The 121,896-nt window shown below is 37.8% G+C and overlaps 7 protein-coding genes across 7 annotated transcripts; 5 read left to right on the forward strand and 2 right to left on the reverse strand.

Moving 5' to 3' along the window:
- Positions 1-6,764: 6,764 nt before the first annotated feature.
- Positions 6,765-7,985, reverse strand: LOC104424422. The gene is made up of 3 exons (XM_010036840.3): positions 7,829-7,985; positions 7,417-7,743; positions 6,765-7,167 (listed from the first exon to the last, which is right to left on the reverse strand). Exons 1-3 carry the CDS (start codon positions 7,896-7,898, stop codon positions 7,019-7,021), a joined length of 546 nt encoding a protein of 181 aa, XP_010035142.2. The 5' UTR covers positions 7,899-7,985; the 3' UTR covers positions 6,765-7,018.
- Positions 7,986-22,480: 14,495 nt separating this feature from the next.
- LOC104424423 lies at positions 22,481-23,717 on the reverse strand. The gene is made up of 3 exons (XM_010036841.3): positions 23,549-23,717; positions 23,137-23,463; positions 22,481-22,888 (listed from the first exon to the last, which is right to left on the reverse strand). Exons 1-3 carry the CDS (start codon positions 23,616-23,618, stop codon positions 22,740-22,742), a joined length of 546 nt encoding a protein of 181 aa, XP_010035143.1. The 5' UTR covers positions 23,619-23,717; the 3' UTR covers positions 22,481-22,739.
- A 13,409-nt stretch (positions 23,718-37,126) lies between these two features.
- LOC104424424 (DNA-directed RNA polymerase III subunit rpc3) lies at positions 37,127-44,676 on the forward strand. Its single transcript, XM_010036843.3, has 15 exons — positions 37,127-37,269; positions 37,349-37,496; positions 37,579-37,697; positions 37,795-37,876; positions 38,501-38,646; positions 39,214-39,360; positions 39,435-39,539; positions 40,817-40,928; positions 41,114-41,248; positions 41,380-41,417; positions 41,529-41,621; positions 42,903-42,986; positions 43,259-43,408; positions 43,653-43,851; positions 43,948-44,676. The coding sequence occupies exons 1-14, from the start codon at positions 37,195-37,197 to the stop codon at positions 43,785-43,787; spliced, it is 1,569 nt and encodes a 522-aa protein (XP_010035145.1). The 5' UTR covers positions 37,127-37,194; the 3' UTR covers positions 43,788-43,851; positions 43,948-44,676.
- Positions 44,677-52,238: 7,562 nt separating this feature from the next.
- Positions 52,239-58,420, forward strand: LOC104426976 (cytokinin hydroxylase). Its single transcript, XM_010040139.3, has 5 exons — positions 52,239-52,260; positions 55,553-55,747; positions 55,852-56,081; positions 56,394-57,005; positions 57,954-58,420. Exons 1-5 carry the CDS (start codon positions 52,239-52,241, stop codon positions 58,380-58,382), a joined length of 1,488 nt encoding a protein of 495 aa, XP_010038441.2. The 3' UTR covers positions 58,383-58,420.
- A 17,746-nt stretch (positions 58,421-76,166) lies between these two features.
- Positions 76,167-78,677, forward strand: LOC104426977 (cytokinin hydroxylase). Its single transcript, XM_010040140.3, is given in 4 exon segments — positions 76,167-76,307; positions 76,533-77,102; positions 77,105-77,143; positions 78,088-78,677. Coding segments are annotated over 4 exon segments (1,131 nt in total). The 5' UTR covers positions 76,167-76,214; the 3' UTR covers positions 78,517-78,677.
- A 670-nt stretch (positions 78,678-79,347) lies between these two features.
- Positions 79,348-85,556, forward strand: LOC120289571 (cytokinin hydroxylase-like). Its single transcript, XM_039304667.1, has 5 exons — positions 79,348-79,366; positions 80,001-80,230; positions 80,507-81,121; positions 82,068-82,243; positions 85,121-85,556. The coding sequence occupies exons 1-5, from the start codon at positions 79,348-79,350 to the stop codon at positions 85,554-85,556; spliced, it is 1,476 nt and encodes a 491-aa protein (XP_039160601.1).
- LOC104424425 (cytokinin hydroxylase) lies at positions 85,553-121,653 on the forward strand. The gene is made up of 5 exons (XM_010036844.3): positions 85,553-85,590; positions 118,747-118,964; positions 119,107-119,336; positions 119,555-120,166; positions 121,122-121,653. The coding sequence occupies exons 1-5, from the start codon at positions 85,553-85,555 to the stop codon at positions 121,548-121,550; spliced, it is 1,527 nt and encodes a 508-aa protein (XP_010035146.3). The 3' UTR covers positions 121,551-121,653.
- The last annotated feature ends 243 nt before the right edge of the window (positions 121,654-121,896 follow it).

The following is a 121,896-nucleotide window of genomic DNA, read 5'->3' on the forward strand; positions in this document are numbered from 1 at the left end:
TCCCCCCAAAAAAAAAGAAAAAGAAAAAGAAAAAGACAAGCTTGATATTCTTCAAACTATTCACGAATAGAGGTCTACCTAACATGCAAAAAAAGATCATCTCCATCACATCTACACGGTGACTTATTGTCCACAGATATCATGCTGTCATCTAGTCTACGGGAGGCACGCCCTTGAGGCTCCGCCATTAGTGGCGGATGGGGGCCTTTGCCAATTGCCAATCATGGCAAAACTTCGGTCTCGGGTGAAGGTCTTCCGAGAGAGTTTGAATCAACACATGGAATAAAAACCATTCTCCTGCCTCCCTCTTTTCAATGCTTTTTGTAGCGCTGTGGAACCTGAGGGTCAAAGTTTGGTGCATCTGATGGCGACCCTTGCATGCTTAGGACACCTGGAAATATGTTACTCGTTTTCCTATTCCCGATGGATTAATATCATGAAAAATCTCAAAATGATATATTTATGATCAATTTACCATTCGTAAATTCTTGTTAAATTTTACCGTCAAATGATTGAACACGTGACAATTGACATTTGAGATTTTTGGTTATATTAATCCAATTTATTGAAGACTAATAAAGAGTAAATTTGTCAAAATTATACCGGTATGTAATTTTTGGTGATCAAAAAATGAGTTTATGATAAATTTATTACACGTGTACCAATTTAGGCTTTTGGATAGTATTAACCCTTTAGAGAGGTCTTGAGTTGAACTTGTGTTGCATTAACGAGGCTTGAGGGTGGGCAAAATCTACATTTTCTCATAGCCATACTTAGTCACTCGCAAGTTGATGGACTTGGTATTATAGCTTTTGTTGAAAGTAGCTAGGTTAGGCAAATAGTAACTACCAAATGACAAAGAAGACCCCTTCAATTAATATCGTTTATATGTTTATAACCGAGACGGCATTTGGAATTGCGAAATTAATGAAGACAGTTCTAGATTCTTAGCATCGTTTTACTAAATTTGCGGCGCAATTACCTTCTCGCCCTTCGCGAGAATGTTGAGTTCTAGATTATTGGCATCGTTTTGCTAAATTCTCGGTGCAATTACCATCGCACTAGAGAATGTTCTGGAAGCTTTTATGGGAACCCTAGGTGATCTTGGGATGTCATGACACTTTTGCCTAGTGCCAGCAACCTTGGTTGCAGGAATCTTGTGACCATGACACTTTGGTTGTACCGTGACTTGACTTTTACACACAACTGTCATGACACTTTTGCCTAGTGCCAGCAACCTTGGCAGCCCTTAGTCCTGGAATCATATATGCTCCCTTGGTTGCAGGAATCTTGTGACCATGACACTTTGGTTGTACCGTGACTTGACTTTTACACACAACTCCTCTCACGCTCTTTATGTGCCTACTCGATGAGGGACTGTTGGCATTCACTAGACACTACAGATACAAGTCACATACCAAGAGTCCCACATTGAATGGGCACACAAAGAAAGCATAAAGCCCACCGAGCCTTGCTCCAACCAAAGCATATCTCTCTTGACTTTTTGTCTAAATGAACATTTTAAAAAGTCTTAATAATTAAGAATTAAACTTATTTCTTTAATAATTTTAAATAAATTAAAATTAAAATTTTAAATAATTATTAGTTTGGTTTAGACGATTTCAAGGATGGAAGTAGGAATTGGACTGATTTCATCAGTTCCAATTTTAGGGAACCGGAAATTAAATCGGCACCCCTTGGGATCAAATTGAACCAATTAGTTTGGTCCGGGTGGCTCCCTTGCTTAGCCCTAGGCAGACTAGAGTAATGGCTGACAAAACGATTGCGATGCTAGGCCTCATTATCAGTCTTGTCTCCAATGACGTGGATGACCCTTGGGTGTAGTGGAGGAGAGAATTGTTTGAAGGTCCCATCCCAACGCTCTCACTTGAATTTCCAAGCAGACTTTGCATGGCGGGTTGCTATATCAAGAAGTGCCGGGATGTGTTTCTGAAGGACCTTTGCCTATCCAACTATGGGTTGGAATGTCTCCAACATGAATGACTGCTACTTCTGTCGTCAAGCCGATAACGTCCTTGTGCTTTGAAATGCAATAAGATGTGTTCACATCTTTTTAATGAAAGTGCACTTCAAGTGTCATGTCTTTGACTAGAATGTTGATTGGTATTATAATAACATATCTATATGAAATTATCATGAGGGGTTTGAATTTCTCTTATTTTTCTTTCTTGGGTCGAAGAGATAAGAACCTCTTTGGATGGCTCTCTACCTAATCGGAAGGGAATGTTCTTCTTTGATACCTAATCAATATGCTTATAAAACCGTTCGCTTCCTAGTGTGTTTCTCTAAGATAGATAAACTCTTCTCTATCTTCGAGAATTGAGTAGAATCTTATATGATATTCAATATTAATAAGATGAATTAGTGTGTTATTTCATATCCAAGCATGTATGTGAATTATAAAACTTATGAAAAGGTGGAAAGATCATTTTTGTTTAAGGACATTGTCGTTTGCAATCAATAACAATCTTTAGATGTGTTCTTTCATTTATATAGCGCAATGTTGATACCTGAGATGATTTTTTTTTCTTCTTTTTTTCCTGATTATTAAGTCCACCTTTTCGATTGGGTCAAAGATAAACCATCCATGTAGCAGTATTATTATAGTGCCATGAATAGCACTGCTACAAAACAGGAATAGTGTTTTTGCTACAATAACTCAAGCCAAATCTTTTGCTTCTTTTAAATGTTGTATATAAGAAATGGTTCTTCAGTGTTATCCTCCGAGCTATCTGAGCTATTTCTATCTTTTGTATTCCCTTTTTGTAATGCTAGATTAATCATTCACCCCAAGTAATTTGTTGATGTTTTAAGTGTTTGCCCCATGTTTCCAACATGTTTTATATTGAGAGTCATGCCTGCTACCCTATCGATCGAACTTTGCTTGAGACATGTGGACAGGATGATTGCATGCTTTGATAGGATGTACTGATCGAAATGAAAAGTCCTAAAAGTTTTAAGAAAATGTAATTATACAAAAAGCACTTCTATTTGATAAATAGGTAAGCCCTAAATTTCTGGCAGAAAGGAAAGAAAAGGGAGAAACCCCTTATCTTTGGGCTTCGTTTGCTCGAGCAGGCTTGACTATAGTGTGAAAGGAAAGAAGATTGGGTTGATGTTCTAGAATTGGGTGGGCCAGGCTGATTATGAGCACTATGGGCTTGGATATTAACTAAGTTTGGGCTCAAGTGTGGAATCGTCTTCTAGGACAAGTTATGCTTTCAATCTTTTAATATTTCAAGTGATTAATAGTTCAATTTCGAACTTTAAGAGTCTAAATTAGATAGTACAGATATTACGTTGCATTTTAGGTGCCTCGTTAATTTGATTTGGCTACAGTTATTGCATATCAAATAAGTGGTCTGGTGACTCACAAATTGCCCCAAGGGACTAGATTTATATGCTTAGAATGTAAAGTTGGCGATCCGACCTTGAGTTGTAAGCTTTATACGTTGAAAGTGATTGCTGCACGCATTTTGCTAATGAAATTGCAGGCACAACCAATTCTGTAATTTCAGTGTTTAACGGACACGGACGTGGAAGGTATCTAGCGCATGTCCGTGCAAGATCCATGTATGTTTTCTTAATATTTGCACTAAGTAAAGGGCCTAGCAACTTGACCAAGAACCAGGTATAAAGGATCTTCAGCAATTGCTCATTTACCAAGAGTGACGCCGGAGCATCCCTTGAATGCCATTGATTCGGTAACCTTGGAAATAGTCAACACATGCAAACCTACAACCAACTATATTTTTTACATTTTTGATGTCTCATAAATGTCATTATTGCATTTTTTTTGTTTATAGTTCTTTATGAGTCGTGGACATGACGAAGGTTCCGAGAGTCGAGGTTCTAGTTCCTAGGATTTTACTATGTTATCTTTCCAATGAGTCTAGGAAAATACTCATGCTTGGAGACTTGTTCCATACTCAATTGTATAAGCACAAATGAAAAAGCCAAGACTTGACTGATTTATAACTTTTTTGAGCCTTTGGCTTGATAACATGACTGATTTTTTTATTTTGCTCTTATTCCTTAAGTAGATTATTGTGATTGGTGTCTATCTATCAATCTAAGCTCTTATTTGTGTTTGTTTTTGCTACTTCTCTACATTTTCTCTCGGCATTAAAGAGATACTTTGAAAAAAAGATGAGTTTGTGTTAAATTATATCTCGAGTTTAAGCCGTTTATGGAACCTGAATGCATTGTAGATGCCACCGGGGTTCCTTCGTGCTCCTCACCGCACAAAGAAGACAAGGAATAGAAGCCACGCAATGAAGTATCTCTCTTCTCCATTTAATGCCGGCACGAAGACAAATTTTGAAAGCTACACAGTGAAGCATTCGTGTGGATTACACAGTGAAAGCTACATTTTCTCTCAGCATTAAAGAGATACTTTGAAAAAAAAATGAGTTTGTGTTAAATTATATCTCGAGTTTAAGCCGTCTATGGAACCTGAATGCCTTGTAGATGCCACCCAGGTTCCTTCGTGCTCCTCACCGCACAAAGAAGACAAGGAATAGAAGCCACGCAATGAAGTATCTCTCTTCTCCATTTAATGCCGGCACGAAGACAAATTTTGAAAGCTACACAGTGAAGCATTCGTGTGGATTGCACAGGGAGGGAGCTCAACATCCGGTGCTTTGTAATTCAGGTATCGACTTAAATGCACTCAAATTTATGATCTTGTGGTTTAATGGATTGAAGTTATGACAGTTTTAATGAGCACTTATCGTCGGCCTTCATTTTGCGGAAACTCTTCTTAACCGCAGACTTCACATTTCGCTGCAAGAATAAAAATTGTCCGTAGTACCCGAGTGAGATATGTGGATCTTCGAAGAGCATAGCTTGAAAGAGCCCACTTTGGCGAGAGACTGGTACTGCCATGAACAAGAATTCACATTTTGTTGTTATTCAAAAGGATTAAAGTTGTGGCACTTTCGACATTCTTGAGCACAAATAGTGCAGCAATCCCCCAGTTGAGCCATGGATCTTCAAAGAGCATTGAAAAAGTTTTATCACTTAAGCAAAACCAGATACTGATATTGATTCTGCACTTCTCTTAGGGAAAAAAGGAAAGAAAAAAAATTGTTTAGATGATGAATGTTGTTATATCTCAATCGACCAAATGTGTAGAAACTCTCCACAATTGCGAAATCTTCACATGGCGCTACCAGAGTTCATAAACAGCTCGTAACCCCACTAGAGATCTAAGAATAGAGAAGGACGAACATGCATAGAATCATGTCGACATGATCGATGAATCTGAGCCCGCCATTCATTAGTAGAGAAAATCTCCAGCTTAAACCCCGCACACGCAAGCATCATTTGATGATGACAGGTACAATCTCGGCACGGTTGGCATATTATATGGCCGGAGCTTTAACATTACATTGCAGGTGGTTGGGAGGATGGCTAACGAACGAGCTGCAGTGCTGATGCCGATCGCCTGTGACCTTCTGTCTTCCATGGCATCGGTGGCTCTCGGCGTCTTGAACAATTGCCCGGACAATGGTAGTTGTGCAGAAGCTTCGCAACACTCTGTGGGATTCTTCTTTAACCCATATAAAGAAGCACACGAGCCATGTTACAGCATATGCATTCACTCCAAAGAGTGTACCTTCGGCAAGGAAGTGTGCTTGGTATATTGCAAAGTGGTATGCCGGCTGATCCATACTAACGAACCATAAACCAAAGCAGTTACTTCAGATGACATGAGCATTTTTTCAAAATGCTCAGTATATTTCAAAATGAATAAATAAACAAATAATTATTTCGCTACTTTTCTCTTCAAATTTTATTATTCTTTATCGGATTTCATCTCATCTCATTTCATCATATGATTCTATTGTTCTGTTCTAGAAAAAAATCTTCTTCTTCTTTTGTGCTAGTAAATTCCTAAGGAAGTTTGTAAGTATCATTAAATTGTTCCAAAAAAAAATTATAGATCACTTGATTTCTTACTAACTTATTGATAGCTTACTAACAATTTTATGAAATTGTCAACTCTTATTTTTTAATAGTATGCAAATTGCCAATTTTTCTCGTCTTTCACCATATTTCACCATATTTGTAAAAGCCTTCTAAGAAAACATGGGAGAAACTCTCGGATTAATGGGAGAAAGTTAAAGTGTCACACTAATCCAGAGTTAACAAATGTAAGAGGCGGTTGACCAAGTCAAATAAAAGTTAATAACTCAATTGAAAAGTTGATAAAATATTAAAAAGAATTAAGTGTTCGTTGGTAATTCAAACGAGAGTTGATAACTCATAAATACCGGGTATTTTAATCTGACAAATTTTTTTTTTTTTGGGTCAGCGACAAAAGTTGGTTGCTCACTCTAGTTACAGCTCATAATTTCATTTAAGAGCTAGTAAATTGAAAACATCGTAAGCTATGATATTAAAAATTGTTGAGTTGATGCAAATATTACTAATTGCAAACTATCACAATAAACTAGAAACATTTTATTTAATTATTAATGAATTACCAACAATTCATGTATAAAAGAGTTATCGATAATTTTTTTTACCAACAATTTTCTTGATATTTGTTGATACTTATTAGAATTACCACCACGATAAAAAAAATCCGTATTTTTTGTAAGCGGAACAATAAAATTCTGCTCATCTCACAGCTTTAAATATGCAGAATACGATATATAGATTCTTATTCATTTCCAAAAGCCGTCGACAACGAACTAATCTGAAACAAAGGACGCCACACTACTTGGAACAATATATAAACTTTGATCTCCAGTAGAGCACCTTATTGCAGATACATATATGTTTGTGCTTCAATCCAAATTGCTTGTGCATACATAAATTTAAGTAATGCTAATGCACGCCCACATGCGCGCGACACGATGGAATGGCAAAGCGCGCAGGCCCGTCAACCATCGTTCGAGGAGTATAATGAAATCAAAACAAACCCGTATAACCTATTCTATCGACATAACTTCTGCAGCGATGTGCTTCGGAGAAAGAGGCAAGGCGATTAGTAAGAAGGCGCCGTTGCTGGGGCGACTCCTATGAACTGGACAGAGTGAATTGGTCCCGGAGCCACGTGGCCCGAGCTTCGAATCTCACCCATTCCTCTGCGCGCAATCCCTCTTTGTGCCTCGCATAGTTTGGGAAGAAACACGCCTGCACAAAGAGATTTTACGCGTGCATTTGAATCAAAAGGCGTCCTTATTGGAAAATTAAAGGAGTACCGTGTGTAGTTTCTATTCAAAATAATTTTTAAGATGAAGATTCTATTCTCCAATCGGCGAATCCAATCTGATCTTCTAAGATATTGGAAAAACTTATCATACCGTACGTTCTATTTCAAGAGGATTCTGCGGCTACGAGTGATTTGGCTTACTAACTAGAGAACGTAGTTGATGTAGTTACCTTCACCGGCGGCGAGGCTGAAGTAGAGATCGACGATGTTGGGGCAGTTCTCGTAGCACCCGGAGGAGCAGAGCTTTTGGGTGAAGCGAGACTCGAGGAGCGAATCCGAGGAGACGCCGAGAGTCTTCCTGTCGAGCCCGCAAGCGGCGATGCACTCGTCAGTCTCGATGTGGTCCTTCAGATTGTCGGCTTCGATCTCCGAGGACCGGCATGTGTAGGCCTCCTCCCCGCTCCTCCTCACCTGCTTCTCAAGCACGCACCGCTTGCCCGTGGACGACACGGCGAACGCGCACGATCCTTGGTCAAGATTCTCACATGCAATATCTCCTGCAAACAACTCACCAACATACATATCAAGATGCACGAAAGGATACCGAATCTTTTTAAGATAGCGTTAAGAATATAAGCACACCTAGGGTTCCTTGAACGCAGAAGGCAAAGGCCAGAGCGACGAGTGCGAGATTGCAGAGGCTGGCAGCCATTTTTTTTCTGAGTTCAAAGCTTTCGGAGGGAGAGAAGGTGAGAGAGGGGGAGCCTTGAAGAGGAGGCTTTATCGGACTCTTTCTAAGTGTTTTCGAGTAGTGCCTAACAAGATCGGTAGGCCGGCCATTTATAGGGGTTTCCATGGAACTGTTGGTGCGTGCGTAGATCGGTGGACGGAGAATGGACTTTCGATGTGAGAAGGAGACAAGCAGGAAAGCGACAGATGCGAACTCTATTTTGGAACCAGATTTGCTGGCTTCGTCCAACGAATTTAATGATACATGTACATCTATATGTAATGTTTCAATATACGTTATGGTGCCTGCTTGGAGGGGGGGAAAGCCCATTTTGTTTCACACTTTCATCTATGATAAGAATATAATGCAAATCTAAATTAAACTTTTGATTATTATAAAATGAGATTTCAGTGCTATTATTTGGAGTGTGAAAGTGATGAAGATATATTGTGTTGGATGCGTGAAAGTCATTATTATTTTGATCATTCTTATCTACATTACAGAGTTGCGCATTTGGCCTCACATGTAGTTTCCATAAGCTAGGTCATTGAAGGCAATTTGGTAAAGAAAAGAGGATCAACATTCCCCGACCCTAAGATCCTCTTTACTCTTATGTTATGCATAAATAGATCAATAGGTATAAAAATATAAATTTATAGATAAGTAGATAGATAATTTTCACATGTATTTTTTATTATTTATTATTCTAATTTCAAAGTTAAAGTTTCATTTGTTTCGAGAAAAATAAACAATTTGAACAATATTTTCCTAAATACGATTATTTATATCACTCAAAATAATTGGTTAACGGGAAATGTTCTCAATATCAACAATAATATGTATATAAATATTTTCATGAACGATGAAAAACAAACAGAGCCATTTGCAAATATACTTGAATTCTTATCTTCATTTATGCGAACTTTGGCTTAATATCAACGTAGCACTTGTCTACATAGAGAGTACATCTCCTTTTTAAAGTTGCATAATAGCAAAATTCGCCACGGAAAAGAAACTGGTATCGATGCAAAAAACACAGTTTCAAATCTTCGAACTATTCACGAATGGAGGTCTACCTAACATAACATGCAAAAAGAGATCATCTCCATAACATCTTCATGGTGGACTTACTGTCCACAGATATCGATGCTGTCATGTATTCCACGGGGGGCCCGCCCCTTGAGGCTCCGCCATCAGTGGCGGATGGGGGGCCTTTGCCAATTGCCGCCATGGCGAAACTTCGGTCTCGGGTGAAGGTCTTCCAAGAGAGTTTGAATCAACACATGGAACAAAAACCAGTCTCCTGCCTCCCTCTTTTCAATGCTTTTTGTAGCGCTGTGGAACCTGAGGGTCAAAGTTTGGTGCATCTGATGGCGACCCTTGCATGCTTAGGACACCTGGAAATGTATTACTCGTTTTCTTTTTTCTCAATAGATTAATATCATGGAAAATCTCAAAATGATATATCTATGATAAATTTATCATTCGTTAATTTCTATTAATTATTATCGTCAAATTATTGAACACGTGGCATTTGACGGCTGTGCCAATTTGTTATTTTATTAATTTGAGATTTTTCGTTATATTAATCCAATTTAATGAACACTAATAGAAAGTAAATTTGTCAAAATTGTATCCATATGTGATTTTTGGTTTTATGATAAATTTTGTCACTTGTGTACCGGTTTAGGGTTTTGGGTAGTATTAACCCTTTAGAGGGGTCTTTAGTTTAACTTGATTGTGCATTAACGAGGCTTGAAGGTGGGCAAAATCTACGTTTCCTCATAGCCATACTCAGTCACTCACAATTTGATGACCTTGGTATTATAGGTTGTGCCGGAAGTAGCCAGGTTAGGCAAATATTAACTACCGAATGACAAAGAGGACCCCTTCAATCAGTGTTGTCTATATGTTTATAACCGAGATGACACGGACGTGGAAGGTATCTAGCGCTTGTCCGTGTAAGATCCATGTATGTTTTCTTAATATTCACACTAAGTAAAGGGCCTAGCAACTTGACAAAGAACCAGGTATAAAGGATCTTCAGCAATTGCTCATTTACCAAGAGCGACGCCGGAGCATCCCTTGTGTTGCGATTAAGGCGAGCGATCGAACAAAATATAGATGGAAGAAGAAAAATAAATCGGACACCAGATTTACGTGGTTCGATCGTAAAGACCTACGTCCACGGGGAGAGCAAAGAGCGAATTTCACTATAGATCAAGCGATACAAGGAGATTACACACTCAAGTCACTCAAACACTCTCTCAGTGTTTCTTAAACCCCAATTTAACCCAAACCTAAGTCTCGGCACAAAATTATCACACAAGCTCAAAAACAAACGCTGAAAAAGAACTCATTTTCTTGATTGCGCTTCAGCTTGAAGATATGCGGCTCCTCCTTTTCTCTCGTACGGGTGCAACAGCAACACCCCGAAAAGAAGACCTCTTTCGCAGCTTCCTTCTGCGACTTCTACGTAGGGTTTTTGGCCGGCAACCCAACCAACGAAAAAAAGAAGAAGCAAAAAAAAAAACCTACGTAAAAATTCCTTTTTATACGTGGGTGTGACCAAGGTCAAACCTTTGACCTTGGGCCCCACTACTTTCCTATCTTGACTTCACGTGGAGATCTTCACGCGCAGAGGAGAGGACTTCTTCCTTTTTTTTTTTTTTTCTTTCGTGTTGGTTCGCACGTCCAAGTCCAAGTTTGGACTTTCCTATTTCAAGCCAAACTTCCAAATACACCAATCTTTCTTTATTTCAATTTATTTCAAAATTTAACTTTTCGCTTCGGGCTTAAACTCGAGACATATTTAACACCTTGAATGCCATTGATTCGGTAACTTTGGAAATAGTAAACACATGCAGACCTACAACTAACTATATTTCTCATATTTTGGATGTCTTGTAAATGTCATTATTGCATTGTTGGTTTATAGTTATTTATGAGTCGTGATCATGACGAAGGTTTCGAGAGTTGAAGTTCTAGTTCCTAGGATTTTACCGTGTTATCTTTCCAATGAGTCTAGGAAAATACTCATGCTTGGAGAGTTGTTCCATACTCAATTGTATAAGCACGAATGAAAAAGCCAAGACTCGACTTATTTATAACTTTTTGAGCCTTTGGCTTGATAACATGAATGATTTTTTGTTTTGCTCTTATTCCTTAAGTAAATTATTGTGGGTGGCATGTATCTATCAATTTAAGCTTTTATTTGTATTATCTCCTACTTCTCTATATTCTCTCTTGGCGTCAAAGAGATACTTTGAAAGAAAGATGAGTCAGTGTTGAATTATGTCTTCAGTTTAAGCCATCTATGGAATCTGAATGCATTGTAGATGCCATTGGGGTTCCTTTGTGCTGCTCACCGCACAAAGAAGACAAGGGATAGAAGCGACGCAATGAAGTATCTCTCTTCTACCTTTAATGCCGGCACGAAGACAAATTTTGAAAGCTACACAGTGAAGCATTTCGTGTGGATTGCACAGAGAGGGAGCTCAACATCCGGTGGTTTGTAATTTAGGTATCGACTTAATTGCACTCAAATTTGTGATCTTGTGGTTTAATGGATTGAAGTTATGACGGTTTTAATGAGCACTTATCGTCGGCCTTCAATTTGCAGAAACTCTACTTAACCGCAGACTTCACGTTTCGCTGCGAGAATAAAAATTGTCCGTAATACCCGGGTGAGATATGTGGATCTTCGAAGAGCATAGCTTGAAAGAACCCACTTTGGCCAGAGACCGGTACTGCCATGAACAAGAATTCACATTTTGTTGTTACTTTAGTTTGGACATTCTTGAGCACAAATAGTGCAGCAATCCCCCAGTTGAGCCATGGATCTTCGAAGAGCATCGAAAAAGTTTTATCACTTAAGCAAAACAATTTTTTTTTTTTTTTGGTAAAGGGTAAGAATATATAACTTGAACCAAAGATTACAAAAGATCCGACACCACAAAACTTGCACTCAATAAGACAACAGTCAAAGTGAGTGGAAGGGAGCCGAATGCAAAAGAGGACCGCAAGAGCGGGCCTAAGGAAGCAGAAATAGCCAAAATAATGGCGAAAGGAAAAGGAAAGCAACGGGAGGCCACATAAGGCCAGATGAACCACAATTAAACTTAAGCGAAACCATTCCACACTTCTCTTAGGGAAAAAAAAGGGGGAAAATTGTCCAAAAAGTTCTAAACCTATTGCACTTTTGCCAATTCAATTCTAAATCTTTTAATCTTGCCAATTGAATCCTAAACCTTTTATCAGTTTGCTAATTGAGTCCATCCGGCTAATTTATGCCGGAAAATGTTTACGTGGACATATAGTCAGCACCAACCGTCCTACATGGCCAGACTGGTGCTGACGTGGACACTGGACTTAAAAAAAGAAAGTCATCATTTTTTTTTTTACTTATGGGGGAAAATTCCCCCAAACCAGAACCCTCCCCCAAATCCAAATTAGAGACCTCCAAACCCTCGACGACGCTGACTCTTACCCTAATTTGCTCGCCCGCTCCAAAAATTAGAACCTCGTAACACTTGACTCCGAAAGTTTTCTTGATGACGGTGGACAACTCTCGACGAAGGCCGTTGACGGCGCTCAACAATGCTCGGGAGGAACAGGGGATTTCCGTGAGCAGCTTCTGAGGGGACCCGATTTGACATGAAGACCCGATTTGATGTGAAGACCCGATTCATTCTCAAGATTCCATAGCAAACTCAATTTTTTGTGGTCTCGATTTTCTCACGCTATCGACACTTAGCGAGCACGACAAAAAGGTATGTTTTGTGGTCCCCAATTAAGTGTGTAGTATAATCTGTTTGACTCATGACGTTGAAGAGAAAGAGAAAACGCTGGTGGGCATTTGGGGTTGACGGATTATCTTTCATGAGGAAGAGGAGCAATTAGGTGCGAGGCAGCTGTTCCTTTAGGGTTGTGTTCCTAGTTTGAATAGGCACGCGTTCCTGCCTTGGAGAAGGTGTCTGCTTTACAAGTGATATGGCCGATGTCGTCTGAAGACAATTTCCAATGGGGTCGTAAGCGTGCATATGCACCGCCTAATAATGCTTTTAGAATTATCGATGAAAATCTCAAGTTCTCTCCAAACTAGGTTTTCTAGAAAGTCTCCTTCCTTTCTTTGTGTTTTAATGTCGAACTTGATAGGAAGGGGATAATCCTGTGTTTATTGAAAGTCGGCAGGACAGATCTAGAGTTTGATTTTTAGGGTCCAACATACTACAAAATAGAGATAATGGAAATCACGAGTATCGTGAATATGAAAACTAAGTCCAAAAAGGTCAATTATTAGAGTCGCCCATAAGTCCAAAAATTTTGTAGATCTACTAGCACGCAAGAGTTAGGTTGTTTCATTTGCTTTTTGCATGTATGTCAATAAACTCATTCAGCTAATAAAATAATTTTCTATGCTGACGCCACATGTCTTATATCGATCAACACATTTGATTATAAAGTTCAATCTTTTGGGGGGTCAACAATGTTGAAATGATACTACGTTAGTTGGATAATCAAATTTAGAATTAGGCTTGCAGAATTACAGCCAATTCAAAGTTTGGAAAGAATCAGGCCACTTGTAGATTTGGAAGCCAGGTTAGGCCAAGCTGATTCTAATCCCATCTTTAGCTATTTCAACAAGAGTTATTTGGGATCCTAAATGTTTAGGGGTCGATCGACAACTTCAACTTGTTATACATTAACATAGATTAATCTAAAGGCTTATTGTGCATTTGTTTATATATTGTCTTTAGTTTTAAAGAACTTGTGGAGCTGCTGTTTTAGTGAACTCGCAGGTGTATAATCCATTTATTTGATACACAGCATAATATGAATTAGACAGCTTATGCTTTCCATGGTCTCTAAACTTTGGAAGAGTAAGACACCCTGCAACTTTGGTTCTAGAAGATAACATGTCTTAAATTTTATTTTGCTTTAAGCATGTTACTTCTCTCTCAGTTAATGTTGATTTCATTTATATATTACCTTTATTTTTAGAGGACTTGTGGGGCTGCTATTTTAGTGAACTCATAAGCTTATAATCCATTTTTTAGTTGAAACACGGTAGAGATATGAATTAGAAAGCTCATGTTTTTCATGGTCTCTGAACTTTGGAACTACTATAATGGCGTTGAATTTTGCCATCTCATTTTCTCTATCCAGGTGTTGTGGATCATTTTGAGAACCGTTCAGCATAGACGATGGCATCGGTCCCTCCAATTAGCAACAATACATCTGTGTTTTGCTATTGTGGCCTAAAATCTCCTCTACGAAGAGCAAGGGCGAAGGACAATTGGGGAAGAAGATATCATGGTTGCCCAAAATACCACTACAAAAATAGAGCGAGAAATTGTGGATTTTTTATTTAGGTTGATGCGGAAACCAGTCAATCGACAATGAGTGTGTCTAAATTTTTTTATCAAAGCAATATCAAAGAAGAACTAGTGTCAACCCATAATGAGGATAATGGCAATTCGATGGCTGTTGAAGTCAAAGTTCTCAAGGTGTAATTGAAACGTGAGAGACAAGATACGACAAAACTGAAGAAATGAAATTATATATTAAAAAAAATGTTGATTGTGTTGTCAATGTCTACAGTTATATTAATTCACATGTTATTTGGGAATTTGAAGGTCAAGGATATGATGAGTTTTCCATAGTATGTTATCGTGAACATATTTTGTATTTGTCGACATGTTTTATATGAGGACGTGCACTCTCATTATGGAAAAAAGTGGGAGTTTTTTTTTTCAGTAAATGAATTCCACTTTTGAGGTCTCAGTATTAGTTTCTTCAATCTGTATATATTTGCAATCTCGATTTCAATGTTCCATACATGGATTTTTTTTTTGTTTTTTTGTTTCCGTCTCTTCTTATATTTGTAATTGATGAATTAGTTTCTTATATCCTCTTTGCGAAGACTCCAGAGTGTCTTACATAAATCGTGGGAAAGTAGAGGTTAGAAGTGTGAGACAAAGGTAATATTAGAAAAGAAAATTAATGGAATGAAAAGTCAAACCAAGAGGAAGTAAGTTTCTTCAAGCCATTGTTCTCGAGCAACAGATATTTGCGACCTAATTTGATTTGTCATGAAGAATCAGCTCCATTAGGCATTAATTAAAGGGTTAGATTGAGAAGTAGGTGGTATCAACCCATTTGAGCCGTGTTACACATCGATTGAATTTCCATAAACTCACCTCCCCAAAAGTCACTATGATTTCTAGCTTGCATTCATATGAGCCTCAACATGAATAGAAGAAAGTAGAGTTCGGGTTCTAAAGCTTTTGAGCATCGCAATCCAGGTATCTAGGTTGTCTTCTCTATGTCTCTGTGGGGGAGCTCAAAGCACCATGGAGGACAACTAATTGTCTCGTAATAACTTCTATAAAGAGAAGGAAGAAATTATCAATATTGTATCACTTCAGCCAAAATAGAAAACTCTCTAGATATAATGCATTAACGTCGCACCGAATTCTATAAAGCAATACCTGTTGTAAATGTATCTATAAACTTAAACATTAACATCGCACCGAATTCTATTAAGTAGAATCCAAAAAAAATAAAATAATAATAACTATCTGAATAACACGGCTAGTTAGCAACAAGTGACTGCAATTTCAAATGGAGTAAATAAGATTGCCTGAACTATTATGGCCTATCGAATCACTTTATAACACCACTTCACTAAACCAACCCATCGTAATAAATAAAAAAAATCCACTAATGCTATATCAATAAACTTATCAATGACGACAAAAAGAAAAGAGCCACAACACCACTTCAGTAAACCCGTCATTAACAATAACAAAAGAGATAGCCACATCACTTCCCTCAGCTCATTATCACTAACAAAAATTAAAAACAGCCACGTCACTTCCTTGAACCCAATCACACAAATGGTTATCATTCTTATATGTTAGAATTGCTTTCTCTCAGTATTTTTCTTCTTTCTTGATGGCCTTAGTACTTTAATTGGCACTTCAATTGGAGTTCATTGTGACATTGATTCAACTTGTGCTTGTAAATCACTTAATTGTCTCTTGTCCCGTTTGACACTTTTACTCTTAACTTAGTAGTATTAAAATTCATTAGTTTACAAACTTGTTCATAAATATGCAAATCTAACAAAATGGAAGTACTTACTGGAAGCGTTTGTGATGCCGCTGACCCAACTTTCTTAGCGGGGCATGTCAAATTATTATGTCCCGTCTTCTTGCAACTTCAACATGTTATCTTCATTTCTCTTCTTGACATTCTAATACCACTTGCGACCTCCCATTCCCCTCTTCTTCTTTTTTTGTTTGTCTGCCAAGCTTCACCCTTACTGGAAGTGGTTCAGGTGCTTCTTTATTAGTCTTTTTCCAAAATTTCTCTCCTCAAGTAAGCTGCATCATGTTCTAATATGCAGCTAAAAACTTGGTCTTTTTATAACACTCATCCACATAGTCATATGCATCATCTTGCCCATTGCATATAGAAGAAATGGCATGGGAACAAGGAATGTCAGTTAGCTGCCATCTCCTACAAGTACATTCTCTCTTGAACACATCTACCACATATTTCTCATCCTTATCCATCACCTCATATCCAGCATCACCATTCCATATCACCCAACAATAAGTTGCACTAAGTCTATTTTCTTCCAACTTTCTTATAATCATTGGACCATAGTCCCTTCTCCACCTAGCACATGCATTCATTTGTGTATGCATCATTGTCATCATCATTATTCTCATTTCTTCCAACATACTATAAATGGACTTACACATAGTATCTATTATTCTTCCATTGAATGCCTCACATAGGTTGTTGTCAACTATGTTACATTTGACATCAGTAGTGAAGAAAGCTCTACACCAGCGTTTTGGCTCTATTTGAACCAAGTCATGATATGTTACAGGACCGATTTTCTTCAATGCTTTAAAATGTTTGTCATAATCAACCATAGTACTACTTTTAGCACACTTCTAAAACAGTCTTTGCATTTGTATCCCTTTATACTTTTTGCCCAAATTAGCATAAATGTGTCTAGCACACATTCTATGCTCAATTGCTGGCAACAATTCAGCCACATCTTGTATAAGGCCCTACAAAATATGATTTCAAATGTAAAGTATACACTACATTTATAATCATCTAAGAGCAATAATAATAAAAAAGAAAAGAAACTTACATTTTGCTTGTCACTAATTATGATCCATCCTTGTCCATATGTGTTTGTAATTTTGAGATCCCACATCAAATTCGTCAATAACCAAGTCCAAGTTTTTGTACTCTCAACTCTAACAACTGCCCAAACAATTGGGTACATTTGATCATTAGCATCTCTTCCAATAGCACACAAGATCTCCCATTTACAAATTCCCTTTAAGAAACAATCATCTAGTCCCACAACTTTTTTACATTCATCAAAAAAGCCTTTCTTACATACTGCAAAACATACATACATTTTTTCAAATAACAATTTAGATTGCACATCAAGATTTTCAACCTTAACTGTAATAACACTTCCAGGATTTGTCGCCCTAAGTTCCTCTGCATAATCCCACAACTTTGTATATTCTTTCCTATAATTTCTCATCAAAACTCTATAGGCAAGCAACTTAGCCTTCATATATTAATTTATGCTTACATTTAAGCATAACGGTTCCTTAATAAGATCTTTCAAAGTAAGGGTTTTAATAGTTGGCATTGTTATAATTGTAGCAAGATAATGATTTGCCAATCAAGAACTTCTCACCCTCTTATTTTTGAAGCTAATGGTACATGTATGCTCTTCATGATACATCTTCATGTGGAACGATCCAATTCTAATATCAAAGGATGCAGAGATCTTCCAAGGACAATTTTGATCAACGCATTTTGCCATGATATACTTCTTTTCATTCTTGATAAGTATTATCTCTCTACGCTCAACCACTGAATACTTTGTGAGAGCATCTTTGAATTGCCTACCATCATCAAACCTCATACATGTAGTAAATACAGGCACTGTAGAATCAGGTTCATACCTTGGGAATCGGCTTCTTCTTCTAACAACTTCAACTTCTTCATATACATCAGACCCCAAGCTCTCATCAGCATCAGTGTCATAGTATTATGTTTGGTAACCAACTTCAACAATAGCCATATCTGATTGTTAGGGATTAGATGATTCAGCTATAGATTCTTGAGATGGTACAAATCCCACGAATGATTCCCCCATAATATGAGCCTTTGTGACCCTCCTGTCAAATTCTCTAATATTTTTCATTCATTCCATAAGGTCCATATCATCATCATCATCACCATTATTAGTCAAGATTCGTATATCGATGAGGACGTCTGTGTCTTCATTTTCTAAATAGATTTCTACATCATCATTGTTATCATCATTAGTCACTACCTCATTACCCAAATCAATGCCCTCACCATGACTAATAGTCTCACCAGCACCTTCACCAATGCCAACACCTTGACTAACACCCTCACTAATGTCATGATCATCACATTGACAAGTTTTGTCACTTACCTCATCATCAACATATTCTCCATATGTCTCAACTACCTTATTATGTAAATAATGGAAAACTAGATCGATAATAGTGCTACCATTTCATATGTATCTCAACCCATTTTCTAGAGACTTTCTAGGAATTTTCAAATAAAGTTTTTCGAATTTACGATTTACCCCATCCTCAAGATCTCTGATGAGCCTCTCATAGTTAATTGATTTGATATCAACATGTATGAAGTCCATATTTCCCTCGACATATTCCAACGTTGGGCAACGAACAAGTTTTCCACCATAGAAAAGGCAAACCAATGCTGTCTTGGTGCTCATCTCAATCCTACAAAAAAATGCATATATTATAAGTAAACATGTAATAGAGGGATAACATAGTAACACACATGAAAATAACAAGCAACGGCATAAATAAATTTGACACGACCATGATTCCAAGGAAGGGATCCATGAAGATAATATTTGTGTTCGAATTAAATCTATATAGTTGTCGTTGTGCTTAATTGATGATTTATGAGATATCTTGACACTCCTTATGAAAACATAAAAAGCGTATATACTAAATCAATTTGCTAATGAATTTAGGACATTAATAATGATGGTTTTAATTGGATGGTTCAAACTTAATTTAGCATACGTTTTAGTGCGAATGATGGAAGGAGTTTGAAACTAAAGTACACTCGTAATTGACAATTTCTAAATTTCTACTACAACATTAGAACAAAATAAAAACTGTATATTCGTTCCTAAATTTCATGAAATCAAACCCTGTGAATGTCTTGATGAAAAAAGGCATGTTTCGATGATTAACAAAGTTTGTGATCCACCGCAATCCAACCAATCAAGCTTTTATCACTCTAAAACAATTCTTGAATTTGCTAGTCAAGGCATCATTCACATTCACTTAAATTTCACATGCACTTATTTTGTTCACATGCACACAGATTCAATAAAGTCATCTCCTTTTGCGAGGTAGCTAATGGAAGTTCTTGCAAAATTTGCATTCGCATGCACTTTTCTCGTTCCCACATGCACTGGTCACTTGGAGCCTTTTATATTCAACAACTAGTCAACCCCAAATGCCTACCAGCATTTTCTCTTTCCAGTATAAAAAAAACATTGAAAAATATTTCTCTTCGACGTCATGAGTCGAACAGATTATACTACACACACTTAATTGGGGACCACAAAACATACCTCTTTGTCGTGCTCGCTAAGTGTCAACAAAGTGAGAAAATCAGGACCACAAAAAATCGAGTTTGCTATGGAATCTTGAGAACAAATCGGATCTTCGCGTCGAATTGAGTCCCCTCAGAAGCTGCTCGCGGAAATCCCCTGTTCCTCCCAAGCGTCGTCAAGCGCCGTCAACGGCCGTCGTTGAGAGTTGTCCACCGTTGTCAAGAAAGCTTTTGAAGTCAAGTGTTACGAGATTCTAATTTTTGGAGTGGGCGAGCAAATTAGGGTAAGAGCTAACGTTGTTAAGGGTTTGGAGGTCTCTGATTTGGACGTGATTTGGGGGAGGGTTTTGGTTTGGGGGAATTTTCCTCCGTAAGTAAAAAAAAAAATGATTTTTTTTTTTAAAGTCTGACATCCACATCAGCGCTGGTCCAGCCATATAGGACGGCCGGTGCTGACTGTATATCCATGTAAACATTTTCCGGCATAAATTAGCCGGATGAACTCAATTGGCAAACTAACAAAAGGTTTAGGACTCAATCGGCAAGATTGAAAGGTTTAGGACTGAATTGGTAAAAGTGCAATAGGTTTAGAACTTTTTGGACAATTTTCCCAAAAAAAATGAAAGAAAAAAATTGTTTAGATGATGAATGTTGTTATATCTCGATCGACCAAATCGTGTAGAAACTCTCCACGACTGCGAAATCTTCACATGGCGCTACCAGAGTTCATAAACAGTTGGTAACCCCACTACAGATCTGAGAATAGAGAAGGACAAACATGCATAGAATAATGTCGACATGATCGATGAATCTAAGCTCGCCATTCGTTAGTAGAGAAAATCTCCAGCTTAAACCCCGCACGCGCAAGCATCATTTGATGATGACAGGTACAATCTCGGCACGGTTGGCATATTATATGGCCGGAGCTTTAACGTTACATTGCAGGTGGTTGGGAGGATGGCTAACGAACGAGCCACAAAGCTGATGCCGATTGCCCGTGTCCTTCTGTCTTCAATGGCATCGGTGGCTATCGGCGTCGTGAACGATTGCCGGGACAATGATAGATGTGCAGAAGCTTCGCAATACTCTGTGGGATTCTTCTTTACCCCATATAAAGAAGCACACGAGCCATGTTACAACATAGCATTCTCTCCAAAGAGTGTACCTTCGGCAAGGAAGTGTGCTCGGTATATTGCAAAGTGGTATGCCGGCTGATCCATGCTAACGAACCATAAACCAAAGCGGTTACTTCAGATGACATGACCATTTTTTCAAAATGCTCGGTATATTTCAAAATGATAAATAAATAAAGAATTTTTTTCACTGCTTTTTCTCTTCAAATTTTATTATTCTTATCGGATATCATCTAATCTCATTAGACAATTATATTGTTATGTTCTAGAAAAAACCTTTTTTTCTTAGTGCTAGTAAATTCCTAAAGGAGTTAGTAAGTATCACTTTCATTGTTCTAATTGGATCTCATCTCATTTCATCATATGATTTTATTGTTCTGTTCTAGAAAAAACCTTGTTTTTTCTTTTGTGCTAGTAAATTCCTAAGGAAGTTTGTAAGTATCACGAAATTGTTCCTAAAAAAATTATAGATCACTTGATTTCTTACTAACTTATTTATAGCTTACTAGCAAATTTATGAAATTGTCAACTCTTATTTTCAATAGTATGCAAATTGCCAATTTTTCTCGTCTTTCACCATATTTGTAAAAGCCTTCTAAGAAAACATAAAAGAAACTCTCGGATTAATGGGAGAAAAGTTTAAGTGTCACAGTAATCCAGAGTTAACAAATGTAATAGGCGGTTGACCAAGTCAAATAAAAGTTAATAACTCAATGGAATAGTTGATAAAATATTAAAAATAATTAAGTGTTGGTTGATAATTCAAATGAGAGTTAGTAACTCATAAATATTAGGTACTTTAATCTGACAAATTTTTTTGGTCAGTGACAAAAGTTGGTTGCTCACTCTAGTTTCAACTCATAATTTCATTTAAGAGCTAGCAAATTGAAAACATCGTAAGCTATGTTATTAAAAATTGTTGAGTTGGTACAAATATTACCAATTGCAAACTATCACAATAAACTAGAAAAATTTCCTTAAATTATTAATGAATTACCAACAATTCATGTTTAAAAAAGTCATCGATAATGTTTTTTTTTTTTTGGTAACCTGAGAACCCCGTACGTCATCGATAATGTTTTTTACCAACAATTTTGTTGATATTTGTAGATACTTATTAGAATTATCACCATGATAAAAAATAAAATAAAAATCCATGTTTTTTAGAAGCGGAACAATAGAATTCTGCTCCCCACCTGTGGGTAGTGCAGTTGGTTGAGATCTCATTTAGCGAAGGAGGTCAAGGTTTTCGAAATTCTGTATTGTTAGCGATTAAAGCGGGGGCCCTGGCGGTGGGTTGCTGAATCAGTTTCTCTCGAGGTATAGTTGCTATTGGGCCTCCACCACGGAGGCCCATGAGACCTCGAATCGACGTAAGCCGACAAGGGCAGACTCCGATAGCACAATTGGTTGAGATCTCTCCTTCAGCGAAGGAGGTCAAGGGTTCGAATTTGTTAGCGATTAAAGCGGGGGTTCTGGCGGTGGGTTGCTGGGCTAGTTTCCCCGAGGTATAGTCCTTGTTAAGCCTCCACTGCGGAGGCCCATGAGATCCCACATCGGCATAAGCCGACAAGGGCAGGCTCCGACGGATCCTCGGTCACCAAAAAAAAGAAAAAACAATGGAATTCTGCTCATCTCACAACTTTAAATATGCAGAATACGATATATAGATTCTTACTCATTTCCGAAAGCCATGGACAACGAACTAATCTGAAACAAAAGACACCACACAACTTGGAACAATATATAAACTTTGATGCTCTTGTAGAGCACCTTATTGCAGATATATATATGTTTGTGCTTCAATCCAAAATGCTTGTGCATACATAGTTTTAAGTAATACTAATGCACGTCGGCATGCGCGCGACGCCATGACACGCCAAAGCGCGCAGGCCCGGCAACCATCGTTCGAGGAGTATAATGAAATCAAAACAAACCCGTATAGCCTATTCTATCGACATAACTTCTGCAGCGATGTGCTTCGGAGGAAGCGGCAAGGCGATTAGTAAGAAGGCGCCGTTGCTGGGGCGACTCCTATGAACTGGGCTGAGTGAATTGGTCCCGGAGCCACGTGGCCCGAGCTTCGGATCTCAGCCATTCCTCTGCGCGCAATCCCTCTTTGAGCCTCGCATAGTTTGGGAAGAAACACGCCTGCACGAAGAGATTTTACGCGTGCATTTGAATCAAAAAGCGTCCTTATTGGAAAATTAAAGTAGTACTGTGTAGAGTTTCTATTAAAATTAACTTTTAAGATGAAGATTCTATGCTCTAATCGGCGAATCCAATCTGATCTTCTAAGATATTGGAAAACTTATCGTACCATACGTTCTTTTTCGAGTGGATTCTACGGCTACGAGTGATTTGGCTTACTAACTAGAGAACGTAGTTGATGTAGTTACCTTCACCGGCGGCGAGGCTGAAGTAGAGATCGACGATGTTGGGGCAGTTCTCGTAGCACCCAGAGGAGCAGAGCTTTTGGGTGAAGCGAGACTCGAGGAGCGAATCCGAGGAGACCCCGAGAGTCTTCCTGTCGAGCCCGCAAGCGGCGATGCACTCGTCAGTCTCGATGTGGTCCTTCAGATTGTCGGCCTCGATCTCCGAGGACCGGCATGTGTAGGCCTCCTCCCCGCTCCTCCTCACCTGCTTCTCAAGCACGCACCGCTTGCCCGTGGACGACACGGCGAACGCGCACGATCCTTGGTCAAGATTCTCACATGCAATATCTCCTGCAAACAACTCACCGACATACATATCAAGATGCACGAAAGGATACCGAAACTTTTTAAGATAGCATTAAGAATATAAGCACACCTAGGGTTCCTTGAACGCAGAAGGCAATGGCCAGAGCGACGAGTGCGAGATTGCAGAGGCTGGCAGCCATTGTTTTTCTGAGTTCAAAGGTTTGGGAGGGAGAGAAGGTGAGAGCGGGGGAGCCTTGGAGAGGAGGCTTTGTCGGACTCTTTCTAAGTGTTTTCGAGTAGTGCCTAACGAGTTCGGGAGGCCAGTTTATTTATAGGGGCTTCCATGGGACTGTTGGTGCGTGCGTAGATCGGTGGACGGAGAACGGACTTTCGATGTGAGAAGGAGACAAGCAGGAAAGAGACAGATGCGAACTATATTTTGGAACCATGTTTGCTGGACTTCGTCCAACGAATTTAATGGTACATATACATCTAGATCTTGCATGTACGTTAAGGTGCGTATTTGGAGGGGGAAAAAGCCCATTTTGTTTCACACTTTCATCTATGATAAGTATAATGCAAATCTAAATTAAACTTTTGATTATTATAAAATGAGATTTTAGTGCTATTATTTGGAGTGTGAAAGTGATGAAGATATATTGTGTTGGATGCATGAAAGTCATTATTTTTATTAGTCTTATCTACATTACAGAGTTGTGCATTTGATCTCACATGTAGTTTCCGTAAACTAGGTCATGGAAGGCAATTTGGTAAAGAAAAGAGGATCAACATTCCCCGACGCTGAGATCCTCTTTTCTCTTATATTATGCATAAACAGATCAATAGGTATTGAAATATAAATTTATAGATAAGTAGATAGATAACTTTCACATGTAATTTTATTTATTTATTTGTTATTCCAATTTCAAAGAGGTAAGGCTTTGTTTGTTTCGAGAAAGATAAGCAATTCGAAAAATACTTCCTAAAAATAATTATTTATATCTTTTAAAATAGTTGGTTAACGAGAGATGATCTCGATGTCAACAATGATTCACATCTAAATATTTTAGTGAACGATGAAAGTATCTTTCATTAGTTCATTTTTGTTACCAACGCAATTTTTTTTTTCTAAGTTTTTCGAATCGTTCATTTGTTGAGAAACAAACGGAGCCATTCGTAAGTTGTCTTCACGCACCGACCCTCCCCCCGACCCCCCAAAAAAGAAGAAGAAGACAACTAACATGCAAAAAGAGATCATCCCCATCGTATCTACACGGTAGACTTATTGTCCACAGACATCGATGTTATCGTCTATAACGCGGGAGGCACGCCCGTTGAGGCTCCGCCATCAGTGGCGGATGGTGGGGCCCTTTGCCAATTGACACCATGGCGAAACTTCGATCTCGGGTGAAGGTCTTCCGAGAAAGTCTGAATCAACGCATGGAACAAAAGCCAGTCTCCTTTTGCCTCCCCTTTTCCACGCTTTTTGTCCGTGGAGCCTGAGGGTCAAAGTTTGGTGCATCTGATGGCGACCCTTGCATGCTTAGGACACCCAGAAACATGTTACTCATTTTCTTTTTTCCCGTTGGCTTAATATCACGAAAAATCTTAAACTGATATACTTATAACAAATTTATCATCCATTAGTTTCTATTAAATTTTACTATCAAATTACTGAATACGTGACAATTGAGTGTGTCAATTTGAGATTTTATTAGTTTGCAATCTTTCGTGATATTAATCCAATTTAATAAAAAACTAATAAAGAGTAAATTTGTTGGAATCGTACCAATATGTGATTTTTGGTGATAAAAAATGAGTTTGGGATAAATTTGTTACAAATGTATTGCTTTAGAATTTTTAATGGTATTAACCCTTTCCCTAATCACGGATCTTTGATTTAACCTATCCCCCTTGTCCCTTTGCAAAATTGAGCTCATGGGTTTGATTAGCCTATTAATCAACTGTGTTTTAGAGGGGTCTTGAGTTCAACTTGGTTGTGCATTAACGAGGCTTGAAGGTGGGCAAAATCTACATATCCTTTAGCCATACTCAGTCACTCACAATTTGATGACCTTGGTATTATAGGTTGTGCCAGAAGTAGCTAGGTTAGGCAAATATTAACTACTGAATGACAGGGAGGACCTGTCCGGTTGATATCGTCTATATGTTTATATCCGAGACGATATTCGGGACCGCGAAATTAGTGAAGCATAATATCAGCGTGAAAGATAAATCGTAATGAGTAGGCAGAAGGACGCGAGGCTTACCCATTGGGTGGTACATTCCTTCCTGGTCAAGCAAGGCATGGCCAAAGACAGGACGGCCATTTACTTCTCGAGAGACCCTCCACTTTTTCCGCCACAAAGACCGATTGAATTTAGACTATTTCTTCCAAGTGAATCGAGAGGAATAAGGAATGGAATTGAGGTCAATTCTTCGAGCCTGCGTATTCAAAAAGAGTTCCTACGCTTCGTGAGATGGCATTTGGTCAGCCCCGCTCTCCGTTCGTCACGGCGCGAGGTGTTGCAATGATGCTCATCAGCGACTAAGAAGTTCGTTATGTGTCGACCGCTGAATTTGACGATCTGGGGCTCCCAGAAGGAGGGAAGGAAATTGCGAAACGACGAGTGAAAGCGACGCGAGTCTGTAAAGTCCGTTTTCACATCCTAGAGCAAAGGCGGAAGAGGCTGCGTACTTTTCTGCTGGCTTGACGACGTTCGCAAGAGATGCGAGTCTCTACAGTCCATGCTGTCCATTTCACACGCTAAAGGAAGATGGGTGGAAGATGCTGAGTGGAATATATTTGAGCTCGGGATCTCTTACTTTAATCATATGAAACCTTATGAAATCGGCTGTTTGAAGAGCGAGAGATTGTATAAACGACTTTTAAAAGCTTTAGTTATTAAATGATTTAACATAAAAGAGAGAGATTGTCAAAGCACGAGTAATGACCCTATGTTGTCAAATTTTCATATTGTGCAAATAGGATGATTCGGTCTTCTCTGCAAGTGACATCAATAAAATAAGGCTAAATCGACCGACAAGCAAGATATAATACTCAAATTTTGCTCCATAACTTCAAAGTAGTGTTGAGCATTGGTTTGGTTCAATCTGAAAACCAAACTCAACTGACTTGAGCCAACTAATTCAGGACTGCTTTTAAGGAGAACTGGTGTAATTTCTAGTTCCACGAACTTAGAATTGGCTGATAATCGCTTTGGTTTTTGGGTGGAACCGGTTTTGTAGCTTCCTCTTTTTTTCCCCATTTGCTCATGGTTTTCAACATGAACAAATAAAAACATAACCTTTTGATTAACATATGCTTTTATAATGAAATGATGCAACTTTTGTGTTTTACAATAAGAGTTCGATTTTTCACACAAAATAAAAAAAGAGGGCAGGTTCTTGGATGGAACCAGAAATCGGCCATACCACAATCGATCAATTATGTTCACAATTCCAAAAATTTGAAATTGAATTTATAGGATCGATTCCTGATTTTAAGTTGGGAACTAACCTATTTAAAATCCTATCACCCTGTGTCAAAGGACCAACAGCTAAAATGATGGTTAAAGGTTGAGTAGCTAGCAAAATGTATGGCTCATGAAATAATGAAAAGAAAAAATCCTCCCACTTACATAAAATGTTTAATCAAGTCTCGAAGACGTAAATGTACCCTGCTAAATCCTGCTACTATTGTTGTTGGAGGCTATGAAGCACCGACATTCTCCAAGAGCTTTTGTGTCGTGTCGAACACTTCGACACTCTCGGACACTCGGTCAACGCGTGTCGGAAAATCCAATAACTGATCAATTTTTTCAATACTCTCCGACACTCGAGTCGGAATTCCAATATACGAGTTTCTGACACGTGATTTCGATATTGATGTCAATTTTAAAATTTTTTAATAAATGAGATGTCCAAATGTATATATGTGAAAAAATAAACACAATAATAAAATAATAAATGGAGAAAAAAAGAAAAACCCAATTTTTTTTTCTTTTGACTCCCACTTACCGTGATACATAATTCACCCCTTAAACTTTTTTTTTCCTCTTCCGACATATATAACATGTGAATCCGGAATGTTGATTGCTTGTTTTCTCCAAGTTTTATGAATTATTAGAATAGAGTTGAATTTGTCAAATCGAAATGATGAATAATATTAATAAATGATGGACTAACGTTTTTAATATAAATTCATTCTAAGATTTTTTTAATTATTTATTTATTTGTGAATTTGAATAAAATTAATTTGATTGAAATAATCATAAAAATAATAATTTATTATGTGTATATATATATATATATATATATATATATATATAAAATATATAACGTGTCCCAACGTGTTGGAATTATCTGTTTTTTGAGAAATGACGTGTTGGCGTGTCGTGTCGTGTCGTGTCACATGTCAATGACGGTGTTATTTAGGTTGCAGGACATCGGAATGTATTGTAGATCAAATAGTACCTACATGAAAATCCATTATGCATAGCTAATTGGTGTGAGAATAAAAGACCAAATCAAAGAAAAATTTGAACTATTCAATATCCTCAAGACAGTATTTAATCCACGTTACACTCTAGCATCTTCCGCTGAGGCTACTTGAATAGAATTTGGCAAATATTGAGTCAGATGGACTTGATAGTAATTTCATATTAATAAAATGACTTGATTAGAAAAACTGAATGTACATAACCTTGACTTGAAAAATAGTGAAAGTATGGGACCCAAAAATGAGAATTTTCCATTAAGCGATTGTTAGAGCGAGGTCATTTAGGAATCCATGGACCTAAAGAGAAATCAAACTCTACTGAAGGCAAACATGACAACTTTGTTCTTCAAATCGTAGTAACAAGTTCACTTACATAACGAAGCATGTCATATATAGTGGCGAATAGTTGAATCCTCGAATAGTCCATGACACTTCGTTATTAAAAAAAAAAAAAAAACCAAATCGCGTTCATTTTTACCACGTAACCTCCCAATCCGGCGGCAAATCTGTCACTCCACTTGAGGATAAACTGCTTGGGTAAGGAAGCTAGCTGGGCCTTTTGGGCCTGAGAGACTGCAAGGAACACCATAGCCCACGTTTCTGAAACTGCAGGTTTCTCATTGCTGAATTTGGCCCATAGTGTTATAATGGAACTCCAACTGGTCGTCTTGTATTCTCTTCTGCCCAATGAAACTAGGCAGATTAGATTACGCAATCTGTTTGATTTAGGGTCACTTGGTTGGCCCAAAAAATTATAAAATTTAGGTCTCATGGTGAAAAGATTTCTTTCACTTTCCCAAACATAGGAGAAGATATCCTCTTTCTATGCTGCACGAGAAATTGAAAGTACATCCAACCCACAAAATTCAATCTCATATTTCATCATGAATAGACCAAATCTTCAAATTCTGTAATACTCATTTGACAGTATAAATTCGAATGACGCATTCACTAGGAAATAATTATATTATCTGTCGCGTCTGAACGATGGTACCATTTACTAATTCCATCTTTGATTTCGGGAGAAAAATTACATAATTTGAAAGATGTCTTTTGCAATTGAAACTACGGAATTTGTTAAAGGGAAGAACTCTAGCATTTCTAGTATGTAGTAATCACGTAGAGGTTGTCAATTTTTTCTGATCCTCTACATTATAAAGTAAATCCAAAACATCTATCAACTTCAAATTTTCATAGAAAGTTTTCAATTAAAACCCGTGCATGGTAGAAGTTTAACAGTAACGGTTCATTGAAAATAATGGATGAAATGGCAATTTAAAAAGAATTCAAATACCTTTTGATAATGTATCCCAAACTCAATTTGTGTAACAATTCAATTTTTTTTTTCTCTAAAACGACACAAATGCCATAATGTCTTCCCTTAAAAATTTCTTTTTTCTATTTTCTGCGCACACCTTTTTGCGTGCCTTTTTATGCTAATTGTGTATGAAAGAAAAATAGCGGAGAGAAATAAACAAGGAAAAAGACTTAGAAGCTAGTAATAGAATGAAATAAAACTATAACATTTAATCGTCACGCGCAATGAGAAATAGATTATGAAAAAATACATAAAAAGAGTAATCTAGTTTTAAGTTATAACTCTTTTTAGAGGATTATTCCACACACTAGAATTTTCATTGATTGGTAAAGTGGTATTGTGGCGTCGAATCTTCACTTCGTGGAAGACCACATGGTATAAATGGTGCACATGGTCCAATCGAATAGTAGACCAGTATGATGAGAGCCAAGTGCGTGCTCAGACCTTTGCATTTATCACTGTAAACCCCTGATGCGTCAAGGAACGCAAGAACAGTATAAAAGGTGCATAACACACCAACTAAATCTGACATGAAATGAAAAATGTGAAGTCATGCATGTCGAGAGATTTCAAAACCATATACATTTTTGGCTCAATCGCCAGCAAACTAAATGAGAACTAAGTAGAACTTAACAACCCACGATTTCTAACCCTAGTCTACCCAAAAATCTCGAACCAAAAAGTATATGAGTGAGCACATGCTTGGACGCATCAATTCGGCATATATGCACACGTAGAGACGTGTATTTACACATGGCCCATGTATATATGCATTAGCTAAATGTGTGTGGGCACAGACATTATGTCATAAATAATTAGTACATAACAACATAAACATGGAGAGACAGTTTGTACATTCATGTCAACCATGTTGATGCACGTGCAGATGCGAGGTAAAAGGTCATAAAAAAAGAAACAACTTGGGGCGGAATTGTAGACGGAATGAATGGCAAGAATCAATAGAGAACAATATCTTCAGCACTGTGTTAACAGATCCGAGAACAGAAAGGGGATTACACGTCTTTTGAAGCTTTTCGCAAGCCCGAGATACTAGGAAATTGCTTTGTCTCCCTCATCCCTACATGTGCTCCACGGCTGCCATGCACGCAATGACATACATCCAAGCAAAACTTGTTTTTATATGGTTTATCAAGGTCATGCAGGATCGACTCTTGTGCATGATTTTTTTTTCCTTTCCTTTTCTCGTATGCGAACCAGTAATTGTAATTGATTGATTGTGTTCTGTCGATGTCCGCACAGTGGACATGAAAATGAAAGAGCCAGATATTTTCAGTGGAGTTCGAGAGAATAATCAACGAAAGCGAGCTTCCGAATGTCCAAAGGGAACTTCGGAAATTGATAGATCAGGGCATGAAGGATGCGAGAACATAGTGACGACGATGTTGTTGAACTTGGTATTATGATATGATTGATTAAAAAAAACAGCGAATGATCCGATGCAGTACTAATATGTTGGTCTTAAAAATTTGAAACTACTGATTGATGAGAGTTGATACAATTGGTGATCATATTCTCGCATAGCACACGACTTATTCGGGTCAATTACTATTTCCAGCATTAAAGAAAGTTCCCCGGTACCTTTTCCTTGATGATCTAACAAGAATTAAGGCAGCAGGAAAAGATAAAAGCTAACTCCACGATGACCCGTTTAGGGTTTTATAGCAAGAACGAGACCGTTTTTAATTACCTGGGAATTCTTCACTTTGCGAAATTACGCATAGATCAAGTCCGCCATCGTCATTGAAAGATACACACCTATGAACGGATTGAAGAAGATATTACACGACTCATGGGGGCTAATCAAACATTAAAGAAACTTAACCTCTGTATAACAAACCCAGCAATAGCAGTCAGTCATATACTTTATAAGATCACATAAAGTTGAATTGAGAGATTGATATATAAGACCTCGGATCATGTAAGGCTTACCTTGAAGGAACGATGGAGAGGAGGGGGGAGGGAGAGAGAGAGAGAGAGAGAGAGACCACTTAGCACACAGCCATGCGAAACTTTAGAGCAAACTGATGGAGAATTCCGAAGGGATCGCATGATCCGATCTACAGGCACCGAGAAAAAGAAAAGACTGAACCTTTCGATTCGAATTCAGGTATCTTGGACGATCAGATCAATGCGATCCCTTTGGAAGTCTCCACCTGCACTAACCCAAGACCTACTGCATATAACCACAGAACTAGGTCTGATCAAAGATTCAAGAACCAGCCAAAGGGAAGCCATCATGGGGTGTTTTCTTTTGCAGTCATGGGCTGATCAAGAACGAGCCTTGGAGATCCAAAAGCACGAGGGGGAGCTCGGTTCTTGATCCGAAAGGAAGATGAAAAGGAGGAGGAAAAGAAGGGATCTTTTCTTTTCGGGGTTTGCTTAGGTGGTGGTGATGCGGGCGGGTATATATTCTCGGGCGTTCACGCAGCTGGCGTGAGCGAGCGAGAGGGGATGGCTTTGGGCGATTTTGGCTGCGACATGCGGGGAGGATTAGTTGTCAAAATGGTATTAAATTTGTGAAGTAGATTGCAGGAAAAGTGGGCTTCCGGGAGCATTATTAGCCCTCCAAAAAAGCAAGCGCGCACACAGCTTATCTTCTAAGCCAAGTGGAGGGGAGAGAGAGGGAGTTGCTTGGGAGCATACGTTTTTTTCCAACTGTTCTAGATGAAGAAGTGTCTCTCCCTTGGAATGGTTCCAAGGGGAGGGGGAACTTCACATCACGACCACTAAAAAGCGCACGGAAGCAAGTGGGATTTTTGGTTAGGAATTCCTTGTGTGGCACTAATTCGGACGCATCTCGATTTATCGAATAATAAAGTGTGACGCACATCGTAAGATTGGGCAACGCACATCGATTTATGAAGATTCACGAAGAGCAGTATGCGCCCGTTGTTACCTGTCATATATTCTCAAACTCTAGTCACTCAAGTTTTATTGTCATTCCATGATTCTTGATTATCCAAATCATTGATCAAAAAGTTTTTTTTCCCCATTTTTAAGTGATCTCGAATAAGAAGATATCCTAATCCTGGTTTTGATCGATCGTTGTCGAAAGATTACTAATCATTTGCTCTAAGGGCTTTATCCTAAATTCCAATAAAATAATTTGGGAGAAAAAAGGCGAAAAGGATAGCAAACTTCGACAACAAAGAAAAAATAAAAATGAAGTGATATGTTCCTTACATAAACGATATATTCAATAGCCTTTATATGTACAGCTGATCCATAGGTGCCAAATCTAACTATGCGTATAAACCAGTTATTGTCATGACAAATTCTAATTCATTAATGAACATATCGATAGAAATTGCACCAAGCACCCTGGCCACCGCTAGCTCCTCCTCTCTATTTTTGGCCCTGAAATGACTATAAGAAGGTGGTGAGACTGAGTTATTGTCTGGGAAGTTGAGGGTTGCAATCGAGCAACCAATGCTGCTAGGAAGGAGCAAAACACCAGTCCCTTCCCAAGAAAACGATGCCTTTTTCCCCTCCCTTTCCCGCTTCCCTCTTTATCATCTTTATCTTTAATGGTCAGATGCCCATCTTATCCTCATCCCAAAACTAATGGAGAATCAATGCTAATCGACCAAAGGAGGCCCTGCAAATTCTGAATCGATAAACCCTCCTAATCAAATAGATTCACTGCAGCTCATGAGTCACCGGTTCGTCCCGATAAACATTCAACATGCAGAATCTAGTAAAGGTCGAGGAAAACGAACCCTTTTTCCTTTTCCCTTTGCAAAAAGAAACAGTGCTATTTACTAAGTATCGAGATGCGCTATGATTTAAGTTCAAATGATCACTCCTCTACGCTTCTGGTACGGGGAATTCGAGTGTTCAGTCTCACAATCTGCAAACATCCTCTCTCTTTGCATCCGAATCTTGCTCCATACACAGCATGATTTGAACTACGAAAACTCGACAGAAGACCCTAAAAACTTATTGGCAGAAAAGAACATGTGCAAGCGACCTGTTTTAACCCGGGCGTCTCCAGCGGAAAGCAAACGAAAACGACAGTAACATACTTCATGGGCTCGTCCATACAATTACCATAAAGTAATAGCCTAACCCCCATCCTGTGGTGAACGACGTAAGTTAAGCTGGTCCCCCCATCTCTCAAAATCCAAAAGCCACGAACGGGGGGGGGGACTGTTCACGCATAGGGACAAGGGTCATGTGAGGTTGCCGAGACAAAATACGAGATGGCACGTTGGCACATCATCTCCCACACGCGTGCCCATTATGGTACGGTCCCCATGCACTCACATCCATGCTGTCCCCTTGATTCGGTTCACCTGGGGTCGCCCCTGTTGGCTCCTCTTTAAGCCCTGGGATCGCAACAGCTCCTCCAAATCGCACCAGACGTTCCATTTCCCTCGTCTGCAACCTTTTCTCCGCTGGACGTGCTGTTCATGTTCTTTCTCCTTTTTCTTTTGAACCCTCCAATACATTGCGTCTAGGTCTCGATCTCCTTTTTGCTGTGCCCTCGGAATTTTTATTTTTATTTTTTGCTTTTTTTGGTGGGTTGCTGTCGACTCGACGCTTGACTTGCGAAAAGTTGTGGGAAAAAGAATATGTGGGACGCCAGGAAGAGAATCTTCCAATAGTGAAATTTAGAGTAACTGGCGCCCGGCGGGTCAAATTTATTGGCCAATATGTCGGTAGGTATGTGGGCTTTCTGGTAAAGGAATTGGGAGGGTGGGGCCGGAGAGTACCGGGTCCCGGGTTCGATTCCCGTGATCACCGCACACGCTTGTATATAGAAGAGAGGAGTGGGACAAAACAAATTTATTGGCTAATATGAAAAGATTCTTGAAGAACATCGATCCATATTCTATCCCAACATAGATAATATTGGGCCTCACGGCTTAAGAACCACCCAATCTTACTACTAACATAACATCAAGTACAGAGACATAAACAAAAGAATCAAAACAAATATCACAGAAAAGCTCAAACTATGCCTACTGCAATATAAATAACATAATTTCTTTTTGTGTCACCAAAAACCTTATACTTACTCACCATAACACATATATCCTAAATTTTTTTGTGTCACAAAAAAAATCCAAATTTAAATATGTGCAACATATATGCTCTCTGTTTCACTTCCATCCATGGTATATTTATCATGTTGGTATAACTTTGGGGTTTTTCTTATGATACAACAAAAGTTTGAGATATTTGTGTCACAATGGATAAGTTTAAGAGATTAATTTTTTTTTTAAAAGGCATGTATAATTTAGTCGCATTTTTTTATGTCACTTCCTTTGACATGTTGAGATTCATGGTGTTGTTAACCAGTACTGAGCGTCGGAAAGACTCATATAAATCATAGGATTGTATTCATAAATTTTCCTTTGTGACGAAACCCTAATTAGACGATGCATGATACGAACATTGCGCATTTTAGTAGGTTTGCATCATGTGCATGAGTCATGTTAGTGTTTGAGTTCATAGTTGTCGCAACTCCGCTCAAGCCCTTTCATATCAATAGAAACATCATTTGATTTCACGAATGAGAATCTATTCTCATTCCACATAACATCATTTGTTTATATTAAAATTCCTTATTCAATGATTAATTTGGCTTTTAGGAAAGAATATTTCTCAATGACATGGCGATTGATGATTCATGATTAATAATGGCAAGTGGCGATTAACGAGCGATGATAGCTATTGGGTATCGTCGATTGAAAACCGACAGCGATGGAGTTGTTTTCTTTATATCTAGTTTGACGATGGAAGAATGTGGAATTAGAATCTCAACACTAACTATTAGGGGTGAGTATGAGTTCTGCATATGACCAGAAACGGGACCAAATTGGTCATAAGAACCAGTCCGGTTCAAAGTTCCCATGTGGGAATTGAATCGGACTGGGAATCAAAGAATCGCACTTGGAGTAACCCTGAATTTTCTTATAGTGATGAGGCTATTCTGATCCATTTATCTAGACGAATGTACCAATAACCTTTCTTGCAACACTTTTTTCTTAGCTATAGCACTTCCGACCTATTGCTTGCAAACCTCATGCTTCAGCTATAGTATTTATCCAACAGTGTGTCCAACACATTAACTGCTACACCTATTCCTCATAGCTTTTCTTACCTTTCGAGCAATTTCCAACGACCAGCGCAAAGCACCATTTGAAGAGGGAAAAACCATGTCGCTCCAATTGAGCAAAAACAAGAGTCAACTCAATTAACCAAAACTGAATTAAGATTCTATAACTTCAAACAATTTAATAGGTTCCTTATCGCAAACAAGAAAAATTATTTTCTGCTTGCATGTTTATTATTAAACCCAGAAGATAATCTGCGTCACCCAACAAATGCAAGAGTGGAAAGAGAATTCTCAAGTAACGCCTATCTTTGCTATGACTTTGTTAAGGAAGAAATGAATGGAGATTTTTATTGTTGCTTCATCTTTCCTTTTGATTGGCTAAAAATGAGATGAAAAAAAGGAACAAGAAAGATAAAAAAAATGGAATAGGCCCCAGATAGACCCTAAAAATTGACCCTATAACCGGAATTTCGTTCTAGGGTATGCTCCAAAACTAGGAACCGGTCCCAACCTATAGGTTTCAGAGGGAACTTGGATTGATCTTTAAATCGCTTACCCCTATTAACTATTGATAGGTAATCCTAGTTCATGTGGAATTTAAATGAGAATCTTATTTACTGTTAGAATAACAGTCTATTTCTAACAACAAAAAAATCAAATAACAAATAATTCTAAATTATTGTGAGACTCGTTTTTTCAAGAATTTGTGATTCACAACAAACTGTAATTCTCACAGTAGCCCAAAAATTGTTATGTTAGCAATTCCCGAATCCAAATCCCATTGTTTATGGGTGGGATCAATTTTGACATCTTCCGAAGTTAATTGCTTAGGAACTTAGGAAAGTTGTGTCTAGATATATTTTGCCAGACCTCCTTTGCAAGACTCCTTTCAAAGAAAAAAATCTCCTGGATAATTTTTTTTTTTTTTGGTAAAAGAAAATCTCCTGGATAATTAAAGACTTCAATATTCAAGAAATCGCCAAACCTCACCAGTTCAAGCATTTCAATTTCTAAAATTGGGGAAATTTTTTTAAAAAAAAAAAAAGGATATATATGTGATTTTACACAAACTTGGCCAAACTTTGACTGGCCTAATTTTTCTATCCAGCATCTCATTATTCGATTTTTGCACCTAGGAAAACCCTGTAACCTGATGTTCAAAAATTGTGGTGAAAAATGTTCCCAATATTTGAGAGATTGTACAGTTCTTAATTTTCGAGATTTGTTTTTCGATGATGGTCTCCAGTAATGCTCAAGTAGTTACCACAAATTTAGGACAAAGGTTTTGATACTACAGGTTTTTTCTTCATTACAAAAGTATAGTTTTCTCACTTGCCAGCATGCTTAAAAATCTTTAACATATTCTTTCATGAGAGTAATTTGCCAAAGAAATAATCCGTAGAAGGTAAATTAACAAAACAAAAGTTCAGTATTTAAGCAGTGAAATATGCTCTTTTATTTTATTTTTTTCTTTATCTGTTTGTTCCAGGGTATCATGTCCTAGAAGAAGCTGGCCAACATCAAGTCACGACTTACTAATTCTCTCTTAAAAATGTAGGAACCAGGAATTGAAATCCCACAAGATTTCCAGTGTCCATCAATCTCCCTTCACCGTTGGATCTGGTTTTTTATCACAAGGACGCTCGGATTGGGATCATCCCCCAAATTCCAAGCCCAACGTGGCCCAGTTGTACCTCGCTATCCGGCCCAAAACGATTACCCTCCTGATGGGCCTCGGGCCCAGTTGCGGCACCCTGGCATCTTCTTCCCCTTCGAATGCGCGGCGTGCCTCCGTGCAGCAGTCGGAGCAAGAGCCGGAGCGGGAGCCGGAGCCGGAGCGGGAGCGGGGGCAGCCGAGAAGGCGGCGGAACAATGGTGCCGCCGTCGCAGTACGGCATCAAATACGCCGGCCACATCATCTCCTCTCACTTCGGCGACCTCGTCGCTGTAATCTCTCTCTCTCTCTCTCTCTCTCTCTCTTCTGCGTATGTGCGACCGAGCGTGATGAGTCTTTGCGTGTTTGCAGAAGGTGTGCGAGTGCCTCCTCCGGCGAGGGCCGCTGACGCACCAGAACATCGTCCGCTTCACGGAGATGTCGGCTTCTCAGGTCAAAAACTGCTTGCTAGTCTTGATCCAGCAGAATTGCGTCCAGGCCTTCTCTGTCGAACATCCAGGTAGGTTGAATCCGCAGCTGGATAAGTGAATCCCGGCCTTGTCAGATTGAGATTTTTTTTCTGTTCGTAATGCTGCGGACAGGTGGCGTTGGAGATACGTCGAGACGTAGCACTGAGTACTTGGCATTGTTCGATAACATAATTCATCGGATGAGGTTCCCGAAGTTCGTCGCTGTTGTGTCCCAGGAACTCGACAAAGAAGTCAGCTTCTGCTCCCGTCCGGCGTAAATTGTTTTCTAGTTCGCGAAGTCGGTCCGTGTGTGTTGTTAATTTGTTTGCTTTGCTTGATTATGGGCAGTGTGTGGAACTGTTTCAAGGTTTGCTCCAACATGGTAGGCTGACGTTGGAAAAGATGATTGACAGAGCTAAATCTGGCCAAGGCAAGTCCTGTGAGAAAGTTTTGCAATTGATAGGATAAGTAGAGTTATTTGCTCATTCCCATTTTCCGTCCAATTCACACTGTAAATTGAGGATGGATAGGTAGTATTGGCTCAAAGTTCTAAGCTGAGTAGTCGAACACGAGCGATGTTACTAGAGAGTGACAAGCCCATTTTCTTTGGATAGTCCTTTTCTATTGAGACTTTGATAGGCTCTGCTGTTTAGATATAGCTAGTCGTTGCAGTTATGTGATTTATTGTATTCAAGTCAATAATCTGTGCAATTAGCAAAAGATGTTTCAACTAATATTATGATTCCTTCCATTCAAGAAAGCTGGTCAAAACACGTGACAGGTCTGTTCGGAGTTCATGTTTATGTCGTGTCAACTTCATGTATCTCTTCGTATTTTTCTCATACTTGTACCATGTTTGGGTTGCATTCGCAATTCTTGTTCATTGTGCTTAGGACTCAAGTTGTGAAACGAGAAATAGCCATTGCCGATAAATTTTCTGTGTGAAGGCTAAAGTGAATTTTATACTTTTTTGAAGTGGAAAAAAGTTGTGTTAGAAAACACATGTTTCGATATTGGAATCATACCACTTACGAAAATCTCTGTGACCATTCAGAAGATTCTACTGCTCAGGATGCTACACGAGAAGCCCTTTCTAAACTCGCAAATGCTCGATTTGTTGAGCACTGCCCAGACCCTGAGCCACATCTTTCTCCACCAAGTGAAGAAGCTCCTGCAAGAAAGCGAACCAAGTCTTCTAAGGTGCTTGCTTTAAAGATATCTGTTGCTTAGTGCTGTTGCCTTCTGTTCCAAATACATGTTTTTAATTTAATATCAGTGGCACTAGAAACTTGGCCTATATGTGATGTTAAGCACGAGTTCATGCACATCCATACGATCATTCTCCAGATGCAGGAAATCAACTGCTAGCAACGAGCATATTTCTATCACATGAGCAATTTATTTGATGGGTAAAGAGAACTGGTTTTCTCATTCCTCATCCGTATATAAAAATGTGATCAAATCTTACTTTGTTGGAAACCATGATATGTGATATTTTACATGGTGAGGTTCCTACTGCATTTGCATTAGTTGTTAGAAACTGAAGGTTTATAGTTCCTCTATTACTCCCTATGTCTAAGTGCATTAGCATAAAATGATTCATCTACATAGTCAACCTAAATGAGAAATGCTTGTTTGATGTGATTAGCTTTTGATCTCATGTACCATCACCTCATTAATTCCATTGATCTGACCATGTCGCTTAAATAGTCAATTTGAGAGTGAAAGTGGTGGTGTGATCTTTCCATAACAAATATATGCATGTAGATGGTTGCTGAACCAGAGACTATAGAAGAACGTGTTCTTGCTGCAGCAACTCCAATGGAAGCAAAAAGATTCCTAATTATCTTTGATACCACTACTGAAGAAGATGGTCAGAAGACAGGGGATTCTTTCCTTGGTGTTGGTGAGAAGGTTGGTACATATATAGTTTTCACAGCCCATTAGCTTTACCTTGTTATTAATTATAATGTATTAACAATGTATAGAGGAAGAGTGATGCTTTGGAATCAAATAAAGAACTTGGAAGTGATGGCGAGCAAGTTCTTTGGCGTGTCAATGTCCAGGAGTTCATGCATCGTTTTAGGCATAAGGTTTGCCATCTCTTCATTTATATTTCATGATTGCATTTAGATCAGGGGATGGAAAGACTGCTTTCATATAAGAGGATTGAACTCTTTTGCTAGTTGGAGTTTTCATTGGGACTGATAAGATATAATGGAATATACTTTGCTATCCTTCACGCACTCACACTACTCCATCCCCTCTTCCCCAATTACCCAGCTCCATATAATTAGCTTCCGTTTTCAAGAACATACTGACCACATAAAAGTTTGTTCCACCAAAGAACAATTTACTTCACTTATTTTTTGGGACTCAAGGATGTGTATGATGCTAATTCAATGAATGATGGGATTTGAATGCCATGCAATCATTGAGTTTTGTTTGTATTTGCCTTCACTGACTTCTTTATGACACTTCCTTCCGGGTGGACTGCACAATAATTAGATATTAGATGGTTTCTGGCAATATATGGTGCTTAGCAAATGGCAAATCTTGCACTATCTCTTTTATGGAAATTATATATTGGAGAATAACACCATCTGACTTTTGACATTCGACTGAAAATGATTATCGCAACACATTATTTTTAAGGTAGCCACTTCAGATTTATTTGGGCTTCATTTTACAATGTTTAACCGTGAGAAAAGTGAACAGGTGAAAATGAATAATTGAAAGTAATGCTCTATACCTGCTACCTACTCACTCCATAGTCAAAGCCCCATGACCGCAGCAAGTTTAATCTTGCAGCTCAAAGTGGAAAACTACTAACCTTGCATAGAGCAATGTCAAAACCAAGACCAGGTTGATCTCCTTTGCAATTGATATGGCTCACAGCCCAATCAAGGCTACTCACTGCCAGTTCTTGCCATTTAGCAGACTCGTCAGAGGTCTAGTTTGTACTGGCCAGACTGGTGTGACTTATGTGTAAGTCATGTTTTTCTTGGTACAATGAGGAAGACCAAGGAGACACTAAGAAGCAGTTTGTTCATGCATTTATCATAATGTAATATTTTGGTCAATTGTCAGATTGACGACAGTTGTGCCAAACTGAATGGAGCTTGATGCACATTGTTAGAGTATGGTTCAAACTTGGGGGCATTATTATACTCGAGGAATTATCTTTCCTTGGTAGTTACATTTGACAAATAATGGGAACAATGTAGTTCTACATGCATCAGAACCTCCCTCTCTCTCTCTCTCTCTCTCTCTCCTGTGCATGCGTGCATGCGTGCACGTGTGCAAGCGTTAGTGAACTTATCTTTCTGTGGTTTAATCCAAAGTTTACATCCGATCGGGGTTATTCCAGGCTTGTGTTGAGAATGTTCGGGAACGGCTGGATGGTGGAGCTGCTGTTGCTCTGAGTGCAATGCTTGAGATATCCAAAAGCATGGAGAAGAAAGTGAAAACAGATAATTCTGGTAATATGGTTTTGGGGCAATTTGGAATAGAATAATTGATGTTCTTTGGAGGTTTTGAAGGATCCCTTGAGCTTCGGCATAGAAAAGTACAAGTTTTTGTTTGTTAAGCTAGTGACTTGGCCAGCAAATCAATGATGATCAGCTAATTGGTAGATAGTCTCTTCACTAATAACATCTTATTGCAGTTCCGTTGTCAATTAATACCATTTACGAAGAGGTTATGAAAGGAGAAGCCGGTCGTGCTATGACATTGGATCATCTTAGAGCATCTCTTGTTATGTTGGGTTGTGAAAAAGGGGTGGATGAGTCATATAAAATTGGTAATGTTGCCTCTCTGTCCCTCTATTATTCTTTCTCCTTCACATGACAAGTTTTGTCTTCATTACATTCTTTTTAACCAAGCAATTATTTTCATGTCTTCTAAATTTTGCAAATCCCCATACTTTGCCAGATTTGAAGAACATTATTGAACAAGCTCAGAATGAAGAGGTCTGGTCTCTCTTTTCTGTACTTAAGATATATATATGTATATATATATATATATATATATCGCAAAGACTAACTACAAGTTGGATGCATATGTATGGTGTTAAATTGCAGGTAGAGTCCATAGTCTTGAAAAGATACGGCCAGGAAGCTTACAGAATATTTAGGTTGCTGTCGAAGGCCAATTGCCTACTTGAGACAGGCAAGGTTAGTCATTTTTCACGTTTTGCCATTAACCTGGCCTTTCAAGCATGCAAATGAGAATCCCAAAACACTTTCCTTCTTTCTCTTGCATGCTCTTTTTTTTTTTTTTTTTTTTTTTTTTTTTTTGGGGTCATGTGCTGTTTGGGACTCCTTACTGAAAAAAGCAACTAATGAATGGTGACAGGGCATTCTTCACTTTTTAACATGTTTGATTGATCTCCATATTCCTTTTTATTTTTATTTTTATTTTTTTATTATCATCATCATCACAAAGCCATCATTTTCATACTCGATCATTAGACCTAGTCTTGAGAAGCACTCCCTTCCTCCTTTGTCCTTTTCGTCTAGCAGAAATAACCTTGAAGGTCATCTTTTAGAGCAAAACCTCCATAATTCAATCCTATAAAGCTTTCAAAATAAGACAAAGAAAATAGAATATCAGATGGAAGCATTTCTTTGAATTTTCCAGGGGCAATCATCCTTCGGGTTGACTTAAAACGTGAACAATGTAAAAGAGCAGATATTGACAATGCTTGAATACAGACAATGATAAACTGATATGTCTTATGGGCCAAGAGTCACCAACGGTCCTAAATATATTCTTCTGAAACATCAATCTAATTCTTAATTTGTTCTTGGTTGAACTTCTGCTGTCTTTTGACAGAGGAAGATTTTCAGTGTGCAGCTTCTGTTGTGAGCATTAGTGCTTCTGCTATGAGCATTAGTGTACTCTTCACTTCCCCTATGTGGTATGTCCACTGTGGCTCTGAAATTCAGAGAAACCATGTATCATGAGGATCATTCTAAGTGCTGCAAGCACTCTTGTTTGTCATTGTGTTGTCAACATTGTCTTTTAGTTAATTACACAGATAGTTTTTATGCTGAAAATGCCTTTCTAACGGTCCTTTTGGTTCTAGTTATTATGGCTAGGCTACCCCCTGGTTTCCAATTATTCATCTCCAATCACTATAAACCTATGATGGTAATCAAAGTACCCAGTGTGGTTATATAAAAGCTGTGGAATGCATGAGCACCAAGCATTGTCATCATGGGTCACGTAAATTGAAGGCCAATAAGAGTAGAAATCAACAATTTTCTGTTTTGAGTCACACATGTTATGCTGTTAACCTTAGCTTTTCTTGCAAGCATCATTGCCAATCGATTAGGTTCTTGATGTGAGTATTCGAGATCTTACATGTTTCTTCTGGTACTTCAAGAATATGTTTGTTTATGAAGTTGCTGCTAGGACTGGGACTTTATTTTTACTCAGCTTCTTTCCTGTAGATTTCCGACACTGCATTTGTTGATAAGAAGGAGATATCAAAAATTCTTTTTAGGCTCTGGAAAGATCAATTCTTGCACATGGAGGTATGCTTGAAAAATTCTTGTGATCAGATTCTCTTACGCACAGCATTCATGTATTTTCCTTTGTAAAAATTTATAATTTATGTTGCTTGGTTACCACACTCATGGATAATGTTTGATGTCAAAAAGTTTCTGCAGTGGGACATTTATATTTGTCTGGTTGTAAGTTTTCTCAAAGCACAGAAGTTTCTTGCATATCCACTCCCACTTTTAATCATTATCAAAGGTTCTTGTCCTTTGCATACATCTTATGAAATCACATTTGATCCTTGCAGAAAATAGTTGTCACTGGACCTAGACAGACACAATTCTTGCTGTGGAAAGTAGACAAAACCACTCTTTGGCCACATGTACTGGATGAGATGTACCATGCTGTGTTGAATCTGAATCTGAGGGTGGCCTACGAACTGGAGAAAGAAAATGAGGTTTCACATTCACATATTTAGACATATCTCCAATGTAACTTGATATATCATTTCTCTGTTTGCTCACAAATCTCTTCTTTTTTATTTGTTGGTCTGCTTCTGTTGTGTGACAACCACCCCCTTTCCACCTTTCCTTGTCTCTCTAGACCGAATAAGGCAAAAAGTAAAACAAAGAATTAGGCTTTTTGTTTGCTTGGGTTTCCTTTTATTGTGCAGTGAGTGAGAGATGTTACTTTTCTTTCAGCTTCTGAATCTTCCCATTGAGAAGAGAAGTGGGCCGCTTGAGAAGAGGTACAACCGATTAAGAACAGTGAGGTTGCTGCTGGAATCATCTCTGATGAAGCTTGATGATGCTATCATGCTGTTCCATGACTTCTGAGTCTTGACTGCAAGTCAATGCTAAAGCCAGTTGATTGTGTAGACGTCAATCTGAGGAGTGCCAGGTACATCATTGGCACATTTTGTTATATCGTGATTGGGTGTTAGATATGAGTTACATTCATTCTTTCATGTACTTAATGACTTATTTTCTTGGTCAGCTCAAATCGAGAGATACAAAGAGTTGTGATTTAACTTATGATGTTCCAGAGAAGTAATAAGCTATGAGGCTTTGGTCATTTGATCCCCGAGAAAGTAACTTTTAACATGGTAGTAAAGATTGAGCTGACTGCATCAGGAACCTGGGTGTTCATGCTGACTATTAAGGTAGTGCTCCTGAGTTAAACACTGAAGCAAACTGACAGGTCTGCATCTTGTTTAAAAGTGCAAAGGAGTTCCTTCGTTCTGCATTCTGGGGAAAGACTTTAATCTTCAGCTGCTTGGTGTCACAAATCCAACATGACCACTCTGTTTGTGGTTGTATTCACTTTGTTCATACAAAACAGCAGAGCATCTTTGTACATCTATAGTTTTTATGGTTTAAGCTTAATTCAAGCATTCTCATTGTGCCATTTTGATCTTCACAAAGGTACTTTTTAGTAGGAAATCTTGAGATTAAGTTGAGATAGAGGGAAAACACTTGTATCTCACAGAGTCATGGAAAACATTCGTAGGGCGAAAAACCCATGGATCACTGGTGTTGTTTGTCCAGTTTATTTTCTTGAGGTGTCAAATGGACTTTTGTGTGGACTTTGGATGTTTGAAAGTGTAGCTATGGTCAATAGTTTCCCCATATAGGAAAGATAATTGGTGAAATGACAATTCTGTGTCTATCTCCATGGAGAATGAACCCGGTTGATTTTTTAAACTTTGAATAGAAGTTGACTGAAGAATGCCTTGGAGCGTGTTAATTGCGGGGCCGGGTCCAGGTATCTTGGGCATGTGACTTCTGCCCTTACGCTTTTCTGTATCAACAGGCAAGAAATCACGCTGATGTAACACTTAGACGGTCCAAATCTTTGTGCCATTCTGGATCTGTGTCATTGTGGACTCGGTTCTACAAATGAACCCGGTTGATCTTTTAAACTATACGTAATGTTATCTTTGTGTCATTATGGACTCGATTCTTTCCAAACCCTTATCTCGGTTTTCCATTATAAAACTTGTTTAAAGTCCCAATGTATTTGAGGAAAATTAGGGGTGTGCTGCTTAATTGCTCATGTAGTCATGTATTACAGTGCGTAAAATGCTATAACGTGATAGCCATCAAAACAATAATAAGATAGAAGGAAAATAATGATTAGATTGCTTAGATAGAAATGTCCTATCGCCCTCTTCGTAAAATAACAATTGAAATGGACAGTTAGCAATTTTATGATAAATCATGTTTTTTGGTGATTATAATTCTAGCAATTTTATTAAAATTGGCAGTTATTAATTAAATTTGCTAACATAGTTCTTGTTATAGATACATCGATTTAATCATCACTAAATGTTCTTGTAAAGATAACATTACGTATAGTTTAATTTATCTGAACGTGTTATTATTTTGGGTTACATATAATCATCATGATAGTTATGATATAATTAGTAACAGATAATTTATACACTAGCTGAATCCTATATATTTCATTAATGTTAATAATAATAAATATCACCTCGCCATTAATAAATGGAGAGGCAGAAACAGAGAAGATTATTTTGGAAATACTTTTATTTTATGTAGTTTATAAGAGGAATGTAATAACTGTTACATGGTCTGGCCAACCCAAAGAGCCTATTTAACTGTATTAATGATGGTTTTTAACTGCACAATTTCTCAACTGTTTGGAGCAATTGTTTACATCGTTCGTGGACTCTATGCTTGTCTCCATGTCTTCAATTTTTGTCGGGGAAGAGTTGAAGGGATTAATGATAAGGAGCTTTATCGACTAAAAATGATTGCTCGAAAAATTTCTGGTAAGTTAAATGAGCTAAGCTTGTTAATCCGTGAAAGGGAATTGGAGAGAAAAGAGTTCTTCGACTTCGCGAATAATCTCCGAAGCTGTCGAGTGTTATGACTTTTGTTGTTTGCCCAATTTACAAAACTTCCGGAAATTTGTGTTACCACATTGTCATGTATTGATTTTGATGCTCAATTCGGTTTGATCATCTAAGGGCGTATGGGACTTCCAGCAAAGTAGGTCTGTCCTTCCGACTCACTTATGTCTGCCTGCGAAACATTAGATGATGAACTGGAGATTGAGCAAACTACTAAAACGAAACTAATTCAACAGATCGTCTATTCATATCAACAGAGGTCAAGAAGATGCTGGCCATAAAGTAGAAGTGCATTGACCATTTCTTTGTATTCAGGATAAATCCTACTATTGGCAGGAAGCGTTCGCATAAAAACCATGTTCATCGCGTTCATGTACGCAAAGCTCGTCGGAAGATTAGAAGAGCCAGAGTCAAAGCTAGGCCCAATAGGATCCAAGAATTGGCCCCCCATTTCTTGGGCCAGCACAACAATTGCTTGGCCCATGATAAGTGTCTCGCCTGCCAAAATGAATTCCTAATGCTGAAGCACGTAAGGCCATGTATAATTTATAAAATGAGGAGTATTCTAGTTATAAGGCACTTATATTCATTGCATAAATACCTAAACAAAAGGAATGCCGGAAAAATCTCACACAAGGAAAAAAAAAAAAAAAAAAAAAAAAAAAAAAAAAAAAAAATCTACAAAAATAACGCACCAAACCACTTGTGTGTTTTATGTAGGATGTAGCTAAACTTAGACACGTTAAGGTTACAGTCAAGTCAATATATGGTGAGAGGGCACACCTATTCAAGCATTAGCACCTGGTTTCGCAATCGTTGACTCCCTTTTGATCTAAAGGTGGAGATGTAACCACCCATGTTATTAATTATAAGTATATAGTTCTCGAAATTATTAGTGACCAAGTGTATGTTTGTTACGGAGAAAATTCTCTTATATTTTAGACATGCATATTTTCTTTGACCGTACACGGTGTTCCATCGACTAATCATATTTAGCAAACCCAACCCGCAAAAGTTTAGAAAATTAATTTTCGAAAAATTCTTTTACTCAAACAAACACCCTCCAAACGTGCACTAATTTTGTCCCAATCTTTTACACGTGCATATCATTTCCTTTCTTCTTCAAAAAGAGGTCAGGAGCGGAGAGCTTAAGGTGTACGCACGCTACCTCTTTCTTCCAAACTAGTCCTTTAGCATCATCATCTTTTCCTTCAAATCGCGATTTTATCATACTAAAGAATTTCTAAACATAATATCTTCACGTATATTTAAAAAAAAGGGTTCAATTAATTATTGCGGCCACATCCTCACATGATCCATATGTATTATGCGGGCAGCAACAGGGGGGGAAGAGAGCTTTTCAGTCCAAACACGTAGTTTCAGCCCAAGAAAAAACATGGGTTTTCCGGCCATTTAGTCAGAGACGGTCGCGTTGGACGCGTCCCACCGTCTTTATAAAGCGTCGCTGTTGCCTTTTTAAATTGCATTCTAAACTGACGCATCCCTTTATCTACTCCTCCATATTATTGTGGCCTTTCTCTCTCTCTTTTCCGGCTTTGACAGAGAAAGGGAAATAAAAGAGGGCTTCTAGACTATTTAGTACCTGAAAATAGGATACAAACTTCGGTTTGCTACTCCTAGCCGTCCAACGGCCGGCTATGTCTCGTCGCTTTCTTGTCGAGTTTGACACAATTGATATGGCGGGCCATTCGTATGATGCTACCGTTTGCTTACGAGGAGTTGTCCGAAATAGTTTCATCTCGACCTTAATGAACAAAAACCGGGATTACCAAATGGAAATTCCTTTTTAGTGTAGAAATTTGTTTCGTGATTATATGGATTGGGCCATGCCCGAAACTGTGGATCCTCATTAGCGATTCAACTGCTGGCTATTGGCACGCCACGTGTGTGGAACTTGGTCTCACCTCGCGGTGTATTCGACAAAATATATTTAGGTACCCATTAGTTAGGACTTAGGAGCAGGGAGTGTCTATTAGTTTGGTACTCTTAACTCTAAAATTAAGTTCATCTCCATTGTTGATATCTCGTGTCCTAATTTAGTTTGTTGACTTATGGTCACGTGTTGCTAATAGAGATATCATCAAATAATCAAATTCTTCTTTAGTTGAAATTTGGAATATATTTGCATATCCCTAGAGGTATGAGATGTTCAAAATCAAATGAAACCCAAATTATGAGCATCACGCCATTTGAGGAGTGAGAAAAATACAAAATTACTGCAAATAGACTTCGGTGGTGAAAAAATTATGTGGAGTGAGTGCGTAAGTGGTCCTTCGAACTCGTGGATTTACTCACCAGCTTTGCTAGGTAATAATACAAAGTAAGTACAAATTCAACAAAAATTATGGAAAGTTTGGCCCGTACAGGGCTGCTATAGTTCTTGTAAGCATTCGGAGACTTTTTTTAGAGGACTTTTCAAAAAAAGAATATCATACATTATATTAAATACCCATTATGCACAGATGGCAGAAAAAGGGCAGACGAATTATCTTTATTATATGTTAATGATACCACGTCTCTTTGATTATAGGAATAATCAATCGTGAATTCAGCACTCAATCGACAACAATCATTTATTTATATTTAACGTTTAGTTTTTGTTTGGGACACAATCCGCATGACATTGTCGTGTACACGGCCTGATATGAGTAAATGCGATGTGATTTTTTGACCAATTGTAAAATCGGAACAAAGTTCTTAGTAAGTGCACATCAACATTAACCATAGGAGTATGATTTCTATCGGTATAAATTTCATATCTATTGTGTACATTTTGCATACCTATCTAACACGTGACTATCTTAAATTTTTATGGATGTCGACACACCAAATATCGCCTTGATAGAATATAATAGAGATAGCATTGAGAGCCCCAGAGTCCACCAATTAAAATGCTAATTATTGACTGCATGTAGTGGCCCGATTTGGTTTAAGAGCACCACAAATCGGAGAAAAGGTTGACGCCGCCCATAGCAAAGAGCAAATGCATGAACATACACAATTCCAATTAATATGCATCAAAGATTATGCCAAGCAGACTGTCAAAAAAGTTTGCAAAAGAAAAGAGAGAGAGCGAGAGAGAGAGATATTAAAATAACAAATGAAGCGAATAAAAAGGTCGATGGAAAAAGGATTTGTTGGCCTACTTATCTAATTTTCAACACTAAAGTGAGTGTTATATTAAATTAGTTCTCTTCTTTCAGTTGCACAAAATGCTTTCCTCACAGAACACAACGCAACACCGCCATGACAAGTTGATATTCGAAATGCTATTATAAAAATATGGCGATGACAAGGATGATGGCCCAGGAAAATAGGAAGCCGCACGTTGGCTTGTGACAAGCTCTTCTTGGAAGTTGAGATCCCAATGTGCTAATGATCTCCTTCACTGAAGCGCCGACCAATACTTTGGCTCTCTTTTAATACATTTTGATCGAACTTATGATAAGATGTGCACGCGGGCGTGTTTGTAACAATCTACCCTGATCAACTGGAGTCATGCCTTGAGAACACTCACTTGGCAAATATGTCGATGGGTCCTTACAACACAAGCTCTTCATTTATAAGTGATTTTGGGGGTATTGCAACATCAGTGCCACAAGAAATCATGTCTTATGACACATAATAGAGTTTTGGTACGTATTAAGCTTTGCCCATCCATTGGTTAGGTCTAGTTCATACTCCCTTATGAAATTGAACAACACAACATCATTTGATTTGTCAATGTAAGGGAGCAGCAGAAATGATACAAGTATCTTAAATTAAGGTTATCGTGTGTGATTTCTAAGGGATTGGCTGAGCGATTAAGAGTTTGGTTAGAATAAGGGAGAATTGGTGGTAATTATCAATGGTCCAGGGGTTGAAGCTTTAACGAATATTCAATAGCATAAGTAATTTCAACAAGAAGGAACTATCTTAATGTAATGGAATAGTGCTCTCCCTCACCTTCACGTGTGCCGATAGAGACTTATAAGAAAGCCTCAACACCTAGCGCGGAGCCGAAAGACCCTTTTGAGAGCTATAATGGTTGACATCCATTGGCCAAAAAAGAAGCAAAAACTTGTGATGAAATGTGGGATGATAGAACTATACATGCACGACTTATCAATTTATCCGGTAAACTATTGGGGGCTCACAGTAAAAAAATTGTATCCATTTTTTGTGATATTATGCATGGATCAGATATATCATGACAAATTTTTCAGAAAAAAATTCTGTCTTCCACAATAGAATTTGATAAGTGAGATTTTGAGTAAGTGACCTTTTTTGTGCTTAGACCGTTGACCAATTCTGGGTAAGTAATTACGCGGAACAAGTCTTCAGTTAGATCGCGGGACAATTCTCGTTTTCCTCTTATAGATAGATGACTAGGGGCTTTCATGTGTGTAGTCACATGTGGAACGTGGAACTTGATAGAACATAGCGCACCATAACTGGGGCAACTCCCTAATAAGAAAAGGAAGCCTACTCTCTCCACTTCAAGCAAGAGCAGAGCCGGTCGGTGTCATATTTCTACATGAGCTCGATATTTTCTTCATCAACTCCCCAAAATTTAGAATACAACCTACCGTGTTGTAGCTACTCAAGTGATTGCAACTTCTGACTCTTGGGTTAGGTGTTTGAATCTACTTTTGATGGCAATTGCACCAGCCAAACCGTGTCCAAAACGAGGAGAGAGTTATAAAGGGTCCGTGCCAATTTAGGCCGCTTTATTGACCGTGAGGAATTTACACCCTCTTTGAGCATTATCCTTTTCATAATCAAATATTTTTGCGCTTTATAATTTCTCTAAGACTGCTCTATTGACCATGAGAAATTTGCATCATCTCTAGAGTTGCTTATCTCATCTCGGACAACTATCCTTTTTAACTTGAAAATTTTATAATTGATAATAAGATTTTATGATAACACTAAATATTGTCATTCTAGTCATGCTGATCAAGAAATAAAAGAATGTTAGAAGAAAAAAATGGATTTCATGGAGATAGGGGGATATAGTGATGTAGGACTAGAATCTATTTTTACTAGAGTTGATTTGTCACGCCAAATTTAAGAATATCATACTTTCATTCATGCAATCATTATATGTAAATTAAGCATGACGAAAATCGTCCCACTGTAAATTTTTGTTGAGCAAGCAATCTTGTTATACTCAGCCTACGAAAACCACTCTTCCTACAAGCCTAAAAGATAATCTAAGCACCTTCTGGATTTTTCTTTTTCCCTTTTATTTGTATGGAAATAAGAACATGCAAGGGCAGGTCGGCCAAAAGTGTCACGTCGAGCTTTCTACATCCCAAAAGTCTCGCCATAGTCATCCCCCAATATCCACAAGTGAGACGTCCCACAAGATATATGTGATTCTGAAAGGTCACTTCTCTCGTTCATCAACGAGGTCCTAGAATCTAGGACGATCGCCATGATTGCTCGGTGGAACTCAGGGGAAGCTCAAGATCTCCATAGGACGCGGTCTGCGATCGACCAAGGACTTGGTCTCTGTGGATTTTTGGTGCTAATACTTTAATCGTGCCTTTTTAGCCACGAATCGATTGGGTGCTGGTTCCACTGCCATGCACTTCTTCATCTTTTCCTTCCCTTTTTCCTGTTTTCTGTCGAATCTACCATGATTGACGTCCTTTCACTTTGCAATTGCTAGTGTGGACGCAGACGAGTGATCTTCTAAAAACGGCGCATAACATGCAGCCTCACTAGCATATGGAAACTACGGCCACAAGTGTCGGAAGAAAATGGGATTTAGGTAAACAATATAAGGTGTAACCTCCTCTTTCTTTTCTTCCCTTATTTTTGGATGTGTTGACAATGGCATTGGCATTTCATAATTACCCACTAGAAAAAGTGCACACGTTTTGAGCGTATGTGGAAAAAATGAAACTGACATTTAAACAGTTTTGTAAAGTCACCTTGTAAAGAAAATATTTGAATTATTAATTAATGAAAAGAAATTATTGAGACGATATGGAAAGAATTGTACAAATATATACATGGAAAGGAAAAATATGTCAAAACTTTAAATTGTTTTTGGTAAGGTTGTTTATAAGACAGAATAAATTCAAAACTTAAAATTGGAATGCATGAGAAATAAAACAGAATACTTTGTTTAGGCATTTCTCCACTGATAAATTATTTATAAAGTACTTGATGGGGAATATTTTGGAAAATAGAAAAAAAAGAAGAATTGGAATTCCTATAATAAAATGTCCTCTTTATTGTATATAATAATACGGTTAATATGGGAATATCACCCAACCAATCTAAATTTATTGTATATATATGGTCAATTTAATAATAAATTTTTTACTTTTGCACATTTAGTTAATTTTTACGCAAAATTTCAATATAGTCTAGTTAATTTTTGTTGGAAAGTACTGATATGATAGTTCAATTATTTTCGAGTAAAAAATGGCCAAAATAACTCTATTGAGAATTTTGTGTAAATATTTAAGGCTAAATTGACAAAACTAAAAAGTTTATAATAGAATTGACATTTATAAAATAGATTTAAAATTGAATGAAAAAATTTCTTTAGATAATATAGATAAGGAGCTAGCAAAAAAGTGCTCATAACATTTATCTTATCATTCTTTATCAATATCACATTACTAGAAATTCTTGACTACATAGTTAAGGGGATAAAATGACAATCGCCGTCTTGATTTTTAGTAGTCACTTTTTATAGGCTAATCAATTATATTAACTACTCCTCATCAAAAAATCCATGAAATGGTATTTTCCAAATCACTTAAGGCCTATCGCGCATACTTTCCAATGTATATTTCAACAAAGTTCTTTTTTTGCATGGCAAAGATTTCATGGTTAAATTAGTTTTCATCTTTCATTATGTGAACTAGGAAACCACGTAAACATCTCTTTAATTGTTTACACGCAGTTTACTTTGTCTCGTTCCCAACCATGTTTAAAAAAAAAAAAAAAAAAAAAGTGACTTTAATAGGCGTTCTTATTACTTTACTTGGGACAAAATTTTGGCTTTCTAATTACTTTGGTCGGGACGGAGATCAGACGGCAGTTTTGACGTAGTACGTTGCTGGAACGTCAACACTTAACAACCGAGTTCGCTTTTAAGGAAAGTGGTAAACCACGGGTTTTCTCCATTTTGTCTCCCCTTTGAGTAAGCAGGTTAGACTTTAATCGCTGTATTTGCGTGAAAAAGGGGAGACATTTTAAATTAAATTATTGGACGGCAATAGAGAGAGAGAGAGAGAGAGAGAGAGAGAGAGAGATTAAAAATAGAGAGACCAAAGAATTTGGGGGCCGTGCGACCTGGCATCTGTCCACACGGATAGGTTTTGACCTTAATTTCTTTTTCTTTTTAAACATTGGAGAGAAAAACTCTGACCTTCTGACTAAGAATAACTTGGGTCGTACGAGTATAATCTGGACGAGCGTGACGCGGGGTCGGCGACGTGACGCATGCTATATTTTATCTCTAGCTTTTCATCTAAGCTACAAAATTATAATTCTGGCTAAAAAACAAATGCAATTTTAAAAAAAAAATTGCAATATTTATAAACATTGATACTAGTTATATCACATAGCACACCAGATATCCACATCAGTAAATTATGGTCAAAATTGACAGGGTGAATTAAATTAGTAAAATGTGAAAATCTCGACAACTTAATTGACAAAATTAAAAAACTTAGCGTCTAATTGACAAAAATATAATGAATTTAGAGATTTTTGGACATTTTTCCAGTTTAGGATGACTTCAGCTCTTAATTTATTTTTTCACAATTCGCGAGCTCTTCAACTTGACTTTATTCATCATAAAACACTTGAAATCTCCAATTAATATACTAACATTAGTATGTAGAGTTACATACAATTTTTTTTTTTTCATAATTTTTGGAGAAATGTACATTTTTTATTGCCCAATTTTTTAGGGAAAAGTTGTTAGAAGAAATAATGGAAGGGTTTTTGCAAGTTTGAAACAAGCTCCTTCATGTCTTCTTCTCTTATAGACAATCTTTTGAGGGCAAGGAACTAATTAAATAGGAAAGGAGGAAGCGAGAAAAATAAACACGGACAGAATTTTTTTGGGGCTATATTATTTAGGAAGGGCTTCTCTTTTCTTTTTTTGTTCGAATATTTCTTATTTTGGATCATTTGACGACGGGTGAGGCTCTTTATTTTTTTTCCTTACCAAATCCTGTGCATTCAGACTTCATTCTCAGAATCAGTTCTTCGTCAATAATGAGAGGCACAACATACCTAAACACAGAGACAGACACAGAGACAGAGACAGAGAGAGAACAAACCGACCAATGAGATATGTAAAGGACGAATTTATATTTATAGTCAACGTTTATTATATTTAATTAACTAATTAGCAGCAGTGCATTAAATAGCCGATCAAACGCTCCTCCAAGATCTATACACTACACCAGCACGTGAGGCAACCCGAGCATATACACGCTTGGAGTCTAATGTTTGACTTGCATACATGCAAATTCAAAATTGCAAAGCATAACATATGCTTCACACAAATCTTCGGTCTTCGGTCTTAGGCGTCTTGAATAGACTATTATAAATGGTTCTCACAAATTCTTACAAGAGAACCGATCAGTATTTCCTTTTTACGAAGATGATGTGTGTGAAAATTTTTAAGATTGATTTTTTTTTTTCATATCAAATGGCTTAAGAAAAATTCCTAATTTTCCAATCATAAAGTGGAAATTTACTCGAAAGTAATGGTAATGAGATTATTGCTCACGGTAATCGCATAACTTTTTTTCTTTTTCCCACGAGCATGCAATTTATAATTTGACTTGACGCACGTAAGAAGAAAAGAGCCAATGGCAACGAATTCACCCTCGTACTTCGTATGCTCTCCAGGTCTCCACGTATGTACGCGTCGGTCAAGGGACATGACGTGGAACGAAGTCGTTGGTTGAGCCAGCTTCAGAATTGCGGCTCCTTAGAAAGAGCAGAAAATTCCGGGGTTGACCATTTAATCGAAGAACTTAATTTCTGAAGTAAAGAATACGAATAAATACTTATATTTAACATTCGATTGGAGCAACCTTATTACTTTATTCATACGTAAAATTATTTTGAAAAATAAAATGATCACAAACATACAAATGCTTTTACATCTTTTTATATTATAATTAGATATGTTCAGTACATCATTCGTGAGAAAAAAAAAAAAGTAGCATGACAATTATGTTATTATTATTTTTATTTTTATTTTGTCACACGAGGATACTCTCTGGAAATAAACCGAAGTTAAAAAGATGTTGACAACCACCAAGGCGGAGGACTGAGAACCAGACGCGGCCGCAGCGAAAATAAAATAACGAAAACCGACCTTTTTCTTTTCCAAGTTCCACGTTCATGACAAGGACGAAGAAACTCAAACACGTGGCATGGCGCATCTCTCCGGTCAAAGTTCGACACTCGGAGACGACCGTCCTTCGTCGCCTATAAATACCCAGTTCCAGCCTCACCCTCCTCAACCAACATCAACACATAATCTTGACCCCTGTTGTGTGTAGTCTTCACCTGCTCTGAATTCCTTTCTTCTTCTTGAGAGAGAGAGAGAGAGAGAGAGAGAGATGGAATTTTTCCTTCCGTTATACAATTTTGTTCTATCAACTTTGGTAGTTTCTGTGCTGTTTGTTTTGTGGAGAGTGTCGTTCAGGTGTTGGATTTCACCTTCGAGAGCTTATCAGAAGCTCAAGAGAAATGGGTTCAAAGGGCCTTCTCCGGTTTTCCCTCTTGGGAATATCATGGACATGAAAAGGGCCATAGAAGAGGGCTCTCGTTCTGTGAAATCTGATGATGAATCTTTCAATACTGTCTCTCATGACATACACTCCACGGTCTTCCCCTACTATGCTTGCTGGCAAAGATCACACGGTAAGCCCGAAAAACGAATCTGTTACAGAAAAATTCATTTCATGAAGTTGGGTTACCAGTTACTTTTGCTGATTTCATTAATAAGTTCTGTGCTTCAATTTCAGGGAAGGTGTTCATGTATTGGCTAGGCACGGAGCCATTCTTGTATATTGCAGACCCTGAGTTTCTGAAGCAAATGTCAAGTGGTGTAATGGGCAAGAGTTGGGGAAAGCCCAGGGTGTTTAAGAACGACCGAGAACCCATGTTCGGGAACGGACTGGTCATGACCGAGGGTGACGAATGGGTCCGTCACAGGCATGTCATCACCCCAGCTTTCTCTCCTGCCAACCTCAAGGTCTCTTTCTCTCTCTCTCTCTCTCTGAGCATACACACGTACCGATCTTTGGGGTTTTGAATAAATGAGTGATAGCAACTCATGGAAATCACATCAAAGAAATTTCTTGAAAAAAAACGTGCGTCGCACGATCTTCCTCAATAGTTTACGTTTTGAAATCAAGGAACCATGTCGTTTTCTAAATACCATTTGACTGTGCACATATTAACATCTTAAGGCCTTCAAACAAGTCATGATCTAACAACCCTATTCTTTATTTCCTTCCATCCACACACTCACACTCACTTTGTTCATAATCTGCCTGTACCACAGGGAATGGCAAGCTTAATGGTGGAATCAGCCAACAAGATGCTGGAAAATTGGACAGCTCTCATAAACTCAGGACAGCCAGAAATTGATGTCGAGAGAGAGATGATATCGACGGCGGGGGAGATCATAGCCAAGACCAGCTTCGGCATTAGCCACGAAGATGGCAAGAAAGTTTTCGAGAAACTGCGAGCCATGCAGATCACTCTCTTCAAGACAAACCGTTTCGTGGGTGTGCCTTTCAACCAATTCATCGCCCCCAAACAATCCCTAGAGGCGAAAAAACTGGGAAAAGAAATAGACGACCTACTAATGTCGATCATCGAAGATCGCAAGACTGGCATCGTGGTGAATAACCAGAAGGACTTGCTTGGGTTGTTACTCGAAGGGAACGGCGGAAACGGAAAAGCAGGGAAGAGTTTGACGACGAGAGAATTGGTGGACGAGTGCAAGACGTTCTTTTTTGGTGGTCATGAGACGACAGCATTGGCTCTGTCGTGGACATTGCTGCTTTTGGCCATGCATCCCGAGTGGCAAGATCAGCTCAGAGATGAGATCAAACAAGTGGTTGGTGATAAAAAAGAGATTGACGCAACCATGATTGCCGGACTAAAGAAGGTAAAAACACTATTTTCAATGAGAAGCAAATGATGCACGTTTTTTTTTTTTTTCACATAGAGCTACTTTTGTTTGCTGGGCTGTCAATTGCTTGGTGTTGCCTAGATGATAATTCGCATGGAAAAGGTCTGTGTCGGTGTTCCCGAAGTTGGTATAACTTCATGTTTCATAATGGATGCATAGATTGGGGTAGAAAACATCTAATCGTTGGAGCACGAACATGTTTTATTTTGGATAGAAAGTTGACGTAGATCCTAGCTATGCAAAATTTGTAGGTAACCTTTATTCACAAAACAGAATGATGCAAGCTTTTTACTTTAACATTCCTTTAAGAGCTCCTGTACAAATTTCATATAAAACTTCTCAAATGTCCGTGTACGGTCAGTGGGTCACCTTTCTTTTTCAAGAAAAGACGCTCTTCGTCTGTTCTTTTTGAGGCTTCATTCGAGGGTGGTGGTCAACGTTGATCCGCCGTATCGGTGGACGGAAATGTTGAGATAAGCGTCGTGACCACCATACCATACAGGAGAACTTCATGGCATTGCCAATTGCCATGTGTCTGCATCTCCATGCTTAGAATATATATCCACGAGCCGAGGAAAGCAGTCGGTGTCTGTCTCCATAGGTCCATGCAAGGCCCGTATTTGCCCAAGAATTTTAGGACACGTGCCATAACCCCAGATTGTTTGACTGGTGCTCATTCCCCACTTATAAACCGCTTTTATATTTCTCACCTTACAGTATGCGAAAATATTAATTTTCATACGCCCGATGCTAGTTATTTGCATGGCACCTGCATGCACGCGCGTGTAATTTTTCCTTGAAACTATAGATCTTTTTTTAAAATATGAGTAAGAACGTTTGTCAATTTACACAAATTATATAACTTGACAAACTCATTATGACTTTTCAGTTAGTAATGTTATTTTAATTTGTGATTAATTGCAGATGGGATGGGTGATGAATGAAGTTCTACGACTATATAGTCCAGCACCGAATGTGCAAAGACAGGCACTAGAGGATATTAAAGTATATGACATGGTGATTCCTAAAGGAACAAACATGTGGATTGATGTGGTGTCAATGCATCATGACCCTGCTTTGTGGGGGGACGACGTGAACCAATTCAATCCGGAGCGGTTCAAGGAGGACGGACTCTACGGCGGGTGCAAGCACAAGATGGGGTTTTTGCCATTTGGGTTTGGAGGGAGAATGTGCATTGGTCGGAACTTGACCATGACGGAGTACAAGATTGTCTTATCCCTAATTCTCTCCAAGTTTTCCTTTTCTGTTTCTCCAAGCTACCGCCACTCTCCTTCGATTTTGCTCTCTCTTAGACCTTCCCGAGGGTTGCCTCTCATAGTAAAACCTCTTTAGGATGGTCAGCAATAATACTACTTTAGTTTGAAGAGTAACAATATGTACCATTTATGATGTAGACTTGATGATTTTGTATCTAAAGAGATTTCTATATGGATATGCCGAATTCATTAATAGTTAACATCTTATTACTGTTATCACTCACTGATTTTGCTCTCATTATTGTCCCATTCTTTAGCATATCCAATGCAACTAGCAGTCATCTCCATCTTCCATTGGCTTGTACATAGAAAAAGCTAAAAGTTCTTGCAATCTTAACTAATTTATAATCTCCTTTATCGCTTGCTTTAGCCCTTTTTCTTTTTAAAGGCTCGGAAGATTATGGTGGCGGCGGTAAGTTATTAATTGCACCAATAGTTGCATTAACATCATGATTCTCACATTCTTCATGGCCTAAAGCCGCATGAGCTTCTAAAGGATTTTTACTGAGATTTCCGTTGGCAAGAAGGTGAGATAATAGCAAAATCATTGTGATCCTTAACAAGGAAACATCAAACATGAACAAACTACCAAGTGAGATGATAGCAAAGTCATCCAAAATCACGTCGGAAACAATGATTTAGAAAGTACACAAACCATTAGAAAGTTCGGTGGGGGAATGAAATAATCAATAATATTTTACATTGAAATCAATGTTAGCAACCATTATGAATTTTTTAGTCTTCAAAATCATGTGGGAGTCAACAATTTCCTTTTAGTTCATTAGTTGTCTCTTGCCCTCATATTGATTTTTCTTTGAGTTTTGCTAACATAACAGTTTTTGGAATATTGTAAGAATAAGAATCTATTGTGGATTGCAAATTCTTGAAGAAGTGGGTTTTACAACAATTTATAATTATTTGTAATTTGATTTTTTGTTATCCAGAATAGACTATTTTTCTCATAATACATTAAAAATTGTTACGCAATCATTTTTTTTTTTTTTTTTGTAGTTATTCGAATTTCTGCCGGATGTAGCAATTTGGGTAGCCTCATGTACGTATTCCTTTTTTTTATTAGATGTATCCAATCCAGACAAAGGGCATTGGATGAAAAAAGAAAGAAAGAAAGCTGCCAAGAGTGTCCAAGAACCAGCCTCAAATTCCTACAAGAAAGTGTTCAAAACCTGAACTACTCTCCTTGAGTTGATAAACTTCTTTCGATCTCTCCCTTTACCTTTCAAGGTTTGGAGTTGATAAAGGTTTCTAGCAACAGATTTATCGATAGTTAAAAAACTGCTTCATGGCAATTCCCTTCCCCGGTAATAGTTGAATTGAATCATCCCAGTTCTCACCCTTGCTACATCTAGGACAGTGTAATGGTCATGTCTGCCACAGTCCTTTCTGAAGTTCCGTTTTCCAATGTGAGGACCTTTTTGTTGGCATAAAAAATTTAAGAAACTAGACTTTTAAACAGCAAAGAAAATTATTCAAGTATTCCATAACCAGGTATTCGATAATGACAAGAAATATATACTAGTTACCACAATCTTGACAAGATAAATGAGGCAGGAAATGCCAGATGTAGTAACAGATAGAAAGCATGAATAAAACATGGATGCATGTATGCTAACCAATGATGTGTAATATCAAATCGTTATACAAGGAGAGAAAGCATAATCATTGATCTTCACAAATTCCAAAAGTTAGTGCTTCAACTCTCTTGCCATTTTTGTTACATTTGCACATGAACGAGTTTTAGAGGAAAAGAAGAAATCTTATCCACATTATGTCACCCTCCACATGAGATATTTTTATCCAAATTATATTCCATTATATACAGTCTTATCCTGTCTTAGACCGTAATCAAACACAGAATAACGTAATAATAGTCGTAAGACTTTTATACTGGCCACCAAACATAGGTTTTGTTCCTGAATTGTCTTAGACCGTAATCAAACACAGAATAACGTAATAATAGTCGTAAGACTTTTATACTGGCCACCAAACATAGGTTTTGTTCCTGAATGGGTATACGTTGGCCTTGGTGAATGCTCCACATTGATTAAAAAAGTTTATTTATGCTAAGCTTGCATACCTCTGATTTGACATGCATCTTCTCAGAATTTCATTCTGCTGTTACGTATGTATTTTGTAATGGTCTAGGTTATTATTTCAAGTTATTGATTTTTTTTTCACTTTGATTTTCAAAATAACAACTTATGGTTTCTATCTCATATTCACTTCAACCATCCATCTTTCTTGCCATCACAAAACCTCTATTGACATAGTTCATCTTTCTGAAGATGTTGTAGCTGTCTTTAGTAAATCTCCATCACAAATGCCATGGCAGTTGTCGAGCCCAAGTTGCGTAGCTTAAATTTTTATGGGAGAGGATTACTTTTGCTTCTTTTCTATTGTAAGAGTAACAACCCCATGCAATGCATATGGACTTATTATCACTGAAAAAAAGAGATTGATAAATCTATCATATGTGTGCCAATTTAATTATAACATTTTTGATGATTTGCTAATTTAATCTTAGTTTTAGTTAGGTCAATTTAGTTCTAAACATTTCCATAATTTGCCAATTTATCAGTAAATATTTTTATGATTTGCCAATTTTGACTAAAAATTGCAAGCTTGGCATTCTAGTCGGCGCCCCAATTCTATGCAGCATAGTCGGCGCTACATTTTGGTCACATGTAGAGGGAAATGTAAATCTAAATGGAGAGTTTTGGTTCTTTGTCGGATAACATTTTGGAGAAAGAGTTGTTCTGGTTGGACCTAATTGTGCAGTAAATGAGAGGTGTTACTTTTCAGTGAACTTGACATTCTTTCTTCCAGCTGCTGAATCTTCCGACCGAGAAAAGAAGTGGGCACAGCCGATTAAGGACAGTGAGGTGGCTGCTGGAATCATCTCTTATGAAGCTTGATGGTGCTATCATGCTGTTCCGTGACTTCTGAGTCTGGACTGCATGTCAATGCTTGAGCTAGTTGATTGTGTAGACATCGATCTGAGGAGCGCCAGGTACATCATTGGCTTTTTTCATTATATCATGATTGGGAGTTAGATATGGTAGGGGAAAAGTGCCAAAAAGGTCCTAAACCTTTTGGCTTTGTGCCGATTTAGTCCTAAACCTTTTTTTGGTGCCGATTTAGTCCTAAACATTTTTACGTTGTGCCGATTCAGTCATTTCCGGTCAATTTTGGCCGGATTTTGCTGACTAGACGCCGGCTGGCTGACGTGGCGATCGGGCGCGACGTGTACAATTTTTAATAATATTTTAATATTTTTAAATATTTTTATTTTATTTTTTCTCTTTTTATTTTTATTTTTATTCTTTTCTTTTTATTCTTTTCTTTTATTCTTTTTCTTTTTTTTTCCTTCTCATCTTCTTCCTCTAGCCGCCGCCGGAGCTCGGCGACCGGCCGAGGCGACGGCAGCTGGCGAGGTCGACCTTGCCGGCCACCTCGCCGGTGGCCGCGAGGGTGACCTCGCGCCGGGCGGGCGAGGCTTGCCCTCACCGGATCCGGCGAGGTCGAGCCTCGCCGCCCGCCCGGCGCGAGGCCGCCCTCGCGGCTTGGGTGGCGAGGCTCGCCCGCCAGCTCGGCGCGAGGCCCCTGGACTCCTCCCGACTCCGTTCTCCAATCCCAATCTCGCCCTAGAAATTTCCTCCCTCCTCCGCTCGTCGTCGTCATCATCTCTAGGGTTTACGGGAGCTCAAGGTGTCTTTGGTCGTGCGGCTCGGCACCGGATTTTCTCCTGTTTCTCCGCGGCGGCGATTCGTCTGGGGTGGGGTTTTGTGATTCTGGGTTCTTCGAGGCGGCTAGCCTCGCGCCGAGCTGGCAGGCTCGCCCTCGCCGGCCATGGGCGAGGCTCGACCCTCGCCGAGATCCGGCGAGGCCGAGCCTCACCCGCCCGGCGCGAGGCCCCTTGCGGCCATGGGCGAGGCTCGATCCTCGCCAGATCCGGCGAGGGCGAGCCTCGCGGCCACTGGCGAGGTGGCCGGCGAGGTCGACCTCGCCGGCCGTCGCCCCACTCCAACGACCGGCTGGAGGAAGAAGATGAGAAGAAAAAAATAAAAAGAATAAAAGAAAAGAATAAAAAGAGAAAAATAAAATAAAAAATATTTAAAAATATTAAAATATTATTAAAAATTGTACACGTCAGCGCCGATGAGGCCACGTCAGCTGGCTGGCGTCCAGTCAGCAAAATCTGGTCAAAATTGGTTGGAAATGACTGAATTGGCACAATGTAAAAAGGTTTAGGACTAAATCGGCACCAAAAAAAAGTTTAGGACTAAATCGGCACAAAGCCAAAAGGTTTAGGACTTTTTTGGCACTTTTCCCGATATGGTAGTTTCATTCATGCCTCCATTCATGTACTTAACGGCTTGTTTTCTTGGTCAGCCCAAATCGAGAAATAAGACGAGTTGCGAATTAATTAATGATGTTCCAGAGGAGTAATAAGCTTTGAGGCAATGGTGATTTGATCCATGAGAAAGTTTCTCTAGACATGGTTTTATAGATTGAGCTGATTGCATCTAGAATGTTAGGTGTTATTGGGTCTCTCTCACCCTAAAGAATTAGTTCAAATGGTGAGACTTTCCCTCACACTTATAATTGATAGTGAGGATTGAATTGACTGCATTTAGAATGTTAGTTGAAGGTGCTTTTCATTAGGAACCCTTGGGATCAAGTCGAGATGGAGCAAAAACATGTGTATCTCATAGAAATTGTCATGGAAAACGCCCCTAGGGTGAAAAACCCCGTGGATTACTGGTAGAGCTTGTCAAGTTTGTTTTCTTAAAGGTGTCAAATAGACTTTGGTGTGGCCTTTGGAAATGCGAAAGAGCAGCCGTGGTCAATACTTCTTTATTTGCGGAGAGAATTGGTAAAATGGCAAGTCTTTTTCTAAATATATGAAGTCTGGACTTGAAAAACTGAATCTCAGCATGATTTGCATTGGGAGGAGAATTTGACTGAAGAATGCCTTGGGGACGTTGTAATTGCATAGCTGGGTCTAAGTATCTTTAGATAATCGAAGTTGGGTCATCTAATGTGAATTTGACTTATGCCATGACGCTTTTCTAGAGTAGCCAAAGATACATGGACCGTTTCTCAGTTTTTCTTGATCACATCGAAGATTTTTTTTTTCTTTCCAAGCACTTATTTCAGTTTTCCATTATAATAACATGTTTAATAGTCATGACGCACGAGAGGAAAATTAGAGGCGTGGTTCTTTATTGCTCTCATAGTTATGTTTTCTACTGCATGAGAGGCTATTATGTCACAACTATCAAAACTGTAATAAGACAAAACGAAAATAACCATTGGATTGTTTAGCTTGATGTCCTATCACTCTCTTCAGTAATATAACAATTAAAATTAATTGTTTGTAATTTTATTATAGATCATATTATATGGTGACTAATCATAGCGATTATATTGAGAGACATTAACTAAATTCCCTAAGATGGCTCTTTGTTCTAAATACATTAATATAATAATTTTAACAATTTTTATGTTATGATATCATTATTTACAGTTAAGTAATTAGTATGTAATTGTAAATTTAGATTACGTACTATCATCAAGTTATGATATAATGCATATTAGATAATTAATACCATAGGCGAATCCTAAACTCTTCATTAAATGCTTATTATGGTAAATATTACCCCCGCCAATGATAAAGGGAGAGGCAACAACAAAGAAGGCTGTTTGGGAAATACCTTATTTCATGTACAAAGAATGTTATAAAAAATTCCTAACTATACTTATTGTGACTATGAGTGAGTATGGTTTGGATGGACAGTTCCCACTTTAGAATTGAGAACTGCCCATTAAAGACTAGTTCTTGAGAATGGAGAATAGGAACCCTTTGTTGGTTCCACGGATCCACTCAAGAACTGGACCGCTAGTCGAATCTGATTCTCGGGGGGTCTATGGAACCAGCCCCAATTCCAACAAATTGTATTCATCAATAAATATTGCAATAATTTTAGTTTCTATGTGGGTTTGCAAGATATATTGGTTCATATCTAGGATTGGCATAAACCGGTTTGTTTGATCTTTGATTGATCAGGGAAAAACAACCTTACCTGTAGATGGTTATATCTTGGAAATCTTAATGCCATAATTCCTTTCAATTGGTATATACATATAAAATCAATTGCAAATCTCACAAAAGCATAAACAACGTATCCTCACGAAATGATTTCCTTTGTCCTTCAAACGAATTTTAGATAGACTAAGAAATGAAACTCTACTTGCTTGATAAACACATGAACAACGAGTTACTTGTTGGAATGATGAGTACTTGTGTATTTCAATTGACATTTGATACTCTTATGGTTTTATGAGACCATAAATCTAACAAACACACTAAAGAAGACCTCTGTATATCAATTGACAATATTTACTGGTTCCAATAAATTGGAATCAAGAACCAGATCATCGCCCATGGGAACTGTTGATTCTAGATTGGTTTGGTTCAATTTCCGTGGGTTCCCAATTCCTTTGCACAGTCCTAATTATGACACCAATACTTCAAAATTCTTTATAACATCAAAACCTCCACCCAAAAAAAAAAAAAATCACAATGCGACAGAAAATACATTCTATCTACTAAAAAAAAAAAATATCACGTTCGTTGCATAATGTGGCATCGCACCCAAAACATTTTTTTTTTTTTTTTTGTCATCAATATCTAAAAATTGCAATTTAGGAATTTTGTTTTCTCAAAGCAGTAAGGTTTGGGGGTCTGACGTGAAAAAAATTGAACATAGTCAATTAATTTAAGACTTTTTTATTAACACGGTTAAAAAGTTAAATTATTAGTGTCATAGTGGGCATAATAAAAGAATTATGGAGGTGTTAACCCTTTCTTTGTAGGTCATAGTGGGAACCTGATGATTCTTACATGGCCTCGTTGCATAATTATTATTACAGCGTTGATGGTAGTAGAAATTACAGGCGAAACAACTATTTCTGTTCACAAATGATGGACATGCAAGGTAAGAATCATCAGGGAAACCAAATCCGCAGTATGTTTTCGACATCGATTCCGTCCCGACCTTCGTGCATATCACGTATCCTTTTTCTTCAAAAAGTGGGCGGGAGCGGATAACTAAGGTGCATGCATGCTATCTCTTTCTTTCCAAACTATTCTGCTCGCATCATCTTTTCCTTCAAATCGTGAATTTTTATACTAAAAAGATTTCTAACCGTAAACAACAAGGGGTTAGTAAATAATTGCGGCCCCATCCGCACATGATACATAATTATTATGCCACAGAAAAAGAGGAGGAGGAGGAGGAGGAGGGTGGGTAGGGCTGAAAAGGAAAGAAACAAAGCAGAGATTTTCAGTCCAAACGCGTAGTTTTAAGTTCGGTGCGGACTGTTCAAAAAAACAAAAGTTCGGTGCGGTCGCAGATAGAGAAGAAACCCCGACCACAACAGTCCAAGAAGACATGAGTTCTCCGGCCATGTCAGAGAGTCGCGTTGGACGCGTCCCACCGTCTTTTCGAGCGTCGCTGTTGCCTTTTTGAATTGGATTCTAAACCGATACTTCTCCCCTTTATCACTACTCCAAAGTACCATGGCCCTTTCCTCCTCCTTCTTTTTCGGCTCTTCTTTTCACTTGCTACTTCAAGCCGTCCAATGGCCATAACGTCCGGTCGCTTTCGTCGAGTTACCCAGTTGATGTAGATGCCTTTGGTTTCGTACACGTCGCCTTCAAGGAAACTCCACCTCGACCTTAATGTATGAGAAAAGCGATACACAAAAAATATTTGTACTGAATCAAATTTTCTTTTTTTTTTTGTCTAATAATTTATTTCGTGTGTTTATATGGGCTGGGTCATGCTCGAAATTGTAGATCCTAATTAGCAGTTCAGTCACTGGCCGTTTAGACACCATATAGGTGGAATTTGGAGTGTCTATTTGACATGTTGAGTTTGATACTCTACTCAAATTAGTGTTCATCCACATTATTGATATCTCTTGTTCTCATTTTAGTTTGTTAATGTCAAAGTTTGATACTCTACTCAAATTAGTGATTATTTATCTCTTGATTGTATATTGCTAACACGGATATCATCAATAAATCGATTATTCTTTTGTTGAAATTTTAGAAAATTTCTACATGAATCCCATATTAATATTTATAAAAAAAAAAGTGCCAAAAAAGTCTCAAATCATTTGCATTGATCATAATTCAATTCTAAACATTTCAATTAGATTAATTAGATCCTAAAAATTTTGGCTAGCGAGGTCCCCTGCCAACTATCATTTGCTAGTGAGGGGATCATGGCCTCACCGGTCATAAGCAAGGGCCTTTGCGCCCTCACCAGCCAACAGTTGGGAAAAAAAAAATAAATGAAATAAAAGAAGACAAAGAAAAGAAAGAATAAAAAGCAAAAAAAGTAATAAAAATTTTAAAATTTTAAAAATTTATCCATGTTAGCGCCGATTATATCGCGTTAGATAACCATCATCCATGTTAGCAATTTCTGATTAAAATTAGTTTGATGGACTTAATTTAAGATTTTTTTTTTTGTACTTTTCCCCAATATTTGCGTAGCTTAAGAGGTTTTAGGTGTTCAAAATTGAGAAGGAATAATAAACAAAAAATACGAAATCACTCAAAATATACTTTGTTGATAAAAAATCATGGGGAGTAAGTGCCTAAGTGGTCCCTTACACTCGTGTCCTCCGCACCTTCTTGCCCAGGCAACAATCCACAGCAGGTACCAAGTCAATAAAAGAGAACAAAAAAGTTATGGACATACGTGGCTGCACGAGTCATCGGACACCTTTTTTTTCTTTATTACGGTTTTTGCAGCGCAGGCAGAAAATGGGCGGAGGAATTATATATACAAATGATAACTCATCCTTTTCATTACTGTGGTAATCAATCATGTATTCAATACTCAGCAATTTCATTACTTTGATTTTTTTATGAAAAAATGATACAAATGGTCATTAAACTTTAAATGATCCTTGATTTTTATTCAATGTGCAATATAATCTCTAAATTTATAAGTTATTCAATATGGTCCATGAACTATGTGAAAATGTTTAATGTCATTATTGATCTTAAATTGATGGAAGGACTACATTGAACATGTATCAACAGTCCAAGAATTGCATTGAGCATTAGGTTAAAGTTCATGCACTATTTATATCATTATTCCTTTTTATTTCACACCATCGTGCACGTGGACTAATGTGAGCAAATGCAATGTAATTTTTCGAACAACTGTGAAGTCGCAAAAGAGCTCTTAATAAGTGCATGCTAGTATAAATAATAGAAGTATAATCTCTATCGACAGAAATTTTTTTTTCCTTTTTTCCTTTTGTATAATTTTTTTTTGTTTCTTTTAAGCTAATGAATTATGGATCGATTTAAATATATTAAATGTTCCACACCACACTACTTTTTTGATGTGGGACTTTCTAACACGATTTACGTGCATCTCAATATACACATTAGACATTGTCGTCCATTAATTAGGTCTAGTCTATACTTCGTTAAGAGATTGAATTACTCAACATCATTCAATCTTTCTATAAATGGGAGCAAACACGAATGATACAAATATCTTAAACTGCGATTAGCATGTTTCATTTCTGAGAGGTCGGCTGAAAGGTTAAGACTTTAGTTTGAATGTGGTAGAATTAGTTGTAATTATCGATGATCATCGAACCTTATCAAAGCACAGTTTCAATGCCCAATTCAAATCAACGATCCAACGGTTAAAGCTTTAACCCACATCGAGTAGAATTACCAAAGTCGTCAAGAACGAATCCTCTTCACGTTTATGCAATACGTGCGCTATCTCACCTTCACGTCTATTGATAGAAACTTATAAAACGACGAAAGCCTGAACACCCGGCACGTAGCCGAACCTTTTGAGAGCTACAATGGTTGACATCCATTGGCCGGAAAGAAGCAAAACTACTATAAAATGTGGGATGGTGACCTAAAATATCACCCCCTTGTGCTTAAGACACGTCGACCAATTCTGAGTAAGAAATTACTGCGGAACAAGTCTTAGGTTAGATCGAGAAGCCAGTCTCTTTTTTTCCATATATGATCGATGACTTAGGTTTTCCATGTGCGTAGTCACATTTGGAACGTGAGACTGACTTCAAAATAGAGGCCACAACTGGTGAACTCCCAATGAAACAAAGCCTACTCTCTCCACTCCAAGCAAGACCAGTGGTGGTCGGTGTCATATTTCTACATGAGCTCGATTTTTTCTTCATCAAATCCCCCAAGATTAAAATGCTGACCTACCGTGGTGTAGCTATTCAAGTGATTACGACATCCGACTCCAAGAATGTGTGGTCGAATAGTCTTTCGATCGCAGTTGCACAAGCAATACCACATTCAGAAGGAGAGTCATAAAGGTTGCATGCCAATTAAGGCCGCTTTATTGACTATGGGGTATTTACTCCATCTCGGAGGTATGAGAAACATTGGATGTCGACCAAATAAAAAGTGTCACGGCGGGCCTTCTATATCCCAAAAGTTGCGCCGGAGTCATCTCCCAATATCCATAAAGTAAGATGTCCCACAAGAATTATGTGATTTTGAAGGGTCTCTTCTCTCGTTCACCAATGAGGTCCAAGAATCTAGGACGCTCGCCATGATTGCTCAGTGGAACAGAGGGAAGCTCTAGATGCTACATAGGACTTGGTCTCTATGGATTTTGATGCTAATATTTTCATCGTGCCTTTTTTAGCTATGAATAGACTGGGTGCTCATTCCACTGCCATGCACTTCTTTTCGTTTCCTGTTCCTTTCTTGAATCATATCGACTGTGATTGATAGGAGATATATCCTTTCACTTTGTAATTGCAAGTGTGGACACGGATGAGGAATCTTCTCAAAATGGGGCTTCACATGTAACATCCACTGGCATAAGAAACTATGGTCACAAGTGAAAACGGATTTAAGTAAAGATAAATAAGGTAACTGTCCAATCATTTCTAGACATATTTTACGAATACCAATTCAGTTTTCATTGTCAATTCAGTCTTAAATCGTTACGCAAAATTCCAAGGTAGTCTTTCCGATCAAATTTTGTTGAAAACATTGACATGTCCATGTAACATGGAGGGTAGCTAGCGATGACTAGAGAAGAATATCAATATTTTCTAATAAAAATTTATCGGAATAATTACATTGGAATTTCATACAAAAAAATTATAACCAATTGGCAATATTGAAAAATTAATGACTGAATTAACATTTGTGTAATAAGTTTATGATTAATTGGGTTATTTACCAACAATAAAAATATAATCATATATCCACCAACTATCTATATGTGTACGGGTGAGCACTTTCCTAAAATTCTGTCCTTTAGTGTATAGGTGGGTATTTTCCCAAGAAATCACTCATCGTGGTAGTGCTTCCACCTAAGCACACACCATTATATCATAAGGCGCCTCCATGAGTTCATTCCTCCTTTTACATATATATCTCAAGCATGTCTCCCTTTGTTTGATGTGCAATTCGGTTCATTCCTTGCCATCCTAGAAACCTACCAATAGCCATTCCTTATCTAGACCATTTGGACCCGACAACCATTCTCCATCCTCATTGGAACGGGTCGTTATAGGCCCATTGGCTTCCGCATGGTTCATCCCCAAATCATGCACCTACCGAAATGGGTTTCGCTTTAATATCATATTATAAGATCTTTGGATTAACTAACTCAAGATATTATTCACTTCGGTTCATCCCATATCGAGCCTCAAATAGGTTGGCACTTTTCCATGAGGTTACCTATCCTAGTAGTGCTACCATCTTAGCACGCTTAATTTTAGAGTTTCAAAGCTAAATATTGTCGTTACATCATAATGTATCTTTGTGAATTAATTTCAATTTTTACATATATTTTGGGCACGTTCTCCTTTGTTAGGTGTGCAATTTGGTTCATTCCTACCCCCATTTTGCCATCATAAAAGCTTATCAGGAGCCGCTCTTTGTCTAGGTACTCTAACCTTGGCGGTCACCCCCTACCCTTGTCAAATTGGGCCGCTACATGTATGTAGCAAAAAGGAAAATATCATCAAAATTTGAACTTCTATCATCTATAAGATAAGAAAAATTCAAATTGTAGAACTCTCTGGTTTCCAGCCATGATTAAAGTGGACTATAATAAACTTTATTATTACTTTGCTAGGGACAAGAAACAGACAATAATTTGGCTTTCTTATTACTTTACCACAACATTGACTAGACAATAGCTTTGAATTAATATTTAATGTTGCTGCAAAATCAACGTTAAACAACCGAGTTCACCTTTAATGCAGTGGCAATAATTATGTCAGCCCTTTGAGCAGGCAGATTAGGCTTTAATAGCTGTACGTACATGAAAAAGTGAAGACAGATTAAAGTTAATTAATGGACGGAAAACGGAAAATAAAGGCTAGAGAGATCTCTCCGAGATCGAAGTATTTGACGACCCCCTGGTGCCATAGGGCTGCGCTATCTGTTCACACTGCATTGATTTGATATTATATGATGTAATAGGCTTTGACTTCTATTTATTTAAACCTCGGAGATGGAAATTTTGACTTTCTGACCCCGTCAAATCGGATTTATTTTCTCCTTTTGACGCGGATTTAGATGCATCATGACGCATGCGTAGATCACTCCACGAGGGCCAATCATATTCCCAGCTTTTCGTAAATAGATGAGGTCCTGGAAGTGCTCAGAGAGCACTACCTATTAAGAAAATTTCACTTTTTTTTAATAGAAAATTTCACTTCAAATAGTATAAATTTTAACGTAACGATTACGAAGAACTCGAGAAGAGCCATTATTTATGAACTATAAAATTATTTTAAGGATGAAAGTCACCAAATACTCTAAATTATGTCAAGTATAATAGATTTACCTAAACTTTTCTCAATGACTTAAAAAATTTCAAATTTATACCTATATAACACATTTATTTTAGAGCCACACTAAAATGTAAATAATGTTGACACAACACTGACATGACTTAAATAAAATAAAAATGATATTATTTTGACTAAGACCCTTTATGAAATGTGAATGTATCGTGTAGGTATAAGTTTGAAAATTTTTATGTCACGGGAGAAAGTTTAAAGGAAATGTGCCATAGTTTGAAGCCTTTAATGTCACGAAAAAAGTTATATATATATATATACATATGTGTGTGTATATATATACATGTGTGTGTGTGTGTGTGTTATATAGTGAACATAGTTTGTAATTTTTTTGTAATATTTTTCTCTCTTTTTAAAAGTAGTTAGTTTAAAAGAGTCTCCAGTACACTCGTTAATCAAATCCAAATAAATATTCGAAGATTCAGCTACATGGCGTCAATTGCACTAGTGGGAATTAACTGGATGATAATTTTATCTCTACTTTTCTTGTTGGGATTTTTTTTTTCACTTTTATAGATTAAAGTCAGAATTTTAGTGCATTATTAAACACCAAAAATATTTTTTTATAGATAGTTCACCCTTGATGGTGGATATTCTGGAATCAAATAATGGGTGATATAGGCTTCACATGGTTCACAATAGCATCGAGGGGAAGAAGAGAACCTCCGTGCAAAAGAACATCGCCAGCTCTTTAAATGTGATAAATACATCTATTCCATGATACACTTGTCTGGAGTGGTCACATTCGAGAAACTAATGATCTCTTGACATATATCGGCTTCAACTTGTACTAAGCCAAATTATGTAGAATAGGTAGGCTGTTTAGTATTGTCATCCAAGCCTTGCCACTAAATTTAGGTAGGTTAGGAGTAAACCAGACAAGTCCATGCTAGTCCACCTTATAATTCGTGGATATGAGACAATTGGGAAAATTGTTTCAAAATTTTTGACATTATTATACAACGGCCAATTTAGTGAAGAGTTTTTTCAATTTGGCTAAGATAACTATAAACCTTTTAATGATTTGTTAAAATGATTTGTCAATATAATTCTTCCAATCGTTGTACAATAGGTTTATGACTTTTAGACACTTTTTTTTTTTGAGAATATCCTAAGCAAAGCATTAGCAATAGACAAAGTTCCCCTTGGAGATATTAATACAACCTTATCTTCACCCAAAGAGCTCTTATAAAAAATTTCTAACCTCTAAGGAAGTCTTTTAGGATGGCAACAGCAAAGAGGACCATGTGTGTGTGCCAATTGTCATGCCAACATGGTTCATAAAAGACTTAAGAAGAGCCTAACTTTCGGTTTTCAACAAATCGGGACCATATATCAATAACATTTCCTAGGTAACAACTAGAAATGATTGGTTTTCGGGTGGGTTGGTCCCTAATCTAAATCAGGAACTGACCATGTGGCTTTGGAATCGGGAATCGAACTAGACAGTTTTCCACAACTATGTTTCCTTTTCTTTTTAAAATAAATTAGTAATTTATTTTAATGAATAAAAAGAAAAATCTCACATGCTACCTTTTTTTAGTCTTTGTGGGAATCTATTTTGGGAATGTTTGTGGGAATCTCTTTACAAAACTTATTAATGAATGTTTGTAATTTGTGGAAAAAGATAATTCTTGTCCGTTTGACAATACATACTAAAATGAAAATTAACAATGACCTTTCGTCAATCAACAATTCACTATGAATGAATGAATGATAGAGCATTTAAATATCAAACTCACATTCCTCTAACAATTTAAATATTTAGAACAGTTCGCAATAATTCCCACAAAATCTCACCTGGTATCAAATCAAGAAGTCCTGAGTTCGAATCTTTTCTCTCCAATGAAATTTTCTTATGCTTAGTATTAGACAAAATAAGACCAGACTAGGATGAGTAATAGAATATTTAAATATTAAATTATATCTTCCTATAGTGACTTAAACTTTTAGAATAGTTAGCTTGGTTCCTATTTTCGTTAGGTAAGGTTTGTTTAGGATGACTTTGACCCTTACATTTCTTTTTTTTTTTTCAGCTCTTCGATTTGACTTTTATTCATTGCAAAACACTTAAAAATGAGTAGAGTCACGTAATTTTTCATAAATTCTACACACGCGTGTGTTGAAAAGAAAAATCGTAAGGAGAAACAATCCAATTTTAAAGGAAAAATCGTCAGGAGAAAATGGGATTTTTTAATTTTCAGAAAAAGCTACTTCATGTCTTCTTCATTTCAAGAACAATCTTTCTTAAGAGATGAGGACAAGAAACTAACCAAACGCAAAGGAAGCAAGCGAGAAAAATAAACAAGGATTTGGCTATATCCTCTAAGAAAAGATTTTCTTACTTCTTTTTTCTGAATACTTATTCTTTTGAAATACTTTTAGTTTGGATCATATGACGGCCGCGGAGGCTGTTTCTTTTTCCCATACCAAACCGTATGCATTCAGACTTCAATTGTCGAAATCAATCCCGTGTCAATAATTTAATGAGGCAGCATGCCTAGACAGAAAAAAAAAAAGGTAGGGAAGAGATCTAAGCCGTCGTCTGAGATATAAAAGGACGAATGTTTTTTTTCATAGTCAACATTCCATCCATTTGATAAACGAGCCAACATGTAGTGTATTTTATAAGCTAGTTAGCAGTAGTACATTAAATAAATAAAGAAAAAGCCGATCAAAATGTCCCACCAAGATTTTTCAACTACGATAGTATAAAAATGCAGCACGAGCACGTACTCAGTTGGAGCCTAACGTTTGACTTGAACACGTGTAAATTCAAAATCCTACAACTTTTATTATAAATGATTCTTATTTAACTCTTATGAGAGAGAACAATTCAAAATTACATCTGTCGTCTCATGAAAATGACAAAATTCCTAACACCCATTTGTCTTTGGTTGTCGCAATGTCCTGACAGAAAAAACTCCATTTTCCGACCTTAAGTGGTTGGCGGAAGTTTACTCGAAAGTTAAGAGTAATGAGATCATTGCTCACGGTAATCGCAAACCCTGTTTCCACGGGCGTGCAATTTATATATTTGATTTGACGCACGTAAGAAAAAAAAGAGCCAATGGCAAGAACTTTACACTCAAGTTTTCCACGTTCCGCGTTGAAAGCATGTACGTGTCGGTCAAAGGGGATGACGTGAAAAGAGACCATTGGTTGAGCCGGCCATAGCACTGCCGCGTCTTCCACAACAGGTTGCATCTTGTCCTCAAAGAGTCCTCCTTTCTCGCCCTTCTTAGTAAATAAAGACAGAAAAGTTAAAAAATTGGGGGTTGAAGTCCAATAACAGGAAAAATTATCAAAAAAAAAAAACTCTAAACTTATTATATGGAGGTCAATTTAATCATAAACTTTTCAATTATGCTAATTTAGTTATAAACATTTTTGACAATATGCCAATTTGGTCCTAAACCTTCAAATTGTGCCAATTTAGTCTTAAAACCTTTTATTGATTTTCCTAAACTTTTTGATAATTTGTTCATATGGTCACTCCGGCCAAATTTTCAAATAATAGATTTAGGACTACATTGGCAAATCTTCAAAAATTTTAGGATTAAATTGATAAAAAAAATGTTCATGATTAAATTAACACAATTAAAAAGTTTAAGACTGAATTTGTCACTGTATATAAGGTTTAGGACTTTTTGGATCCCTAAGAACATAGTTTAAATAGCTATTTTGTGGATTAAAAATAAGTGTTAAATAAAATAATAGTAATCCATGTTATAAGATTAATTTACAAAATCATTTCTTTAGTTGTATGGCAAATTGCAAGTGAGAATTTGAATAAATAAGCCGTTTGTAATGCGCAATAAGAGTAACCTTGTTACTTTTAAAAATCAATCTCTGTATAGGTAAAATAATTTTAAAAATGAATAGGACCTACGTTAAAAGACCATAAATATAAAAATGATTGTATATATTTCTTTATATTACTGTTCACAACATCATTTATTATATAGATTAACATGATAATAATGTTATTCTTTGTGACGCGAGAATATTTTCTAGAATAAACCGAAGCGAAAGATTTCGACAACCACCAAAGCAGAGAAAGGTGAAGAGACGGGGGCCACGCCAAAAAAAAAAAAAAACCATTTGTGTTTTCCAATTTCTACACCGGGACCGGCACGAGAAAGAATCAAAGTCATGGCACGATCGGCAGTTCTCCGGTCAAAGTTCGAATCGGAAAACCAAACCACCCCAACCCCAACCCAAAACAACCCCCCGCCCCCGCCCCAAAAAAAAAAAACCCCGCCTTCCTTTTCCCTCCGTCGCCTATAAATATCCAGCTCCATTCTCACGCTTCTCAACCAACATCAATACAAAATCTTGACCCCTCTTGTGTAGTCTTTACCTGCTCTACATTCTCTTTTCGTCTTGAGAGAGAGAGAGAGAGAGAGAGAGAGAGAGAGAGGGAGAGATGGAATATTTTCTTCAGTTATACAATCTTGTTCTATCAACTTCGGTTGTTTTTGCGCTGTTTGTTTTGTGGAGAGTGTCGTTCAGGTGTTGGCTTTCACCTGCGAGAGCTTATCAGAAGCTCAAGAGAAATGGGTTCAAAGGGCCTTCTCCGGTTTTCCCTCTTGGGAATATCACGGACATGAAAAAGGCCATAGAAGAGGGCTCTCGTTCTGTGAATTCTAATGATGAATCTTTGAACGCCATCACTCATGACATACACTCCATGGTCTTCCCCTACTATGCTCGCTGGAAAAAATCACATGGTAAGCCCCATAACGAATCTGTTACAGAAAAGTTCATTTCATGAAGTTGGGTTGCCAATTACTTTTGTTGGTTTTCATATAAATTTTCTGTGTTAATTTCAGGGAAGGTGTTCGTCTATTGGCTAGGCACAGAGCCATTCTTGTATGTTGCAGACCCTGAGTTTCTGAAGCAAATGTCGAGTGGTGTAATGGGGAAGAGTTGGGGAAAGCCCAGGGTGTTCAAGAACGACCGAGAACCCATGTTCGGGAACGGACTGGTCATGACCGAGGGTGACCAATGGGTCCATCACAGGCATGTCATCACCCCAGCTTTCTCTCCTGCCAACCTCAAGGTATCTCTCTCTCTCTCTCTCTCTCTCTCTGTCTCTCTGTGTCACAGCAAGATTCGTACACTTCAAACTTATCTTGAGGAGTGCATGTACACGTAAATCGCTTATCTCTAATTATTTAAAGGAGGCAATTAGTTAGGGTTTACATTCCAGAACAAAAGACTCAATTGTCTAGCGGCCTTTATCCACACACTTATTCACTACGTACGTAATTTGCTTATACTACAGGGAATGGCAAGCTTAATGGTGGAATCAGCCAACAAGATGCTGGAGAGGTGGACAGCTCTCATAAACTCCGGAAAGCCCGAAATTGATGTTGAGAGAGAGATCATATCAACAGCAGGGGAGATCATAGCCAAGACCAGTTTTGGCATTATCCACGAAGATGGCAAGAAAGTTCTCGAGAAACTGCGAACCATGCAGGTCACTCTCTTCAAGACAAACCGTTTCGTGGGCGTGCCTTTCAACCAATTCATTGTCCCCAAACAATCCCTAGAGGCAAAAAGACTGGGAAAAGAAATCGACAACCTGCTACTGTCAATCATCGATGATCGCAAGACAGGCGTAGTGGCAAATAACCAGAAGGACTTGCTTGGATTGTTGCTCGAAGGGAACTCCGGAAATGGAAAACTAGGGAAGAGTTTGACGACCAGAGAGTTGGTGGACGAGTGCAAGACGTTCTTTTTCGGGGGTCATGAGACGACAGCGTTGGCTCTGTCGTGGACGTTGCTGCTTTTGGCCATGCATCCCGAGTGGCAAGATCAGCTCAGAGATGAGATCAAACAAGTGGTTGGTGATAAAAAGAGATTGATCCAACCATGCTTGCCGGACTAAAGAAGGTAAAAACACTATTCGAAATGAGAAACAATTAATGCACGTTTTTGTACATGGAGCTACTTTTGTTTGCGTGTGCAGTCAATTGCTTGATATTGCTTATATGATGGTTCAGATGGAAAAGGTATGTATCTGTGTTCCCGAAGTTGGCATAATTTCATGTTCCGTAATGGCTGAATAGATTCAGCTGATCATTGGAAAAAGAGCATGGCTTGTTTTGGGCAGAAATGAGCCCACAATTAAACTGTACATATCAATAATTTGATACAGTTATACTTTAATTGGCGAAAGCGTAGCCTTTTAACCACGATCCAGAGAATAAAAATCAGAAGATTATTGTACAACCTGGCTATGCATCATGCGTTGGTAATTGAAGTTGCTTCATTCACACAACATAATGAGATGCAAACCTTTTACTTCAACATTCTTTTCAGCAACAGTTCTGTTCAAAATCCATTTAAAAGTGCTTATATGTCCGTGTGCAGGTAGTGGTCTCCTGCTTTCCTTTTTTAGCTTAATTTGAGGGAGGTGGTCAACGTTGATCCACCCCATTCATGGACGGAAATGTGGAGATAAGCGTGTCTCCACCATACAATTGAACTTCACGTTATTGCCATGTGTCTACGTTCTCATGCTTCTTTTAAAAGAATATAAAGCCACAAAGCCTAGTGAAGCTATCGGTGTCCATCTTGAAAGGTCCATGCAAGACCCAAAATTGCACAAGAGAGTTTTAGGACACTTGCCATGAACCGCTTTTTTAGTCCTCACATTACAAGCTTGTGCAAATGCTCATTTTCGTGCGGTGAATGCTTGTAAATTACATGGCATTTGCAGGCACGTCCTTGTGTTTTCTCCTTAAGAGTACATATCTTTTCCAAAATGTTAACATATATACCTAATTAAGTCCTTTTCAATTAGTAATGTTATCTAAACCGGTGATCAATTGCAGATGGGATGGGTGATGAATGAAGCCCTGCGGCTGTATAGCCCAGCACCAAATGTGCAAAGACAGGTGCTAGAGGATATTAAGGTATATGATATGGTGATCCCTAAGGGAATGAACATGTGGATTGATGTGGTGTCAATGAACCATGACCCCAATCTGTGGGGAGACGACGTGAACCAATTCAAGCCGGAGCGGTTCAAGGAGGACTTACTCTATGGCGGATGCAAGCACAAGATGGGGTTTCTGCCATTTGGGTTCGGAGGGAGAATGTGCATCGGTCGGAATTTGACCATGATGGAGTACAGGATTGTCTTAACCCTAATTCTCTCCAAGTTCTCCTTTGCTGTTTCACCAAACTACCGCCATTCTCCTTCCATTTTGCTCTCTCTTAGACCTTCCCAAGGCTTGCCACTCATAGTCAAACCTCTTTAGGATAGTCGGCAATAGTACATCTTTAAGTTAAATAGTAATAAGGTATATCCAGTTACTAATGGAGAACCTGTTGTACTTGTCAATAGCAATATTAGGGACATACACAGGGTCTATGAACTCAGCTGCATGAGTATCCATTATAACTTATGTATTCACGTTCTATTATGATGCCAAACTATAGTGAAATTTTCAGTTATTACGACCTATGATTATTTGAATCACAATGTGGCTATAAGATACTTTTCCCGCTTACAAGGGCAAGGCATGATGATGAAAATTAAGGAAGCAAACATCATTCATTTTTAGTAACAAGAATGAACTATCCTGAATTTAAGGTGGAGACAATCTGAGTTTGTTTTATGAATATGGAGACTATGTGAATTTACTAGGGATGATGACACAAATAATTCCTTAACTTTGGCCCAACTTGTAATATAGTCTCTAAACTTTTAATTTATTTAATATGATTCATGAACTTTACGCTAATATACAATGTCATCCCAGTACTTTTAATTTATTTAATATGGTCCATAGATGCATGTTCAAATTAACCCCCTTACTATATGAAATACATTGAACATTTTCCTATAGTTTATGGACTAGATTGAATATATACCAAAAGTTTGTGAATCACATTAAAACAATAGAAAGCTCAGAGACAACATTTCATATAGGACTAAAGTTTAGGGATTATATTACATATTGAGCTAAAGTTCAAATATATTTGTATCATTTTTTCAATTTACAAAGGTCCATGCTTGAAAGGGCATATGCGTTCGTGCTTTATTTCTAAATTTGAGCAAGTGTTAGACAAGCAACAAGAAAGTTTACATGGTGACGAGATGGAATAGTATGCGAAAAATTCGCCTCTTCATTTGTAGTTTTGCATGGTCAATTCACTTCGTTACTGTTTGGGAAAGTGATGCTAAAGTTGGCCCACCAGAAGAATGAGGAGAACACAAAATTCGTGCAAAATAGAGAACTAGCACGTGACCCAAAAAAATGGCACTAATTCATACACTCACTGCCCAGCCGAAATTGATCATATACAAGCGTAACGTGTATTCGGCAAGAACATTGATATTTCTACTTTAGTCCACGCTAGATCTGGAAATCATAGGATTATGTAAACCAAGGAAACCTAATAAAATGCATGTTAAATCTCTAGTCATCGAAGAAAACCCTTCTTTGTTATAAGAATCATCATCGGCTATAATATCCTGTGCGAACGAATTAATTATACGAACTTAATATTGTTAGGAACTTAGTTTTTTTTTTTTTTTTATTATAGGAAAATTCCATTCATTACCATATTTATAAGAAAATTCCATAAATCACCATAATAAAGTAAGCCCAAAGAGCTGCAAAAAAGAAACCAAAATCCGAAAACCGAGGTATATCATCAAAACATGGTTTTCATCAGGAAAAGAGTGAGCAATTACTTTTGTTGGTTTTCATATAAATTTTCTTTGTGGTAATTTCAGGGAAGGTGTTCGTGTATTGGCTAGGCACAGAGCCATTCTTGTACATTGCGGACCCTGAGTTTCTGAAGCAAATGTCTAGCGGTGTGATGGGGAAGAGTTGGGGAAAGCCCAGGGTGCTCAAGAACGACCGGGAACCCATGTTCGGGAACGGACTTGTCATGACCGAGGGTGACGAAGGGGTCCATCACAGGCATGTCATCACCCCAGCTTTCTCTCCTACCAACCTCAAGGTATCTCTCCCCCTCCCCCTCTCTCTCTCTCTCTCTCTCTCTCTCTCTCTCTGTCACAGCAAGATTCGTACAAGTCAAATTTATTTCTTGAGAAGAAAAGTGTCACAAAATCTTTCGCGAGAATTGAGGAGTGCATGTACACGTAAATCGTTCATCTCTAATTATGTAAAGGGGGCAATTAGTTAGAGTTTACGTTCCAGAACAAAAGACTCAATTATCTAACGGCCTCTTATCCACGCACTTACTCGCTTCGTACATAATTTGCTCGTACCACAGGGAATGGCAAGCTTAATGGTGGAATCAGCCAACAAGATGCTGGAGAGGTGGACAGCTCTCATAATCTCTGGAAAGCCCGGAATTGACGTTGAGAGAGAGATCATATCAACGGCGGGGGAGATGATACCCAAGACCAGCTTTGGCATTAGCCGTGAAGATGGCAAGAAAGTTCTCGAGAAACTGCGAACCATGCAGGTCACTCTCTTCAAGACAAACCGTTTCATGGGTGTGCCTTTCAACCAATTCATCGCCCCCAAACAATCCCTAGAGGCAAAAAGACTGGGAAAAGAAATCGACAACCTACTACTGTCGATCATCGATGATCGCAAGACGGGCGTAGTGGCAAATAACCAGAAGGACTTGCTCGGGTTGTTACTCGAAGGGAACTCCGAAAATGGAAAAGCAGGGAAGAGTTTGACGACCAGAGAGTTGGTAGCCGAGTGCAAGGCGTTCTTTTTCGGGGGTCATGAGACGACGGCGTTGGCTCTGTCGTGGACATTGCTGCTTTTGGCCATGCATCCCGAGTGGCAAGATCAGCTTAGAGATGAGATCAAACAAGTGGTTGGCGAGAAAAAAAAAGAGATTGACGCAACCATGATTGCCGGACTAAAGAAGGTGAAAGCACTATTCCAAATGAGAAGCAAATGATGCACGTTTTTTTTTTCTTTTTTTTACATAGACCTACTTTTGTTTGCTGGTGCTTTCAATTGCTTGATGTCGCCTAGATGATAATTCACATGGAAAAGATTTGCGTTTGTGTTCCCGAAGTCGGTATAACTTCATGTTTCATAATGGGTGCATAGATTGGGGCAGAAAACATCTAATCATTGGAGCACGAACGACCAAAAAAAAGCACATTGTTTATTTTGGATAGAAAGTTGATGTAGAACCTAGCCATGCAAAATATGTAGGTAATCGAAGATGGTTTATTCACAAAACAGAATGATGCAAGCTTTTTACCTTAACATATCTTTAAGAACTCCTGTACAAATTTCTTATAAATGTCCGTGTACTGTTGGTGGGTCACCTTCCTTTTTCCAGAAAAGACGCTCTTCTTCTGTCCCTTTTGAGGCTTCTCTTTCAAGGGTGGTGGTCAACGTTGATCCGCCGTATTGATGGACGGAAATTCTTAGATAAGCGTTGTGACCACCATACCATACAGGAGAACTTCATGCCTTTGCCAATTGCCACGTTATGCTGAGAATATATATCGACGAGCCGAGTGAAGCAATTAGCGTTTGTCTCGATAGGTCCATGCAAGGCCCATATTTGCCCAAGAATTTTAGGATACGTGCCATAACCCCAGATGGTTTGACTGGTGCTCATACCCCACTAATAAACCGTTTTTATATTTCTCACCTTACAACATCCGAAATTATAAATTTTCATATGCCCGATGCTAGTTATTTGCATGGCACGCGTGTGTAATTTTTCCTCGAAACTATAGATCCTTTCTAAAATATGAGTAAGAACATTTGTCAATTTACACAAATTATATAACATGACAACTCATTATGACATTTCAGTTAGTAATGTTATTTTGATTTGTGAGTAATCGCAGATGGGATGGGTGATGAACGAAGTTCTACGACTATATAGCCAGGCGCCAAATGTGCAAAGACAGGCACTAGAGGATATTAAAGTACACGACACGGTGATGCCTAAAAGAACAAACATGTGGATTGATGTGGTGTCGATGCATCATGACCCTGTTCTGTGGGGGGACGACGTGAATATGCAAATTCTAATTAAATTGGCCTATTATGCAAACTAGTTATTATGTGCCTCATGACCTAAATTCACTAATGAACAAATTCTGATTAAATGATCCTATTATGTGAACTAGTTAACATGCACCTAGTATTTTTGTATTTTTTATTTGAAATTCAGAATTAATAAAAACTGTTGGAGAAATTCCTCTTGAAGTGTTTTGAAGTTGACAAAACGTTTCCATCAGTCTAGTCTGAAGGATTGCAGACTCTACTATTTAAAGTCGAAGACCTCCGGACAGCCGGAATCAAGACTCAAAGTCTATCATCATTGATGTCTCTAATCCGTTGAAGAAAGGCTATCCGAACTGGATGTTTCATTAAGGATGTGGCCTTATCGACCGGAGAAGATCTCTTGGCTGGATATGACATAACGGAATTCTTTATTTGATCACAATTGATTCGAATATTAAGGATCCGATGATTGGCAAAGTTTACTTGGAAGGTTCTATTTATGGAAACCGAGATCCTGATTGTATGGGCGAACATGATTGATGGACTATCGACATGTTCCTTTAATAGCTCGAATGATCTTCCTAATTGATTCCGTCCAACGGGTAGATTGGAGGAATTCCTTTGGTAAATGCCAACGGGTATGATGGCATGAAGGAGTATATAAGGAAGACGTTCTAGTTGTTCGAGAGGGTGTACGAGAGAAGAATTCCAAAGTCTGAAGCTCCTTATTTCTAGTCAATTTATTTGTTGAGCATAATCGTGTAAACAAAAGAGAGTCTATATTCGTGAGAAACCTTGAGGAAGTGTGGTAGAACATCTACACTGTGGAATCAAGGAAAAGTCAGGCTTTGTAACTTCTCTTTTGTTCATAGTGAAATCCAGCCGGTGGGCTGTCGGTGCGAAAAGAGTGGACGTAGGCTTGGAATAAGCCGAACCACTATAAATCTTGTATTCATTTCTCTCTTCCCTATCATTTACTTTACCTTGATCGTATTTTCCTTTCTATCGATTGCCTAAAATCGCTTCCGTATCTCGAAAATTTGTTTGTACACATATTCACCCCCCTCTAGGTGATTATACTAGCTATCTCAAAAACCATAATTAAACTATCTAAAAATGGATAATTTTCTAATTTATTCTAGGGATTAATTTGACTTAAACCCTATCCTATCTTAGAAAACTATATTTTTTTTTGAAAAATGAAGTAATTAAAATGTGAGAACATTATCTAAAAAATTAATTTAGGTCCAACCCTAACTTATTTCTAAAAATGCAATCCTAAAAATGTAATCCTAAGAAAATTCTTTTTTACTAAACCTACATGTCCGATTTACTAAACCTATATGCTCTTGCAGAATTTTGATTTTTTTTTCTGATTTTTTTAAATTTTTAAAAGATAATTAATTATTAAATAAATATTAAATCTAAGACATCAACAAAATAAAGGATTAAAATAATCGAAAAAATAACCTATTGTCTCACAAGTTAAATTAACGATTATCATAATCCTAATTATTACAACAAAGAGATCAAAATAATTAAAAATCTGATCTGAAATCTTATGGATCAAATTAATAATTATAATGATTTAATAATTAAAATTCTACCAAAATTCCAAAAATTAATATAATTAAAAAAATAATCCGACGTCTCTCGGATTAAATTAATAATTACATTAATTTCGGACAAAACCCTTGGATAATGCCTACAAGATTCATGAGGTTCCAATTTAAATAACTAAACTTAAAAAAAATAAACATTCAATAAAATAAATTGAATCAAAAGAATTAAACATATAAAGCAAACAATTATTTTTTGGATTTTCTTGAAAATTATAATTCTTTTATAAAAAAATATTTTTTTAACTAAATGACTTAATCTTATTAATATGCAAATTCTAATTAAATTGGCCTATTATGCAAACTAGTTATTATGCGCCTCATGACCTAAATTCACTAATGAACAAATTCTGATTAAATGATCCTATTATGTGAACTAGTTAACATGTTTGTATTTTTTTATTTGAAATTCAGAATTAATAAAAACCATAATTAAACTATCTAAAAATGGATAATTTTCTAATTTATTCTAGGGATTAATTTGACATTAAACCCTATCCTATCTTAGAAAACTATATTTTTTTGAAAATGAAGTAATTAAAATGTGAGAACATTATCTAAAAAATTAATTTAGGTCCAACCCTAACTTATTTCTAAAAATGCAACCCTAAAAATGTAATCCTAAGAAAATTCTTTTTACTAAACCTACATGTCCGATTTACTAAACCTATATGCTCTTGCAGAATTTTGATTTTTTTTTTATTTTCTGATTTTTTTAATTTTTAAAAGATAAGTAATTATTAAATAAATATTAAATCTAAGACATCAACAAAATAAAGGATTAAAATAATCGAAAAAAATAACCTATTGTCTCACAAAGGTTAAATTAACGATTATCATAATCCTAATTATTACAACAAAGATATCAAAATAATTAAAAATATGATCTGAAATCTTACGGATCAAATTAATAATTATAATGATTTAATAATTAAAATTCTACCAAAATTCCAAAAATTAATATAATTAAAAAAATAATCCGATGTCTCTCGGATTAAATTAATAATTACATTAATTTTGGACAAAACCCTTGGATAATGCCTACAAGATTCATGAGGTTCCAATTTAAATAACTAAACTTAAAAAAATAAACAAAATAAAGTAAATAGAAAAAGAAAATAAAACTACCTAACTTCCTTTTCTTTTTTCTTTTGTTTTTTCCTTTCTTCTTTTTCTTCCCAAGCATGGCTTGTGCTCGTGTGGTGGTCACCGGCTCCGGTGAGGGGCGGCGGCTGTAACGGTGGCATCATTGACGATCGGAGGTTGCGAAGGTGCGGAGCTCCGGCGAGGTCCGGCAATTCGGAGTTGCAGGGAAGAAAAATCAGTGACTGGTTCGGGCTCGAGCAGAGGTGCGTAGCAGAGAGCTGTGCGGAGGTGGGGCCAGCAAAGGCGGTGTTGGGCTTCGGGCGAGGCTGGTGCAACCGATCGGAGGGTGGAAGCGCAACAGGGGAAACCCGCAGCTGTTGCGGCGTCAGAGGGCTAGAGGCAGGTGATGGTGGCTCGTGGAGACGCTGCAGAGGTGGATCGGCAGGCGTGCAGGTGCTCGTGGAGGCGCAGTGGTGCGGGCAAAGGCGTCGCGTGGGGCGAGCTGCTACAATGGAGGTCTTGCAAGGGCGTTGTTCGGTGGTGGGCAGAGACGTCGGGCGGCAGCAGCTTCACGGGGAGCGAGCGTCGGTGATCGGAGACTCTGCTGCCGGTGCTGGATGACGCTGGAGCAGCAGTGGAGGCGTTGGCAGCTTCGGTGGGTGTCGACTTGGCAGCAGGGGTCAACGGGGAGCCTAGGAAGAAGAAGACTTCTTCCCTTTTTTCCTTTTTTTGCTTTTTTTTTCTTTCCTCTTTTTCTCTGCTCTCACATCTCTCTCTCACGTCACTTTCTCTCTCACTCTTCTCTCCGCAACCCCTATTTGTTGTCCTCTCACTTCTCCCCTCTTCGAAGATATTTTCCTTTCTTTTTTACCAAGAGAAACTCTCCTCACTTTTCTTCTTTCTTTTCACTCGTGTATTCTTTTCTCCTTTGACAAAGGGCCCGTTTGATTCGGCTTTTGGGGAATGCATTTGCCAAAATGGAAATACCTTTGGGTGAATGAGGTTTTTCGAAATGCAAATATCATTTGGTAAAATTTGCATTGAGATACAACTTTGGCCAAAATACCGTTTGATAAAATTTGTATTTGTAAATGACTTTTATTAAATTAAAAAAAATTATATTTTTCTTTTTTGAAATCTGGCCACCGGATTGCCGGATTCGGCAGCCGGATTGTCAGATCTAGCGGCCGAATGGCCGGATATGGCCACTTGAGTCACGCGACCTTAGGTGATGGTCACTAGGGTGCGCTGGCTGCCGGATGGCCATATTTGGCCGCCGGGTCACGCGACCTCAAGCGGCCGTCGCCGGGGTCGCGCGACCCGGGCGACTAGGTGACGGCCGCGCGCGACCCGGGGTGATCATCGCCCGGGTCGCACGACCTCAAGCGACCATCGCTTGGGGTCGCCCGACCCCCGGCGACCGTCGCCTAGGGTCACGCGACCTCAAGCGACCGCCTGGGTTGCGCGATCCAAGTGGCCGAGGCTTGGGTCTCGAGATCCGGGCATCGCCTAAGGTTCGGCGACCCTTAGGTGGTGGTTGCTGGCACGCGCCATCCCTTCACCGGTGGTCGTCGGCCTCCGATCAATAGCTTGGAGAGGTTGGAGAAGATGAACAGTAACCGAGCTACTTGCATTCCCAGGATGCAACTTGCCAATGCACCTCAAGAGCTCCATTGGGCTAAAGGCCTTTAGACTCATTTGGAGATGCAATTGCATCTTGCCAAAGTCGTGCAAAAATATGAACCAAATACGTTTGCATTTGGCCAAAGGACTTTAGAGTCCAAATGAGCATTCCCAATGCTGAACCAAACAGGGCCAAAGACGAAGAGAAGCCCCCCCAAAAGAGTTTTTTTCGAACCCAGAGAGCCCCCTGAACCGAAGCTTTGCATCCTTTATTTATAGAGGAAAGACTCAAGTTTGTTTTTGCAGGTGAAGATTTTCCGATATAATTGCACATATTCACTCAACTTCTCAACAAAAAAGTGACTCCAAAATCACACGGTTGTTGAATTTTTGAATTCAAATTTTTTTTTCAAAATTTCCCTCTATAATCAAATATTATCTTCTATTTCTAAAAGCTAAATTTGAATTAGGTGTCAACAATCAGCAATAATACTACTTTAGGTTGAAGAGACACTATATATATTATTTATGATGTAGAATCGATATCCGTGTATCTGAAGGGACCTCTCTACGGAGATACCAAATTCATTCATACTTAACATCTTATAACTTTTATCACTCACTGATTTGGCTCTCACTGTTGTCCCATTCTTTAGCATATCCAATGTGATTAGCAATTTACTCCATCCTCTGATTAGCTTGTACATAGAAAGAGCCAAAAGTGCTTGCAATCTTAACTAATCTATTATTTCATTCATCACTTGCTTTAGTCCTTTATCTTCTTAAAGGCTTGAAAATGATGATGGTGGCGGTAAGTTATAACTTGCAGCATTAGTTGCCTTAACATCGTGATTCTTACATTCTTCATGGTCTAATGTTGCATGAGTTTCTGAAGGGTTTTTGTCGAGATTTCTGATGGCAAGAAGGTAAGATAATAGCAAAATCATTGTGATCCTTAACAAATGAGAAAAAAATAAAAACATCAAATAAGAACAAACTAGCAAGTGAGACGATAGCAAAATCATTCAGAATCACATTGGAATCAATGATTCAGAAAGTACAAAGGTGGGGGAATGAAATAATCAATAATATTTTACATTGAAATCAATGTTAGCAACCATAATAAAATTTTCAGTCATCAAAATCACGTGGGAATCAACAATTTCCTTTTAGTTTCATCAGTTGTCTCTTGCTCTCATATTGATTTTTTTTTTTTTTTGTAGTAATTCAAATTCCAGCCAGACCTAGCAACCCGAGTCACCTCATGTGCGTATTCCTCTTTTATTTGATGTATTCAATCCAGACAAACGGCATTAAATGAAAAAAAGAAAGGAAGAAAGAAAGCTGCCAAAAGTGTCCAAGAACCCGCCTCAAATTCCTACAAGGAAGTGTTCAAAACCGGAACTCCTCTCCTTGAGTTGATGAACTTCTTTCGAACTCTCCCTCTCCCTTTCAAGGTTTGGAGCTTATAAACGTTTCTAGCCACAAACCCATCCCGCTTTACGGCAATTCCCGCCCTCGCAATAGTTGAATTGAATCATCCCAGTTCTCACTTTTGCTACCTCTTGGACAGTGTAATGTGTTGGAAATTAATCCAAAGAAAACACAAACTGTTTGTTACAATCAGAACATGAAATTGGAGGTGAGGTACGGATATTCGAATCTCCTTAAGGCAATTAGTTCCTGCCAATGGTGCTCCGCAGATTCACGAACTATGCCTCCCAAAATACAACACCTTGAACCTGTTTGGATTAGCACTATGCAAACAGGACTCAGTCGAACCGTTCAATTGAACTAGCACACTTGGAAAAATCAGAAGAGTAGAAAAGTGTATCAGAGCATTTTTGGAATCGAGTCGAAACAACCAAAAACCATTAAAAAAAAACTCTTATGAAGCTCTATGCTCCCATCTATTTATAGAGATTTTTAGTTCATGTACAGAAGAGATACATGAATTAAATAGACACATGTATCCACGAAATTCATGAATCAAGAAATACATGAATTCAAGAGATTCACAAATCCAGAGATACGTGAATTCAAGAGATTCGTGAACTCAATAAAAACATGAACTAAAAGATACATGAATCTAGGAAATTCATGAATTCAATAAATACGTGAACGAAAATGTTTAATAAATTTATGCATCCAAAAGAGATACGTGAATAGAAAAGACGTATTTTAATTTATTGGCATTCGTTGATCCATTAACCATAATTATAATCATAATTATAACAATCCCCCACATTAATGGATCAACAAAACATTTTTGACTCGAAGGAATCTAAGCATACCTGTTGAAATACACTGCATCAAGATAGGTAGCTTTCGCCTTGAACCTTCTTTAGTGAAAGCCTATCGGACTTACTTAACTAGTCGATGGACTAAGCCTTGAATCACTAGTTGTTTGTGTAAGCCTAGACAATAAACCTCACATAGAGTATTTCCAATTCAAGATTGGTTCTCGGTTGTGTTCATTCTTTCGGCCCTGAACCTCTCGGGATTCATGCTTGCTTTAGAAAATCTAGCCTTTAAAGATTTTCATAGAGTCAGCCAGCTCCACGCATATAGGTGCATTCCTATTAAAGATATCATACCTTATCTTACTTGGATGTTATATTCCAAGTTATAGGAATCATTAAATGCATAGCGTACCCTTAATAACGCTGTAGGAAAGCACTGTTGCATCATAGGAATGGGAGACAGTGCTTACACTAGAGTTTCCAAAATTTGCGTTGTCCTATTGAACCTAGACCATGGGATCTCCAATCGCATAGGTTAGGTTTCCTCCCTGGAATCTCTTTATTGGGTTAAGGCTCTTAAACCCATTCCCCTCGATGCGCAATTTATCTGCTCTTTTGACAAACCTTTTGTCAGCGGATCCGCAATATTTTCCTTTGACTTTACAAAGTCTAAAGAAATGATTCCATTTGAAAGCAACTGCCTACCGTTATAAATCACATTATGCGCCCTTGCAATTGCCGCTTGATTGTCACAGTGTATGCAAATTGCAGGCATAGGTTTTGGCCACATTGGAACATCTTCTAAAAAATGTCGAAGCCATTCTCCTTCTTCAGCAGCTTTATCCAAAGCAACAAACTCTGATTCCATTGTAGAGCGTGTTATTAGAGTTTGTTTAGAGGATTTCCATGACACTGCAGCACCTCTTAGTGTGAACACATATCCACTAGTCGATTTTGATTCATCAGAATCTGAAATCCAGTTGGCATCACAATAACCTTCCAAAACAGCTGGATATTTGCCATATTGTAGAACATAGTCTTTTGTCATTTTCAAATATCCTAATACTCTCATCAAAGCATTCCAATGTTCGTGACCTGGGTTACTGGTATATCTACTTAGTTTGCTTATTGAGTACGCAATATCAGGTCTAGTGCAATTCATGATATACATGATGCTGCCGATTACTTGAGAGTATTCTAGTTGTCTAACACTATTTCCAGTGTTCTTTCTTAAAGTTAGGTGTGGAAGAAAAGGATTGTTTGCATCTTTAATGCCGAATCCTTTAAATCTCTAAAATACCTTTTCAATGTAATGAAATTGTGTTAAACCTAAGCCATCAGAATTCCTTAGAATTTTGATGCCAAGTATAACATTTGCGACACCTAAATCTTTCATCTCAAAGTTCTTCTTGAGAATGTTCTTGGTGATTTTGATGACCTCAATGTTATCTCCAAGAATTAATAAGTCATCAACATATAGACAAATAAGTACATATCCAACCGTAGTGGATTTAGTGTACACACATTTGTCACACTCATTGATTCTATACCCATTTTGAATCATTACTCAGTCAAATTTCTCATGTCATTGCTTAGGAGCTTGTTTAAGTCCATACAATGATTTGACAAGTCTACACACTTTGTGTTATTGTCCTTTGACCTTGAACCCTTCAGGTTATTCCATATAAATCTCCTCGTCGAGATCACCATTTAAAAATGCAGTTTTCACATCCATTTGATGTATTTGCAAATTGTATAACGAAACTATAGCAATCAACATCCTTACTGATGTTATTCTTGTGACAGGTGAATAAGTATCAAAGTAGTCAAGACCCTCTTTTTGTCTAAGCCCTTTGGCTACAAGCCGAGCTTTGTACTTATCAATGGAACCATTAGCTTTTAGTTTTTTCTTGAAAATCCATTTACATCCAATTGGTTTATTTCCAGGTGGAAGATCAACCAATTCCCAAGTATGGTTACTTAGGATAGAATGGATTTCATTGTCAACAGCTTCTTTCTAGAAAGGAGCATTTGGAGATGACATTGCCTCTTTATATGTTTGGGGCTCACCTTCTAACATGTATGTTAGAAAATCGAGTCCGAAAGATTTTTCGATTCGAGACCTTTTACTCCTTCGAAGTTCGGCTTCTTTGGCCACAACTTCATCATTCTCAGATTCTGATTCTCTAAGCCTTTTTTGAGAAAGTTCTCCTTGATTTCTTTTTGCAGGATATATATCCTCAAAAAATTTAGCATCCCTTGATTCTAGGATTGTATTGACATGAATTTCCGCATTTTCAGATTTTTGAACCAAAAATCTATATGCGCTACTATTTTGAGCATAACCAATGAATATGCAATCCACCGTTTTAGGTCCCAACCGAGTTTGTTTCGGAGGAGGAATCACCACCTTGGCCAAGCACCCCCACACTTTTAGAAAATTGTAGGATGGCAACTTTCCATTCCATAACTCGTATGGAGTTTTACCTATCTTTTTGTGGGGTATTTTATTAAGAATATAATTTGCAGTTAAAACTGCTCCCCCCACAAGTTCTGAGGTAAACCTGAACTCAAAAGCATGGCGTTAGCCATCTCCTTTAGTGTCATGTTCAATCATTCAGCAACTCCATTTTGTTGTGGAGTATAAGGTGCAGTCGTTTGGAGAATTATTCTATGACTAGTACAAAACTCTTTCAAATTGATTGAACTGTATTCTCCTCCTCTATCGGACCTAAGCACTTTGATTCGTTTATCAAGTTGGTTTTCAACTTCATTTTTATACTTGACAAACATGCTCAAAGTCTCATCTTTGCTAGTTAGTAAATAAACATAACAAAAATCTAGTACAATCATCCACAAATGTGATGAAGTACTTCTTTCCACCTCTACTTTCTACAAACTTTAAACCACATAGATCACTATGGATTAATTGTAGAGGTTCACTCGTTCTTTCAATGGATTTGAAAGGTTTCTTGGCAAACTTGGCCTCAACACAAGTCTCACACTTGTAACGGGCATCCAACTCAAATCTTGGAATTAACCCCAAGTTTGCTATTATCTTCATTGTACCATAGTTTACATGTCCTAATCTACCATGCCATAGAAAATGAGACACAACAGTGTAAACTAAAGACTTTTCTTTATTAATAGTCTTTGGGTACACATACTTTGAGTTTACATCAATGACAGCCACATTGGCCTTAAACAGGTCATTACACAAGTACCATTTCCCCACATACATCTCTCCTTTTGAAAGTACAAACTTGTCAGATTCAAATACAACTTTGAAACCCTTCTTGACAAGTATAGGGCCAGAAATTAGATTTTTCCGAATCTCCGGTACACGCAGCACATTCAGCGGGCGACCTCCTTGCCGATGTAAACTTCGGGATCACCTTTCCTCTTCTGGCAATCTTTGCTGATGCAAAGTTAGCCATATAAAGCTTCTCATCTTCTTCAGCCTTCTCATAAGATGAGAACATGTGTTTATCTGCACAAATGTGATTTGTGGCACCCGTGTCTAGCCACCAGTCATTAGTATTCGACACCAGAGATGCTTTGGACATTACCACAGCAGACAGTCTCTCAATATTGTCATGCTCTGTCAAATTCAATTGCTGGGCTGCACCTTCGTTCTTGCCTTTTTTCGGGCGCTTCTTGCAATCCTTAGCACGATGGCCAGGCTTGTTGCATATGAAACACGTTCCTTGGAATTTCTGGAACTGCTCATTCTGCTTGCCTTTTCCTTAAAAAGACATCTTCCTTTTTCTATCTTGCTTGGATTCGGAAGATTCCACAACATTGGCCTTTAGCTCAGAAGAAGGATTCACACTCCTTCTATTGTCCTCCTCGATTCTGAGGAGCAAAATGAGATCTTCAAGGCTCATCTCCTTCCGTTTGTGCTTCAAATAATTTTTGAAGTTTGACTAGTCCGAAGGTAGTTTCTCAATCATAGCCACCACTTGAAATGATTCACTAAGTATCATTCCCTCAGCCGAGATGTCACTCAGAACTAATTGCAATTCTTGAACCTGACTCATAACAGATTTAGAATCCACCATCTTGTAGTCCAAGAATTTGGCAACCACAAATTTCTTGGTGCCAAAGCATCCTCGGTTTTGTATTTTTCTCTAAGGACTCCCATAATTTAGCAGATTCAATATTACAATAAACATTATAAAGAGAATTCACTAAACAGTTAATGATTTAATTTCGGCATAAGAAGTCCCCATGCTTCCAAGCCTCCAATGCACCAAGCGTCGTGACATCTTGCTCATTTGGACTAATTATCGGGCACACCTCCAATAAATATTTCGTCAGATTGAGCATGGTCAGATAGAAGAACATCTTATGTTGCCACTGTTTAAAGCCCACTCCGGTGAATTTCTTCGGTTTCTCATTAGCTGTAACTGGAGGCGTTGCCATCATAGTAGGCAAAGTTCGTTGAACCATCCCTCTAGAAATTGAGCCAAAAGCCATTTGGCTTGTACTGTTATGAAAAACAGTCCCGGGCATACCAGTCGTATGACTTGTACTCGCACCACCAAAATTGGTGTTAGCCCAAGGGCTCGTAGCATTGGCTGCTACAAATTCAAGCCCTGAGGGTTGAACATCTTCCATAACAACGGTCGAATCAACCATAAGAACGTCTCCTGAAACATTCGGGACATTGAAGGGCACTTGGTTGTTTCCATCCATCTCAATAATCTGACAAGAACAACAAATAGTGAGTGAAAATAATTGCCTTAAGATTGTTGGAAATTAATCCAAAGAAAACACAAACTGTTTGTTACAATCAAAACGTGAAATTGGAGGTGAGGTATGGATATCCGAATCTCCTTAACGCAATTAGTTCCTACCAATGGTGCTCCGCAGATTCACGAACTATGCCTCCCAAGATATAACACTTCGAACCTGTTTGGATTAGCACTATGCAAACAGGACTCAGTCGAACCGTTCAATTGAACCAGCACACTCGGAAAAATCAGAAGAGTAGAAAAGTGTATCAGAGCCTTTTTGGAATCAAGTCGGAAAAACCAAAAACCATAAAAAAAAAAAAACTCTTATGAAGCTCTATGCTCCCATCTATTTATAGAGATTTTTAGTTCATGTACAGAAGAGATACATGAATTAAATAGACGCACGTATCCACGAAATTCATGAATCAAGAGATACATGAATTCAAGAGATTCACGAATCCAGAGATAAGTGAATTCAAGAGATTCGTGAACTCAATAAATACATGAACTAAAAGATACATGAATCTAGGAAATTCATGAATTCAATAGATACGTGAACGGAAAAGTTTAAGAAATTCATAAATCCAAAAGAGATACGTAAATAGAAAAGACGTATCTTAATTTATTGGCATTCGTTGATACATTAACCATAATTATAATCATAATTATAACATAATGGTCACGTCTGCCAGAGTCCTTTGTTCTGAAGTTCCGTTTTCCAATGCGAGGACCTTTTTGTTGGCATAAAAAAATTTAAGAAACTAAACTTTAAACATTAAAGAAAACTGTTCAAGTATTCCATAGCCACGTATTCGATAACGACAGGAAATATAAACCGGTCACCACTATCTGGATGAAATTAATGAGCCAGGGAATGCTAGATGTAATAACAGATAGAAGGCATGAATAAAACATGGATGCATAAACGCTAACTAATGATGTGTAAAATTAGAGGACTCAAATCATTATACAATAAGATAAAGCATAATCATTGATCTTTGAAAAGTATAATACTTCGAACTTGGACATAGATGATTTTCGGAGGAAAAGAAAAAATCTTATCTATCTTTATTTCATCCTCTATACTGATTTAAAAAGTTTATTAATCTTGAGCTTGCGTACCTCTAATCCGACATGCATCTTCTCGTTTTGCTGTGTCTAGGTTATTATTTCAAATTCTTGATTTTTTTTTTCCTTTGATTTTCAATGTAACAACTTATGGTTTCTTATCCCCTCTTCTTCTTTTTTTGGCTTTTTCTCAGCGACAATATTTCAGGGAGCAACAGTTAATAATGCAAAGAGACATGTGTATCGGGAAGCATTGACATCTATCTCATATTCACTTCAAGCATCCATCTTTCTTGCCATCACAAAACCTCCATTGACATAGTTAATCTTTCTGAAGATGTTGTAACTCTTTAGTCTTCAGTAAACCTCCATCACAAATGCCATGGCAGTTGTCAAGCCTGGGGTGCGTAACTTAAATTTTTATGGGAGGCGATTACTTTTGCTTCTTTTCTATTGTAAGAGTAACAACCGCATGCAATACATATGGAGTTATTTTCAATGAAAAAAAATGTCCTAAATTTATTGCTCTTGTGCCAATTTAGTTATAACCTTTTGATATTTGTAAAATTAATCATAAACATTTCAATTGAGTTAATTTAGTCTTTAAACATTTTGATAATTTGCTAGTTTAGTGCTAAATATTTTGACTATTTGTTAATTTTATTGGAAATTATTGATGTAGTGGTCCAGTCAGTGCCGACCATCTTACATGGCATTGTCAATGTTATATTTTGGTCACACATAGAGGGAAGTACAAAACTAAATGGAGAGTTTTGTTGGAGAAATCCTCGTGAAGAGTTTTGAAGTTGACAAAACGTTTCCATCAGTCTAGTCTGAAGGTCTGCAGACTCTGTTAGTTAAAGTCTGAAGACTTCCGGACAGCCAGACTCAAGACTCAAAGTCTATCCTCATTGACAGTCTCTGATCCGTTGAAGAAAGGTTATCCCGAACCTGGATGTTTTGTTCGGGATTTAACCTTATCATCGGAGAAGATCTCGTGGCTGGAGAAGACGTATCGAATCCTTTGATTGATCAAGTTTGATTCAATGACTGAAGATTCGATGATTGTCTAAATATTATTGGAAGGTTCTACTTATGGAAACCGAGATCCCGATTGTATGGGCGAACAGATTGATGGGCTATCAACACGTTCCTTTAATAGCTCGAACGATCTTCCTAATTGATTCCGTCCAACGGGTAGATTGGAGGAATTCCTTTGGTAAGTGCCAACGGGTATGATGGCATAAAGGAGTATATAAGGAAGACGTCCTTAGTTGTTCGAGGTGTGCGCGATAGAAGAATTCCAAAGTCCGAAGCTCCTATTTGTTTAGATAAATCCTTTGAGCGAATACTTGTATACAAAAGAGAGTCTATATTTGTGAGAGACCTTGAGGAGGTGTGGTAGTACATCTACACTGTGGAATCAAGGCAAAGCTGTGCTGTAACTACTCTTTTGATCATAGTGAAATCCAGCCGGTGGGCTGTCAGTGCGGAAGAGTGGACGTAGGCTTGGAAAAGCCGAACCACTATAAATCCCTGTGTTCCAATTTCTCTCTTTCTACCTTGATCGTATTTCAATTTGTTAAGAATTGCTTCCGTATATTGATAAATTGTTTGTGCACCTATTCACCCCCCTCTAGGTGTTTATACTAGCAATATCAATTGGTATCAGAGCCTGTGTACTTACTTTATTTGAAGTGTTTTACTTCATAGTAAAAGATCCATGGCTAGTATGTTAGCACCAAGGCTGATGGAAGGGCAAAGCAATACCAGACCACCCTACTTTGATGGAAAGGATTACAACATCTGGAAGAACAAGATAAAAGCTTTCCTACGATCAAAGGATCCTCTGGAATGGGACGTTGTAGAAAAAGGAATTACTCCTACCACGGATCAGTCTCTGAAAGAGGAAAAGAAACTGAAGAATCCAGCGGAATGTCTCAGGAAGAAGTAACCAAGAGACAAACACTCGATGCAAAAGCAATTTACTCCTTATATTGTGCTTTATCACCAACTGAATATAATAGAATATCTTCTTGTGGTACAGCAAAAGAAGTTTGGGACATATTGCATATCACCTATGAAGGAACAAATCGAGTCAAGGAAACAAGAATCAACATTCTTCTCGGTCAATACGAAGCCTTCGTAATGAAACCGGGAGAATCAATATCCGACATGTTTAGTCGTTTTACGAGATATTGTGAATGGTCTTGAAAATCAAGGTCAACCAACTTCGATCCCATGAAGGTAAACAAGCTACTTGCGTGGACTCTCCAGGATTGGAATCACATAAAGATTTCGATAAGAGAGACGCAGAGAATTATGCCACTATCTCGTTGACGAGCTGATTGGAACTCTTCAGTCCTATGAAGTGGAAAGGATCAATGAAGATGAAGATCCAAAAGGTAAGAAATCCATTGCATTAAAATCAAAATGATGATTCTGAAGATGATATGGACGATGAGGAGCTTGCTCTCATGATAAGAAGATTGAGAAAACTAAACAGAAAAGGAAGAAGGTTCAACTCAAAGAAACAAGGCTTTCAAAGACAGCAGACCAAGTCTCTGTTGATGATGAGGAACCAAATAAAGATGCAGTCTGTTTTGAATGCAAGAAAAAGGGACACATCGGATCTAACTGTCCTCTTCGAAGAAGAAGAAAGGAAAAGCTGAAAAATTTCGAAAAGCTCTCAAAGCTGAAACCCGGAGTGATACCGAGTGTGAAGAAAGTGATAATGAATATGCCAATCTATGTCCGATGGCACGATCAAACTCGAGACTGGATCGACTGGATCGACTCGACCGGTGAATTTGAGGCAAGTAATTTTAAAATTCCTGTCAAAGTTTCTAAATATATTGATGAACTATGCTTTAGTCTTAAGACTTCTCTCAAAAGAATTTCCAAACTGAAAAAAGAAAACTCATCTCTAAAACAAAAAGAAAATGTTTTAGAAGAAAGAGTTAAAAGTCTAGACGTGTCTATTTCCAATCTTAAAGAAAATGAAGAAAATATTTTAAAAGAAAATGTTTTTTTAAAAACAGACTTATCAAATATATCAAAGAAATTTTCTATAGGGTCTGAAAAACTTGAGAAAATTCTTTCAGCGCAAAGACCTTACTTCAATAAGTTTGGTCTAGGTACGACAGAAGAAACAATTCCCTTGATTGATTTTCCTAAAGTAAAAGAAAGAATCAAGAAAAGGCTTTCGAGTGAAGTTTATAAAAATCACTTCAAAAGAGTTTTTGTTAAACCCGTAGGAAGAAATGCTCTCGGATGTTCAAAGTGCAACAGTCCGGATCACTTTGAAAAGAGTGCCCTATGGTATGGAAACCTGTTAAGAAAGTATGGGCTAATTCTGTTTATCTTACTAACACCAAAGGACCCAAGAAAATTTAGGTACCAAAGAAAGCTTGAGACTTTATTTTAAATGTAGGTCTCCGTCAAGAAACAGTAAAGTGGTATCTTGACAGGATGCTCAAGACACATGACAGAGACTCAAATTGTTTTATAAAGCTTGCTCAAGTAAATGGTGGAAAAGTTTCATTTGGAGGAAACAGCAAAGGAAGTATTGTGGGATTTGGAACCGTGAAGATTGGTACTCTCACAATAAGTAATGTCTCCCTAGTGGAAGGACTCAATTACAATCTTCTCAGCATTAGTCAATTATGTGATACTGGTTTCAAGATCTTCTTTCAAGAAGGGACATGTTCTGGAATCAGTAAAGACTCTACTCAGTCTTTCATGGGTCGAAGACATGGAAATATCTATCTTCTGGATGTGAAACCAAATGAATCGCAATGTCTTATCTCAATTCAAGACGAAGCAAGCTTATGGCACAAAAAGCTTGGTCATGTCAACATGAAGCAATTAGCCAAAATCTCATCAAAGCAGCTTGTTCGAGGTCTACCAAAATTACCATACCAAAAGACTGATTCATGCACTCCATGTATTCTGGGAAAGCAGGTAAGAAATTCTTTTAAGCCAATAAATCATGTCTCTACTAATCATGTACTACGCTTGCTGCATATGGATCTCTTCGGACCAACCGTAACTCGAGTATTGGGGGTAAGAAGTATTGCCTAGTAATTGTGATGATTACTCCCGTTTTGCTTGGGTATATTTCCTTTCAAGTAAGTCGAAACCTTTTCGTATTTTGAAAAATTTGCTAAAAGGTTCAAAATGAAAAATGTTGTGTTATCTCTAGTATAAGAACAGATCATGGAGGTGAATTTGAAAATCAAGATTTTACAAAATTCGTGATGAATCTGGCTTTAAGCATGTGTTCTCCTCTCCATATACTCCTCAGCAAAATGGAGTTGTGGAAAGAAAGAACAGATCTCTTCAAGAAATGGCTAGAACTCTTTTAATTAAAAGTAAAATTTCTTCTCGATTTTGGGCTGAAGTGTTTCAACAGCTTGCTATATCATCAATAGAGTCTTCTTAAGATCTATTCTTCAGAAAACCCCTTATGAGTTATTCAAAGAAAAGAAGTCTATTGTTTCATACTTTCATGTATTTGGTTGTAAATGTTTTATACTGAAAAATGCAAAAGATCGAGTTGGTAAGTTTGAAGAAAGATCGATGAAGGTATCTTCCTTGGATATTCTACATCAAGCAAAGCCTTGAGTCTTTAACAAAAAGAGCCAATCTGTGGAGGAGTCGATGAATGTCAAATTTCAAGACTCAACACAAGATGAATCAAGTCAGACTCATCAAGAAGAATCTGAACCTGCTCCAATCCCTCCAAAGTCTACAACTCAAGAAGCATCTCAGACTTTGGAAAATCAGCATCAGGTTGTTAGTGAAGATCCAAATAAAGAAAGAGATCATCAACCAGACAAATCAACAAGTAACTGGAAGCATAAGTCCAGTCATCCCAAAGATCTTATAATTGGTGAAATTAATGAAGGAATTCGCACAAGATCCAAAAGGCGAGAAGAGTTTAGTGTCTTTGTGGCACTCGTTTCGAAATTGAACCAAAGAGCATAGAAGAAGCTTTATCGATGAAAGCTGGATTGAAGCTATGCAAGAAGAGCTCGACAGTTCAGCATAAATGATGTCCGGGAATTGACATCCCAACCAAAAGGTAAAACTGTTATTGGAGCCAAATGGGTGTTCAGAAACAAGATGAACGAGAAAGGAAAAGTCGTACGAAATAAAGCAAGACTCGTGGCCAAGGGATATACGCAAGAAGAGGGAATAGACTATGATGAGACTTACGCTCCAAAGTGGCAAGGTTAGAAGCTATTCGACTATTACTTGCTTTTGCTTGTTATAAGAATTTTAGGTTATTCCAAATGGACGTCAAAAGCGCCTTCCTAAATGGATTTATCCATGAGGAAGTTTATGTGGAACAACCACCAGGGTTTGAAGACTCAAAGAAGCCAGACTCAGTCTTTAGACTGAAAAAGGCTTTGTATGGTTTAAAGCAAGCTCCTCGGGCTTGGTATGACAGATTAAGTAAGTTCCTAATACAAAATGGTTTTGTCAAAGGTAAAGTGGATACGACTTTATTTATCAAGAAGGAAAACAAAAGTTTCTTACTTGTTCAAATATATGTGGATGATATTATTTTTGGATCCTCTAATGAAAGTTTGTGCAAGAAATTTTCAAAGTCTATGCAGGATGAGTTTGAAATGAGTATGATGGGAGAGTTAACATTCTTTCTTGGTCTTCAAGTAAAACAATTGAAGGAAGGTACTTTTATTTATCAAGAAAAATATGTTAATGATCTTGTCAAAAGGTTTGACTGGAGAAGTGCAAAAAGACCGACATACCGATGTCAAGTTCTTTAAAGATAGACAAAGATGAAGAAGGGAAGAAAGTTGATCAAAAGCTGTACAGAGCATTATTGGATCACTTCTTTATCAAACGCCTCTAGACCTGATATTTTGTTGAGTGTTTGCATCGTGCTAGGTTTCAATCAGATCCTAGAGAATCCCATCTCAAGGCCGACAAACGCATCATAAAATACGTTGCTTCATCATCAAGCATCGGTCTTTGGTATCCTAAGAAGGGAGACTTTAAACTTCTAGGATATTCAGATGCAGATCTAGCCGGTTGCAGAGTTGATAGAAAGAGCACTTCAGGAACTTGCCAGTTGCTTGGAAGCAGAACAGTGTCTTGATTTTCAAGGAAACAAAGTCGTGTCTCTTTCAACATGAAGCGAGTATGTAGCTCTTGGAAGCTGCTGTTCGCAAATTCTATGGATAAAACAACAGCTAAGAGATTTTGAAATCGAAGACTCATGCACGAAGATTAATTGCGACAACACGAGCGCTATCAACCTCACCAAAAATCCAATTCTCCACTCAAGAGCGAAGCATATAGAAATTCGACATCACTTTATTAGAGATCATGCTCAAAATGGAGATGTTTCAATTCAATTTGTTGACTCAAAAATCAGCTGGCTGATATACTCACGAAGCCTTTGGAGAAAATCAATTTGAGTCTATACGGTCCGGACTCAACATTTTGAGGTATGAGGATATCAAAGTCTAAAGACTTTCGAGACTTAGGATTACAAGACTTTATTTACGTCTTGGCTCGACCTTCAGATCGTAAGTCTTTTCTCTCTAATCTTATCTTGAAAAGGTACGATCATAAGACTTGTTTAAATTGTTGCTATATTTAATTGACGTAAATATTGCATCAATTCATTTTCAAAAGGGAAGTTATTTTTGAAATAGCTATTTTTGCGGATAAAGATAGTTATTTTGAAAAGGCATATTTTTATTTCCTTTGTGACGGTTCGTTTATCTTTTTTTTAACCGAACGAGCACTGTCGATTTCTCTTCACTTTTCTACTCACTTTCCTCTCAAAAACCCTAGAAAGCATCGATCCTCCATTCTCGTTTGTCTTCTTCAATCAATCTTCAAAAAGTTGTCATCTTTTCTAGGAAAGTCAAGCAAAGGAATCTTCCAAACACTGAGAAAGATGTCTTCTTCACGAAAGTCCTCAAGAATCGCAAGCAGGGGACCACAGAGAATGAGTGAGGGCCTACGCACTTCGATCTTGCGAAGATGAAGTTACTCCAGATCAGCAACCGAGCCCACAACATTCTCAAGAGAGCGTCATTCTCCACCATCTAGTCCTCAAGGCGTTGTTGATCAGCATCAGGAAGAAATCATCGAGGATGCAGATCCCGTAAGAGTTCAAAAGCCCGCTTTTATTTACAAGCTATATCGTGCTTTAAAAGGAATTCGTACTCCTTTGAACTATGTTGATGATTTTGTTAAAGAAAAAGGATATAGGAACGAGTATATCTTTCTGCGAAAAATGGAAAGTTTGGGAATCGCTCGTAAAGGGGTGGCTGAGGAAACCCTTGCGAATATCCCAAGTGATCCTCGTATTTGGGGGCCAAATCCGTAGATGGAAATGACGATGACAATCTGTTCAGTCTATTTCAACCGAAAATGGGTATTGCGGCTGAAATTCAAGGAAAAATGGGAGATTTGTTCGAGATCAAAGGAACAAAAAGATCTGTACGCGAAATTGCTGAAGTGTGGGGTAATAAACCCTAGGAGTGTGGACTTTGATTTTCTGGATGCTGTGAAAGTGAACTTGAGGGAAAAGTTCAGTATTCTACAACTTGAAAAGTTCTGCTCTGACTCAACAGAGGCTTATGCTGAATTGACTGCATATTTCTATTCGAATCTTAGTTTTCTAGATGCGAATAGATTCTCCTTCAGTGTTAAAGAACAAGATTATGTTGTGGATATGAATATGCTGGCAGACGTGTTAGAAGTTGAGAGAGGCAGATATCAACCAATCAAAGTTTCTATTGCTCGGGCCACACTTGAACCGGTGAAGGACGGGAGAACGGATGAGAAGATCACCTACTCAAGGATGAATGCATTCAACATCTTGCTTCACAAGGCGTGATTAATTGCCTTCGGCCGAAATCAACTTCCAAAACCGATGTTTCAAGCTCGAGGCAAAGTTGATGTATGCCATCCTCGGTGGAAGGAAGTTCTCTCCCTCATACTTGTTATGTTTCACATGTATAGAGCAAGTGATGAAGGACAAAGAGGTCAACTCCCTTACCCAAGCCTTGTTACGAAGTTATTCGGACATCTCGAATATTCAGCCTCCGCAAATCTTTTGTGTTCGACCATGCGATCATATGGTGGTAGGACTGAAAATGGTGACCAAAATGCGTCCGAAAGAACCGAGCAAGGAATTGGAGAAATTCAAGGAGAAGACTCGCCAAATCTCATCAACTCTCTTTCGCTGCTAAGAGAAAAGGGAAGGAGCCCATGGTTGCTCCATCAAAGAAAAGAAGAGCTCTCCTCGTTGAGGATGAAGATGATGACGATGACATCACCATCTCTCGCAATGGCTTTGAAGAACTTAAGTCGTCCTGTTGTTCCACGAAAGAATCGGAACAAAAGACGAAAGAAGCAGAGGAAAAAGAAGAGAACGAAAGAGAAGTAGAGGAGAAGGAAGAAGAAGAAAGAGAAGCAGAGCAAGAAGCAGAGAAAGAAAGAACTGAAGAAGAAAGAAGAGAAGAAGGAGAACCTGAGGAAATCTCTTCTCCACCTGTAGGCATGGAAACAGAGGGAGATCGGGAGAAAGGAGTGACGTCTTCACATCCGGATGCAAGTGAAGGAGAGGTCGCTCGCCTGCAGACCCAGAAGATGTTTATGCATCTCAATTTCCAGAGGAAGGTCATGAAGCTTCATCGCCAAACCTGCGAGATTATGCTGATCCACCATCGTCTACTTATACTCCAGATCGAGCCGAAGCAAGTACTCAGACTGATAATGGAGCAGATTTTCGCAGAATCATGGATATTCTCTTGGAGATGAAAGGTCAGATTTATGCATTGGGATGCGAAGTTCAAAGCTTGAAGAATGAAGGTCAAGCTTCTTCCCTGTTCATTGAATGAAAAGATGCAAGCCCTCTCTATTCGAGAATCAGGCCAATGCCAAGAGTGAGGAGGTTGTACAATTTGAAGGAAGACTTTAAAAGGCTGGAAGGCATTGTTCAGTCTATGGAAGATTTCTAGCTTGTCCGCGTTCCCAAGCAATCTTGATTTCATCTCATCCTTTTTAAATGATGACAAAAAGGGGGAGAGATGCATGATTTGATCAAAAACTTTCAATCATTTTTAACTATTTGTTGGATTGTGTTTAACTGTCTGTTTTTGACAGACTTTGACTTTGTTTTGTGTTTGGATAAGAACTGCCTAGACTTGGACTTGACTTTACTGCTTCTATTAATCAATATTGATATCTTATGAATGGCTTAATCATATACTGGACTAACCTATTTTCTATGGTTGCAGATTCTAGTGTTATTCTATTAGCCATTTACTTCCATAAGATATGCATATGTGTTTGAGAAATGTTTTGCAGGTCAAAGTTATCCAAATCTGCAGGAAGGTTTTGTCACCATAAAAAATGGGGAGATTGTTGGAGAAATCCTCGTGAAGAGTTTTGAAGTTGACAAAACGTTTCCATCGTCTAGTCTAAAGGTCTGCAGACTCGTTAGTTAAAGTCGAAGACTTCCGGACAGCGACTCAAGACTCAAAGTCTATCCTCATTGACAGTCTCGATCCGTTGAAGAAAGGTTATCCCGAACCGGATGTTTTGTTCAGATTTAACCTTATCATCTGGAGAAGATCTCGTGGCTGGAGAAGATGTATCGAATCCTTTGATTGATCAAGTTTGATTCAATGACTGAAGATTCGATGATTGTCTAAATATTATTGGAAGGTTCTACTTATGGAAACCGAGATCCTGATTGTATGGGCGAACAGGATTGATGGGCTATCAACACGTTCCTTTAATAGCTCGAACGATCTTCCTAATTGATTCCGTCCAACGGGTAGATTGGAGGAATTCCTTTGGTAAGTGCCAACGGGTATGATGGCATAAAGGAGTATATAAGGAAGACGTCCTTAGTTGTTCGAGGTGTGCGCGATAGAAGAATTCCAAAGTCCGAAGCTCCTATTTGTTTAGATAAATCCTTTGAGCGAATACTTGTATACAAAAGAGAGTCTATATTTGTGAGAGACCTTGAGGAGGTGTGGTAGTACATCTACACTGTGGAATCAAGGCAAAGCTGTGCTGTAACTACTCTTTTGATCATAGTGAAATCCAGCCGGTGGGCTGTCAGTGCGGAAGAGTGGACGTAGGCTTGGAAAAGCTGAACCACTATAAACCTGTGTTCCAATTTCTCTCTTTCTACCTTGATCGTATTTCAATTTGTTAAGAATTGCTTCCGTATATCGATAAATTGTTTGTGCGCCTATTCACCCCCCCTCTAGGTGTTTATACTAGCAATATCAAGTTTAAGTTCTTTTTCAGATAACATTTCGAAGAAAGAGGTGTTGTTCTGGTTGGACCTGATTGTGCAGTAAATGAGAGGTGTTACTTTTCAGTGAACTTGAGATTCTTTCTTTTAGCTTCTGAATCTTCCGACCAAGAAAAGAAGTGGGCCGCTTGAGAACACGTGCAGCCGATTAAGAACAGTGGCGTTGCTGCTGGAATCGTCTCCGATGAAGCTTGATGATGCTATCATGCTGCTCCATGACTTCTGAGTCTGGACTGCATTTCGATGCTTAAGCCAGTTAATTGTGTAGAGATCGATTTGAAGAGAACAGGGACATCATTGGCTTTTTTCATCATATCATGATTGGGCGTTAGATTTAGCAGCTCGATTCATTCCTCCATTCATGTACTTAACGGCTTGTTTTCTTGGTCAGCCCAAATCGAGAAATAAGAAGAGTTGCGAATTAACTTATGATGTTCTGGAAGAGTAATAAGCTTTGAGGCAATGGTGATTAGATCAAGAAGAAAGTTTCTTTTTACAATGGTTGTATAGATTGAGCGAGCTGCATCTGGAATGTTAGGTGTTTATGGGCTTCTTTTACCCCAAAAGTAAGTTCAAAGGGTGAGACTTTTTCTCCCATTTATTATAATAGTATTGACTGAAGAATGCATAGGAACGTGGTAATTACATAGCTCGGTCTAAGTATCTTTAGATAATCAATGTTGGGTCATCTAAATGTGAATTTGACTTATGCCGTGACGCTTTTCTAAATTAGCGGGCAAGAAATCACACCCGATGTAACATTTAGGAAGTCCATATCTTTGTTCTATTGTGGATCATCATTCAGCCGAAGATACGCATGGATCGTTTCTCAGTTTTTCTAGTCACTCGGATCATATCGAAAATTTTTCTTTCCAAGCACTTATTTCAGTTTTACAATATAAAACTTTTTTAATAGTCCTGATGCACGAGAGGAAAATTAGAGGCGTGGTGCTTAATTGCTCAAACAGTTACGTTTTCGACTGCATAAAAGGCTATAATGTCACAACTATCAAAACTATAATAAGACAAAACAAAAAAAAAACAATTGGATTGTTTAGCTTGAACATCCAATTTCTCTGTTCAGTAATCTAAAAATTGAAATTGATTGTTTGCAATTTTATCATAGATCATTTTATATGGTGACTATAATCATATCAGTTATATTAATCATTAACAATCATTTTATGTTATGATATCATTACTTACATTTAAGTAATTAGTATGTAATTATAAATTTTAGATTACCAACTATCATCAAGTTATGATTTAGTGTATAGTAAATAATTAATACGATAGGTGAATCCTAAATTCTTCATTAAATGCTTTATATAATAAATATCAACCCCACCATTGATAAAGGGAGAGGCAACAACAGAAAAGGTTATTTGGGAAATACCTTATTTCATGTATAGAAAATGCTATAAAGAACTTTAAATTATATCCGTTGTGACTAGGGTGAGTATTATGGTCTGAGTGGACAGTTCCTATCTTGGAACCAAAAAACGCCCACTAAGGACTAATTCCAAAGAATGGAAATTGGGAAAAGCCTATTAGTTTCATAGATCCACTCAGGAATTAGACCACCGATCCAGTCTGATTTATGGGTGAGTCCATGCAACCGATCCTTGATCCCAACAAATTTGTATTGATCAATCAATACAATGGTAATTCTAGTTTCTATGTGGGTACTTCTTTGCAATATATATATATATATATATATATATATATATATATATATATATATATATATATATATATATAGGTTTGTATCTAAGATTGGTGCAAATCGATTTGTTCGGTCTTTTATTGATCAAGGAAAAACAACCTTAGCTATTGATGGTTCTACCTTGGATAACCTAATGCCATAATGCCTTTCAATTAGTAAATGTAGATCAAATCAATCGCAAACCTCACATAGGCCTAAACGACATATGCTCACAAAAAGATTTCCTTTGTCCTTCAGACGAAGTCTAGACGGACTAAGAAATGAAACTCTACTCTCTCGATAAACACATGAACGGCAAATTAATTGTTCAAATAATGAGTACTTGTTTATTTCAATTGACATTTGATACTCTTATGGTTTTATGAGACCATAAATCTTGAGAAGGCTTATGTATTTCAATTGACACAAGTTATTGCTGAATCTTCTAGGATATAGAAGAAACCCCAGCCACAACAGCCCGAGAAGACATGAGTTCTCCGGCCATGGCGGAGAGTCGAGTTGGACGCGTCCCACCGTCTTTTTTAGCATCGCTGTTGCCTTTTTGAATCGGATTCTAAACCGATACTTCTTCCCTTTATCGACTACTCCAAATTAGTATAGCCTTTTCCTTCTTCATTTTCGGCTTTTGCTTTCATTTGCTACTCCCTAGCCGTCAAATGGCCATAAACGTCCGGTCGCTTTTGTCGAATTCCCCAATTGATAGATGGGTAATCCGCACCGTGCCTTTGATTTCGTACACGTTGCCTTCAAAATAACCCCAACTCAACCTTATTGTACGAGAAAAGTGATACAAAAATAATATTCGTTCTGCATGGAATTTCCTTTTTTTGTCTAATAATTTATTTCGCTTTTATATGGGTTGGGTCATGCACGAAATTGTAGAACCTAACTAGCAGTTCAGTCACTGGCTATTAGGATGACATATAGGTGGAATTTGTTCTCACAGCGCGACGATTTGACAAATTAAATTTCGGTTCCTATTAGTTAGGAGTAGGGAGTGTCTATTAGACAATGTTGAGTTTGGGAATCTACTCAAATTTGTGTTCATTTCCATTTTTGATATCTCCTGTTCTAATTTTAGTTTGTTGACTTATGATCGCATATTGCCAACACAGATTTCACCAATCAATCAATTTATTGAAATTCTGGAAAAATTCTACATGAGTCCCATATCAATATTTGGGAGAAAAGTACCACAAAAGTGTCAAATTATTTGCATTAGTCCTAATTCAATCTTAAATATTTCAATTGAACTAACTCAATCCTAAAAACTCTAGTCAACAAGGTCACCGGTTGACTATCATTGGCCATAGGTGAGGGTCAGCAACCCTTGCCTGGTTTGGGGGAGGGCATCAGGGCCCTCATCAACCATAGGCAAGGGCCTCCATGCCCTCGCCAGCCAACACTTGGGGAAAAAAATGAAATGAAATAAAAGAAAAAACAAAAAGTAATAAAAAAATTTAGAAAAAATTTAATAGTGCCAACCATGCCACCTTGGATGGTTGATGTTCACATCAGTAATTTCCAATTAAAATTGATCGGATGGACTCAATTAACATAAATAAAAAGGATTAAGTATTATTTGATACAATTAAAATGTTTGAGCTTGAATTGATACTAATATAATAGATTTAAGATTTTTTTGGTACTTTTTCTCAATATTTGCGTATCTTAAGAGGTTTTGGATGTTCAAAATTGAGAGGGAACAACAAAAACTACAAAATCATTATAAATATACTTTGGTGATAAAAAAATCATGGCGAGTTAGTGCCTAAGTGGGCCCTTTACTCGTGCCCTTACGCACCGGCTTGCCCAGGCAACAATCCACAGCAATTACCAAGTCAACAAAAGAAAAAAAGTTATGGACGTACGTGGCTGCACGAGTCGTCGTCTACTTTTTTTACCCTTTATGCATTGCAGGCAGAAAATGGGCGGAGGAATTATGCGTATTATGTACTCATGATAAGTTACCCCTTTCAGTACTGCGGTAATCAATCATGTACTCAATACTCGCCAATTTCATTACTTTGGTTTTTTTTATATAGAAAAATGACATAAATAATCTATGAACTTTGAATCGATGTATAGTGTAATAACTAGACTTATAATTTGTTTAATATGATCATTGAATTTTGGCCCAATGTGCACTATGGTTCTTAAACTTTTAATTTATTAAATGTAGCATTGAACTTTTTGTACATATTCAATTTTGTATCTGAATTATATGAAAATGCTCAATATTATCCATAATATTTAATTGATGGAAGGACTAGAGGGACTATATTGAATATATAGCAAGAATCCAGGGATCACATTAAACATTAGATTATAGTTTATGGACCATATTATGTATTAGGCCGAAGTTTAGGGACATTTTGTATTATTATCCCTTTTTATTTCACATCGTGTTCTATATGGCATTTCATGCACGTAGACTAATGTGAGTAAATGCAATGTAATCTTTCAGCCAACTGCGAAATCACAAAAAAGCTCTTAATAAGTGCAAGTAAATATTAAATTAATAGGAGTATAATTTTTAACGACAAAAATTTATATGTTCTGCGCGCATTCTTTGTGCTTCCCTATCTGACGTTTTTCGGGGTGTCGACACACAAAATATCATCTTAAGACCCGAAACCACTAATTAAAACGCTAAAATAGTACCTAGATGAAGTCGCTTGATTTGGTTTACGTGCACCAGCCATCGCATATCGAAGGTTGACGCCGCCCATTGCACAGGGCAAGCGCACAACACGCACCAAAGTGATTGTTATCAAATTGGTTCTCTCTCTCTCTCTCTCTCCATCTTCCTTTCGGTCGAGTAAAATGCTTTTCTCACAAAACACAATGCAGCACCGCCAGCGGTACGTTGGTCCGTTACAAGTGCCTTCCAGATGTACGCGTTGGAAGTTGAAGTCCCAGGATGCTTATGATCTCCCTTCACCAAAGCACCGGCCAATGCTTTAGCTCTCTTTTATCTGTTTCGTTTCCATTTCAATCAAACTTTACCTTTGATCTTCATAATATGTCTGTTAAGATGTACACGGGGGCATGTTTGTAATGATCCAGCCTGATCCATTTGGGTCAAGCCTCGAAAGGACTTAATCGGAGAACATGTTGGTTGGGTTCTTAAAATACAAGCCCCTTATCTTATTTGAAACTGTAGGGATTTTACAATGTCATTGCCACAATCCAAAATTTTAAACCGATACATGTCTATTTGGTACAGTTGTGATTCTATTGTGGGTAACTACGATGGATTGTTACTATGCCATGAAATGAATACTTTATATATTTGACGATGGACATTTCAAAGTTACAACACTCTTAAAGTTGAATGATTTCTCTAATAGAAGCTACTAGTTATTCTAATTATGGAGATACTACAATGGCGAAATTTTTGACATATTTATATTGTGAGGTTAGAAATACTGTAATGCAGATGATATAGGAAAATTCTACCAAACATGTTTGACATATATACAAGTGGATGGAAACTAGGTATTACTTTTAAGAACTTGTTTATGTTAGAGGTTACCATGAACATTGTCACGTTAGGTCAAATCAGATTAAAAAGTAGACTGGGAGGGGTTCGTACAAGCAATTTCCTTCTTGGCCTCACGCACTTAAGCCTAGTCAATTTCACACGTCACATTCTACCTTTTTTTTTTTTTTTTTTTTTTTAATACTTGTTGAGCCTAGGTAAGGATTTTCAAGCTCAATACATTGTTGGGAGCACACAGGAAAAACCCGATACCTTCAACAAGAGAGATAGCCAAAAATGAACCCAACTTTGAACCTATTAACATTTCTAGCCGAATTTATCTTCACTTAAAAACTTAAGCCAATGAATTATGAGTCAACTAGGATATATTAATTACTTTATATTATATCAATTCACCAATATGTGATTTTTCTAACACAATTCACGCATGCATTTCAACAATCTCCCCCTCACTTGAATATAGTAATCGCTAAGCATCACACCACTTATCTGATGAGAGACTTTCTATCACAACTCATGTGCATCTCAGCATACATATTATGCTAAGTCTAGTTAATACTCTGTTATGAGATTAAATTACTCAATATCATTCAATATTTCTATATATGGGAGCAACAAGAATGATACGATCTCTTAAACTACGGTTAGCATGTGTTATTTCCAAGAGATCAGTTGAGTGGTTAAGAATTTACTTTGAATGTGGTAGACTTAGTTGTAATTATCGATGATCGTCCAACCTTATAAAAGCATAGTGTCAATGCCGAATTCAAATCAAGGATCCAACGGTCAAAGCTTTAACCAACATTGAATAGATCCACCAATGTCGTCAAGAACGAATCCGCTTCACGTTTATGCAATACGTGCTCTATCTCACTTTCACGTGTATTGATAGAAACTTATAAAACGACGGAAGCCTGAACACCCGGCACGTAGCCGAATGACCCTTTTGAGAGCTATAATGGTTGACATTCATTAGCCGGAAAGAAGCAAAACTACTATAAAATGCGGGATGGTGACCTAAATTATCACCCTCTTGTGCTTTAAGACACATTGACCAATTCTAAGTAAGAAATTACTGCGGAACAGGTCTTAGGTTAGATCGAGAAGCAAGTCTCTTTTTTCCATATATGATCGATGACTTAGGTTTTCATGTGTGTAGTCACATTTGGAACGTGAGACTGACTTCAAAATAGCGGCCACAACTGGTGAACTCCCAATAAAACGGAGCCTAATCTGGTCGGTGTCCTATTTCTACATGAGCTCGATATTTTCTTCATCAACTCCCCCAAGATTAAAATGCTGACCTACCATGGCGTAGCCGTTTGAGCAATTACGACTCCCGACTCCAACATTGTGTGTTCGAATAGTCTTTCGATCGCGATTGCACAAGCGAAACCATATTCAGAAGAAGAGTCATAAAGGTTGCATGCCAATTAAGGCTGCTTTGTTGACTATGACGGATTTAGCCCATCTCGGAGGTACGAGAAACATTGAATTTCGACCGAAGGGAAGTGTCACGGCGGGCCTTCTCTATCCCAAAAGTTGCGCCAGGTTCATCTCCCAATATTCAAATAGTAAGATGTCCCACAAGAATTATGTGATTTTGAAGGTTCTCTTCTCTCGTTTACCAATGAGGTCCAAAAATCTAGGGCGCTTGCCATGATTGCTCGGTGGAACAAAGGGAAGCTCAGGGATCTACACAGGACTTGGTCTATGGGTGCTCATTCCACTGCCATGCACTTCTTCTTCTATTTATTTCCTTTTCCTTTCTTGAATCATATCGATTATGATTGACAGGAGATATATCCTTTCACTTTGCAACTGCAAGTGTGGACACAGATGACGAATCTTCTAAAAATGGGGCTTCACATGTAAAATCCACTAGCACATGAAACTATGGCCACAAGCATATGATGAAATAGGATTTAAGTAAACAATAAATGAAGAAATTGTCCAATCATTTTCAAACATACTGTATGAATATCAATTTAGTTATAATTGTCAATTCAGACCTAAATCATTTTGTAAAATTTCGATATAGTCATTCCAACCAAATTTCGTTGAAAACTTTGACATGTCCAGATGACATGTAGGATAACCAGTGATGACTGGAGAGGCATGCCAGCTATTTATGACGAAAATTAATCGAAATGAGTACACTTGAATTTCACACAAAAATTTAAAACTAAATTGGCAACATTAACAAATTTATAATTGTATTGACATTCGTATAATAAATTTATAACCGATTGGATTATTTTACCAATAATAAATATATAATGGCGTAATATATATCCAATGATTATCTATATGTGTACAGGTGAGCACTTTCTTAAAATTCCATCCTTTGGTGTGCAGGTGGGCACTTTCCCAGGAAATCACTTATCTTGGTAGTGCTCCTACTTAAGCAAGTACTATTACATCAAAAGGCACCTTCGTGAGTTAATTTACTTTTTACATATATATCTCAAACATGCTCTCTCTTTACTCGATGTGCAATTCGGTTCATTCCTCGCCATCCTAAAAGCCTATTAGGAGTCGTTTCTTATCTAGATCCTTTGGACACAACATCTACTCTCTGTCCTCAAAGGAACAAGTTGTTACAGGCCCACCAGTTTTCGCATGGTTCGTCCCCATACTACACACCTATTGAAGGAGTCCCACTTTGATACCATATTGTGAGATCATTGCATTAAGTAGCTTGAGGTATTGTCTGCTTCAGCTTGTCCAATTCTGAGCCTTACGACATATAGGTGGGCACTTTCCCATGAGGGTACCTATCCTAAAAGTTCTCCTATTGGAGCATGCTTAACTTTAGATTTCCAAAACTAAATATTGTCGTTATATCAAAATGCGTCTCCATGAGTTAATTTCGATTTTTACATATATCTTAGGCACATTCTCCCTTATTTAATGTGCAATTTGGTTTATTCTTTATTCTTTCACCATCTTAGAAATTTGCCGAGAGTCACTCCTAGTTCAGGCCCTTTCACCTCGGCGACTACTACATGTCCTCATTGAACCAGATCGTTACATATATGTAGCAAAAGAAAAATATTTTCAAAATTTGAACTTCTATCAATAAGGTTATCTCTAAGATAAGAAAGATTCAAAATGCAGAATTCTCTGGTTTCCGGCCATGATTAAAGCCGACTTTAATAACCTTTCTTATTACTTTGGTAGGGACAAGAAACAGACAATAATTCGGCTTTCTTATAACTTTGCTGGGAACATAGACTAGACAACAGCTTTGAATCAATGTTTAATGTTGCCGCAAAATCAACATTAAACAATTGTCTGCCCTTTGAGCAGGAAGATTAGGCTTTAATTGCTGTACGTACATGCAAAAGTGAAGATAGATTAAAGTTAATCAATAGACGGAAAAAAGGAAATAAAGGCTAGAGAGATCTCTCTAAGACCGAAGTATTTGACGACCTTCTGATAGGAGTGCGCTTTCTGTTCGCACTGCACTGATTTGATATTATATGATGTAATAGGCTTTGACTATTATTATTTTAAACCTCGGAGATGGAAATTTTGACTTTCTGACCCCTTCAAATCGGATTTATTTTGTCTTTTTCTCTGCGCGGGGTCGTAGAAATGAAATCCGGACCTTTCGGACGCGGATTCAGATGCATCATGACTCATGCTTAGATTACTCCACCGGGGCCTATCATATCCATAGCTTTTCGTAAATAGATGAGGTCCTGGAAGTGTTCAGAGAGCACTGCTTATTAAGAATATTTCACTTCAAACAATATGATTTTTGACGTATTAATTACGTATGACACGAGAGAACCGTTGATATTTTTATCACCTATGAAAAAAATTATGAGTAAAAGTCACCAAAAATATTATATTTATATTTATATGATAAATTTACTCTATGTCAAAATTCTGTAAATGAAGACCATTAAAAATTTGTTTGCATGGACAACAAAAAGTAAACAATGTTAACATAATATTCATGTAAATTATGTGAAATAAAAACAACATTGTTTTCACTATAAAAATCACATAAGAATAATTTTAAAAATTTTTACGTCATAAAAAAAGTTTAGTATAAATTTATCATTGTGGGCATTGTTTGGGGCTTTTGATATCACAAACAAATTTCAAAATAAACATGTCATACTGAGCATAATTCGAAATTTTTTGTGACTTTTTTACTCTTTTTTTAATTAATTAATTGAAAAGTGCCTCCGGTTCAGTCGTTGATTAAATCCAAATAAAAATTTGAAGATTTTAGCTACATGGCCGTGATTGTACTGGAGGGAATTAATTGGGTGCTACTTTTATCTCTACTTTTCTTTTTGGATTTCTGCTCTTTCACTTTTAGAGATTTAAGTCAGAATTTCAGTGTATTATTAAACACCAAAATTCTTTTTTTATAATAGATAGTTAACCCTTAACGGTGATATTCCCGAACCAAATAACGGGTGATGTAGAACATTCCATCCTAATTTTGACAGTGATCTTCACATGGTTCACAACAGCATTGAAGGGAAGAAGAGAACCTCCATGCAAAAGAGAATTTCTTGCTCTTCGAATGTGATAAATACACCTATTCCATGATACACTTCTCTGGAGTGGTCGCATTCGAGAAACTGATGATCCCTGAACATATACTGGCTTCAACTTGTACTAAGCCAGATTATGTAAGAGTAGTTAGGCTGTTTGGCATTGTCATCCAAGCCTTGACACTAAATTTAGGCAAGTTAAGAGTAAACCAAACAAGTCCATGCTAATCCACCTTACAATTTGTGGATATGAGATTATTGGGAAAAATGTTTTGAAAATTCTAAAATTATTGTGCGAAGGCCAATTCAATCACAAGCTTTTTCAATTTGACTAATTTAATCCTCAACCTTTTAATAATTTGTCACTCTAATCCTTCCAACTGCTGTATAATTGGTTTATGACTTTTAAACATTTTTTTCTTGAGAGTATCCTAAGCAAGCATTAGCAATAGACAAAGTTCTCCTTTAAGATATAAATACAACCTTATCTTCACCCAAAGAGCTCTTATAAAAAATTTCTAACTCTTAAGCAAGTCTTTTAGGATGGCAATGACAAAGAGGACCATGTGTGTGTGCCAATTCTCATGCCAACACGATTCACAAAGGCTTAAGAAGAGCCTCACTTTCGATATTTTCTTCCTCACATTAGTGCAATTACTAAGATTTTCATCAAACTGGGACCATATACCAATACCCTGGTATTGATTAGAAGTGATCGATTTTTGAGTGGATTGGTCCCTAACCTAAAACTGGGAATTGATCATGTGGCTTTGGAACTGGGAATTAGACTTAGCAGTTTGGAAACTGGGCCAAAGTACAGCTATCCACAACTATATTTCTTTTTCTTTTCAAAAATAGATTACCAATTTATTATATAAAAAAAGAAAAATATCTCATGTTCTACTTTTTTAGTCTCCGAGGAAGTCTATTTTCCTTGTTGTGTTAAAACACCTCTCTCTCTCTCTCTCTCTCTCTCTCTCTCTCTCTCTCTCTCTCTCTCTCTCTCTCTCTCTCTCTCTCTCTCTCTCTCCCTCCTTCCCTCCCCAATATTCCTCCATTGACGCACCTCTCCCTCCCCAATATTCCTCCATTGACGCACCTCTCCCTCCCCAATATTCCTCCATTGACGCACCCAATATTTCCTCCATTGACAAACCTCTTTTACTCTTAGTTTCCACATGACAAGCTCTACTTTCGTCTATCTCCACTATGACGGTGGCTGCGTGAGGCTATGGTGGTGAATGTATGAGAAAAGGAAGTGAGAGGCTGAGGTCCAACCTCTTTCATCACGCACCCAATATTTCCTCCATTGACAAACCTCTTTTACTCTTAGTTTCCACATGACAGGCTCTACTTTCGTCTATCTCCACTATGATGGTGGCTGCGTGAGGCTATGGTGGTGAATGTATGAGAAAAGGAGGTGAGAGGCTGAGGTCCAAAATAGAGAGAAAGAGCCCCGATTTTAATTTCGAGTTACTTCTGGACCAATTCCTTTGTTTCTGTCCACCGATCCGATTCTGCACAAAGAACTAGGAATTGGACTAGTTATTCTTAATTCCAAAAGTTTGAAACTGAGAGCCACCAAAAACATGCCGCATGCCGGTTCGGTTTGATTTTTGGTTCTACCAAGTACTGATATTTTCATCCCCAGTAAAGATCGAGTCAGATGATGCATAAGCATCCTGACTTCAATCTTCAATAATCTCTTAGGTAATAAAACTAATTTGCACTTGTAGTTGACCTTGAACAAAATGTGTCATATAAAATCTAAAAGTAAGTACATAAACAATAGAAATCAACTCATCATATGTTTATACAATATTTTGCATATGAAACTTGAAATTTTGACAAACAAGATTACAGATGATATTGTCTATTTTTAAGAATTGAGATATAGAATCTCTCAATTGTGGGGAATAAAGTAAGAAAGTATATTTGTAATTTGTGAAAAGAGATAATTCGTGTCCCTTTGACAACACCTACTAAAATAAAAATTAACAATGACCTTTCATCAATCGATAATTCACTATTAATGAATGATAAAGCATTTGAATATTAAACTCACATTCCTTTGACAACTTAAACATTTAGATTAGTTGGCAGTAATCCTCATAAAATCTCACAAGACATTAAAGCAGGAGATTTTGAGTTCAGATTTTTTCTCCTCAATGAAATATTTTTCACAGCTAATATTAGGTATAATAAAACCAGACTAGGATGAGTAATAGAATATTTAAATGTAATACCACATTTTCCTTTAATAGTTTAGACTTTTAAAATAGTTAGCATTGATTCAATGTTTTCATTGGACAATAGGATTTGTTTAGGATGACTTCGACTCTTAATCCTTTTTTCATCACAAAACACTCAAAACCTTTTAAGATATAGCGATATTAATAAGTAGAGTCATGTAATATTTCATAATTCTTTTCAACATGTGTGTATATATATATGACTTTACAATCCAATTTTGGAAAAATGTAAGTAGAAAATGGGAATTTTGAATTTTCAAACAAGCTCAAAAGACAATCTTTCTTAAGAGATGAGGACAAGAATTAACTAAACACAAAGGAACCAAGCGAGAAAATAAAGCAAGGATTTGGCTATATCCTCTAAGAAAAGCTTTTCTTTCTTTCTTTCTTTCTTTTTTTCTGAATACAAAGATTTAAAATTGAATTAGCCACTGTACATGAAGTTTAGGACTTTTTGGATCCTAAATAACATAGTTTGAATAGTTATTTTGTGGATTAAAAATCAGTGATTAATAAATAAAATAGTAATCCATGTTATAAAATTATTTTACAAAAATATTTCTTTAGTTGTATGGCAATTGCAAGTGAGAATCTGAATAAATAAGCCATTTTTAACACCCAATAAGAGTAACCTTGGTACTTTTAAAAACCAAAATAATTTTTAAAACAGTTAGGTAAAATAATTTTTAAAACAGACAGGACCTACGTTAAAAGACCATAAATATAAAAATAATTGTATAGATTTCTTTATATTACCTTTCACAACATCATTTATTATATAGATTAACATGATCATTATGTTATTTTTTGTGACCTGAGAATATTTTCTAGAATAAACCGAAGCGAAAGATTTCGACAACCGCCAAAGCAGAGAAAAGCTAACGGACGGGGACCACGCCGAAAATTTAAAGAAAAGAAAACAAAAATCATTCGTGTTTTCCAATTCTACATTGAGACCAGCACGAGAAAGATTCAAAGCCATGGCTGTTGGAAATTTCCTATAATATGGGCTTACATTAATTAATTGATTTTCTATTTTAAATAATCGGGTTAATGGATATTCCAATATTTGTTAAACCCTAAAGTGATCTGATTGAATTGGATATTGACATTTATTGATAACGGGCCTAGTTGAGCAGCAAAGTGTAGGCAATTGTGTTTAACCGAAGCCCATAATGGGAATGGCCTAGTTAACACGCTATTGATTAGGGTTTACTAGGTCTCCTCTCTAGCCTATAAAATTGTATGTTATACCTATCAGTTGCTTTAATCCTATTAAAAGCTGCTATATCGAAATAGGTCATAGAGAGAAAGATCTGGCATTCCAATAGATTCTTGATTATCAGAGTGATCTACTTTTCTTCAAGTGAAGCAATAGCTTAAACATGTACGCTTTAATTCTGCTATGTTTATTGATATCAGTGTTTTACAATCATATATGGATCCGTTTCTTCTTAATTAATTAGTTTTTTTATGTGAACAAATTACTTACAATGGCACGATTGGCACGATCGGCAGTTCTCCGGTCAAAGTTCGAATCGGAAAACCAAAACCACATTTCTCGGGGGTGGTTGGGGCGGTGTGATTCCTTTTCCCTTCGTCGCCTATAAATACCCTGCTCCATTCTCACGCTTCTCAACCAACATCAACACAAAATCTTGACCCCTCTTGTGTAGTCTTTACCTGCTCTACATTCTCTTTTTTGTCTTGAGAGAAAGAGAGAGAGAGATGGAATATTTTCTTCAGTTATATAATCTTGTCCTATCAACTTCGGTTGTTTTTGCGTTGTTTGTTTTGTGGAGAGTGTCGTTCAGGTGTTGGATTTCGCCTGCGAGAGCTTATCAGAAGCTCAAGAGAAATGGGTTCAAAGGGCCTTCTCCGGTTTTCCCTCTTGGGAATATCATGGACATGAAAAAGGCCATAGAAGAGGGCTCTCGTTCTGTGAATTCTAATGATGAATCTTTGAACACCATCACTCATGACATACACTCCATGGTCTTCCCCTACTATGCTCGCTGGCAAAAATCACATGGTAAGCCCCATAACGAATCTGTTACAGAAAAGTTCATTTCATGAAGTTGGGTTGCCAATTACTTTTGTTGGTTTTCATTAGGAAAAGAGTGGCCAATTACTTTTGTTGGTTTTCATATAAATTTTCTTTGTGTTAATTTCAGGGAAGGTGTTCGTGTATTGGCTAGGCACAGAGCCATTCTTGTATGTTGCAGACCCTGAGTTTCTGAAGCAAATGTCGAGTGGTGTAATGGGGAAGAGTTGGGGAAAGCCCAGGGTGTTCAAGAACGACCGAGAACCCATGTTCGGGAACGGACTGGTCATGACCGAGGGTGACCAATGGGTCCATCACAGGCATGTCATCACCCCAGCTTTCTCTCCTGCCAATCTCAAGGTATCTCTCTCTCTCTCTCTCTCTCTCTCTCTGTCACAGCAAGATTCGTACACTTCAAACTTATCTTGAGGAGTGCATGTACACGTAAATCGTTTATCTCTAATTATTTAAAGGAGGCAATTAGTTAGGGTTTACGTTCCAGAACAAAAGACTCAATTGTCTAGCGGCCTTTTATCCACCAATTTGTTCACTGCGTACATAATTTGCTTATACTACAGGGAATGGCAAGCTTAATGGTGGAATCAGCCAACAAGATGCTGGAGAGGTGGACAGCTCTCATAAACTCCGGAAAGCCCGAAATTGATGTTGAGAGAGAGATCATATCAACAGCAGGGGAGATCATAGCCAAGACCAGTTTTGGCATTATCCACGAAGATGGCAAGAAAGTTCTCGAGAAACTGCGAACCATGCAGGTCACTCTCTTCAAGACAAACCGTTTCGTGGGCGTGCCTTTCAACCAATTCATTGTCCCCAAACAATCCCTAGAGGCAAAAAGACTGGGAAAAGAAATCGACAACCTGCTACTGTCGATCATCGATGATCGCAAGACGGGCGTAGTAGCAAATAACCAGAAGGACTTGCTTGGATTGTTGCTCGAAGGGAACTCCGAAAATGGAAAAGCAGGGAAGAGTTTGACGACCAGAGAGTTGGTGGACGAGTGCAAGACGTTCTTTTTCGGGGGTCATGAGACGACAGCGTTGGCTCTGTCGTGGACGTTGCTGCTTTTGGCCATGCATCCCGAGTGGCAAGATCAGCTCAGAGATGAGATCAAACAAGTGGTTGGTGATAAAAAAGAGATTGATGCAACCATGCTTGCCGGACTAAAGAAGGTAAAAACACTATTCGAAATGAGAAACAATTAATGCACGTTTTTGTACATGGAGCTACTTTTGTTTGCGTGTGCAGTCAATTGCTTGATATTGCTTGTATGAAAGTTCAGATGGAAAAGCTATGTATCTGTGTTCCGGAAGTTGGCATAATTTCATGTTCCGTAATGGGTGAATAGATTCAGTTAGAAAATATCTAATCATTGGAAAAAGAGCATGGCTTGTTTTGGACAGAAATGAGACCACAATTAAACTGTGCATATCAATAATTTGATACAGTTGTACTTTAATTGGCGAAAGCGTAGCCTTTTAACCACGATCCAGAGAATAAAAATCAGAAGATTATTGTACAACCTGGCTATGCATCATGCGTTGGTAATTGAAGATGCTTCATTCACACAACATAATGAGATGCAAACCTTTTACTTCAACATTCTTTTCAGCAACAGTCCTGTTCAAAATCCATTTAAAAGTGCTTATATGTCCGTGTGCAGGTAGTGGTCTCCTGCTTTCCTTTTTGAGCTTAATTTGAGGGAGGTGGTCAACGTTGATCCGCCACATTCATGGACGGAAATGTGGAGATAAGCGTGTTTCCACCATACAATTGAACTTCATGTTATTGCCATGTGTCTACGTTCTCATGCTTCTTTTAAAAGAATATATAGCCACAAAGCCTAGTGGAGCTATCGGTGTCCATCTTGAAAGGTCCATGCAAGACCCAAAATTGCACAAGAGAGTTTTAGGACACTTGCCATGAACCGCTTTTGTAGTCCTCACATTACAAGCTTGTGTAAATGCTCATTTTCGTGCGGTGAATGTTTGTAAATTACATGGCATTTGCATGCACGTCCTTGTGTTTTCTCCTTAGGAGTACAGATCTTTTCCAAAATGTTAACATCTATACCTAATTAAGTCCTTTTCAATTAGCAATGTTATCTAAATTGGTGATCGATTGCAGATGGGATGGGTGATGAGTGAAGTCCTGCGGCTGTATAGCCCAGCACCGAATGTGCAAAGACAGGTGCTAGAGGATATTAAGGTATATGATATGGTGATCCCTAAGGGAACGAACATGTGGATTGATGTGGTGTCAATGAACCATGACCCCAGTCTGTGGGGGGACGACGTGAACCAATTCAAGCCGGAGCGGTTCAAGGAGGACTCGCTCTATGGCGGATGCAAGCACAAGATGGGGTTTCTGCCATTTGGGTTCGGAGGGAGAATGTGCATCGGTCGGAATTTGACCATGATGGAGTACAGGATTGTCTTAACCCTAATTCTCTCCATGTTCTCCTTCGCTGTTTCACCAAACTACCGCCATTCTCCTTCCATTTTGCTCTCTCTTAGACCTTCCCAAGGCTTGCCACTCATAGTCAAACCTCTTTAGGATAGTCGGCAATAGTACTTCTTTACGTTAAATAGTACTAAGGTATATCCAGTTAATAATGGAGAACCTATTGTACTTGTCAATAGCAATATTAGGGACATACACAGGGTCTATGAACTCAGCTGCATGAGTATCCATTATAACTTATGTATTCATGTTCTATTATGATACCAAACTGTAGTGAAATTTTCAGTTATTACGACCTATCATTACTTGAATCACGATGAGAAGCAAATGATGCACGTTTTTTTTTTCTTTTTTTTACATAGATCTACTTTTGTTTGCTGGTGCTTTCAATTGCTTGATGTTGCCTAGATGATAATTCACATGGAAAAGATTTGCGTTT

Source organism: Eucalyptus grandis, chromosome 11 (assembly GCF_016545825.1).
Source record: "Eucalyptus grandis isolate ANBG69807.140 chromosome 11, ASM1654582v1, whole genome shotgun sequence".
Lineage (NCBI taxonomy): Eukaryota > Viridiplantae > Streptophyta > Magnoliopsida > Myrtales > Myrtaceae > Eucalyptus > Eucalyptus grandis.

Bases quoted from the DNA above. Each gene is read 5' to 3' on its own strand.
- LOC104424422 (XM_010036840.3), bottom strand. From the start codon at position 7,898: ATGGCTGCCAGCCTCTGCAATCTCGCACTCGTCGCTCTGGCCTTTGCC. The intron at 7,744-7,828 runs GTGTGCTTATAT...AGTTGTTTGCAG, and splicing joins CTGCGTTCAAGGAACCCTAG to GAGATATTGCATGTGAGAAT. The intron at 7,168-7,416 runs GTAACTACATCA...CTCTTTGTGCAG, and splicing joins CAGCCTCGCCGCCGGTGAAG to GCGTGTTTCTTCCCAAACTA.
- LOC104424423 (XM_010036841.3), bottom strand. From the start codon at position 23,618: ATGGCTGCCAGCCTCTGCAATCTCGCACTCGTCGCTCTGGCCATTGCC. The intron at 23,464-23,548 runs GTGTGCTTATAT...AGTTGTTTGCAG, and splicing joins CTGCGTTCAAGGAACCCTAG to GAGATATTGCATGTGAGAAT. The intron at 22,889-23,136 runs GTAACTACATCA...CTCTTCGTGCAG, and splicing joins CAGCCTCGCCGCCGGTGAAG to GCGTGTTTCTTCCCAAACTA.
- LOC104424424 (XM_010036843.3), top strand. From the start codon at position 37,195: ATGGTGCCGCCGTCGCAGTACGGCATCAAATACGCCGGCCACATCATC. The intron at 37,270-37,348 runs GTAATCTCTCTC...GCGTGTTTGCAG, and splicing joins ACTTCGGCGACCTCGTCGCT to AAGGTGTGCGAGTGCCTCCT. The intron at 37,698-37,794 runs GTCAGCTTCTGC...GATTATGGGCAG, and splicing joins CCCAGGAACTCGACAAAGAA to TGTGTGGAACTGTTTCAAGG.
- LOC104426976 (XM_010040139.3), top strand. From the start codon at position 52,239: ATGATAGTTCAATTATTTTCGA. The intron at 52,261-55,552 runs GTAAAAAATGGC...CACCTTCGAGAG, and splicing joins GATAGTTCAATTATTTTCGA to CTTATCAGAAGCTCAAGAGA. The intron at 57,006-57,953 runs GTAAAAACACTA...GATTAATTGCAG, and splicing joins TGATTGCCGGACTAAAGAAG to ATGGGATGGGTGATGAATGA.
- LOC120289571 (XM_039304667.1), top strand. The intron at 80,231-80,506 runs GTATCTCTCCCC...CTCGTACCACAG, and splicing joins TCTCTCCTACCAACCTCAAG to GGAATGGCAAGCTTAATGGT. The intron at 82,244-85,120 runs GCAAATTCTAAT...GAGGTTGCGAAG, and splicing joins TGGGGGGACGACGTGAATAT to GTGCGGAGCTCCGGCGAGGT.
- LOC104424425 (XM_010036844.3), top strand. From the start codon at position 85,553: ATGACGCTGGAGCAGCAGTGGAGGCGTTGGCAGCTTCG. The intron at 85,591-118,746 runs GTGGGTGTCGAC...AGTGTCGTTCAG, and splicing joins TGGAGGCGTTGGCAGCTTCG to GTGTTGGATTTCGCCTGCGA. The intron at 118,965-119,106 runs GTAAGCCCCATA...TGTTAATTTCAG, and splicing joins TCGCTGGCAAAAATCACATG to GGAAGGTGTTCGTGTATTGG.